The 144,179-nt window shown below is 38.5% G+C and overlaps 1 long non-coding RNA gene across 1 annotated transcript; it reads left to right on the forward strand.

The window, feature by feature from the left end:
- Positions 1-13,193: 13,193 nt before the first annotated feature.
- LOC148977445 (uncharacterized) lies at positions 13,194-91,304 on the forward strand. Its single transcript, XR_016145396.1, has 5 exons — positions 13,194-13,326; positions 14,089-14,238; positions 84,653-84,800; positions 89,731-90,062; positions 91,072-91,304. It is a non-coding gene; the product is annotated as an uncharacterized LOC148977445 (long non-coding RNA).
- The last annotated feature ends 52,875 nt before the right edge of the window (positions 91,305-144,179 follow it).

Raw genomic sequence — 144,179 nt, forward strand, 5'->3', positions numbered from 1 at the left:
CATCGAAACATTTTATTTACTTCCGTACGTTTGTTTTTGGACCAAGTCTCTCAAACTTGGAGTTGTCTGCAACAAAGTAGTTTTAAAATCCACCACTTGTCTCTAAACTGTGTAAATTAATATTCACTGACACTGGACACTGGACAGTGTGCATCAATTTAGATAAGATAAACTGCAAATATAGAAATGTTAGACCATATTTTTTTAATGAATAATAATAGTAGTAAAAAATATATGTTTTGATAGATTAATGCTTAACAACAATTAAGTTAGCCTATAGCATGTTTTGTTAAATAAATCATTTTTTCAATATTATAAACATACCAAAAATGACAAAATGCCTGAGATGAGGATCACTCCTGGTATAAATTTCGTTGTTCGTAATAGCCTACATTGTACGTTGTGTTAGTTTCTTTAACATTGTAAAAAAGCGCGTCTGTGCAAGCCCGTTTTATTTTTAGCAATTTATTTTTTTAAGTAAACAACAACCACACCAGGCCATTATTAGGCCTATGTGAAAAAAAATGCGTTCTTCAAATCCTCACATGTCTTAAACGCGAGATAGTTAATAAAATATAATAGGCTAATTAAGACGACTTTATCTGGTGGAAAAAAAAAAAATCACAAAAACGTTTTAGTCATGAAAGAAGCTTAAATAATCTAATTTCAAAAGCAACTATATGTTTTCATTATATAAATCATAATCATCATCACCACCACCACCATCATCTCTGCTATCAACATCATCACATTATCATAATTATAATCACAGCTTGCCTGGTCTTAATCTATGTTGAAGATTGCCTCCTTAGACTCATTTCTCGTCATTAACTCTTTGTTACCTTACTTTATTACCTCATCAGAAGTCATTCATTTATATACTCCACAACATTTTACATGAGAGCAAATATTCACCACACAGGAGGACACACAAAGATGTAGAAAGGGAGTCTTTAAAGTGCCCTGAAAATGATGGTGTGCCGCTGCCACTGGCATGCCAAAACCATAGTAATTGAATCATCCCTCCAATTCTGTTTGATAGAGCAGTCAGAAATTGGTCTGGATAACAGAGGCAGCTTTGAAAGCAGTGATGGATACCATTGTCCAATGTTGACCCTCTATTAACACAGCTTCTCAGCATCTGGATCTTTTCACCCCCTCCCACCACCAAGGCAGAAAAGCCAAGCAATTTCTGTCAACACACTGCTCTTATCCTTTCTCGACCCATGCTTTACCCCACCATCACAGGAAGGAAAAGGGATGTAACATCCTTTCCCCTCTCATCTGTCCTGCAAATGATTATTTCCCCCTGTAACAGAATCATTATGTATTCCTTTGTGTGTTCCGTTAATATTTATTCATTATGAAAACAAATGAAGCATATTTTAAAATGGGTAATAATAAAAGAAAACAGAAAAAAAACCAAAAACATGTTTCCTTATCCATGACCACCAAACAAATATTCTTTGCATCGTTTAATTGGAGATGAAAGCTCTGTAAAGAGAACGAGGGGGGAGAGAAGGATGACCTTCTGGGTGACAGACATAGGTTGGAGGGTGGCATTTTATTGTGAGCCTCTCACTGAAAAGGAAGAAAAGGAGAGGACCAGTCAATTTAACGCAAGGACCAAGAGAGCAAGAGGGTTGCTAAGAGACGGGAGATGCTGCACAACTTCCATCGGGAGGCAGGCTCTGACCTTATGCAAATGCGCTCCCCAAATCTTTTGTGGCAAAGGCAGCGAATTCCCCTCGCCGTGTCACCAATACCTGGCATCAAGCCTTCCCTTTCAGGCCATTCTCTCGCCAGAGAAAAGAGACCGGCACAGTTGAAAAAGAAGATGATGAGCCTCTCTGACAGACAGTAAGAAAACATGCTTTTGTGATATTCGGCTGTTGGTTTTAATGTGGGAATAGGGTGTGCATGGGAAATGTACAATGCTCGCGTTCTGCACATTAGGCGCGCCGCATATGAAGCTTTCACAATGAACACATGCCTCCAAATGTCAGCTAGCCCCTAAGCCCCAGTAAGCGACATGTCCAAGGCTAAAAGCACCCACTCCCATTACATTCTCAAATTGCATCTCTTCAAGCTCTCTAAAAGCTCTATGAAGGCACATTAATGTATCCAAGCAATCAGACATGTGCCAGGCTTAGGCAGGCATGCAATAATTTGTGGCATGTTATTAGATCATATCAGAGCAGAGAAAGGGGGAGTATGCAGAGTATTCATATAATTACCGCTATATGGAACGAGAGTGGATGTCTGCCTCGTGGTCGCTTCGGAATTATATGAATGCGTAATGCGCTTTAGTCTGAGACTATAAAATAAATAGGATTTTTCTCTTTAGGCAGATATGCCATTTCCATATGAAATACTGAGCTCAGCAACAACTAAAATAAAGGTTGGGATTGAAAAAAGACACCTCGAGCCGGTAACTGTCCAACAATAGCTATTCAGTCAGTCTTCGGCTGAATTCAGCAGCTAATATAAAGGGCCGTTTTCCATCTTTATTACTTTTTTCTTTGCTTAAATGAATATTCCGAGTTCAATACAAAGCCATCACAATTGACAGCATTTGTAGCATAATGCTAATTACTATGAAAAATCATTTAAACTCTCCCATTTTTTCTTAAAAAAAAAATTAAATGTAAGGAACAATTTTCTGAAGGATTTAACAGCAGAAATGTGAAGATTATCATTTTATAAGTATTACTGAGCTGTACAGTACAACTCGATTTTTGTGCTGCTGTTGATTCACCTTAACTTTATAATAAATATTCCTGTAATTCATGAATCAGTTCATTATTATTGTAAACAATAGGTGGCGAGGTTATACTTTTCATAGGCTAATTCAATTAATAAGCATCAGATGTAATTAGCAAGCGACTGCTGATTATCTTGCTATGACACAAACACACTATGCGATGCATCAGTTTCTGCCCTCAGGCCGACAACACTCTCTTCACTGTTGCTTTCTTGCTATCTCTGCACAATCTCCACTGGGCTTTGTTACATCAGTCTTCATGATCTGTTTGAGCAGTAGCATGGAGGTTCAAGGGTTACCTCTGACACTTGTCTCTCCAACAGGCAAACAAGCAACACCACATCTACCTGCTAAGACCTTTGCAAACCAACAAGGCCCCAGAGACGCCTCGAGACAGCTGACAACGGAGGAGACTGAGCTTGAGAAACATCTTCGCTGCATTTTTTGAGATTCAACGTTCACATCACAGCTAACATGTGAGACACGAGACTATAAAAGCTTAGAATGAGATCCATGTATGAAGGAAGAGAGAGAGTGAAAGAAAAACAGAGAAGGAGCGCTTGTAAAATAATGACAGCCAGAGGGGCAGAGGGGTTACAACCCTTCGAGAAGGCTGTATCGGGTTGTATCGGGTTATCTGAAGTGGTCACTGATAATGCCTTTCACACATGCTTCGTTTGATACCTTTTGCAGGCTGAGAGAGTGGCTTAATCAATACCTGCAGTGGATCAGTGCTCTGGGGTTACTATATGCCCTGCCCGCCACCGGCTCAGCAACATTCAAGAGCCAGCTAATTGAGCTTTGTCATTTCACCAGGTCAACCTGAAAATAGCACATCCATTCATCAACCTTTATCTGTGGCAGAGACCTATCTTTCCACAGCTGTTCTCTCTGCATCTGCCCCTTTTACCGTGATGTCTCATCGATCTCGTCATACATCACTCCCGCCATCAAACGAATTATTGGGCAGAATCTTCAAATCACTTCTCCGACTCCAGTGTCAAATCATCCTGTAATGATGTGTTCGTCCATTCAAAAATTACAAATAAGCGTGTGCACGGGAGATTTTAAACCGGTGTGTCATTTACTTTCAATACATTAACGTTGTGGACATTACAGATTCAGATTATTATAATAGAGATCTGAAATTGTAACACTTTATCCGCCACATCGAAAGCAAAATCTATCAAAATTGACTGTGAAATGTAGGCCTACAAACAACATTAATAATGGTTTCAATAATTCAGTTTTGATTCTGCTTACTGATAATCTTAACTGATTATTTTGACCATGCGTTAACTCCGATGCACATGGGTTATGGGATCCTAACTCTACACCAGACCTAAACCTAACCCTATACCTAACCCGTCACCTAACTGACGTTAAAGGTAAAGCGTCAGTTGTATGACGGCCCGGGATCGCCATCTACCGACGTTTAAGGGGGCCCTAAAAAGGCGGATATTGACGTATGGCAGCCCATTCTCACCCCCAAGGCGTCACTTAACTGACGCCTTGGGAAGCATTTGGACATGCTTCAATATCTGACGCTTTAGGCGCCCTTTAGCGTCAGTTAGATGACGCCCTAGGATCGCGTGTACCCTACCCCCACCCCACACCTAAACCTATCCGCGTCCTCTAACTGACGCTTTCCTTTAGCGTCAGTTAGATGACGCCGTAGGATCGCGTCATGTAAGTGACGCTAAAGGGTGCCTAAAACGTCAAATATTGAAGCATGGTCAAAGGTGACGCCTTGGGGTGAGAATGCGTTGCAGACGTCCCAAGACGTCAGTTATATGACTTTTTGGGATGAGACTGTGTTAACATGGCACCCTTTAGCGTCAACATGAGACGCGCCTCCTAGTGGTCTAACCCTAACCCTATGCCAGACCTAAACCTACCCGCGTCATCTAACTGACGCTAAAGGTTGCCATGTGTGTCGGATTTACACGCATCAGTTAGATGACGCCCTAGGATGAGAATGCGTTGCAACCAAACCTAGTAAACAAAAAATGTCCCCACAAAGATTTTTTGGTCCCCATGATGAAAACAGCTTATAAATCATTTTAAGTGATGTTTTTTGAAAATGTAAAAATGCTAAAAGTTTTCTGTTATGGATAGATTTAGAGGTAGGGTTAGTGTAAGGGGATATCATATACAGGTTTGTACAGTACAAAAATCATTACTTCTGTGAAAAGTCCCCAAAAAACACAACGTGATGTGTGAGTGTGAGTTCATGTGCTAACTGTAAAGTATTCATAGATTAGCTTTGCATATCAAACATTAAACAACATGTCAGATACAGCACAGCTCCACTAGATTGAATAACCCAGGCTGAAAGCACACCAGTACATTAAATATAACCGCTGTGAGTATATCTTCTTTAGTTTGATTGCCCATGATCACAGTAATCCATATTTTCAATTTTCACAGCTCTATATTTTGGCATTTTTGGGTGAATGGAGGCGGATCATCTGAAGTTTACCCCATCAGCACTCCTCACAGTGGGTAAGGAGGTGTAATAGCGCTTCTCTGATTCCACAATGATATCATATAATCTAGTGCATTCACTTACACTGTCATATTTATTTAACCTGCCGAGGGGACAGAGCAGTGTCCCTGCTGCTAGGAGCTCACACATTACACATTGCCGTTGTGTATTGCCATTGATTACCCCCACCCCGTTGCTTACAGACCATAATTTAACACAGCAGGCACAGGACTTAATACTTTGAATTCAAACATCATCTATACTTCAAGAGACACAAAAACAATTGACACTTGGAAAAAAAAAGTGCAGCACCTCTCTTAATGGAATCTGAGGCTGGTTGCTCCCCTCCTTTCTTGCTTCATGCCTTATTTCCCACTTCATCCAAGCTTGCGCCGCCCCACTTCTATAAAGAAGACAAGTTTTCATTCTGTGGGAGGTTGTCATATTTTTGATAGTGATATGCTCAGTGATGCCAACACACAGCAAATGTTAAAAATCGTCCGTGCTTGTACTGACACCTGCCTTAAGCAGCTAATGATAATAACCCAGAGATCAGCAAAAATCACATGGTAGGTGAAATAGATGGTGCTAACATTTGCATTTGTAATCGATGAATAATTCGCTTATTTTCATTAAGAGATGCAAACACTCTTCCATAAATTATTATTAAAGGAGTAGCTCACTTTAAAAAAAAAACTTTTGCTGATAATTTACTCACCCCAATGTCATCCAAGATATCCATGTCTTTCTTTCTTCAGTTGAAAAGAAATTAAGGTTTTTGATGAAAGCATTCCAGGATTTTTCTCCATATAATGAACTTCAATGGGAACCAAAGGGTTCAAGGTCAAAAGTTTCAGTGCAAACTGCAATCTGTTCAAAGGGCTTTAAATAATTCCAGATGACGAATAAGGGCGAAATCAAGCGAAACAATCGCTCATTTAAAAAAAAAAAGTTTACGTTTTATAAGCTCAAATGCTCGCCTTGCTCTGTTCTGTGATGCACGTTCGTGACTTTCCTGTTCGAACTCGTTCATCAAAATGAACAAATCTTCAAATCAATTCGTTAATTTCGTTCGTTGAATCAATCAAATGACACGAAAAAAGATTAGTTGATTTTGATGAACAAGTTCGAACAGGAGAGTCACGAACGTGCATCACAGAACAGAGCAAGGCGAGCATTTGAGCTTATAAAACTTAAACTTTTTTTTTTAAATGAGCGATTGTTTCGCTTGATAAGACCCTTATTCATCGTCGAATCATTTAACGCCCTTTGAACAGTTTGCAGTTTGCACTGAAACTGTCTTTTGGACCTTGAACCGTTTGGTTCCCATTGAAGTCGATTATATGGAGAAAAATCCCTTAATTTCTTTTCGACTGAAGCAAGAATGACATGGATATCTTGGATGACATTGGGGTGAGTAAATTATCAGCAAAAGGAGTAAATAAAGGAGTGAACTACTCCTTTAAGGTGAGACGTACAATTCTGAGCAGTGGTCTGTAGGGAAGCACTGAGTGACAAGCTTCCCCCAATATGGTGTTTGTTTGTATTATTTATGCACATATACTTTCTTTTCTAACATATATTTCATTCAAATGATCTTACACACACATCCACACAGTCACCTTTCATCATTTCTTGCAAATGTCTGACTGATATGAAATTCTATAAAGGGTGCATTCGGGATCAACTCTCTTTTCATTTTCGGTTCAATCCCAGATGCCAATGTTTTGTTGATCATTAACAGGCTCGCTATCAGTGAGATAAAAACACAAGAGAGTACAAAAATTTGCCACTTAAGTTCAGTTGCTGCATATCAATGTCCATGAAAAGGAGCCTGGGTCATGTTTGACCACTGGCAGCAGCTATTTGCTTTTCACTATCTCCAGTGGGAGTAATGTGTTGGCAAGAGAGTGTTTCATTCTGAAAACACAGCCAAGGGCATTGTGGATAACCTCTGACACAGCTAGTCAAAGGAGAGAGAAAGGCTTGACATAGCAAGCAGCTTGAAATTATACAAATATTTGAAAGGTGAGCTTGCAGAATGGCATGCAAAGGCATTTTAGCACGTTTAAGCTTTGGTGTATTTATGTCACTTTTTAATATGAGCATATACTTAGCTTAGGGGTTAGTGTAATGTATAGCAGTTATTGACACATCATAATATCCAAAGGCTGATGTGGTCCAGTGTCCATACACTCTGAAAGGGAAATCTGTGATTAATCGTCCCCTTTTTTAATTAGCTCATGGAAAGATCATACAAAATGCTGCAGAATGTTCAAATGGGGGCCCCTCCATGGTGCCCACAAACTCAGGCAACGATCAAACTTGCATGTTTGAAACGAAGTGATTTGAAGTCAAGCTAGCCCTGCTATGTGGATCCTTTTTTTTCTCCTAAAGCCGAAATGAGCATCAGTGGGGATTAATATGCATTAATTAAATTGACTGCATTGCCTTTAATGAGGAGGAAAGGATTTGATGTTAATGCTGGTGATCTCGTAGAGGCTTCAATCCACTTAATTAACTGTTTTCTCAACAAACCAAAATAATCAATGAAAAAGATATTTCATTACTACTAACTTATTAGCACCAGTCTCAAAGCCACATGCTATTAAAATAATATAGTCTTCAGAAGAAGGTTCATTTACTGATGGGAAATAAGTTTATTAGTCTTCTTATCCCACCAAGCTGTCCTTCTAGTAGTTCTAAAGATTGCTACTGACCTTCTTTTCTGTTATTAACGTGAAATGCTTTTCATAATTTCATAGTCATATGGCCTTAAATGATTGCATTACAGTGAAGAAAAGAAACAAACATGACAAATGCATGAATTTGAGGTATGCAGATAAAGAAAATGACAATATATAATTTTGTGTTTATTGGTAGCACAGCAAATGAGTGCATCCTAATGGCTATTTAATGAAGCATCATCATTGATGGTAAATGGGTCATGCTGATTCAGTTGCTGTAGGATTCTATTCTTGAGAATGATTCAATCCGGTAACTCTGGTTCGTCAGTGGCTGAATCTGAAATTGCATACTTTCTTGAGTAGGAATAAGTAATTAGTTCACTGCACTAAAAAAAAGTTCTTGTATGAATGTGCGTAGTGTGGATGTAATTTGGACTATTCGCCATGTTGTCATCACATGACCTACCAGCATCAGGTATGTCACTTCACTGCCATCCCAAAAACCTCTCCCTTGGCCTCGTGGGATATCTCGACGGAAGTAGGAGGTCATCCATGGACTTTTTGCCTATTTTTATTATTTTTTTTTTTATGTGTTGCCACTGTGAATTCAGACGCACTTCTTTTGTCACATACTGTTTTTGACTATAGAAGGGAAGTATTCAATTTCAGATGCCAGTGTTTTAAATAATTTGTTTATGAATTGACTGCACAGATTGTGCAGCACTTGTGGTGTGACAACTCAGAAATATTAATAGTTACATGTTTTGCCCACCAACAAACTGTTCTTAAATTCAGTTGATATGCAGCACACCAGCATTCTCACTTTAGTTTGAAAACAGCTGGTTGACTATACCCTTTAGTCCCTGATACTAGTAGGCCTAAAACCTGTCACCGGCAATTAAAAAGTATAGTTTTCAAAGCAGCATTTAAATTTTAGTTATAGTATTAGGCCTATTGTATCTACCTTACTTTTCAGGTAAGTGCAGGGCGTAATTTGTCATTTTACTGTGTCTGGTTTCCAGTGTAATCACTTCCAGTTATTTTTAGCTGTAGCTTACAAAACAGCTCGTTATGCAGGTTAATGTTACAAACATTATTATTTTCAGAATATTATTTTGAATACACTTTGATTCTCATTATTTCTCTAACGGCTATCGGAAGATCGGAAGTCTTGCACTTTTACAGGAAACAGCTTTTTCCGAATTGAAAAATAATTGGATAGCCCTTTCACTCTGGTTTGTTTTACTAGTGGTAGATTGTTTGGGATGGCTCTAGAAAGCTTCATTCCCCGGCGTTCAATCACATGACAAATTCTCCCAAAACTAAATCGTCAAACCAGTTTTTGACTTTGTTACCCATCATGTTGCAATTTTACATCGGCCTTGTTTAGTCCAGTAGTACTCTGAGATCTCACTCGTACGAATTTTACTAGGCTAAATACGAATCCATACGACCTCACTCGTACACATTCGTACGATGTTTGCTAATTCATATATATTTTACGAATTATGAATTCGAGTATGAATTCGAATTCGAGTAACCCGCCCCTACTCATCACGTGGGTTTAAACAAATCGTTGGAATTCGTACGAGCGAAGTCACCTTTTAATCACTCGTTGATTGGTCGTGAAATAATTCCGATTTCCACCGCTATCTTTATCCTTCTACTGTTTAGGTCTTGAACTTGATGATTGAAAATTCTAAAGGATTCTAAAGACCTCCTTGATCAACATTCATTCAGGTAATGTCACTTTATTGAGAGTTCTTGGGTTTTGTCATTCTGTGTAGGACAGTAGGATAGTTAGCCTATTTAATTTATTTTAATGCAGTTTACTGTTCTTTTTTTGTTTGTTGTTGTTTTAGCTCTGCGACAGCATATTTCACCTTAGGGGTTAGTTCACCAAAAAATGAAAATCCGGTCATTACTAGGGTTTGGAACGACATGAGGGCAGTAATTAATTTAATTTTTGGGTGAACGATCCCTTTAACATTATCCAATAACAAAGCACAAAACTATTGTAGCGTAGTTCAGTTTCCCTTAAAGTGAAACATTTTGCCATGCCAGTTCACACACACACACACACACACACACAAACACAAACGTGAATTTTGTTTGGCTGTCAATGTTTTCATCGTTCCTCTGTGTCGTAAGTGTGTGGACTCGCTAACGTAACGTTAGTGTAAACGGGCATTTATCGTTCTTGATGATTAACCTATTCATGGCATATTCTTGCTATCGCTTTTGCAGCACAAACATCTAATACAAGCGCACAATTCCATACCAATATTGACGAATATCTGCAAACTAATTTGTTCTTACAAATGTGAGGGAGAAATGTAAACAAGCTGTTGATATAATTTACAGCAGCCAGCACATCACACGGTGGTTGGCAGTGCTTATACTTGCCTGTTTGCCTAAGTCTGTGCTTAATGTGCGATCAGTGACCTGTTTATATTCATGAGTAAATGGTTATGATTATAGTAGGCTAACTGTTGGGGGATACATGAAGTTCCAGAGCTGACTTTCAAGCTGCACTGAAACCAACGACTAAATTAGTTTTAGGCATGTAGTCCAGATGAGCATAATTACAGAGATAAATGGGCCAGGTAAGTGACAGTGGCTTATGGCGTAGCTACTGCCATGGGACAGGGCTTTTGTTTCTGGAAGTCCCACTGTAGCTTTGGCCCATTGTGAAAACATGACCAGAGCAAAGGCAGGAGACACTGCTTGCAGTCAGTGAAATATTTATTGACTTCCAAATAAAGAATATCAAAAAACAAATAAATAAATAACATAAACAAAAATCACTCAAGGTGACCCTCCGTGATACATTCCGGAGATACATTCCTTTATACTGAAAGGGTCAACCATGGTCCATTTTACAGTAGTAGGGAATTTAAACAACGTTCACATACACTGTAAAAAATGATGCAGGTGGGTGTTAAATACAACCTGTGCAAATCAGTTATATTTTACTTAAGAATATTAGTTAGCAAGTAAAATATATAAAAATGGGTACATTCTAACTACACTACCTATTTATTAACAGTAATATCTGGATCATTAAAAAATGAGTAAAACATACCCCAATATATTAGTTCAGTCATTGCAAATTGCGCATGCGTCAACTTCAACGTCCAGGCGGAATCGCGGAATTCAAATTCAACGTCTTCAGAAGGACCACGAAGTGTTGAGCTCCAGGTAAGATGTTTTTTTTTATCATGTTGTTATCATATAACCCAAATATTAACTTATTTAATGGTAAGATTCATCAAAAGATTTGTAATTTGCTCGCTTATGTCGGTGCCACAGCCAGCTGACAGGTTCGAATTTCAGGCTGGTCGATTTAGCTTTGATAATGTTAACGTTATACTGGGTCTTATACCGGCAAATGCGAGTAAAAATCTACACTGATAATTAAAATATTAGCTGCCATTAGTGTCATGCACATTGCTGAAATTAGTGAACAGCTTAGCGAAGGTGCAGCTGTGTGATAAGGGTTTGTTCACGCCGACGGCGTTTTTATTTGATATACGGTTGACGATGTCCTGAGGTGATCAAGGCCGAGAAAAGTTTAAGTCGGTTTTTTTATGCGATTATTGTCATCATTGTTTTAATCAATGCTTGTGACAAATATTCTGGGTTGCTGTTTCAGATTAATATGATTATTGTAGCTGGACGCGTATGTGTGTGTGCCGCACGCACGTGCAGTTCAGAGAGAGTTCTCGAGTCGACTCTCTTCACTTTTCAAAGCAATGGTGAAGAAGCATCGCCTCTGAATTATAGGGCTGGGGGTCGATTCCAAAAAGAATCGATTCCGAGGCGTTGGGAATTGAGAGTCGATTCTAAAGGTTCAAAATGCAAAGGTTGGAATCGATTCCATTAAGGGGAATGATCTTACTCGACTCGTTGTAGTTTAGGATAAGTAAATCTGATTTATGAAATCAATCGACAAAAACAATCAAATTATTTTTTAAGTCATTAAATTCAAGTTCAAAATATATAAATGTTCACCTATATAATCAGGTGGCAACTCTATTATTCCTTTGTTCTATGTGGACATATTTATTTCCTGAATGTTCCAGCATGACAATCTATTCCAATCCTTACAAGATATTTCCATCTAAAGTAAAGGATTAGATTGCTAATTGTTTTATTATGGCATACTGGGGTCAAGAATTCAAGTATTTCGATTTTTTTTTTTTTTACCTGTTGAAATTGAAGTGTTGATTAATACAGAAACCCTGCTTTGTCTTGAAATAAATGACGTGAATAAAAAAAGACAACTGTTTTGGAACAACATGTTGTTAATATGCTTAAACTAACTTGAAAAAATGATATGCTTTTTCTTTTTCTTTTTAACAGGAGGACGAACTTGAGGGCCACACAAACCAAATAATGAAAGTTTTGGTGATTCATAATCCCAGTTGGTCAACAGATTTGTCTTTGTCTGTTTTTGTATTAGTTTTAAGAAGTTGTTAATGATATGTTGTGTCACTTGTAATTAATGAAATGAGTTGTTGTACTGGCAAAGACTGTTTCATCAGTTTATTTTTTAATTAGAAGGTTTTAAAGAAGTTGTTAGTGATTTGTTGTATCTTTTGAAATTAAATGTACATGGGTTATTTTTTGTACCTTTGTGCATTAAAGGTACATCAGTTTTATTTTTGATGAACTATACCTTTAATTAATGTTTTATTTTATTTTATTTTTTTAAATGAAATGTTTTTATCCATAGTAACTGGTCAATAAAGAGTCATTACTGTTAAATTACTGTGTCCTGTGTCTGGCATTTTTAAGTAAATTTAACCATCTCTGAATAAGTAATGTTTAATTATTTCTATTCACTTATTATTATTAATAATAATTAAGTACATTAACTGTTTTCTGCTAATAATAGATTAATTATTATTCAATTTGTATAAGTAATTAGCTGTGTAATGTATTGAGAAATATTAGGTAGAATATTTACCTAATTTCGTTTAGTATATCATAGCTGTTAAAGTCAGGTACTCCTTACTCAAAAATATAGAATGAAATCTACCCAAACAAAATGAGTGCAAATTGTTACCTCACTTTTATTGAGTAGATTCTATAGGTTTGTTTTTACAGTGTACATAATACATAACTATACTGAAAATGAAAATAATATTCAAAACACATCAACCTAAAATTATACAAGGAAAATAATACAAATAATAGACATACATACAATAAACATAAACACAATAAAACAAGAAACAATAACCCCCTGCTCCCATTGAGAAATGGACTATGCCAACACTACCCAGAATTCTTTGCGATAGCATAAAATGAGGAACTGGAAGGCCGCATGTCCTCTTAGACGCCCACCCCCGGAAACCATGCTGCAGACATGAACCCAGAAGGTAAGTTTTGCAAATGAGGATACAACTAATGACTTAAGTAAATCCCAAATAAAGAAAATAAAGAAATAAATCTCTTGGTGTTTTTTATTTTATTTTATTTTATTTTTTTATCAGTCTAATGTGCACCTCAGACTAGAAAAAAGTTACCAAATAATGAGAAACAATCATTTGTAGAAATAATATAGGCTAAACCAAACAAACACAGGGGCCTACACTGCCAGCAGGGGTAAATTTGGACTTTGGAGCCCGATCTCATGAAAGTTCGTATCTATAGCATGAATGTCATTTCTCGTGCCGTTTATACGCCAAAAATTATACGCCTACATTTAATTAAATATTACAAGGTTAGTTTTGACAGATTGAGATGTTTGGTTGGGTTTCACCTGATGTTGCACACTTTGACAGATGTCTGTCAGCATTTCAGTGTCACTAATAAAAGACTACAGTCCTGTCAGAACTAATTTAATACATATCAGTTACCAACTTTAAGGTCGCGAACCTTTTCTGCGTCTATTTTCAAAAGACATGCCACACGACATCTAATTGATGTTTAATAGATTTTGGTTCATTTTGCCATCACGTTTTGCATTGTTCATTACCCTGCGTTTGATGTTTACTGAAGCAATTTATTCAGCTTATCCATATTAACCTTCACCCATGCATGCAAACACACAAATTCTTGTCTAAATCTCCACTATTTCTGTTTCTCATGCTTTTTTTTCTCTCTCTCTCCTCTTTTATAAAATTTTGGTCATATTACAGTGAGTGCCTTGGGCAAGTGCTGAGCTCCAGGATGAGAAATGATGCACCTGTGTGCTGTCTAAAGATAGGCTAGCAGTAGAGGGCCAGAGAGCAGACTCCAGAGGACCCATCCGTCTCAATCGAAGGCTGCAGCTGACACCTTACAAAGAGGTACAATTAATAAGGACATTATCCGTCGGCAGGCAACAATGGGGGCCTGACGCACAGACACTAACCCCTGGAGGTCTGGAGAGTAAGGGGAGGGATGGCAGGCCTGCAGGCCTATAGAACAAGGCTCATTAGGAGCAATTTCTCCACAACATGAAATACTATCCCATAATAGAGCCATCTTTTCAAACCATTATCAGCTTCTGTGTTTGGATTGGGTCATTTTCAAGGATCAATCATACGTTTGTCAGGAGCTGCTGAAACATGTTTCTTGTCGGAAGAAAAAATGTCTATAGACAAAGGCCCCCCATTTCTTTTTGTGATAAAATGTGTGTCCTTGAATCAATCTTTTATTAACTTCCTATTATAACAGAAGGGTGAAAATGGAGTGTTTGTATTTTTTCCAAGCCATTTTTAATCATAACACTTTCATTGAACAACAGATATTAGAAAAGCTGTGTATAGCTGTTAAAAAAAAATCATGACTTTTCTTAAAAAGCATTTTTAATCTTTTTTAAAGTCATGTTTGCAATTTAAAAGGTACCCTTAGTGCAACAGAGAGTGAATAACAACATTTTGTTTTCTTCGGGAACTAATAGCACTGATTTAAGGTGATGCCATGTCATCATTCACAATGAGAGAGGACCTGTGTGACATTTCCAATCGTTTGGGAAGGTTGTTGCTGGTCATTGGGCAGTAGACAAAAGCTGAACTCTCTTGGTCCGGGGGTCAGATCTAGATTGTGCCAACAGAGGAGGTCACTCAGCTGGAAAAGAAAAACAGAGGAGAGTAAAAACAAAAATAATGTGGACTCATGTGGATTTAGAGGCTTTTTGTTCACTTTTGCATATCAATATAGTGTAAATTGCAGGATATAGAGTATTTATCACAATTGTGCTAACGTTTTCTAGGAATAATTCAGTCTCCACAAACAAAACACTTACTGTTATACCCAACAGTGCAGCATGGTAAATCAAGGCAGTGTCAATCCTGAGTGCTTTTAGTGAGCTACGTAAGTGTATATTAAATGAACCAAAGCCTAATCTGTGCTTAACTCTTTCCCGGTTATTTAGAAAGTCAAGAGATCCTTTGCCTATTATCGGTTTTATTTTGTGATACATTCCATGGGGGTGGATTGAGCTTGGTTATGGATTAACAGTGCGATCAATGGTTAGATTTGAGCCTGGCTTCGAGAGCCGAGGAAAATGAATTAGAAAATCCTTTATCGACCCACCCCTAAGACTTGCTTTTATTGTGGGTAGAATAATATTGGGATGAGTAGCTAATTTCCCATTTTAAACACAACCTTCATCCCTTGCGTTCTCATTGGACTGTTTTATTTATTATAATTATTCCTCTTTCTAATTAGGTTTTATATATTCAGCGCATGCGTGCTACAAATGACAGAATATAAAACTTGAGAAATGTTTTGAGAATTCATTTATTATGATGTAAAGAAATGAATGTATGCCTTTCATAGGAGTCAAGTCTTTTTGAGTCCAGAATGATCAGTTATCAGTACAGTACATTATAATAAATTCCTTAAATGTTTTAGCCTTTGGGAATGGAGTCAAATTCTATCTCTTCACCTTAATGTTGCTGTTGCGTTAGGTTGTTTTAATAATAATAATAATAATCTGAAATAAAATGCAGAAGGTACTCTGTTAATTATTACCATTACCATTTACACTGTTAACATTTTTTCCACTACCTTCATAAATAATAGTTGTGAATTAATCTTTCTGATAAAAGAGGGAAAACACCACCAAACTCCCTCTTTCCTTTTCTCTCTGCTTGGTTCACTTTCTGTTGAAAATGCGTTTCATTGTTATTTTAAGCAATACATCACCGTTCAGATTAAGTCTCAGTTTCTGTGGAATAACAAGAAAGTTGTGATTTGGAAGTATAAAAAAATATATATAAAAGACAATATGGTGTAATTATTTGAATATTTGTAGTATTGTTTTATTTAACGATAAAAACAGATTTTAGCCGTAATTCTCTCCACTTTCCATCTCATATTATTGTACAAAATCACAATGATTTCCTCCATTAAATGCCACAAATTACAGAGCGAAGAAAGGGCCAGAAAGGTGGATCCATTCATTTCATGTTTCATTTTCTGTATTGTATTCCAAAGTTTCTCCTCCCCATGCCTGCTCCTGCTCTTCATTATTGAAGTAGAACAGTGATTAACAGCAATTTACAGTATAATTATGTGAAACAAAAGGAGGAAAAAACTCACTTTGCAGAAGTACAAAACAAGTGTGAAATATGGCATACCGAAGCAATGGCAAGATGTATTGTGTGAGAGGAAATTACACACACACACTCGCGCATATATATATATATATATATATATATATATATATATATATATATACATACATACATAAATATAAATAAAATCATGGAAAGGTTTTCCACATGATTAACTTGCTTTATTTCAGCATTCTGTTATTCCACTTTAATGTACTTATGTTGGGTCAACTTAAAGTATTAAGGTTGATTCAACTTATTTACTATTTTTGGGTACGGGTTAATTTAATATCGTCAGTGAATTTATAAAGGCTCGCTGATATGATTCAGGTATTCAAATTCATAATATTCATTCTTCCATTATAATAACATTTATTTTAGTGTCACAATCTAGACTATAACCAAGTATTAACTACCAAAAGCACTTGTTAGCATCTTAATTTATAAGATTTACATGCTTCAACCAAAGCATTTGAATCAGTTTTCAATCTAACCAAATGCTCCACTCTTCTCAACAATTACACACTATAAAGTCTTCCCATTTTCTCAAAAAGAGAAATTTTAGACATTTATTCTCCCTTAATTCAGCCATATGCAAAGCATGCTGGGAACTAGCCCAGCGCATATCATTCATGTAATCCAACACAAACGGATTAAGCAAACTTAAATATGACATATTTAAGTAGATTGAACGCAATCAAATTAAGTTTGGACACAAAATAGCAGTTATGTTGCGTAAGCTCTTTTTAATTAAGCAATTAAGAATCTTTTTTTTTTTTTGGGTGATAAAGTCTCTTTCTTTTTTGATTGTTGGTGGCAATAATACCTTGGAGGTCTTGAGGAAATCATGGTCATAAGCAAGCTAGCGAAAGTACTAAAGGGCTCCTTCTCTTAGTAGCTCTTATCTTCAGTGAACTCTTTAAAATGGAAGGTCCTCCATGGAGACTGGGTCAATATCCTGAGGGCTGGCACAGCAGAGAGGACTATTGATCTCTCCGTATCTGTTTCCAGTGCTCTACCTCAGCTCACATGATACATGCCACAATTCCTGCCCTTGTTCCTATCAAAGGGCCCTTCTGCAGGGCTACAAAGACGGCCGTGGCTTTCCGCCCAACATGGGGCGATTTTGAAGTTGTTTGGTGACATAATACTGTAACTGATCATATGGAGGCCTTTATAACCTTGTGGCGAGACGCAGATTGCCAGCAAGCCCTGTCGATCAGAGGGAGAGGAGATGGCGGTGAGGTGTGAGGCCTTTATGAAAATGAAAAGGGGGAAAGAAAGACCAAAAAAAAAAAGAGAACCAAATCAGGTTAACTGGTGATCAACCAAATGTCTCCGACTCTAATGAGGCCTTAGTTGCCCATGGCAATACGTAGTTCAGGAACAGGGTCTTTCTCCTCTCCTCGTGCAATCCTTTGATCATGTTTGCTTTTCCACTGCTGGGATTCTCATTGTTGTTTTTAATTACTTCTCCGCCAAATGGCACAGATGAAAGATAGGTGTCTGTAATTAATAACATTTACATAAATTAGCATCACTAACAAGTCTCATTAGTAGCTTCTGGCTTTTGTTTTGACTGAAGTCTCATGTCACCTTCTTATATAAGCTCGAAGTATAGAGAACAATATCAGAAAGGGGGCATAATTCACTTGATCTCCGCCATATTTTTGGTTACTTCAGTGGAGGTAATTAAATCCACCGCACATTCCAATGATTAGGGTCAACCTGTGGAAATATGCTGACTTCTTTATTGCGGCATAATGGAACCGGCCAACTCTATTCAATTAGTCAGTTCAGAGGGATACTTTGTGGTGGTGAACATGCAGTTTTCAGTCAGGCTCAAATGGCTGATCAAAGACGCTTGCAGCTTGCCGTTTGGCTGCGTATAATGAGGGTCAGGACAATGCGCTTTATCTGCGGTTGCTATGCAGGAGACTCTTAAACGCGCCATTTTAGTCTTTTGATATTGGTCAGCGGGATAATGACGGGAGAGAAATTTGCTCCCATTACAATCAATATCTATACGCCGCAAATGAAAGGGAGGAAAAAGCTTTCTTTCAGGTGGACCTGTCAACCCTGATAATGACGGAAAAGCCCACAGGTTTGTCTTCAGTGCGGTTGAAGTCATGCCTGAAATGGTAGATTACCTTTATGTTAGTGCTTCACGTATGCGGCGTGGCAAATGGAGCAGACCCGGGGCTCGGTAATGACTCACGAGTCTCCTATACTTTATAATGATGCATTATGTCTCCGCACTGCGAAACCATTTCCCCCCTTCCTTCATCTTTATCTTTTAAGTGTGTGTGGAGGGGGGAAAAAAAGGCATATTTACGTCTGGTGTGGTAAACAGACTCTATGTAAGCCGCATTTGTTGTGTTGTTTGCACCAAATCGTCTCCTGCCTCAGATAAAGAGCCCCGCACACGCATTCTGCAACAATGTGCTTCAGCTGAGTAGATCAATAATGCACTCTCTTTCTGATGCCGGCACCAAGCGCTCTGTGATTAGTTTGACAGAAAATGACTCCCTAATCAGTGAAATGTATTCTGTTTTGGTGACTAAATGAGGGTGTTTACACTCATCCCCGTGCAGGTCAGGAAAACTCCACACTTTGCTGCTTTGAGACAGAGCACTATAATCTGTGCCAAAAGGACAGGCTGTCATTATATGCGAATGGAGTAATAGACTGACATTGATGCTATGGCGAACAATTGGTTTTTCCGGCATCAGTCAGGTGGGCTGCCGACTAAATGATGAGGGAGAAGAGGCAAAGTGATTGTGTGCGTGTGAGAGAAAGAACGGCTGTCGGAGGGATCATAGAGCAGGAAAGCCTGTCTTGTCTTTCGCTCAGCATGGGAGATCTGACTCCATGCCAGTCTTTTGCTGTCTCTGCTTATGTAACGTTATAACAGTATCACCTTTTGTGTGCAAATGTTTTTTTTTGGAGTGCTTTAACTGTTTGTGAAGATGTGTATATCATTCAGCCTCTGTACCTCTCTTAACAGTGCCATTATGTGCAATGAAAGTGCTGATATTAATTTTGTTCATTTAAAACAATTATCCTCTCCATATTTTAATAGACATTCTCAGCCGCTTGTCAAATGGAGACATCTGTACCATAATGAAGCTTTTCTCTCGCTATCATTGTCTATGTGACGCTCTTTCTAACAAAGGCCTCCGGATCGCGCAAATTGCGACGTCTTATTCAAACTTGCGTGCGCATTTGAATCGGAATAGAGACATCACTGTCCATAATCCTGTGGATGACAAGTGCGTGACAGAGTTCAAAGGTCAATGGCTGTCAAAGTCTGGTCATTTTGGGGAGGGTTTGTCCTCTTCCATTCAAGTGAAAATCACGATGACGCTTTGTCTGTGGCACTATGCCGGAAACAGGCGGAACAAGGGAGGCCCGGCTCTGAGCCCTCACTGCTAAATTTTCACCTGTCAGTGCGTTGGCCTGGTTAGAATAAGGGCAGGGGAAAGGCTTCGACTGGCCAATAGTTGGGGTCAAGGACGGACCAGGCGCTGCCACTCCCCAGCCACATCATCTTTGCATGACAGCACCACCCTAAGGTTGGAGTTCAGTCGGGCTTTTTCAGTGACACAGAGCTTAACGTCAAACACAAGATTAAAGCAGGGGTGTTGCATCTTGGCAGAGCCCAAATGAAAATATCAAGCGCTAAGCCCTTCTCCGTGTCGAGCCGAGCCAAGGGGACAGGTAGCTAATATTAGAGAGAGGAAACGGCCTAGTTAGCAGTGACTGCCTGCTGCTTTCCGAGTGCTCAGTCCTGGTCAAAAGGCCACCCGGGCTTTGCCGCTGCTTTATTGGTAAAATATATTACAGTTGAGGCCAGCCGAACTGCCTTATTAGAAGGTGGGGGTGTGAAAGAGATGCCCCTTTGACATATTTTCCAAGCACGGCGCATATCTCCATATTACTGAATAAATTACTATAAGTCTGGATTGTACTACTCTGCCTTTTCATATCTGGGGCTTTATGAAGAGTCAATAATTGGCTCTTTTTAGCAAACATCACCTCAGTAACAATGGCAAACGAATTTGATCATTTTAGTCATGGAAAGGATGCTTCAAAGAAAGACTTTTCAGTAACACTTTACAATTAGTTCATGTATTAAAAACATTTGCTACTGTATTTGTTAATCTTTGTCACCGTCAGTTACAGTCATTCATTGTTAATCTTAGTTCACCGTGCAATAACTATTAGTAAATGTTGAAACAAAGATTAATAAATGCTATATAAGTTGATTATTATAGTTCATGCCAATTAACTTCTAAACCATATGTAAAGTGTTACCGACTTTTCAAAGTTGAACAAACATTTAAAACAGCAAAACATATTAATCAGCCGCTGCATTTTGAGCTCCAGCCACTTATCACATCTTGTGTTATAAAAGAAAAGGAAAATAAATATAATCAGCTCCTCGCGTTAAGGGATTCTCTACAGACTAGCCGGTTCTGGTTTTTCGATTACCGTCTCGTATTGCTATTGGCTTTTAATGAAACAGAAGTGGTGAGCTGAATATCTTTAACAGTCTGTTTTAACAGGCTTCATGCATGTGAGATGAGGGGAGCTGAGGAGAAGTCACTGAAGCTCATTAACCGCGCACAGTGGAGTCAAAGGCCATCGCCCAGACCGCTGAGCAGTCACTTGACCAGAAATATCTATTGAATGTAAATAAAGACATTTCACATGTCTTAATTGTTGTTTCAAAACAGAGATTTGGTTGATTGGCTGTAGAATTTATTTAAATATTGAATTTAAAATGACCGCTCTTAAAAATGCTGGGATTGTTTTTGGGTCAAATATGGACAAGCCTAAACAATTGTATCACGTTTTAAACCCAACAATTGGGTTTGTCCTCATTCGACCCAAACATGGGTTGTAACAACCGAGCATTTTTTTAAGAGTTTGTGCTTTATTTACTTCGCTAATTTTATGTTTAATTGTTGAGGAATATTTATCATTTGTATATACCCTGTAAAAAAAAAAAAAATGTGTTCAGTTTACGGTAAAATACCGGCAGCCAGAAATTTACTGTATAAAATAAGGTAGCAAGACTTTACGGTAAAGTTTTACAGACTTTACTTAAAATTTACAGAAATAAACCGTATTTTATTATCTGATATAATGTTAAATTATCAGCCAATTGAAGTATTAATATCTGTTTTGTACCATTGTAATACACTGACAACCAACAAACACAGCAGTCACATGATATATGGAAGCATGCAGCTCTTCCACAAGAAACTTAATACTAACATAAACTATGAAGAAACGCGTAGTGTCACGCAGGGAATTGGTGGGAATGTCAATTTACGTTTTTTCACTGTAAATTAAACAAGTTATTTATTTTCACTTTAAAAACTGTAAATTTAACGGTATTTTACATTAAAATTACGTGAAAGTTACCATTAGATCTATCACAGTTATTTACCGTATATAGTAAGTAAGGAAAGGTTCTGTTAATCAATTAACAGTTTTTCACTGCAGCATTTTTACCGTTTTTACCGCATTTTTACCGTGATTTTAACGGTCTTTTACCATTAAAATCACGATCATTTGAAAAAGGAATATGTATCATTTGCCATATACTATTCAAGCAGCTAGTTTGAATATCGCATGGAAAAACTCTCCGAAACTCTGGCAAATGGAGAAAGACCAAGCAAGGAAAGGACATGAAATAGCTGTTGGAACTAAAGGGCCGGACGGCAAATATTTCTGAAGCCTTTAATCAGGTTCAAACCTCTGATATGTCATTGTCTGTTACCAGATGTTGTTGCTTTCCGCTGTGACATATGCTCCAGTCAGCCTGCACAGCCCCTCCGGTAAGAAAGAATGAAGAATTATGCAAGAGTCCATGTTGCCCTATAGAGCATCACCTTCACCGCCTTCCCATGAGTGACAGTGACTTCAAAGAGAGCAGTGTGCCTGTACCCAAAAAAACATGAAATAACAGCTCTACCAGAACCGCTCACAGAGTCATCTTTTAGAAATGGATCAGTGTGTGCGTCCACCCCCTGCTTATCATGCTCTCCTCAAAACCATCGCCCGAGGCTTCCTGCAAATCAGACTGCTCTTTCCTTTTTTTAAATATGGCTCCATTTGAAATAGTGTGACTTTAAAGAAGCTAAGCTGAGACAGGCTGATTTGACAAGACAGCTCATATGCCAGAAACTCTGCAGCATTGCTTCGGAGATATGGCTCTACACCCCCCAAAAACGTGCATAACTTAGAGCCAATTTGGCCTGAGTAATGGAAAGTTCTGGTAGCCAAGTTGTTGAATACTTTTTGAAGTTCTTAAGTGGCATAACGTAATAAAGTTAATTGTTTGCAATGATATATTTTCTTATAACACCAATTTTATCATCTCTACACTGGTTTAAGTTTCATATCAATTACAAAGTACTACTACTGACCTATAAAGCCCTAAATGGTTTAGCTCCTGAGTATTTAATGGACCTTCTATCGCCCTACAATCCATCGCGTTCTTTAAGATCACTAAATCCGAGGCTTCTGGTCATTCCTAGGATATCTAAGTCCACTTAGCTCCTAAATTGCGGAATAGCCTTCCTGATATTGTTCGAGGCTCAGATTCGCTGTCCCAGTTTGCTTTTCTGCTGTTCTCTCGCTGTTTTTCCATGTGCATTTCTGAAACGCACTTTGAAACAACATGCATTGTGAAAAGCGTTATACAAATAAATTCGAATTGAATTAAATTGAAAGTATAAATGAATGACTTTCAACAATTAAACAAGTATCCATTTTATGTCATTGGAGGACTTGCTAGTCTTTCCCGTTTTAGCTGCTCAAGCCTCCGAAGCTTCAGTCCTCTAAGAGGTTTGAGAAGCTTAAAAGAGGCTTAGCTGCCCTTCTCATCACCTCTTTACTCCATAGCCGTTAAAGACCTCAAAGAGAAAACACTCTTGTATACGTTTCATTTGCCCCAAACACGTTCAATTCTGAAATTGAATATTCAGTCAAAAGTTATTAGTGAACTCAACTGTTAGAGAGAATATCAGTGGGCAAACTAAAATAAGACTAATTAATATGTGATATTCAACCTATTGGATGTTTCATGAAGAGGGGAATATTTTGACGTTCTGGCGTGGTTTAAATGAATATGCAAGTGAAAATGCGAAGTAAGAAAGCCGTAATGGAAGCTTGTCTTCTACCACATACTGACCCACGGAAAGACGTTCATTATTATTTCCGTTCTTTAAGCAGCTGATTTGGCCCTGTTTTTTGGGGGAGTATGCAATTACTAGTGATGAGAATTTTTTTGGAGACAGAGGCTGATCCTGACGGCTTTCCTCTAATCCCTCCCCTGGATGCAGGCTTAACTAAACAGCAAGTTTGTCACAAGCTCAAACAGCAACTCAGTGTTGCACTGGATACTTCATTCAGCTTAAGCCAACTTATCAAACACATTCAAAGCACATTCATTGAGCCATGTGGACGGGTCTTTTCTCCAGATCTATTAAATAACACTCTTATCTGTATTTAGCATATGCCACGTATGTCTGCATTGGCGGCTTTAAGCAGATTCACACTCCAAACACCTCGAGCCATCATCGAGCTGAAGCGACAGATAACATTCGGAAAACTTCCGGAGGACGTGTCGGTTTAACATCTCAATAACTTCATTCCACGTTGAACAGTTTATTTATTTATTAGCTTCTCAATGTCAGTGAGTTCCATATAATTTGCGTTGTTACTCCTCCAGATGGGTGTATTTATTTTGAAAGAAAAATGCTGCTATTTGGTTTTTTCTTGTACGCTTTCCCTTCAGTCTATTCGGAAAGCAGGGAACAGGATAATGTACAGTAAGTGGCAGGCTGAATCTGAAAATTGCATACTGGTGGTGAAAGTCTGTGTAATGCATAGCATTGCATTCAAAGCATGTAGGCTTAATGTAGTCGATTCTGTTTTTTTTTTTTTTTTCACAAAAGATTCCTTAATAATAAAAACCTAGTACATGGACTAATCAGAGCAATGCAAAATATGGGAGTAAATAGGCACACCCACAAGTTTAAACAATCCATCTGTAAACAATCCATTATATGTAAACTGTGCAATGATTTGATAAACACAACACCCAGTAAACACAAAAAAATAACAATTCAATATGTTGCAGACCAAACTGAATACATATTCAAGCGAGATTAACTCAAAACATTTAGTTAAATACAATAAACTCAGTTAATAATAAAGCACATCAGCTCAACAAAAGCTGGAAGGCATCCAGGAGAATGCCTGCAGATGCACCACAGTGGAAAATCATTCAGAGAGAGATGTGTTCAAGCTGAAGTGCTGAGGTTGGGAGTTTAAAACAGAGTGCTGCCCTGCACATTTTCATAATCAGTTTACTGGGGCCCCCCATTCGGTCAGACACTGGCCCCATCTTTTGCATCAGTCCATTTGTCACCACACAATGTTTGGCACAGCACCATCTTATTCACAAGCTAATAAAAATGCAATTAGTCGGTTGATATCTTTATAATTTGATTTGATTGCTCGTTGTATCATTTTTTTTTCCTTTTTTTAATATAAACATTTAGGTTGTAACATCATTGATGGAAGGGGAGGAGAGTACCATATCTTTTCAAATCTGAAGAACCTACTTTAGATGCAGTAACATGGACAACTGCGGTGGTAAGCATCGTAGAAACAACCGTTGAACTCTCCTCTAATTCTATTCTCGCCTTTGAGAATTGAAACTTTTAAACGCAACTTATTATGTTAAATTAGGGTCATCATGGACGCAAAATCTGAAAACAGAATGAAACGCGGATTTAAAAAAAAATAAAAATATATTCCCAAAATGTATAATACATTTTTCCTCCAAACGCGAAATATTCCGTCATTTATTTTTAGAGACCTAAATATCATAGGCTAACTTATGTGATGTCACTTTTATAAAGTACAAATTAGTACCGGTATCAAGGAATGAACAAAACAGGGCGGCAGTGGTGTGTTGTAACGGGTAATTGAGATTTGTAAGAAAGTCGTTTAAGACTGTGATTTTTGGGGGGGATTGTTTAGGAGACTCGTTATTTTTTTTATTGTCTCTTTAATTAATTTTTCCTGTTCATAATTTAGAAGCTAATTGCAATTTGATTTTTTTTTTTGTTTCATCTCCTAGAATTTACCCCAATATAATAAACTTATAAGATGTTTTGCACTTTTCTTTCTGAAAATAACTAAACATTTTCTAATAGCCTATTTTAAATTAATTTGACATTCATGTGTAGCCTATATTATTATTATTAATACTACTACTACAACAAAGCATCGATGTGCCCAATACATATCATTATCATCACATTGCTCCATTTAGAAAACTTATTTGTTTATTTATTTTTTAAAAAAGTAATAATAATAATAATAGTATCTGTTTAAATATATATATATATATATATATATATATATATATATATATATATATATATATATATATATATATCCATATATATATATATATATATATATATATCCATGTTATTACCATCACACACATCATCAAACACACACCATCAAATTAGATTAGGCTATACCAAAAATCCCGCGGGTGTTTCATCAACGTCAGCACCAGCACGTTCATATGTTATTTTAGTAGCCTACATGTGATGAAACCTATTTGATTTGTTATATTTTTGTTTTTTCAAATTTCAGGCAGCCAAACGTGCCTCTATTTAAAGAATCATATCTGCGCTCAAGAGATAAAACCGTTGGCTATTTATGTCTTTAAGTTCACGTGGGCTGAATAAATAGGTTACATTCACACATTGAGACACAAATTTAAAGGTCGGAAATATACAAGCACGTAGGCTATGTTTATTTGGAGAAAAGAAAATGAACATGATATTATCACAGCAAGAAAACAAACGTAGTCTGCGCCGAGCTAATAAAGTGTCATTTCACACAGCAGACAGTTTTGGCACTATGTTTCCCCGCTATTTTATTAAACAAATTGTGTCTTAATATTCAAACGCAGCCATTTTTTATTTGCAAATTACGTAGCTATAGCTTAACTGCGTAGGCTAAATCATTATTTTTTCTGATTTGGTCGTTTATCGGGTTAAACTATTCGCAAATACTTTTTTAAAAACATTTTAATAACAACTTCTAATTATTTCAGACATATTTCGACGCGCGCAAAATAAATGTATAAATCCCGCGGCTTCGACTTATATTTGCCCGGTTATAAGATTATTTTATCCTATCGTTGAAGTGTGCTGAGAAAAGACGCCTGTAATTCCTCTCTCTGTTTGATATTAGCACAAGGGCTTTGCTTCTAGAGCCTGTGTAAAGGAGCAGTGTGTGCAACTCCTGCTGCACTGAGCACTGAGCCCGAGACTCCAAGAACAGCATCCTCCTCTCATACCTGTTGAGAACTCTTTCATTCTTAATGGGCTCATTAGCCACATTGTTAATTGAGTGCTATTCAGGGCAACATCAAAGCAATAATAAAAAAAAAGAAAGAAAAAAAGAAAGAAGAGTATGCAGCTCCTTTATTTATTTTTGGCAAATAAGAGACCCGACAGCGCTCTAAATGCAGCTTTCGTGGGGGGTATATGCTGAAGGAGGCTTATTAGTTTTGTAGTGCATTGTGTGCCATTATGTTTCAAACATTAAGCACAATAATATTTTCTCTTCTGATGGCATGCGTTTCAGTTGCATTTCTACTTCTTTAAAGAAGTCTCTTGTCCTTTGTCACAAAGCAGAGAGGGTGGCTCCTCATGAGGGCATTTCTCTACAACACAGTCACGAAAGGCTGCTTGTGTGTGAAACAATAAGGCTGGACAGTTTTTTTTTTTTCATTTTTATTATTGTATGAAGGTATTACGGTTGCACTGTAAAAAATGCTGGGTTGTTTCAACCCAAATTTGGGTCAAATATGGACAAACCCAAATGTTGGGTTAAAAATGTAATTTAACTTCAGCTTTTTTATTACATTTTTAACCGTAAATTTGGTGTTTTTTTTTTAAGCATTTTTTAGAGTGAATCTCTCTAATAGACAGTTCTGAAATTGTCATTCCATATAAGCATCTAAGAGACTATATATAGTCTTCTTACACACTCTAAAAAATGCTGGGTTGGTTTAACCCAATTTTGGGTCAAATATGGACAAACCCAAATTTACGGTTAAAAATGTAATAAAAAAAAGCTTAAGTTGGGTTAAAATGTTAAATTACATGTTTAACCCAACATTTGGGTTTGTCTATATTTGACCTAAATTTGGGTTGAAACAACCCAGCATTTTTACAGTGTGTAAGAAGACTATATAGTCTCTTAGATGCTTATATGGAATGACAGAGAGAGAAGATTCAACTGCTATAAAACACTCTAAAAAATGCTGGGTTGTTTTAACCCAATTTTGGATCAAATATGAACGAATTCAAACATCGGGTTTAATATGTCATTTTTAACTGGGTTTGTCCATATTTGACCCAAAATTGGGTTAAAACAACCCAGCATTTTTTAGAGAGTAGCTTACCAAACATCAAAATGAACAGAAATAAAATAAAACAAATAAATATATATTTTTTAAAATTGTATTCAATTGATTAAAGTAAGGAATTATTCTAAATGAATTGGCAAAGGTAAATAATAATAATTTGATCATCAAACTAAAGCACAAATAAATGTGATAACAGACATCAAAACATGTTATTTTTCTCTCTCCTTGTTGCTTCTTTTTTTTCTTTCACTGATTTTCTATCAGCTCAGTGTTTTCCCTCATGGTGCAATATTAGGTGGTAATAGGATAGGAAAATTGAAGCTAACTCATTGGAATTAAATTTATCAGCATGTGTTCAGAGGTAATAAGCTGTCAGTTATAAACTGAAGATCTGTATTTAGATATATGATAGGGAAGAATAATGAATAGGCAAAATAGATGAAGCTGTTTTGCAGCTAAATTAGTTATTTAGGACCAACAGACCACGAGCAGATTTGTGATAATGACAATGATTATTGCTTTTTTTTTTTTTTTTTCCTGATCTTATATTTATAGGCTCAAAGGGCTTTTTTAACAGCGAAAGAGTTAACAGTTCTCACAGTAACGTGTTGATAAAAGACATGGAATTGTGAAAAACATCAAACTTTTTAATGAAGGAAACCTAATGAGTATCAAGAGTAGTGTGCTTACATGGAAGGCTGATCAAACTGGAACCCTGTGAACCAGAGATTGTGTTGCAAAGGAGCTTGCTGACTTCCTTCCCCGGGGGGGAGGCTGCCTGGCTTTTACTAGAAAGCACAGGGGGGAAAAGTTAATTTGCACAGCCATGTGTTCACTGCTACAACTCAATAATCCACCTCTTCCTATAAAGCCACGTTTTCATATAATAATAATAATAATCAATAAGAGGGGAAAAAGAATCATATTTTTAAGGCTGTCGAACGGAAATCTGAATTTCCTAAAATAAAGCTGAGCACAGTTCACGGTTCATGCGATCAATGAGCCAAAACATGAAAAATTGAATACCAATAAATAATACATCACTTATTAGGTGATGAATGATTTATTAGTATCCTGGAGACTTTGTTGTGCTGATGTTAAAAATTCTCAGTGGCCAAAAATGAAATGAATTCAAAATTGTTGCTGCATATCAATTTTGTAAGCCTTTACATTATTGATAAACGGAGACGATTGTTGTCAGAGCCAACTTTTACTATGATAACAGGTTGTCATGGTTTATTTTAGATTATTGTGCCACCTGCTTAGTTTTCATGACAGCTTTTGAAACTCTGAGATTTTGACATCAAAAGTAAATTGAAATCTATTATTGTGAAGGAATTTTAAAGGGGACAGAAGTAGATCAAATAATGTAAGACAATGGAGACTGGAAACACCTATCCACCTGATATGTCATTATAATGAAAAGAAATGACACCGCCCACGTATATTTTTGTGTGTGTAAATATTCATATTATACTGTACAGATGATTGATACTTGATTAATCTCGGATAGGAATAGGGAATATTTAAAGTGAAAGAACTTTAATTTGAGATTTCAACATACTTTAAATGTAAAAAATAAATAATAATAATAATAAAAAAATGCTGCATAATTATAGCCTATATGCATTAGTATAGTTTTCTTCCAACTCTGTGGGTTATTCATTTTACAACAGAACTCTCAAGAACAATACAGAATTAAAGCTATATAAAACTGCAGAATATAATTCCCCCCACCCCGGCATTTAAAAGTAATAAAATAAAATTTGATGTATATCAAAATAGAAATATATATATATATATATATATATTACCTTACATTGAGACAATTCACATCAGATTTCAATTTACATTAATCTTTATATAACATTCCATTATGATTAATTACGACTTCATTATCTTCCAGCTTAACAACACTAAAATTCTTTGAATTATCAGATTTCAACATGCTATTTTCATAAAGGGTGGATTTAGTACAGTACAGATCATATTTGAAATAATTAAGGGTTCTTGTATTTGCTTGAAAGTGATTCGGATTTCATAATTGTTTCATAATTTCAGTATTTTACCGAAACATTTATTTATTTATTTATTTATCATTAGTTGCAGGCAGTATTAAAAATATGTTTGAATGACTTTTAACACACTGGCCTCAGAGTGGGTGCGCAGAAGCCCAGTTTTAATATATCTCGCATTCAGAGAGGGAGATGGAGCAGATACATTCTTTCTTCTGACCCACTCTGTGTAAACAGGCAATGACACGAAGAAAAGTATATTAAAAAAAAACCCAGCGTGGCTGCTGGACTGGCGTCTGATGCCTGTCAAATCATTAAATAGGAGAGGTGGCATTATCAATTGCAGGGGATCAGCGATAGTGATGGCACATGGTCGGGATGCGCTATGTCTTCCACGGGGGAACTCCAGGGGCCTTTTGTGAATTTATAAAGCGAGATAAAAATCGGCTTCATATTTCGCCACCAAATCGCCTGATGAAAGCCGGCAAAGGAAAGAGAATTGCATGGTGCTTTGTCACAAGTCTCATTGGCTCCAAGGGTTGATGATGAGAAGGGGACAAAAAAGAGTGAAGAGGGGATGAGAAAAAGCCAAGCAGCAGGTTTGCTCTATTTAATAAGTCATCACACCGCTATCTCATTACCTGCAGTGTGTCTGGTGAGAAAGGCGAAGCATTGCAGGGTACACTGACAAACTTTTGTCTGTTTTGGGATAATGTTATCTTCCCGAAATATCTCCCGTAAAGCTCGAGGAGCCAGACAGTGGCCTCACTTTTCCTTTGCACTGACACCATTATGCCACTCTCTCTGATATTAATAATCTTGACAAAGTCTGTAAAAAAAAAAAAAAAAAATCTGGTCGGGTTCTCTTTTTTTCGTACAGGAATGTTTGATTGCAATTAAGATATGAGTCCGAACACAATGTGAAAATTAGTGGAATCTGGGTTTCGGATAATTACATACAGAGCTTAGCTTTAAAATACCCTCCCTCAATCACATGAAAAACAAATGATCTGGCAGACACCGGGATAAAAAAAAAAAAGGCAAGATTGTCCTGTCCTCGGGATACAGGCAATGCTACTTGGCACTATCATTTCTTTCTGCTGTTCATCTCATAACTCATCAAACAATTTGTGCTGTCTACACAGAGCCTTTATTCTCTTCCCTCAGTTTGTATTCTGCATCTAAACTGCACACGTACAAAAAAAATAAAAAATAAAAAATACAGCAGCCTGAAGGCAATTGGGTTTTAATGTTGGAGATGATGAATGAGAAAAAGCTGATTTTCTGGCAGCCGGATCACTGCGAGAGGACTCCTGGCTCACATTTGATGTGGGCAGTTAAAACAGAAAAGAAATAAATGAGATGTAATAAGAAAAAAATCTTGAAGCAATAGCTGAGACAGCCCTAGTCTATTACTCAAGCGACGCACACAAAGCCATTCTTTGTGATCTGACAGTCCGAGAAAGAAAAAAAAAAAAAAAATCACCCGCTAATTTACTCTGTTGCGACGTACGCATAAAATATCTGTAGTATTACCACGTCTTATCATGCAAACTCGCAGACTCCGGGGTGGCGGGTTTCTGAGTAGTGGCTGACACAGAAGATGCACGCTAGAACAGATAGCGCGGTCACATGCTCCTATCAGCAAGCCCTCACTCAGAGGGGATTTTTTGGAGCGTGTGGAGTTTTTAACATGGAAATTGGCTTTGAACCCCATCTGCACAGGTCGGCACATCTTTGGGCGAGGCATTGCTACTGCTGACAGGGAAAATGAACCATCAATTCCTTATAATATGGCCTGATTATCATCCTACTTACCCCCTGCAAATTCCAACTTAGAGCTATTCGGTGCCATCAAGGAAATGGTGTAACCCCAGAAAAGATGTGACCCCCTTCAATTGATGCGCTTTTTAACCAATAGGAGACATATAGTGTGGCTCTAGGATTTTTTTTTCCAACATAAATAAACAACTGTTGGCATTAAAGCTAGTGTGGGTCACGAAAACGTTGGTAATGTTAGCACACAATCATCTCTTTTTTTTTTTACGTTTCAGAGACAGTTTGAAAACATTTTTAGCGTTTCCCCAAATAACGAGGGACAACTCTACAAGACACCTGACATTCTGTTGCTGCAAAAAAAAAAAAAAAAAACATTGAGCCGAGTACAAAAGACATTAGACATTGCCAGAACGGTGACAACGACTGATAGTCAGCCAAAGATATACAAATGCCAAAAAATGAGAATTGGAAACAGCTCCTACCTTTTGTAGCCCTGTTGTTCTCATCAAATCAACTAGGACTAGACCCAACCCCCCCTCAAAAGTGGAGGGAAAAAAAAAACTAGCTGACTTAAATGTATAGCACTCAACCTAAAGAGCAAAGTTTCAATGTGTGAAATGTGAGTGATCAGCAACTTTTTGCCGGGTTTAGCTCGGCGTGGGATGTCTTTATTGGAAGGGGATTTGTTTTGTTGTTTCCTCGGGCCTGTCCAGCCCGCTGGTGTCCTTTTCACCCGGCCAGGCAGCTGGGTCCCGACCCCTCAGATCTGCCCCTCAAACGGGACTTCTTTCAGGCCCCCGCTGGGTCCTCCCTGTCTCCTCCCTTCAGCAACATCCCATTCACCCCAGAGATAACTTTATTCATCTTGCGGATCATTGTATCCAGTTGAATGAGGGAACTATGCAGACACTCTAGTGAATTGAACAAGTCTGTGGGGATTGGGAAAGGCCGGGGAGGTTGTGCGAGTGGGGGTGTCTTAATGTCTTCATTTAGAACGGGCCGAGAAAACGTCACGTCTCGGCGGATTGAACCAAACCACGTTTTGTCGAGTAACGCTTGACTGTTTCTGGCAAAAGCTTAATTTTTTTTTCTTTTTAAATAATATCGAACGCTCACTTTTCCTCAACGCCATTATCACCACCGCAGAGGACGAGGTGGATAGCTGTGAACGCCGGCTTTCCCTCCGCCTGTGTGAAATCCGGCTGCATTCCTCTCTTATTTTGTCATCAGAGAGTTTGAGCGGAGGTGTCTCAACTGTGTTTGATTTGCCTGCTGTGAGGCTGGCAGGGACAGTTGGGCTTATTCTCTCGCCCGCCTCCACCCAAACCACCCGGACCACCCTGCTCTTCTCTCATCATTCATATTCAAGCCAAGGCCTCTTGACAAGTCCGCTGATCTCACTCAATGTTTTGTGATATAGACAATACTTTTTTTTTTTCTCCCTCGCTCCAACTTCTCTCTCTCTCTTCTCAGAAAAAAAAAATCTGAAACCATCACACTCCTCCAGGCATGGCAGTGTGATTGTAGAGAGGTAGCAGTGCAGGATTACTCCCCTCTGTGAGCTCCCTGCTAACAGCAATGGCTGCCTCCCTCCCAGCCCCCGTAAAAGACAGTCTAATGAGGCAGATAAGCAGATGCCAACAGACTCCACACTATGTCCCACTGATACTTTCCACACACCAACCTAATGATTTATTATCTATAAGCCAAACAAAAACTGGAAAAAAACCCCTCTTTGGAACGGTACGGGCAACCTGCAGAAAGTTTGTGTTTAGTTTTAAATGTTAAATAGGATCACACAAATGAAACTTGGAAAGTAAACAAACACGCAACATCTATTTTTAATCAAATTAAAACAAGGTTACAAAAACATCGATTTTTTTTTTGGGAGATATTTCGACCAACGGCTTCATCGGCTGGGGGATTTGGACTAACGCAAAAGAGAGAAGTTTATACATTAGCGCTGTAGTTGCAAAACACTGTTGATATTCAAATGATTATTGTGCAAAATCTGGGATAAGCTTCAGTGTGAGAGCCCCTCTAAGTGCCTACAACTATTGCTAATTCCCCTAACCATTGTGTGTGTCACAAAGGCCTTAATCCTGTTTCACTTTTGCTGAAGCTCAGGCTATTTTCCCTCTCATAAACCAACAACACTCCCCCTGGCCAGGCCTGAGAGGCTCAGAGAAAAGGCGCTATGTGTGTATACTTCAAGGCTTTTTCTGTGTTACTTGGCCGGTGCTCTGCATAAACTTTTAAGTGGTCCCAGTAGGCCTGAAACACCTCTCTGCAAAAAAAAAAAAAAAAAACACAAAAAAAAAAACAAGCCGTCTTAGACTGTTAAAGAAAAAAAAATCACAGCAAATAATCTTAAGTCAACCTAATTATAATGTTGGAATATATAAAAACTTTAACGTCAAAGTGAGTTCAGTGATGGGCCTCTTAATGCACATCGTAAATCCTTTAATACAATATTTATGACTTCAAAGATTCAGAATTAGGGCAAGATTCAGTCGTAACGCTAAGTGGTTTTGCACAAATAAAAGCAACACCACAACATCCTTTGCGATGCATCTTTAAAAAGAATATACAGAGGTGAAACATCCAAGGCCAGTGCTCATCTCAGTGTCGAAGATTGAACAAGAATACGAATATACAAACTGTCAACATAGATGACACGGTCATCTATCTTGTCATGTTTATAAATGAGAACTGACTTAGTGAATCATAAACGCATATGCAAAAAAAAAAACGTCCTCATAACCCACAGTCACTATGTCAAGGACATTTTACCTGATTTCTCTTCCTGTGACATTTTTGTTCAAACGTCTCGAATCTGAATTGAACAACCAAAAACATCTCTTAAGCAGAGGTGCGCGGGAGGGCTTTTCAAAGTTCACGTGTAGCGTTTGTAGGAGTATTCAATAGACAGTGCTGTATAAAGGCTGTCACGCTGTGCCAAACCCATCCTCTAATAAGTACATGATGGCTTTATTCGATATGTGTGTCGTGCGGCGTGTGAGAGCGTATGCCAGCGTGTGGCTTGTGTTCGCTCGTGTTACAGGTGTGTGAGATTGCGGTCCGCTCTTTTTTAGAAAAGAAGGGGAGAGTTGGGCCTCATTGTTCCATAAACAGACATCAGCTGGAAACTGACAAATGTGGGATTAGCCTGTACTTATAATCAGCTAATAGCTCACTATGTGTTCCTGTCAATCAAGCCTGAACAGTGCACAGTGTGTGTGCAGCAGATTTAACCAGCAGAAACATGGCTACTGTACACTTTATTGTTATTGCACAAGGGTAAAGGGACACTTGGTTCTCAGGCTATATGACCTGCGCTTCAAGAGCATTATGGACCATGCAAGGGATTTCACATGCAGTTTTTTTAAAAAAAAAAAATGCATTTAATTGTTGCTTTACATTTGCAATTTAGCCTTGAGTTTATTTTCAGACTGGCTAGAGAAATGTTGATATTCATTTATTTATTTGTATAGCATTTTATTTTTTGCAATTTAGTCTTAAGTTTATTTACAGGTTGTTTCTCCTCACCTTTAACATATTTCAATTCTTTTGATTCATGCCAGACGATCAGATAATTGAAGTTTACAAATAGCGAGCCAATGCAACTTGTATGACTGACGCGCAGATGTGAATCTAATTTAAGTCGTCAGTCATCAAGCTGCAGCGATTGAGTTGATATCGGTTGCTTTGTCTAATTGCTGCTGCAACTCACAAAAGCACTAAATTGAAAAACTGTTATAATGTGGCTGAAATGAATTATGAATGTAGATGATCACAGATTGTAATTGACCGCTGTTCACCTGCCTATTTAGTGTGGTTAGAAATTGAATTTATGATGGTGTCTTCCAGCAGGGAGCTGCATGTGTCAGATCCTCACTTCATAATATCTCTGAAAGTAGATGGATTAATGATGTCAAACCCAAAGTAAAAGATAATACAATCATAATACCATCCACAATATGTGCAGTTAAACATTAGATAAAAAATTACCATTTTAATAAGTGTGCTTTTATTAAACCCATATCAGGAAAAAATTCTCATTTAACATTTTATGAGCATGAGTGAGGTGGAAAAATAATTACATGTTCTAATACAAGTATACAACAAGTATAAGTGAATCAATTTCCGGCAGTTACACGACTTTTTATTTTTTATTTTTTTATTTTTAGGTATTAAGTCATTGCTATACATTTTGTTTAAGTTGTGATGTCTCAATTGTCATATAATCACTGAAATTCTTAGGCATCCAGCAGGGCCAGTGCTCTTGTAAAGGTTACAGGAAGCACTGGTGCAGTGAGCATCTTTTAATGTTTCATTAGTCAATTTACAAGAATTATGGCGATATCAAAAGCAATTTATATATGGGTCACGTGATGCTATTAGTATTATTTTCTGGATCTTTTAATTTATTTAAATTTATGTTAAAATGCAATTCGTGAAAAAGAATGACCTGAATACACTATCATATCTGAATTTAAAAATATTTTATTTGTATTTTTGTGGCTCTTAAATTGAAAATAAAACAGAAGTCTATGTAACTGTAAGTTTTAAAAAAAATACATATTGGCATAAGTCATTCGGCGTAATCTCTTTTCTTTTTTTTAAGCAATGAAATGATTTTGATTTTAAATACTGTATTATTGGAAATCCTTTGCCTGCCAAATCAGTCAATATGGCACAACCAACATGCTTTGTCATGTGAAAAAAAACCATAAAGCAAGTTGAATTGCACTTTAAATTCTCATAGTTCTGTTTCAGCATATCACATATTTAATAAGCAGACACATTTTATTCAAGTAAAATAGGTAACCTTAAGAAGTTGATGTTCATAATATTACTATTTTATTAGTATATTAAAGCTGCACGCAGCGATGAAAGGGCCCTCGCACCCGTGCCATTGTTACCCGGTGGCTTTAGGAAGACAGAGCAGGCTTTTAATAAGGTAAATTTAGGTGGAGTATGTCAAAGTCAGTTAAAAAATTTCCTTTATTATAGGGATAATAGCATGCGTTATTAATCAGACAAGTGTTGCTTGCATGTTTAGAACTCAATGGCATATTTAATATGTTGGTAGTACTACATCACACTGTTAAATATGTCTCTTATTGTTGCCAGTAGGTGGCGCTATACATATATTTTGGAATGTAGATGTCTTCAGACTTGGACACTTATAAAACATATTAAATTTGGAGCACATTGGAAATTGCATGCTTAAGTTACAACTTCCTTTTGCATGTATATTATGTGTACGTAGCTAATTGTTTGCCCGCATTCTATGTTGTTAGCATGTTTAGCATTTGGAGGCACTTTTTTAAATGGAGTCCATAACAGTGTTAAACATGTCACTTCCTGTTGCCAATAGGTGGCGCTATTGCTGTAACTGAATATTCTCATGTAGACGTGTTCAGGCCATGACTGTTATCAAACGTGTGAAGTTTGGGGCAGATTGGACATTCCATGCCTTAGTTACAGCAACTTCCCGTTTCATGGCGAAACATCCAACTTTGTCACGCCGCCGAGGACACGCCCTTTGACAAACTCAAGATCTTTGCAATTTAACGTTGCAAAGGCCTTAAGATTACACTAACCAAATTTGAAGACGATCAGATTAAAATTGTTGGAGGAGTTCGTTAAATTACAAGGCCTGAAAATGGCAAAAACTGCTCCAAAATCTGAGAGGAAGTTCAAAATGGCTGACTTCCTGTTGTGTTTAGGCATACGCTCCAAGAGACTTTTTTGTAGGTATTGAGTCATTACATGCATGTACATATTAGGAGTCCAGAACAATGTTATACATCACTTCCTGTTGTGTTTAGGGATACGCTCCAAGAGAATTTTTTGTATGTATTGGGTCATTACATGCATGTACCGGATTTTGAACCCGTGTGTGAAACGTAGCGGGAGGCGCACTCTGTCGAACCTTTATAGGTGGCGCGATCGAGCCATTTTGCCCCGCCCAATTCTGAAACGCACATCAGATGTGAATTCTCGCCAGTTCTGACGCGTGCAAATTTTCGTGAGTTTTCATGCATGTTTAGGCCCTCAAAAATGCGATTCATTTCGGAGAATAACAATAATAAACAGAGCAATTCCAAGAAGGTCCTCACGGCATCGGTGCTCGGGCCCGATATTGTACTATTAACTACAATATCCCCACTGTATTACTAACAATACTCTTTTATTGTGTTTTTATTACTATATTACTATTTTTTGTAAACGTTATTGAAAATAATTATATTGTGTAAAGAGCAAGGGATTTTTTTTTGTCCAAATGACTGCCTGAATCTTAATCCTTATCTGTCTGATGGAGGGAAGATGTTTGAAGGTAAAGGTATGGTGACAGTAAAAATCTATCGGCCACTGATATTAACACAATGCCCTGCAATTAATCGAATCTTAAAAGCTTTTGTGTGTGTGTTGATCCAAATGGGGATTCAGTTATAAGATTTGTTGATAAAATGGACCATCTTTGTGTTTATGGAAATGCATTATTTTCAATTGAAGCGATGGAAAAGCACTTCCCTCGTCACACAAAGGCCCCTTGCTAAGCTCCAGCAACTTATTAGATTTATTAAGGTCTTATCAAGTGTGATATGCTCGAGGACCCAGGTGGCCATAAAAATGATTCTCTTATCAGGTGTTCATTGGAAGTGGAATTAGGATGGAGGGTTCTAGTTAAGAACTTATTCATACAGGAGTTTAATTATTATTAAAAGAATGGCGGCACAATAGCTGGCACTGGCGCCCGTTGGACTCGGAATCTTAACCCCCAGGAACCTTCATTCAGAAGGGCTGGCGTATCTCAGACCCGCACAGGCTTAATCGGAGGCACGCTGGGTCCGAGAGGGGTGAGTTGCACTGTTAATTCCATATTGAAGGTGGGCACGTGTTGAGAGGAGCTGAGACAGGTAGCGGGTGCCAGGGGAGTCAGCCTCATGCCCTACGAACGATTGCCAGGCGAGGTGTTAATTGGCAAGGTGCAATGCTGGATTGATGTTGCAGGAAAGAGCGTGCGTGGTCTCCGACTCTCCCATAAGTCATTGCTCCCTTCTTAAACAGACTTATTATGCTGCCAAGGCATGTTGTTACGTGTTACGCGCCCTGTGCTGATTTCAGTTTTAATAGTGCTACGACAGGTTGCGATCCTATATAATGGCTTATTTACATTTTTCTTTTTCCTTTTTGCGTGTGCATGCTTGTGTGAGAGATGTAACATGTAAAGTCTGATTATGCTTTGGCCTTTATTTGTATGTCGTTGTGCTTACCTACAAGTTTGTTGCTTATATCTCGTATAACGCATTGTCCTTCTGTAGACACTGTGGTGCATTCAGTGTTATAATTCCATTTGTTGCATTATGATATTTTTAATGTCACAGCATACATGTACTCTAGTCCGGGTACATGTCCATCTTCAACCATTTGAATATGAATGCACCCTCCCGGGTACAGCAAAAGCTGCTCTCTTCAGAATTCACACAACCTTCAATTTAACCTCAGAACCATTATGTTCAATGGGGAACGGCCTCACCATTGTCGAAAATGCAGCATCCTGTTCAGCAAAAAGGATTTAATTAAGCCCAACACATTCCAAAAGAAAGTAATTTCGGGACACAATCATGTGTCTCGAAAAGATAATTCCTCTTAATGGGTGGCTTTTGAATACGTTGACTGGGGCCCAAACTGGACCTTAGTATGATATGTTGTGTTTTTTTTTTTTTTTTTTTTTTTTTTTTTTTTGTGCATGTGTGTGTGCAATAGACAGCAATCAAAGTGATTGGATCCTGCCAATACACTGTAAAAAATATTTTCAAGATTTGTTATCACAACATATTTTCTTTTGTCAAATCAACTTTATAATAATTCATTTAGTTGAGATAACTTATTATTTTGAGTTTCTGATGGTTAAATTAATCTACTTCATTGTATTAACTCACTTTTTCCAGTTCAATCAACTTAAAATTTTAAGGCAACCAGGTTACTTACTTTTTTAAGTTAAACCATCAATATTTTTTTACAGTGTACAGATTATATACGTTGTGTTTTGTGTATGTTACTAGTGCTAATTCCAAAAGTAAAACCTTTCATAAGATGGTTGCTTTATTTGATATTTTTTTAGGTAACAGTTTAGTTTGGCGTCCAATTTTCACTATTTAATAGTTGCATATTAGCCTGCATATTTTCCGTTTATTTTCCGCATATTCTACATCCCTTAACCCTTCCCAACTACCTTACTATTTATAAGCAGTAATTAGGAGTTTCTTGAGGCAAGAGTTAATAGTGGATCCCTAATCTGAAATTGTTCTTTATTTCATTTTGTCTTGTTTGTTCTCCAGTGGTTCGCAGTTGGTTTGACTCTGTTGTTTCTCTCGAACACATCCGAGGACATCCGCGATGCACCTACAGTTGGTCTGGACCTCAAAGCGAGCCTTATGAGATGGGTCTGCACACACAGCTGTCACCCAGGGTGTTGATATCTTAATCAACACAGGGAGGGACGCATGATTCAGTTGGGGGTGTGAGGCTGCATTTATGCCTGGGAAGGGTGAGGTAGGACGTGTTGGGTCAGCCTGAACAGCAAGGAGGGACTTTGGGGGAGCACTCCCCCCTTTGTGCCATGTGCTGCGGAGACATAATGAATTACATTATAATTATAATACAGGCTGGACGCAAAAGGGACAAAACAGATATTTGAGCAGGGGGTGGAGAGGTTTGTTCCACTGAGACTTCGGCCTCAGAGCGCGGTCATTCACACTCTTTAACGCAATTGCACACTAGCTTTCGCCTCCATGAATGGGCTTTATCTCGCAGTATGCACGGCACTTCAGCCTGTTTAATGCAAGTGCGTCGGGATGATCGCTACACAGACTGCCAGTTCAATTTAAATCATTTTGCAATCAGTATTACTATTTGTCGTTGTTTTGATCATGCTGAAAACGATCAATTCTGTAACTGTGCCTACACTGCTGGAACAGAAAGCAGTGTAGCCGATAAATTAGTATTCTGTGCATTGATGCTTTGCTTATTGTGAATGACAAGACGATCCTGACCCCATCAACACCGAACCAGACGTGTGCAGAAAAAACGTCAACTAAAATAGAAATCCATCCTGATGCATGTAATACACGGGTGTGTGCAGATATGATGGCGTGCATACTGCTGTGAGGAGTGATCCGTGTGTGTGTGTGTGTGTGTGTGTCTACACAGGGTGATGTTGGTCAGAGTACCGGTAGCATGGGCGATGGAGCCTGGGGGTGTTGGCTGTGGGGGAGGGTTGGTTGCTGGAGCAATAGAGAGAGGCCGAGGGGAGGGACGCTGGCAGTGACTGAGAAGATGAGGATTTGACAGTGAGGTGACAGAGAGTTCAAACAAAATGAGGCTTGTAGATTAGCAGCGCTCCCCTCTGTGACAGGTGTCATCTCTGGGGGCAGTCTGTCACTCTGCCTGCTGCCACTCTTTATATAATACGAGGAGGGAGAGCAGGGAGAAGGAGGCAAGAGAGCGTGGAGTGCGTGGAAGGGTGGCGCCAGTCTCACCTCGCTGAGCACGTCCTGCAGGAGTCTCCCTGCCAGTCAGACCCATTAAAGCCCGCCATAGAAACATACACACACGCACACCACACGGAGACACAAGCCCAGCCAAAGGCAAGATATTCTATTAGGGCCCATGACGCATCCACTTGCTTTCATGTAAATCGTGCCTTCAGGAGGGCTAATGCTTGTATCAAATTTGTTTTTACAGACTTTAAGTTTAGCTTCCTGTTGTTGTTTTTTTTGCGTTATAGTCAAAATGTACTTCTTTTTCATTTTGTATTTTTAAATTATAGGAAAATTTCGTTTTTCGTTTTATTGGTTTAATTAATTTACATTTATTAAAGATCCTAATAATTATTGTTATTCAATTAAAGAAAAAGTGAAATGTAAGTAATCTAATGATTTTATATACAGTTGCATTCTTTTTAAAATAATATAATATAATATAACATAATATAATATAATATAATACAGTAGTCAACCTTTTAAGTGGATTAAAAAAAGTTAATAAAAATTGTCCTTTATATAATATAATATAATACAGTAGTCAAGTGGATCAAAAAAGTTAATAAAAATTGTCCAAGAATGGGTATTGCTCAAAATTCACATAACTCTGATGAAAGGTTTTGATCCACTTCAAATATTGACTAATAATATAATATAATATAATATAATATAATATAATATAATATAATATAATATAATATAATATAATATAATAATACATTTGGTAACAGTCGTAAACATTTTCGACTAATTATTCAAAATCATTAATAACCAAAAATATAAAATATATACATATTTTTTTAAAATACTGTCTTAAATTCACAAACAAATAATAATTCCAATTATGCTTAACAAATCAGTGCTTTAAATGCTTTTTAAAATTATTATGAATTAATATATGCTTCTCTTATATGACATTTCTGACTGTGTGAATCAATGTTAACTAATAATTAACTAAACATTATAACATTTGATGAGGATTATTAATATCATTAATGTTGTTTTAACATGTTACCCTATATTGGATGCAAGTTATTTTATATTTTGTAGTCTTCTCCCCCCCTTAAATTGGTTGTATTTTTATTTTTATTTGTATTATTTTATTTTTATAGTAAGTGCGTTTTCCCTTTTTTTTTTTTTTTTTTTTTTTTTTTTTGAGATAGGGAAAAAGAAGAAAACGCAACAGAATTAGTGGGCCGGACTTCGAGACTGAGAGACAAACATAGTGATTGGAGACTCAGTTAGGGGCCGCTGTCCTGTCTGTGGCCTTTGCCCATGGCTGTGGCACAAGAGGGTATTAAGATGAGCAGAGGGAATCTGCTCTGCCACGCTACTCGACTCGCAGACTCACTGCCTCCACTACCTGTCCAAAGCCTGAAGCCATCTGGACCCCAGATTGAGCAGAGCTGCACTCAGCGAGCGTCAGCAGAGGGTCTGCTCCTGCTCTCTGGAGCTCGTGGAGGACGTACCCACACACACACACACACACACAGCAAAGTAGTGAAATCCAGTCGACGTAAAGGGCGTTCGGTCTTCAAGGGGTTTGCCAGACCACGACTAGTTACAACCTCAGAGGACAAAGAAAGCTCTGTGAGTGTGTGGGCAAGTGCTAGCAGTGGTGACAAATATAGATCTAATTAGTATTCTACTGTTTGTCTTTTGGACAGATGAGGGATGCCCCCTATTGACTCTGTCAGGGGAGCCAGAGCAGAGGGGAGTGAGGAGATGCGCATGGTACAGTGTAGACTGCAAATTACGTTGTAAGTCACGCCAAGTTCATACCTCACGATCCGAGTAATAAGCACAATGCGGGCGAGCGGATCTCGCAGATTGTGTGGACAATGGCAGCTCGCAATATGTTATTGTGCTGAAACATAACAATGTTTTGCACAACACTGCAATACCCGATAGAGTGTATTCCCTCTGCAGGGATAAAAGGACACACAACGCTCTGTTTGTGCCGGGTGGCAGACTCAGAGTTTCCAGTGCGAGTTGTGAGTGAAAGATAAGACCGGGATGAGATGAACATGGCGACGGTCTTTACTCTTTTCATCAGATCCAGTTAACAGCGTGGCATGATGACATTTTCAGGCTGTTTGACTTTTTTTGTTTAAATAGCCATGCAAAGTATTTTCTTTTTTTTCTTTTTCAGATCAGTTTCAAAACGTGTTCCATTCAAAAATGAATCCAGATGATGGATTCCCTTGGTCATAAATGACTTGTTTCAAAGAAAAATGCATTTCCAAATCTAAAATAAAACAAAGAAAATCTTTTTTTTAAATGAAAAATGATAATTTAACCAAAATCATCTCTTACACTCTAAAAAATGCTGTGTTGTTTTAACCCAATTTTGTGTCAAATACGGACAAACCCAGCCATTGGGTTATATTTTTAAATTACCTTTTTAACCTAATGTTTGAGTTTGTCCATGACCCAAAATTGGGTTAAAACAACCCAGCATTTTTTATATCTTTTTTTTTTTTTTGAAAGATACACTGATTTTGGGTTGTTTCAACCCAAATTTGGGTCAAATATGAACAAACCCAAATGTTGGGTTAAAAATGTAATAAAAAAGGGTTACAATTTTAAATTACATTTTTAACCCAAAATTGGGTTTTGTCCATATTTGACCCAAATTTGGGTTAAAACAACCCAGCATTGTTTAGAGTGTATTGACATAAATAAACTGAGTCCACATATCTCTGAACAGCTAATTATTATTATTATCAATGCTTAAGGGTATACACCGTCCTGTCTGACTCAAAAGCAATATGTTGCCACAAATAAATCACATTGTTCGTGTTTGTGCTTAGAAGCATAAAAAAGTGAACAGAACCGGTATAATATTGCTTAAACATGTTTTATTAAAAACAAAATAATAACAATAAACATTTTTGCTAACATTTTACAATAAGGTTTCATCAGCTAACATTAATTAATGTATTAACTAACCTGAGCTAACAATGTGCTCATTGTTACATTTGTTACAGCATTTATTAATCTTTGTTAATGTTAGTTAATTAAAATACAGTCGTTCATTGTTTGTTCATGTTAGTTCACAGTGCATTCACTAAGGTTGACATTAGTTTAGAGTTTTAGAGAACATTAGGTTTTAATAATGTATTAGGAATGTTGACATTAACTACTAACTTTGTCAAATGTTAAACCTTACTGTATTAGTATCATTATTATTTACATTAAAAAATAATCATATGTGGTTTTATAGGTTGTGAATAATATGTTATGATATGCCATTAAATTATTCAAATTAATATTTTTTTCAGAATTTTTTTTCTTTTAATTTCTTTTAACAATTTCAATTGTGTTTTGAAAAAATAAATGCAAAATACAAAATCCTTTAAAAATTGGACACACAAATTGTATTTATTTTAGAACCACTTTTAATAATAATAATACTAATTTTATAGCGCCTTTGCATGTGTGTGTGTTCAAATAACAAACATCCATACCAAAGATTTACAGAGAAAAAAAATCTGTTTTTATATTTTATTTCTAACTGTATAGAGCTCATATTTTCATAGACTTCAAACAATATTCTCTCCACTCATATTTCCTATAACAGTAAGATATCTATCTACCATATTTCATCAGTTTTCTCCCCAATACATTTTATCACTCACACCTCAGTTTTCCTCACATATGCACACACACACACTCGCTTTAACTTTTCCATTAAACTTAAAGCTGCCCTGAAAGGGATTAGAGTGAAGTTTTCAGAAAGAAAGCGTTCTTCCTACATTATCAGCGTGAGATGAAGATGTGTGAGTGTGAGCGGGTGTGTGTCCCTTTATCAGAGGGGCTTTATGCGAGGCTTAGGCAGTAGTAGCTCCAGACAGTGAGGGTCTATATGTTCTCCTCTCCCAGCAGCATAATCACTCATGAGTGGCACCTCATTTCACAGCCTCTAATGGCATGACATTCGGAGCACACCGGGGTACCAAGCACGGAAGCTTTCTCTGTGTTGTTTTTTTTTTTTTTTCGTTCGGGTGGGGGGAGATGACGGGGGGGGTCCGGAAAGCAAGCCGATAGCTTATGAGAGGTGATCACAGAATTTGAGTATCTTTTTGTATCTCGGTCTAGCTTTATTATCCAGATGAAGGCTCCACGACACATCTTTTAACTGTCATTTCTCACAAATTGATTGTTTAGCGTCACTTTTTTTTTCTTCCTGTCTCTCTTTGATGCCCCCCCCCCCCCCACGCCCCCTCCCAATGCAATAACGCGATAAGCACGTGTGAATGTTTGCTGTTACATGGCCATTGCTGCAAGCACTCCTGTGATGTTTGATAGTGTTGCACAGACATCTGAACCAAAGTTATCTTAACTAGCTCTGTGATAGACACTACAGCCCTCAGGATTCCTCTAGTGAGGAATGTGTGTGTGTCATGTGCCAAGCCCCAGGCCCTATCCAGTCAGCCAGGCAGGTAGCATGACTGTATAATTGTGCCGTGACACTCTGAACCCCTGGCTGATACATAAGCATGTTAATTTTCTGATAGCGGGAGCGGCGGGCAGTCAGACTGCGAGTTATGATGGGTGTAATTTGTGGCTCCTGCAGCATTGTGAAAAGACCAGGGTCATGGGCTGGATAAATACAAATGGAAATTGATGTGGGGCTCATTTCTGCTTGACCAGCCTGCCTGGGGAGCCTGAGAGAGAGAGAGAGAGAGGGAGAGAGAGGCAGGAGGACATTGGTGTGGCTGTCACGTTCCCCTTTTAGACACACTCTGAAATCAAGTAAAATGTTAAATGGGAAAAAAGAGCCAATAAAGTGTTGCAGAAGAATCTGTAGCATCTGATGGCATTTACTCAGCAGTGTTTAAAGGGATACTCGCCCTCATGTTGTCCCAAAACCTGTTTGACTCTTCTGTGGAACACAATAGAAAGTTTTTTCAAAAGTTAGTGAAGACTAATTTCAATACAACTTTCACTGAGACAAAACGGTTCAAATTTCCACTGAAGAAAAAAAAACTTTTACTTTATAATATTTCTCTTAATTTTTTTTATCCAATTTTAATTGTAATTTGAATAATACAAGTATATAATGCAAAACGTAAAAAAACATTTTCTTTGAAAACTAGACATTTAGAAATTAACTGTATATTTTAGAGCTCATATTTTTGGTGTTCACAAAACAAAAACTCATATCTCTACACTCATATTTTCTATAGATCTATCTATCATATTTCCTCAGTACATTTGATCACTCTCAGGTTTGGAACGACATGTGAATGGTGACTGAATTTTAATTTTTTTAATGAATGGTCCCTTTATGGGTAAATTTACATGACAAAGATGTACAAAAAAAAAGAAAAAGAAAAACAAAGATGTTTTCATGTACACTCTAAAAAAATGCTGGGTTGCTTCAACCCAAATTTGGGTCAAATATGGACAAACCCAAATGTTGGGTTAAAAATGCAATAAAAAAATTTACAGTTGAAAGTGAAAGTTGAAGTTGGGTTAAAATTTGAAATTACATTTTTAACCCAACGTTTGGGTTTGTCCATATTTTACCCAAATTTGGGTTTAAACAACCCAGCAGTGTTTAGAGTGTACAGATGACAACATTGTCAAAACGATCCCCGTTTACATGGATCCATAAAAACGGTGTGTTATGCTGCCAGGCCAGTAGTTGGCAATGTCACTTTGTAAAGAAACACTACACACATCACCTTTTTCACAAATGCATGTTTTTGTGATTTACGCTTTTGAAACCTGTTTTCAAAAGTTTGCATTTTCAGGCCCCCAAAACGGTGTCAGTAAATGATCAGCCAAACCGCATAAAGTTTAGTATTTTTAGTTGAAGGTTAAACTTCAACTAAATGAAGTTTGAAAATGGCTCTTAGTTTTCTGCGCTAATTCTTTAAGCTGTTTTTTTTTTTTTCATAAAAAGTGACTTTTTTTAAAAAAAGTTTTATTTTCTGATATTTATAATAATAATAATACATTTTATTTGTAATACACCCTTCTCAGACTCAAAGCGCTACAGTACAGATCAAAATAATCAAACATGAGGATAAAAAATATATAAGTATCAATATATTTGGTTCAAGCTTAGTAAACATAGCTTTTTTTAAAAACTTTTCAAACATTTGTTGCATTCCCTGACCTCTGACATTCGGCTTTGTTCTGTTCGGATGGATCTTTATGTTGTGTAAGTTAGATGAACCATATGTTAGCTCTTAGTAAACAAGTTTTAGAAGAAAAATACAACCTCTGTTATACAGCAATTTTGAAAGTCAAAACACATATTGCAAATATTAGATTTTTTTCTCTTTTCTGTGCTGTCGTCTGGTTCCAGTCGGTGAGGGCCAGAAATGAACAGCTGCTGATGTGTGTGAGGTCACATGAGTGACATCTTCATTTTGACGAAGAGCATCACTGAATGGAAGCCTGTGTGTTTTGGGAGTGTGTGTGCGTGCGCGCACGTAGATGAAGATATGCGAGTCTTGTGTGCGTTGCCCTTGCGTTGCATAGGTGCGTGTGTGTGTTCTCTAAAAAGGCCCGGAGAGGACCGTCCCGCCTGAAACACTGTCACAGCTCGCCTGACTGGCAGTTCAAGAGCTCTTCATTAGAATCCCGCTGGGTCTACGGCAAAGAAAAACAATGTGGTTGGCCCAGGACCTGTAACCTTCCCATTTAATCACCGCTTCAAACTGCATTGTCTCTCGCCACCGTGGGAGCCGGTTTCCAAGGCTCTGCTGAGACTCCTAGGCAAACAAGCTCCTGTCTGACCGGGCTAACACGTCTCTCTCCGTGTCACACTGGCACACAGGGAGCTCTAGGTCTCTTTTACAGCTCCATTAGCACACATTTTATTAGCAACACATTCCGTTACGCGTATACCGTCGCATGTTGTTGCTTGTTGGAGAAAGTACCAGGCGCTGATTTAATGCAAACAGATGCTTTCGGCAAACGCAAGGAACCTGCCAGAACAGGCGAACAGAACATACATTATTTGTGTTTGTGGATTTGCTATTAAACTGGTCGGTTATGTTTTACACATAATGTTTACACTAATATGACGCATGATCTTACCACGTTTTTTTGTTTTGTTTGTTTTTTGCAATTAAAGTACTGTGTGCAAATCATTGTTTTTCAATTGTTTTTATTGTAGTATTTATTTTTATTTCCTTTTATGGTCACACTTTAGTTTAGGGTCCAATTCTCTCACTATTAACCAACTATTAGCAACAACTTTTGCCTCAATGAACTCCTAATTCCTGCTTATTAATTAGTACTGGGCAACGATTAAACATAATTAATCGCATACTAAGTAAAAGTTTGTGTTTAGATAATATATGTGTGTGTGTGTACTGTGTATAATTATTTTGTATATAAATACACACCTATGCATTTACATATTTAAGAAAAATGTATTATGTTTAAAGTATTTATTATATAAATATACACATGCAAATGTGTGTATTCACATATATACAAAATAATTACACAGTACACACACATACACACTAAATAATGCTGGGTTGTTGTATGGACAAATATGGACAAACTCAAACATTGGGTTAAAAATGGAATTTAAAAATGTAACCCAATGGCTGGGTTTGTCCATATTTGACCCAAAATTGGGTTAAAACAACCCAGCTTTTTTTTTAATTAAACAATGCTGGGTTGTTTTAACCCAAATTTGGGTAAAATATGGACAAACCCAAATGCTGTGTTAAATGTAATTTCAAATTTTAACACAACTTCAAATTTCACTTTCAACTGTAAATTGGTTAATTTACCCATTTTTAACACAACATTTGGGTTTGTCCATATTTGACCCAGCATTTTTTAGTGTAGTTAATTGTGAGAAAATGTTTACTAAAATGTTCCCTTTTTAATATTATTATTATTAGATGAATTTCACCTTTAATATCAACAGTCAAAGACAGGACCACTTAAATCTGTTTAAATTCTGTTCTAATAAATGTCGCATTAATAACACGCCAATGCACTTTTGATAAATGCAAGAAAAAAAAAAGTGTTGTAGAGAGAGTGAGAGAGAGATAGAGAGAGGAAGCCCCCACATGATCACAACGATAACATCTACAGGACTTCATCTTTTCTTTTCTTTTTTCTCCGAGACTCATATCATTCACTCTGTCTCTGTCAAGTATAAAGAGAAAATACAGTAGTGTTTTAATCAAGCACTGAGACCTGAACAAAAGGCAAATGAAACCTGCCGTGAGTTCCAGAGCTGCTCCAGTGACCTCTTCCCTGCACACTGCAAATGAGGCAGGCATCCGGGGATCCCAGCTCGCCTCACCTATGACTGCCAGTGTGGGCTTTTTTTGCACTATTATTAAAAAATAATAACACATCTCAGCAATTGCCGGGAGTTATTTACCTCAACAGCACTGGGGACAATTATAAAAGGATATCGAGCTATGGCATTTGTTTTAGCTTCCTTTTTAGTGCAATTAATTCCCAACGTTTTACAGACGATATTTGTCATTTTATCTGATGCGTTTAATTTTGATCAGAGTGAAATGCAAAATAATAGCATTTAATTAATTTTACATTTCACAACAAAATAAAACATTCCAAGTATGTTTTATAAGATAAATTGTAAATGTAAGTTTCCTGTTGTCGATTAGAAGTGAATTTCATGCTATTTAAAGACATTGTTTGTGCATAAGAATTAACTCGGCTCTTTGTGTTTTATTTGAAGCTTCATAATTGGGTGTAATCGGGATCAAACTGCAACTCTCCTGTAAAGAAACTCATCTAAAATGGCTTTTATAAATATCCTCTTTTTTTTTTATTCGTATACGCAGTTGTGGCTGAAATCTGTATTTAGAATAAATTACTTTGTGTAAATTCTGTCGGTATGAAACCATTGGGGGAAAAATCATTTTCATGTTAGCTGTAGAGAACCTTCATAATGATCACATATTATAACTGACAGGCGTGTCAGAGGGTCTTGTGAGCATGAGTTTATTGAGTGTTTTGTGGGTCAACTAAATGTTTCTGCCTTACAATCACAACAACCACCGACACATGCTTGATGGGTCATAAATCTCAGATACATATATATATATATATATATATATATGATATTAAAATGCAAACTAAAAAAACGTATTTGAATAGATATTTATTCGAATAAAAATACCACCTACATACTCTAAACAATGCTGGGTTGTTTGAACCCAAATGTGGGTATATATATATATATATATATATATATATATATATATATATGTATCTGAGTGAACTATATATATATATATATATATATATATATATATATATATATATATTATATATATATATATATATATATATATTCATATATATTAAATAAGATTATGTTTAGTATGTATTTTAATATAAAACATGCAATTATATATAAATATATATATTAGGGTGACCATATTTTGAATACCAGGACACTTGGCAAGGCAAACAGATACTCAAATGATACTTGAAGTATATTTAAAGGTGCCTTATTAATTTCAATACATTTAAAGTAGGCTGTCTCCTCTGTATGGATATAGCTAGAAACTGTATGGATATAGCTAGAAACATACTAGAAAATTCTTACAAGACACAAATTCATGTTGACTTCTCAGAGGTTGCTCAACATGTTTTATTATGACAGGTTTCAAAAATAATGATAGAAATAATGTCTCTTCTGTATTAGAAAAATAAATACACAGATATATAAATAATAAATAACTAAAAATAGCTCTCACAAAATGACAAAATATATTTTTATCTTTAGTTTTCTTCCTCTTTATCCTGTTTTTCTTCCTCATCCTCCTTGCTTGCCCATTTATATTTTGCTATATCTGATCTTGAAAACCTGGACATTTTCATCACTTTATAAAAAAACGGCCAGGACAGGACGTGAAAACAGGACTCTTGGTCACTCTGTATTATATAACATTTAACAAGTTGTTAAATGATCTGCTTCTGCATTGAATGTTCAGACCTTATTTAGCTTGAAGGACGTTCAGAAAGAGACCTGTAAAAATGATTGGATAAATGATGACTGGACAAATGAAGGCATGAATGAATAAAATAATAGAGGAATGAAGCAATGAATGGCTAGGAATCTTCACATTATGTGTTTTTTGATGTCCTATGATAATATAATTATACTATCCACACATCTGAGTGGAGAGGTTGATTTGTCTTGCTGTGAGCTAACACACTTAATTGCAGTATGCAAATGAGAGCAATTACAAAGCTTTTAGGTAAAGAGATGACAGCTGAGGTTGAAAGAGGAAGAGGCCTCACCCAAACAGTTGTCATGGTAACAATATGGAGTAACCTTACAGTCAAATAATTATACATGGGGGAGGCAAGCTGATAAAACCTATAGTAAAGGTTTGGTAATGCACATGCATAAAGACATCTGCCATGCATACAATGAATCTAACAAGCTCTTTATGCAAAAAATGCTTTCTTTTTACGCCTCTGTTAATGACCAAAACTTTTTTTTTGGTACTTTCTCTTCATTGACTTGCATGTCATAAAACCCATTCAGGTGCAAATAACAAACGTCCAGCAGTATTATTTGAGCAAGGAATAAAGCACTTACGTAATTAATGTTAACGGGAAACTTATTTCACCAGATATCAGACAAAAAAAAAAATTCACTGTGCACTTTCAATAAATTGTTATCATTGTCATTGCATTAAATCTAATATTCGATCAATCAAGAACGCAGCAATTTATATGACAATAAATCAATTCTCGCACATGCAACACAAATGACCAATCTGCTCTCAAACAAGTGGAACGAGAGCGTGATTGTGACTCAAGTACACTGTTTGAAATCATTTTCGGCTCCAAAAAAAAAAAAGAAAAAAACTATTCTTGCCGGCACCTGGCACAAGGGTTGCATTTCTCCTCTCTTTGTTTACCACAAAATGAAGGGGTGCGACATAGTGCTGAATGCCTCTAGCATACCTAATAAAAATTGTAGTCACAAATTGATATTTTCTATGGCAATTTATTTTACAATTACTCTTACGGAGGCTTTCATGAATTAAATATGAGTTCTGTCTGGGAATTAGATGTTATAAAGGTAAATTACAAGAGGCAGGCTGTAATTGAGGTGGCTGCAACATGGGCCTACTGAACTAATCCCTGGCTGGGTCATGTGATAGTCTGTCCTCCAATGGCAAGAGGCTTTTTTGCCACAAAGCCCGAGCAGCTGAGAAAATTGATTTCTCATCTGAGCGCTATTTGATAGCTTTTGAAATCAGAAATTGAAATTAACTAACCTACGCCCCGTCATTACAAAAGAGCAAATTAAAATTGCAACAGTGTTTCCTATTGGCAGTGTACGCCTGCCAAGGTAAATTTCTAAATAGATTTTAAGATGCTCCGCTTGCACGCCTGGCTTACTCCCTCACACACACAAAAACGCTTTATCTTTACACGCAAACAACACGTGGCACGCACACACCTGCGCTAAAATGAGAGGGAGGATCTTTTCACTGAAAACTGCAGATCACTGGCGGATATTGTGTACGCCGCAACTGAAATCCCAGAATTTACATGACACTGAAATGAATTCAGTTGTGAGTGAAATATGCATGACGTCTTTGATCTCTAAATAAAAACAGATTTTAACAAAGGCACCTGTAAAATTATTTTCCATGGGAGGGGCTTAATTTCAGTATGGTCAAAAGATTGTTTTGTTCATACATTAAAGGGATAGTTCACTTTGAAATAAATTTTTGGTATGTTTTAGCTCACCTCAAAGGCATCCAAGATGTAGTAGGTGTCTTTGTTTCCGCAGTAGTTTCAATTTTGATCTTTTTAGGTCAAACCGTTCGTATCTCTCAGTCATATAATGGAGGTCTATGGTCACCACCTCAAAGAGCATGCACAGAGAAGTCCAAATTAAACATGATTTAATGACCCGTAAATGTAAGTACACATTGATGGCCTAAGACACGAAACGAGCGGTTTGTGTGAGAAAACGAACAGTATTTATATCGCTTTACCTCTTGTAATCACAGTCACAAAGCGCCCGCGCCCTCAGACCACTTGGACGTGGCTGTGGTTAAAAGAGGTAAAAATGATATAAATACTGTTGTTTTCTCACACAAACCGCTCGTTTCGTGTCATCAATGTGTACTTACATTTACGAGTCATTAAATCATGTTTAATTTGGACTTGAGGTGGTGACCATAGACCTCCATTATATGACTGACAGACAAAAATATCAAAATTGAAACTACTGCGGAAACAAAGACACCTACATCTTGGATGCCCTTGAGGTAAGCTAAAACATACCAAAAATTAATTTCAAAGTGAACTATCCCCTTAATTCAGACTCATCACAAACCATGCAGATTTTTTTTTTAATGGTTGAGTTTGCAAATAAATGATCAACCATAGTGGTTTTTGAAGCAGTGAGCAATTTTTCCCAAACAAAGACATCAGCCGTTTTTCTCGTTCAAGCAGGTGCTTGACCTTCCCAACCCATCGTCTCACGCAATCCGAGGAGCGAAACTTCGGCGACGTGGTGGGAGAGTTGTCAGCGCAAAAAACAAAAACAAAAAAAAAACAAAAACGAAGAAAAAAGTGGATGTTTGTTTGACAAAAGACATGGAGGAACAGATGTTAACGCAGGTGGACACACAGATCAATAAGCGGTGCCGAGCGGAGAGCTAGTTACCTGAGCTCGAGCTACTTGTAGCAGATGTTAAACAGACTGATGCCTGAGTAGGCAGATCAATGGACAGCAAGCAGATGGAGGAGAACGGGCCTGTGAGAGGGAGAGAGAGCGGCGAGAAGCACCGCGTACACCAGTCCTCCGTGACGGGCAGATGGGCTCACATCCACAAAGAAAAGTTTACTCTGCACCGCCGCAAGTAAACAATGGGCTGCCGCAGAGGAAACTTTCCGCCATCTGTGGCTAAGCTATGTTAAATGCCCAAATCTCTGTGTACCGTCGCAATTTGTCTGTAATCGTTCTTAAATTGCATTAAGCCCAGTGCTGTCACTGTTAGACATTGTAGAAAAATGTTCTGCCCCAACTGATTACTTGTGCTGTCAGTCACGCTAAAGAGGAAGCGCTTTATTAGGCCGGAGGAAGCGCGACTCGGCCCCTCGGTCCGAGCTTTGCTAACTTTGCTCATTAACTGTGCTAACAGGTTTGAGTCAGGTTCGCTCAGTCCCTCTCGAGTCCCATTAGTGTCTGAGACAGGCAAGCGGACATGATTATGACTTTGCACTTCATCACGTTATCGCCGCCGTCTCTTGACCATTAGCTACCTGGATGTTTTGCTCAGCAATTATATCACATCGCTGAAGTGAGAAAATCCCACTTACTGCTTTCTTGTGCCTGGGCGCGAGGTAGAATTTGCGAGAGGTTGTGTGGGCGAGTCATTTTATTCTTTCACACCCTTCAGAGCAGTGGTATTCTATTACATTAACAAGTGGAGAGCATTCATTGGCTGAAAAGAGTGATTTTTAGTGTGTGTGCGGCGAGGAGATGAATTTCAATATGGATTTTTTGGGGGTTTCGCTAATTAGCTCAGAATTCGCAGTACTTGACAGAGGTTATCTGCTGAAGATCAATATTTTTTTTTTTACATGTTTATTGTCTGAACGAAGCACAAATGCCACCCAACGTGAGAGAGAAAGAGAACAAGGACGCAAATTCCCTGACAACCCGTCCCAACGGCCTTGCTGTCCGAGGAGCGGCTTGAACCCGGGCGATAACCCGATAGAGTTATCTTGTCTTCTCTGGGCAACACTCTTCATTGGTTAGGCATTTCTGCAAACCCCCCAGAGCCCTAACCTTCCCGCGTCTCTCTCCTCGGCCCCCGCTGCTCAGGCACCCGGGGTTGGGAAGATCTGACAGTAGCCTGTTGCTTATTTATGGTCCTGCATGTTTTATGTCTGTGCGAGATATGACGGCCGTGACACAGTGCTGATTTCAATCAGCCCTCGGCTCGGCAGACGGAGTGACGGCAGGCAAAATTGAGAAGTGCGAGAGATGGGAGAGAGAGAAATAATCTTCGGAATAGTCATTGTCTTGGTTCGGGCTTTGGCCTCGTCTCCGAGCTCGGAATCCTCCAGCCGCTTTTAATGAAAATGTTTCATTCACGTCTCAAATGAAGGTGCCTGCTGCCTCCACGGCCGACGAATTCAATAGAGAGGAATAAAAAGCGGAGAGGGGAGCGAACGGGGGGAGATAGAGTAGGAGAGAAATGTGCTTTTGTCAGAGTGAGGAGGCTAGAGGAGAAGGTGACCCCTGAGCCAAAGGTGCTGACATTGCATCAATCCCTTTAGGGTAGAGGTCTGCTAGACCAAGCCTTGCTGAAGATTACCTCCAAACATCTGAGGGATGACGGCTCTATCTATTACACACGTTCCATACACGCACATTCTGGACCTTTAAATTAAGTCTGAGATTGTTGCATAGAAGCAGGGGCCCTAACGCAGGGCTGGGGGATCTGTTTCAAAGGCTTTGAGGGACAGCGCTGTGTATTCCTGGGATGAAATTAAGAAGCATCTCCTCCCTCTTATTCTCCCGATGAGAGTAAGTAAATTTATGCCATCCGTATAATCACAATGAATCTCTCTCTCTCCCTCTCGTCATATGGAGGCTCATGAACGCTTATCCTGCTAAGATTCTCCCACGCGGCTTATACACAAACACACGGCATGCACTTCGATCTGGAGTTTGCACTTATAACTTTTAATGCAGGTAAACAAAGAGGATTTTGTGGTTTCTGTCATTTTTAATCATTTCAAGTGAATATTTATTGTAAGAAAGTTTATAAATCAGTTAAGTTTACTTTATTACCTAAATAAATGATTTAAAGTGAATTACCTAAATAGAAAGTATACACACACACACACACACTCACATAGGTTATTTGCAAGTATATTATATTATATTATATAGTGTAAAAAAATATTTTCAAGATTTGTTATCACAACATATTGTCTTTTGTCAAATCAACTTTATAATAATTTATTTAGTTGAGATAACTTATTATTTTGAGTTTCTGATGGTTAAATTAATCTACTTCATTGTGTCAACTCACTTTTTCCAGTTTAATGAACTTAAAATTTTAAGGCAACCAGGTTACTTACTTTTTTAAGTTAAACCATCAATATTTTTTACAGTGTAGTCAACATTTGAATTGGATCAAAACCTTTCATCAAAGTTATAATATAATATAATATAATATATCAAAAGATTTAGTACAATAGGCCAAATATAGACTTTTGACAATATAAATCAAGTTTATGAGTAATGGTTTAAATTAATGGTTAAATTAATGGTTAAATTAATCTACTTCATTGTATTAACTCACTTTTTCCAGTTTAATGAACTTAAAATTTTAAGGCAACCAGGTTACTTACTTTTTGAAGTTAAACCATCAATATTTTTTTACAGTGTAGTCAACATTTGAATTGGATCAAAACCTTTCATCAAAGTTATAATATAATATAATAAAATATATCAAAAGATTTAGTACAATAGGCCAAATGTAGACTTTTGACAATATAAATCAAGTTTATGAGTAAATTTAAGTTTATTTCTGAGAAGTAAAAGTTTTAGCACACTTGAATTAACTTATTTCTTGTGTATGGGATTCCAGTTTGTAGACTTTAATTGTCGTTCCTTAGTAATTATTTGTGAGTTTTACTAACAAATTCTGAGTGAAAATTGTTTCAAAGTAAATCCAACACCAACTTTTTCATATTGATCTTGATCAAATGATCCCGATCAGCTGCACTCACTCTCAAATTGATTTTTATTTTTATTTTTTTTTTGAAAATAACAATTTTGTACAAGCACAATCCTCTCACTATCACATGTAACGTGACGTCTTGCTTTTCTAGCCTTTATAAGTGTCTTGGAAAGGACTCCTGCCGTTCGGGTCGCACTCGGGTGTTAAGTCAATACTTCACGGCTGCGTGATGTCTTAATACACTGCCTGTGTTGTTCAGACAGGAAGGCCATGCGTGTTGGAGGAAGGCTACAGCTCCAGCTATTGTGAAGCTGTCATGCCCGCCCCTCAAAAGCAGATGAAGCCGTCAGATTATTAATATATGTATAGTGACAGGCCCCTTCGCCCACCCCCTCCGAAACATCCCACCCTCACCTCTTTCTGAGTCCCTCAACCCAAACCCAATCAAAAAAAAATATGCTCACATTCAAAGCGAAGGGGCGAGAGGGTGGACTCTGAGGGTCACAGGCCAAATAAATTTTGAAAGCAAATTCTTTTTCCCTTGCAACCTGTTTTTTCGCTGCTGTCCACTCCCCTTCTCCTGTGTGTCCATTCAGCCACGACTTAAAGCTGAATTGGCAGCCGCTTTGAAAGTGTCTGGCAGTGGGGTGATCCCAGAGAGCTGTGGGGCTGACATCTCTCCGAGCGTGTGTATATGGCAGGGTCAGCCATCGCCGTGACTCCTAGGCCTTCGCTCACTCAGCCGCTACCACCAGTCAGTTCTGGGGAACTGAAATTACAATGAGAAAAGCTGGAGGACTGCAGGCATTCTTCACCCCCCATGGCATTTCTCCTTTCTCATGACAGTTCCTCTGAGACTGCTTTTTTCTTTCATGTTTCATTTTCTTTCTCTTTCTCTCGCTCTGATTATTTAACAACGTAGAAACAGGACTGCCAGGGAGCGAGATGCTTGATTGACAGCCGGAGGGAATACTGCAGTCAGCACAGGGTTAAATTCGATTTTCTGCATGTTCACTACTGTTGTCTGGAGGCATTTAATGCCTGTTGTGAGCCTTTTTTTTTCTTTTTTTTTTTTTGATGGATCAATTATCCGTTTTAACATGAAGTGTAGCTAGAAACCAAACAGATGAAATGTGAGACACCTGTCAACATTTGCTATTAGCAGGAGGAAATTGAACTGATCCAATGACAGCTAATTAATTCTCTGTTCCAGTCTGTAATAGAAGCATTAGCGAATTTGAATGTTTAAAAAAAAATGGAATTAAAAAGCAGAACTTGGATAATGACCCAGGATGAAAATCTTGTTCATCTGGAAATTGAACCAAACAAATAAATATGATTTTAGGTTGTTTTATATATAAAAAGGGAACTTTTAACACTGAATTGAAGGTAACATTTTAAAGTCTACAAACTGGAATCCCATACACAAGAAATACGTTTATTCAAGTGTGCTAAACTAAAACTTTTACTTCTCCGAAATAAACTTAAATTTATTCATAAACTTGATGTATATTGACAAGTCTATATTTGGCCTATACTCGTACTCAGTCTTTTGATTGAGATACCTTCAAGCATAACCAAGTATGCTAAGGGCTTGTAGTGTTGACTATTTTGATTGAGCGGTCTATTAAAATAGTTTTACACACTGTCTTATAAACTTACATTGTTTGAAAATATTGATTTATGAAGAAAACGGATATGTTCCTAAATCTGAGTATCTGAATTTTTGTGTAGTCCACTGGTAGTGTACATAGGAATTTACTTCAAGTATAAAATGAATACCTAAATAGGAGCATAGTAGTGCACTAAAATACAAAAATAATATATAAATAGTAATCATGCTAAGTTCACAAGTCACAAGTATACTTGCAGTATAACTAGTTTACTAAGGGTATACTTCAAACTAAAAAAATAACCCTATAGTATGTAGTTAATTACTTTTACTCAGTACTTACATGTGTAATTACATTGTAATGGGACACATTACAATAAAGGGTTACTCTTAATAGTATATATTTATATATTTAAGTACTGAGTAATATTAAGCAACTACTAAGCAGTGTACTTACTATGGGTTTAGGGTAGGATTAGGATTTGCATGAGGGTTAGTACATGGTTGTAACATATGCAACGGACACTGTAAAATAAAGTGTTACCAAATAAACTAACCAAGTTCACTTGTAAAATAGTTTCAATACTAATGAAAAACTTAGTTGTAAACTAGTTGTGTAGTCAAAATTTACTACTGTTACACTATACTTAAGTATGGCAATTTACTCCCAAGTATTGAAATAGCACACTAACAAGTACTTCTTGTTTATTGATATTACTTTCTAATACAATTTAATTGAAGTACACTTATTGTTTGTAAGGGATAGTATTTTCTTCTATAATGTACTCAAATCTTTGGTTTATTTACAACATGTACACTGCAGTCTATTTAACCATTTAATAAAACAGTAAAAAGTTTTACAATAAGAACACTATATGCATATTTAATAGTAGTATTTGCCAAGAAAAGTTAATAAATTACACTCATATTGTTGCTCAGATAGCCCACCGAGAGAGAGAGAGAGAGAGATAGGGAGGTCAGTGGGAGCACAGGTAATTGAGTAGTCCCCTCCCTTTCGTTTTCTAGTGAGCTCCTCAACCCAGTCCCTCGCCCCCGCCCCAGCCACACAGCGGGCACAATTACGCTCCCTATCACCTCTCCAGCTGGCCCCCATGATCCCGCTCTCCTCAGCCGGCTCACCTCGCCTGCCCCTCTCCCTCTTAACCTCCTGCCAGTCTCTCACAGGGAGCCAGCATTAGGCTCAACAAACACTGCGAGAGAGAGAGCCAGTTTAATTCTAAATACCAGTTCTGTGAACAAAGGGTCAACTATTCTCATACTAGTGCTGTGTTTTGCATTATTTTTGCTGTGGGTTTTGTGTTGCCAGGTATGCAAGTCAAAAGGGTGTGATGTTTATGGGCTCTGCATTTAAAAATGTGGACAATCTCTATAGAGATGAGAGCATAAGTGCTGCATCTTTTGGTTCACCTTTTTTTATAAAAATGCTAATAAGACCAACATTATTCCTGAATATACTGTCAGCATCTAACGCATGGTGATGGCAGTAAGTAACAAACTAGTCCTCAGTGAAGCAGGGTTATTAGTGGTAAAACTTTACAAGAAGGTCTCTATTGGTTAATCTATTAAATAATATTAACTAACAATGAGCAATATAATTGGAGTAATTATTTATCGACTATTTTATAAAATAGCAACATGTAATATAAAATAATTATTTATATTAACATTAGATAATAAAATATAACTGTTCATTTATTGTGCATGTTTTATCAAATACAACTTTTGATTTGAACGTATTAGTAAATGTTGATATTAACATGAATAAATGCTGTAGATGTACTGTTCTTTTTTTCATTTTAAGTGATGTAATGTTAATAAATGAAATCTTATTGTAAAAACCAAAACCATAAAAAACACTTTTGTTTAATAACATATGAAAACAAATTATTTAAACTATTTACCAAAGAAACATTTTCATGTACTAAAATAACAAAAGGTAAAACTGAAATAAAAATGAATAAAAGCTATATAGACAAACTAAAACTAATAAAAATGACAAGTTAAAAAGAAAAGAGAAAATATGAAAACTAATTGAATAAAAAACCTATATATTATATTAACGATTTGAAATCTAAATATAATAATAATGTTGATGATGATGATAATAATAATAATATAATTAAATTAGAAAAATAAATGATTAGACTGTTAAAATCTAAAATGAATGTAAATATAATATAAACAGTATTTATTTGCTTTTTCCATAAATAATAATCAGGTAAAAAAAAAAAATACAGATGAGATATTATATAGTATAGAGGCTATATGGAGGCTCTCTAAAGCATAGGTAGAGGAGAGGCAGAATATTTTTGGTTCTTAAACGAAGGTCCGCCTAACGCCTAGACATGTCACGCACGACATGCTACCCTCTGCACATCTGCTCCGACAGCAAAGTATTTCAGTGCAATTGCGTTTGTACCTCAGCTTCCTAATTAGCATTTTTCTGTCTCGTCCCTGCACAGAATGTCTTGATGGACTGCGCTCTCTCAGTCTGTCCCCTCTCGCCTTGACGAGGAAGACACCTCTCTATCCCGTTCGCTATTACCTGAGATAATGCCATATGGTAAAATGTAAACAACATCTGCATATTCATGTCGTAATTTCATCTGTTTAATTAGTTCCAGCAAAGCAGTTTAGCCTCTGAGGCCTGGGCTGTCAGTGCGGTGAGGCTCAAGCCGTGCCCTGCTGTCGACGCTGACAGTCTTCCATTGTTCAGCCAGCACCACCGCCCCACCAGTTTAATGCCAGGTGCGTCTGTACAGGGCGTGGGTGGGGTGGGGTGGACACAATGGCCCTTCTCCTATTAGATGCCAATTGACAAAGCATAAGCAGTTATTTCATAGTGGCGCTGACATATGTACACAATACCTTTGGGTAACACTTTAGTTTAGCGTCCAATTCTCAGCATGCATATGATTTTGGCTGTTTATTAGTACATTTACCTTTATTCATTTTTGTAAGTCCCTTTTATCCAAAGCGACTTACAATTGCTACATATGTCAGAGGTCGCACGCCTCTGGAGCAACTAGGGGTTAAGTGTCTTGCTCAGGGACACATTGGTGTCTCATAGTGGATTCGAACCCGGGTCTCTCACACCAAAGGTATGTGTCTTATCCACTGCGCCATCACCACTAAAGCCCTATTCAGATGGTCACTGCTTGACATGGTGGGGTAAGGCAAGTGCATTTTCAAGGGGGTGTAAGTGATTTTATTGGCACCTAAATTGGACACGTCTGTGTTTTTCTGTCACCTCCTGCAAGAACATTTCTGGTCGTGTGGTAATCATATAGGAAGCAGGAATTAATCGACAAAAAATCAATCTACAACTTTTTGACCACTGCCAAGTGCTGTACAGTTGCATTAAGCTCTAAAGTGTGTAATTCTGGTTCAGTGGATGATTGTATCACAGACATTATTCACATAAAGTTCCAATGCATCTCTAAATTGCATAAAATATACCACAATGACAGCAACGGGTATGTAATAAAATGTAAACAAATGCCAATGTAATATAAGCACGTTATTTACGTTTATACACTGTAAAAATATTGTTGGTTTAACTTTAAAAAATAAGTAACCTGTTTGCCTTGAAATTTTCATTGTTCATTGTTCAAAGTTCATTGAAATGGAAAAAGTGAGTTAATACAATGAAGGGGATGGATTTAATCACCAGAAACTCAAAATATTATGTTATCTGAACTACTTAAATTATCTAAGTTGATTTGACAAAAGAAAAAATGGTGTGATTACAAATCATGAAAATATTTTTTTACAGTGTTTACCATAAGATCAATAAGTTATGCCAACATATGTTTTTACATTGCTTTAACCAATACAAGATTCGGCTCATTTTTAAGGTCAGTTTAATTAATGTAGAATTAAAGTAGAAATGACTTAAACATATAACCATGTATTCATTTATTTATTATCTAAAAGTTGTATCACATGGAGTCATGCAAAAGGTTTATAGATGTCACTATTTCCATCCAAATAGTGCTTTTTTTGTGTGAATTTTTTTTTAAACTACACTGTAATTTTTTTGTTGGTTTAACTTAAAAAAAAAGTAACCTGTTTCCCTTGAAATTTTAAGTTCATTGAAATGGAAAAGGTGAGTTAATACAATGAAGGAGAGTGATTTAATCACCAGAAGCTCAAAATAGTATAGTTGCTATCTGAACTACTTAAATTATCTAAGTTGATTTGACAAAAGAAAAAATGTTGTGATTACAAATCATGAAAATATTTTTTTACAGTGTTTACCAAGATCAATAAGTTATGCCAACATATGTTTTTACATTGCTTTAACCAATACAAGATTCAGCTCATTTTTAAGGTCAGGTTAATTAATTTAATTTGAGTAGAAATGACTTAAACATGTAACTATGTTAAAAATGTATTCATTTATTTATTATCTAAAAGTTTTATCACAATGGAGTCATGCAAAAGGTTTATAGATGTCACAATTTCACTGTAAAAATGGTTTGTTGGTTAAACTTAAAAAAATGAAGTAACCATGGTTGCCTTAGTTTTAAGTTCATTGAAATGGAAAAATTTAGTTAATACAATGAAGGAGATTGATTTGATCATCAGAAACTCAAAATGTGATGTTGTCGGAACTACATCAATTATTTAAGTTGATTTGACAAAGTAAAAAAAATGCTGTGATTTACAAATCATGAAAATATTTTTGTACAGTCTCGACTGTGGCCCAAATGCCCAAAGCAAATCCAGAAAGTGACTTGTTTTTCACTCAGCCACTCACTGGATACTTGTTAATGCTTCAGCATTACTACTCTTGACCTTATACTGGCCGAACAGTGACGTGCTTGGGGAAAAGGAAAGAAAAAGAAAATATCGAAGAGTCAGATATGTTTTAGCCTCTGTTTCCTGATGCGTGCCCCTGATGTCGCGACCCGCTGGCGTCTGGCTAATATGCTAGAGTGAGCTGTGGCATTGTTCTCAATCAATAACTAATTATCAAAGTACTGGCTCTGGCTGCCGTTGTCCGCTTTAGCCCTGGAACCCTTCGTGGTGGAATGACAACAGTTGGAGGCGGGGGCGACGGATGCCTTTTGGCTGCATTGCAGCACTGCAGTACATGGTTGCAAGCCTTTCAAGATACAGTGAACTGTCAGCTTGAATTACTGTCCCCCGACTAATTGAAATAAATTAGAAGAGAAGAATTCTTGTTGCTGGCAAAATGTCAAAATGATATCCTCAAAGTAATTGCAGGACAAGAAGGTGAAGAGCACAAAACCCACACGCAGACCCCCAAAAAAGGACAAATTGGGCTGACTCCTGTAAGTGACCCAACAAACTCGATGTGACACGAAGGAAAGAGCATTAAACAAACATCTGACTGGCCATTTCACATTCGTCCTGTACAGAACCGATTCAAATACTGAGGTACCTCTCTTTCCCCGAAACGATATTTTTGCTCGAATTACAATTCTGCGTTCCTTTTGTGCAGACTCTTTGTCGACATTTTTTTTTTCTTTCATAAGCCGTCACAGTTTGTCATTGTTCTCCAGAGGCGAGCTGTCTGAAGCAGTATAGTGCTGTGCGGAGATGGCCTGGCTGGGCGACTGGGTTGTGGTGCCGGCCTGTCTCTGTGAGAGCGTAGCCCAGGCTCTTCCCACATGCTGGCCCCTGCCCCCCGTCCTGCCCCCCTCCTCCGTCCCACCGCCTGGGCTGTGGGTGCCACTGGCACCGGGGTTGCGGAGGTGGTGGTGGGGGGGGGTGGGGGTTTAAGCTAAGGGCCCGAGGAGCCTGCCAGGGTCAGGCCAGGGGAATATCCTCTCTTCGGATGGGGGTCAAAGCCACGGAGGGAGGTTCTGGGGTGGAAGCTTCGTAATCCCTCGGTGCTGGCATGGCAGCTGGAGCAGTTTGCTCAGCCCATGTAATGATATCGCTTGCACTGGAGATGATGTCTGACCTCATTACCAGAGTTTAATTGGATTGTTACACAGTTTCACTTTTTCTTTCTCTCTTGCCTCTTCCAATTGCTTTCTTTCTTCCTCACCGTTTCTCTCTCAGCCTGCATCTGACAGCTCTCTAAAAGCATTTGCTTCCTTGTTTTGAAAGCAAATGATTTATTTCTTTATGCCTTGTGTTTTTTTATGCTGTTAGACAATGCAACCGTTATCATTACAAGAGTATGTCGGATGATTGAGTGACTTTTAAACGATGTCACAATTAAATCTCACTTGTTTATGGAACTTTAGACATATAATGTTATGTTGCACAGGCGGCATTTGCATGTGGGACATGTCGATTTTGTTCCCGTCAATGAAAAAATCGAACTCGTAGAAGGCATACAGAAAAAGCATCTTCCTGTCATAAGGTGCAAATCCTGCTATGCACTTGCTGTTTTAACAAAAAAAAAAAAAATCAATAAATTGATGTTATATAATTTCAATTCAATTCAAATTTATTTGTATGGCGCTTTACACAATACACATCATTTAAAAGCAGCTTTGCACAAAATGCATGAGTCCACATTACAATTTAGACGGATTTATTATCAGAGGAAGTTGTCTATATTCCGGAAATGTACATATACAATCACACAGTTTGCTGCAATGTCACAATTCCATATTACATGTGGTACTTTAGACACACAATATAATGTATGATGCACAGAAGCATCATTTTCATGTGAGACGAATGACGATTTTGTCCCTGCTACTGAAAAAAAAAAAGAAATTTTACTTGCCGAAGGCATAAACGACACACAGAAATAGCATCTCTAATATGTCATTATTCATAAGCAAAAACCTTGCCATGCACATTGTTTTACCAACAACAAAAATAAAAAAAATAGATGTTATATTTTTACAGATTTGAAACAATTATTTATAATTCAAAATCATTTGTATAGCTCATTTTACAACATATCAGCCATTTGTAAGACTGAAGATAGCAAGACAATGTTGAACCCAAGTGCTGTTTATTTTAAAAGGAACAAATGTTGACTGTGATGCCTGATCAAAACATATAACATTATCACAATAACATGTTCTAATCGTAAATGGCTTCAACTAACTAAACTAACTTTAACTTAACTAAGCTGGTAGGCTAGGCCATAGACATCATATAGATAGACGCCCTATCGACCGCTACAGCCAGCACAGACGAGCCGTGGGGCCGCCATCTTAAACCGGTCATCTGCTCCGCTCAGTCTAATCTGTTTGGCAGGTGAAATGAGCTGTCAGCACATTTAATGAATCCCATCTCACTGAATACCGAATTGATTTTCACGCAGGTTTTTTTGCTGCAAAGGTCATACATGTAGCTATGATACAGGACACATGGGATATTTTATTCACAAAATACAAACCTTAGTCAGGTTTAGTCAAATGTTAAATCTACTTGTGAAAAGTATTTCCCGAGCGATAGTCCGACGATTCGAGTAGGAATATGCTTCACAGTGCTCTGGCATCTACTGCTGCAATACAACACAATAGGAATACGACCGGTTCAAGATGGCGGCCGCATTTCTCAGTGCCCAGCAGCCAATAGGAAATCTAGTCTCTATGTGATATCTATGGGCTAGGCTGTTAGCCTGCTAACCAAAGGCTAATAGAAAACACAAAATGTTTCATTTGATCAATTTTAGGATTGAATAAGCTACTATATGGAATTAATTAATGATAAATACACTGTAAAGCATTATTTCTAATCCTGCATTGAATTTAATACCCATTAAAAAGTTTCCTCAGCCAATGAAAAGACTATGAGGAGTAGCCCAACACCAGCATTAACATAGAGATGTACTCAATGCCCCAAACACTAGGGAATATACTCTAAAAACCAATCAGCAAGGAAAACTCACAGAGTACAGGAACCAATCACAGGAAACACTAGATTTTCATTTAACCTCCTGTCGTCGTTGCAGCATGAATAAATTATGTTTACTGCTATATGATTTTTTTTTTAAATTACTCACATAGCCATCAGTAGCACTCACAAGATGAAACGAGATATAACTGAGATGTTTATTGCAAGTTCAGTGACACTTACTGTGGTTATCTTTATCTCTGGTAGTTCTGAATGGATGAGCATCAGTTGTTTCAGCAGTCAGAATTTCTTGTTGTGCCTGGCGGATTAGTTATTATATTTAAAAGAAAATCGTACTTCTATGTTTCTGTCAAGTGACAAAACACCAGATTAATGAGCCACTCATCTGGACAGCCACACCTGTTGATGCGATCTGGGATAATATGAAAATCACAGCACACTTTATTGGTATAATAATAACTTTACTCCTTATGCATAATAATACCGCATGACTTAGTGATTCAAATACCTATGGAGTTCTTCACACTTATAATTAGACATTCATTATAGTTCTAAACACAGAAAATGTGTGGTGTTCATTGAAATTTCTAAGGATCATTGATTCCACTTTTCCATTGTTATCTGAGAAGCAGAATCAAAATAAATCTTTTGGGTTTCATATGCGTTGTTCAGCGTGTTCTTGATTTTGAGAAAAATAAATCAGCAGGATGGAAAGCAGCAAACCTCAATGACACAGGGGCAGCTCTATTGAGAAACCGCTATTCCATCAGCCGCCATGGCACACAATTCCTCATTCAAGTCATGATGGCACATAAAATATGAATTAAATCCCCAAGGTGACGCACAAATTGCAGCATGATGGGGGAATCAGTGTAGAATGTAGATGGCCTGTTCCCTGCTTTATGTGTGTGTTTTGTCTGCTTACCTGTGTGTGGTTTTGTGTGGCCGCCGTCTCTTCTCTTTCACAGAGCTCACCAACCTTGCACACCTCTGCTCAGCCGTGACTGGGCTGAAGGTGGCCGGGGTCACTGTGGTAAATGGGGTTGCGCTTTCAAAACGTTGGAACACAAGCAAATGGGTCACGCCACTGTGTATTAACCACAGTCAAAGCTTGGATAAATGTAAGGAAACGCAGGGACGCTCATAGAGATGTGTGTGAGACTCTTCCAATAGATTCTGTTGTTCAACTGCTCTCTCTGTGCAGGAATGACAACATAAAATGATATTCTGGGTTCATATCATTTTGGCCTATCCATAATTTTCTTGTGGAAGCACTTTTTTAAAGTGAAAAAAAAAATAGTAATAAGTTGTTCATTTTGGAGGATTTAAAAGCAGATTTGTGAAGCACTTACAATAATACTTATGGTAATACTCAAATATTATTTGAGCTGTAAAGTTGTTTTAGGGGTTTAGCCATTACATTGTCGTGTTGTCATTGTCATAAATTACACTTTTTCAACAGTGAGCATTTTAGCATTTACGGTTTGGTCCCAAATCACTTCAGTGTTATTTTAGGATTATTTATATACTTTTTTTTTTGTAATTTTGTTGTTTTTCATCTAATATATCTTTATTTCAATTAAAAATTTTTTTAAATAGTTTGAGTTTTACTTTTAGTGAACGGCACCAGAATATTATTATTATTAATAATTTTGTTTGCACTTTATTTAAGGTGAAGTTACATACTTACTAACTACTACTAACTACTTATTATAGAATTACAGTTAGGGTTTGGGTTGGAATTAGTTATTTTGGTAACACTTTATTTTACAGTGTCATTTGTTACATATGTTACATGTAGTTATTGTAAAAATAAATTATGTAATAAACCAAATCCAACACTAGAGTTACTTAATATTACTCGCTACCTAAATATATAAAAAGACACCTTAAAATAAAGTCTAACCATTATTTGTAATCAAGCATAAATTACTGTTTACATATAGTACTACCATACTCTTTTTTTTTTATGAAAAGAGGGGTGAGTTAAAATTACTTGCGTTACAATATGTTCCTTAAAAAAATAACCTCAAATCATTAGCACACTTTTGGATTATTTTTCAACTTGAATTGCAGTGCACTCTATTCTTTTCAATTCTATTACTCTCTCAACGCACTGAAATTAAATCACCTCGAATTGCATTGACAACAAACAATGTGACGACTATTCAATTCTACTCTATTCTGTATTTTCTATTATATTCATTTCAATTCTATTTACATTTATGCATTTGGCAGATGCTGTTATTCAAATTGACTTAGATTGCATATCATGGAACACATTTATATTTTGTATGTACTGAGTACATACAACTTGCTTTCCCTGGGAATCGAACCCATGACCTTGGCGTTGCGAGCGCCAACACTCTACTATTTGAGCTGGGGTACTCTATTCTGAGTACATACATCAGGGTTTGAGGAATAGGGCAAAGTCTTTGCAAACAAAGCTACAGAGAAAGGGAGATTTGAGTGAAAATGTGAGTAAGTCTAGGCTTGGGAGAAAGCAGTCAAACAAATGAGAGAGAAGACAGCAGTGTGTGAGGAAGTATAGTAAGGAGTACTAATCCTCTATTAGGCTCTGGTGATCTAATGAGGCATCAGGCAGAGCTCTGTCTCCAGCTCAGTAGAGCCCAGCTGTGGCTGTGCGCTGTGGATAAGAGGTCAGTCTGTAATGGAGGGCTCCATGGCGAACCCTCCAGAGAAGGGAGGGGCCTGCTCGCGTTGACCCATTAAGTCGAATTGCTCTCCACTGACCCTCCAAAAAGATGGGAAGTGGGCGGCTGACAGGCTCCAGACTCCCCACACATAGCAGGCCCCTTTCATGCCCACAGCTATGGACCAACCGGCCGGCATGCAGCAGGGAGACAGGTCCCGCGAAAGATGTAAATTGAAAGGAATAGGAGCAGAACTTTAACCTATGGGCTATTACGCGGGCGAGTGAAACCGAGCTGCCGTTCGAAATTAAAGGACAATGAGGAGGTTCAGGCTGAGGGCATTTACCCAACGGGCTGCGAGAGTATCACATCACAATCTAAGTGACATCGCTGACCACCTCCTTGCTCTAACGCTGATCTCTGGTGGCAGCGCACAAGACACCGAGAAAAAAACAAGGGAGAAAACAGGGTCTACATGATATAAGCTGGCAGAAAATGCCGAAAAACGGAGGAGAAAATAAAAATGAAACCCATCGTGTGGTGCAGAGGGGCAGCAAAGCTGTGTAAATAGTCACCGGCGCACGCAGTCAATAATTCTTGCAATCTGGGGGGACAGAAAGCTATAATCAACAAAAATCCATAACATGGGTGAATGCCATAGTTTTTTTCCAAATGTCAGCGGCGTGTTTGCGGAAGGGCAGCAATGACAGATGAGGTGTGTAAACCCAGTAGAGTATTTGAGCCTGATGAGGTGCCTGTGCATGCGTCCAAGCTGGGAACATTGGAGGCTTCAGGGATTCATCCAAACCGGGTGCTAGAAATCTACGTAAAGCAATGTTCAGTGAATTTAGATGACACTCCTGTTTGCAGTGTATGCTGTATTTTGCATGTGTGTGTGTTTGGTGATTGAGCCGTGTTAAGTTTGGCCTGCTGTCATAATATTCCTAGCCTGTTTGACTACTTTTACTTGGCGGAGGTCCACAGGGCAAAGATTTTTTGGTTTTCCTCTCAGACCGTGAGCTCAACAATCTGCCAGTGCTCTCCATCTCGACGTGAACCGTGTTGCAGTGAAATTGTGGTGTTTTATGTTCAATTTCTCTCAACTCAATCATTTTGAATGAGAGAAGTCTATTCCTTTTTCCCTTCTCTGAGGTCTTTTAAGTCATTATGATTTTTTTTTCTCCTTTTTTCATTTTTGGCTTAGTCTGCTTGAATGAAATAAGTGCAGATTTGCTGGAAATCAGAGGCTTTTGTGTGTGGCTGCAGGAGCATGGTGAAATGTTTGGACACTAATACCCATTCATTTCAGGGAGCCCCATAAATAAAAGCAGCCAGCTATGCGGCTTGCCGTGAAGTGGTATTCTTTGGTTCCCAGCAGGACGTCCTGTTCACATTAGCCCAGCGGGGAAGCAAAGCGTCCGGAACAGCCAGACAACTAAATCAAGACATTTTCAACTTTTGACAAAAATTACTAACGGAGAGAGCCAGGTTTAAAAGGGGGGAGGGATTTGGATAGGGGGGTATTTGTATTCAATGTGTGTGTGTGTGTGGGGGGGGGGTTAAAGATGATGTCTTTTCAGAAATTTTGTATATTCCAAAGAATACCGTAAAGGAAAGCTGCATGTGGTTGACATGGCAAAGGAAGTATTACCAGAACGTGAAATACAATGCCTTGAAAGATATTTAGGCTGATGTATTAAAAAGACCACAGCTGTGTATAAAATTAAGTAGACAATGGGGAAAGAAATACAACAACAACAAAAGACCATCAGACTCCTGCTCAGTTTTGTTCCACAGAGAGGAACTACACTTGACACTGGCACTGTTGTTTTGATTTTGTAATTAAATATAAATCTGAATCCTTATATAAAATAGTATTTCATTTAATATGTTCAGAATCCTTTTCATATCATAGTTAAAGCAACACCATGTAACTTTTCCTCTGCGGTCCCCCTACAGGTTGGAAGCGGAATTGTCCATTACCGCTGTCATAAATCATTTAGCCTAGCGCAGCCTACTGTCAGAAACAAAGAAAAACTAAATAATGACTATTGTAACGCTTGACGTAAAGCAAGTCAAATTTGTAGTTTTCTAATGTCTCATTAGAACTACAGAAACGCGACCCAATTTGGCAATCTTACATATGGTTATTGGAGAAATAGGACCGCAAAGTGAAAACGATAAGTGCCTTTCACCTTGTTACGACTTGATGAACCACTGAAATGATTTTGGAAAACATTATTTTAAGGTAAAAAAAATCGTACTCAGTGTTGCTTTAAGTTACATTTTAAAGTGATCTTACTGATTTATTGTTAATGAATAGTAAGTTAAAACATTTGAACTTGAAAAATATTTCATACTTTTTTTTAAGCCAAACATGTTTCTTTATATATATATATATATATATATATATATATATATATATATATATACATATACATATATATACGAATAAAAAAATAAAATAATATAAAATAATGAATGTGATACACATATTTACATTGTTTTATTTATTTATTAGTTTGTCTTAAAAATGTATATCTTTTCAAATTAAATTTTTGTTTTATCCATATTTACCCAAACATGGGTTGGAACATCTCAACATTTTAGAGTGTCGTTTGAAAATTCATTCATCGCCGAATTAATTGAAATCGAATTAATCGTCAGTGTCATTATGTGTAGCTCTGTTTGCAGGTGGTCAGTTGCTTGTTTCTTTTTGGGGTTCAGTTGGAGAGGATCACTGTCCAGTCCCTCCAAGACCACGTCTGGGACGTGCCACGGAGTGGCCATCTTGATTACTGCGAAGTTGAACCTTCTGTATTTAATTGAGAATAAAATGAGACAATTGTGCTTTAGTTTACGCTATTGGATTTTCAAAAGAATAAAAGAGATAGTGTAGTGCATCGTCCCTCCCTTCCCCCACACCGCCAAGCACATATTGTATCCAGTCTAGGAAAATGAGGTTTGGCAGTGCCACCACGAGGTTGGGTCTGGATTTTATTTGTCTTGAGGCAAACTGGAGCCCTTCCAGCCCTTCTCTCCTCCCTTCGTTTTCCACTCTTTTAGAGTTCTGTGAAGTGGAGTTGAGCGAACTCTCCCTCTCTCGCTGCCATCTCCCTTTTGTGTGACTCGGCTTGCAATCTTTGCTGCAGGGTTCAGTGGACCTTGAGAAAACACCAGCAGAATCTGTCACCATCTCCCCTCCCCTGAAGGACAAAGTTGGCCGGCCACTTCTGAAGCAGCAGTGACCCGAGGACTGAACCCTGCTGTTCTCAACTCCCTGTTCGACGTCAGCACTGGGATTGCCTGACCCTCTAGAGCATCAGTAACAGGGCCATATCAAGCCAACCCCTGCCATGCTGTCATGTACATATCCTACTGTACAGGATGATGTTTAAATCTTTGCAGTCCAAAGAATTTCACAGCCCCAAAAACGATTCAACCTCTACCTAGCCATTGACTGACAATTATTATCATGACTTTGTTATCATGAGTGCAATAATTCTGGGAAATTTATGCCAATTTGTCCTGGCCCAGATGGCTCTTAATTGGTTGGCAAAAGCAGAGAGGGAGTCCTCTTTGAGGCGTGAGGAGGGATTGTTGCAGTGAATGGCTGGCGGTGTGATATAGGGCTGAAGTGGGGAGAGAGCAGCTTGCACAAAGGGAGCACCAGCCATGCTCACAGGGGGTGGGTCCCGAAGAAAGACTGCCCGAAAGGTCTAGATCTGCAGAGGAGAGGGGACCGCAAGTGTGTGGGAATGTATCCTCCCCACAGACTTCAGAGAGAAAGTGTGATTTGATAGACTTTGTATGAGTGTGAATTAGCTATAATGTCTATATACCCTGGTAAAAAAAAAAAAAAAAGCAAAAAAACTTATAGCGAAATCTATTTTATATACATTAAATTGACATTCAATTTATAATTAAACTTTATTTGGAGTATTTCTGTATTGCGCAATGCACATTTCTTAATATTATGCCTAAAATATTTTATTATCATTATTAATAAGGATTGTATGATCTCTGTATAATATCAGTCTTTAAAAGCAAGAAATTTAAAGAGTACCTATCGATCTATCTATCTATCTATCTATCTATCTATCTATCTATATATCTATCTATCTATCTATCTATCTATCTATCTATCTATCTATCTATCTATCTATCTATCTATCTATCTATCTATCTATCTATCTATCTATCTATCTATCTATCTATCTATCTATCTATCTATCTATCTATCTATCTATCTATCTATCTATCTATCTATCTATCTATCTATCTATCTATCTATCTATCTATCTATCTATCTATCTATCTATCTATCTATCTATCTATCTATCTATCTATCTATCTATCTATCTGACCGACCGACCGACCGACCGACCGACCGACCGACCGACCGACCGACCGACCGACCGACCGACCGACCTACCTACCTACTGTACCTACCCATCTATCTAGATACCTACCCGTCTATCCATCCATCCATCCATCCATTTAAATTTACTCATTACATGGTAACACACACTCACACACACGCACACACACATGCTCTTGTGGTCACCAATTATACTTACCTCGACCCTTACAATAATATAAACTGAGCCGTCTCTGACATGACACTTTTCATCTTGACTTATTGCTCATTTTAAATAAGAGACAAAAGACAAAGAAAGAAAAGAAAAAAGACAGTGGCCTTACATTGCCACAACACATAGAAGTCGATGTTTTTACAAGCACAAGGCAAAATTAACCCGTGTCAACTTGATAAGCCTGCGGAAACGTTGAGAGAGCCATCGAATCAGGACTTGTGCGATAGCAGATCCCATTATAAATGACACAGGCAGACCTGGGTGCAGTCAGAAGCCAGCAGCACGGGAGAACTTCTGGTGTGACTGGCTTCATTAGAGCCCTGTTTTCAGGTGAGGTGATGGCTCTTCACTTGTCCTGAGAGGGGTGAGAAGCGAAATCTCTTTCACTCCTGCCAGCACCTTGTCACTTTAATTTCTTTTCTGACGCTCGGCTTTGACACCTGGGAATGCTATGAGACAAGAGGAGTAGACCAGGATCATGGGAAGGTCCTATTTAAAGGCAGTGCTTGACACAGATGACATTTCCTCTTCTTTCGTCTCAGCTTTTTCATCCTTTCCTTATTAAGAAGAGAAATGTGTCACAGTTTAAGGCATGATTTTTCCAGATACTGCCCTACTGACAATAAAGCAATGAATTGTTTTTGGCTAGACTGAGGACAATCTTTCTTTTTTAACATATTTTTTTTTTTACCTTTTACCTTACCCTTGAGGTAAATCATGCCAAAAATTAAGCATCCCTTTAACTCTAACCCATGTTAATGTTGCCGATATTAGTGGGTCTGTTTATTTTCAGTTTAAATGAAAATGCTAAGAAAAAACACACTACACTGTGCACAAATACACTGGCAGCTGTGGTTGCTATAAAAATACAATAGAAATGTAAACATATTAACAACCTATAAGTTTTAAAATACATTTTAAATCAAAAGCCCTTCATTAGTAAGGCCATACTGCTTCTAAAATGTTTTGAACCTTTAACAATGACCGGCAAGTTGACATCCACCATATAAGATAATAATTGTCACATTATTTGGTATTTTGGTTCACGTTTTTGTTTTCATGTCTTTTATTTTGTAGTCATGGTTCCTTTGATTCCTAGATTACTCATGTGATTCCCTTATCCCATCATGTGATTCATTCATTCATTCTTCCCTAGTGTTGTCATGTTATTGGTTAGTCTTTATTGTTCACAGGTGTTTCTTGTTAATCTTTAGTCCTTGTGTTTAAACAGCCCTCATGTTTCCATTGTGTCTTTTTTATTTATGTAACCCGCTGTTGGTGAGTTCATGTTTTTGTTCAAGTTTAGTTCAAGTCAAGTCATGCTAAGCTGTTTATATTAATAAACTGCCCATGGGTTCTTCAAATTTGCCTTCAGTGGACATTTATTACAGTAACATTAATCAAAGTTCATCTTAAGCTAAAAACATTGTTACACACAGCACCAAAATAACAAAAACTAACAGGTTCAAACCATAGTGATTTTACAGTGTTTTACAAGAAGTGAACCATGACTTGACTAGAGAAACAGTCAATTCATCATTGATATCATCATTGACGTCAAAAAAATCGAATAAAAAGTGGAATTTCTATATCTTGAATTAAAAGCTCAGGCTCCAGAGCAACCACGCAGAACAAGTGAACTCGATAAAGTTGACAAGCCGTCAATGGCATGTTAATACAATATGCTCTCTCTTCCTCAAGGGGGTGCATCTTCACTATGCGGGTCAGTGACAGTATTGAAGAGGTTAAGGGTGGGCCATAAATTTATAGTGGATGCTATAGCATCATTGGAGCTGGAGCACTAATGGATGACCTTGTGGCTAGGCTTCTCCATACTCAAGGAGATCAGATCTCACTAGCTTCCATCCAGCAGGATGACCTCCTTCCCTCACCGGTCCCGGCCTCAACCTTTAACTTGCTGATCTTTGACCAACTTATTAAGCAGACACCTGCTTTCCGGTGTGGCTGTAAAGGGAGGAGAATGTCTTTAATTTGATGTAAATGTTTGGTGTGACAGTATCCTTCCGACTAGAGGGATTCCATCTGTGCAACAGTATAGATTATTTACTGTCTTTACAGCAGAGAGCTGCTCTTCTCTCCTCATATGCCCTGAAGTCTGTGAACTCTGATCTGAGGGCCTAGTACTGCTTTGACAACAGTAGTGCTCAGGGAGGTCAAAACATAACGTGGAAGTAAAAATATGCTGTTGATTAGCTTTACTTTGGGCTTCCCTATGTCACTCTAAAATGTATTTAGCAGATTACTGTTTACTTAATTAAAATTGGCAAATGGATCACAATTCTTAGTGGCATTCTGTGCAGTCCACTTACAGTTTTGAAATAAAAGGCTACTTTAGATCAGGGAACACTATTGGTTATTAGCATGCATATTGCTAGCATATTGGCTGATTATTGGTACTTATAAATCACATATCAATGCCTTATTCTGCATGACCATATTTGACATCCTTTAACTCTAGCCCATATCTAAACTTAAACTTAAAAAATAGGAGTTTATGGAGAAAAAAATATTGAATGTGTTCCCTAATCTAAAGAGTTACCAATTAAACTTTATTTATTCAATTTATGTTGGGACTAAATAAATGGTGTCCAATGAGGAGAGAATTTCTGCTATTCTGGGTTTCCAGCATGCATTAACTTGAGACTATAGGGAGCCAAAATGTTAAAATTAAGTGTTGTGTTGCAAGATAAAAAACAGGAAGATATGTTGGAGTTTAATGTTTTGTTTTGGGGCTTACTATTGTGCAGCGTGGAGCTTGTGATTAGGATGTGGACGGGTCAACAACTTACTGTACACTCAAATTGAATTGAATTGCATTGAATTAAATTACTTTAACTAAATTACTAACTGGGTCGAGGATATGGATAATAGATGCAGTAATAGTGTTATTGTATGCATTTTAAGCTCGTTCTCATCCCAAGGCGTCATCTAACTGACGCTTTTGACCATGCGTCAACATCCGACGCACATGGCACCCTTTAGGGCCGTTACATAGTCAACGCATCGGTACGCATACGCGTCCGCATGGCTATGCATCGCTACGCTTTGGCCGCCATTATGCGTCGATGCGTAGCCAAATGTGTCGTCCTAGTTTTTGATGCGCGACGCACTGATGCACGCAATACTATGCGTTATCGGTGGGGGCGACATTGCAAGAATTGTACATTAATTCAAATATATCATGTTAACAGAAGAAGAAGGTTTGAATACAATGGCGTGCGAGGAGGAATAATTATACGAGCTTATACCAGCATTTAATATCATCCGCATTTATACGACAGTTCACCACAATTAGTACACTCAAATAAAATTGCGTTGGAAAATGCCTGAGAGAGGTTGCAATCGCGATGGGAAAGACAGAATCAGGTGAAAACGGACTGGAAAAGTGCCCGTGACAAATTTACCAGCCTGGTTATATGAATTAATGATTTATGGATATGAATTAATGAATTAAAATTCCAAATTAGTTAAAATGTGTAATGGTTTTTACATAATTTAAAAAATACCAAATAATAAAAAATGTGTAATGGTTTTCACATAATACCAAATAAGTTAAAATGTGTAAAGTGTTAAATAATAATAAAAAACTCATGCTTCAAATCGAACTTTTATCAATTTATTTGTCAGTGCTACCCAATCGTAGCACACTGTATTGGTGGGGAAACACGCCAGCATCTGATAAAAAGTAATCAGCCAGCTGCTCCCTTACAAGTGCCGCTCTCCGGGAGGGTCTGCTGCTGCCGACCGAAAACCGTGGTCCGCCCAACAACGTGCTGCCTCCACTCCACTCTCTAGGCTGGACCTCTCCGGTGTCAGGCGTCGCATCCACAAAGGTGGCGGGCATGTATCTGGCACGTTCAGTGGATGCCAGAAAGTTGTGGAGAGCCACGCACGCCTTCACGAGCTTCACCGCTTTTTCAGGTTTGGTTTGCAGTGAAAAATCTACTACCCCCTGTTGCGTGACCGGTGTATTGCATTTTACGCATCGCCCGTGACGCTTGCGTCTGCTTTAACACTATGAAAGGAAGCGCGTCGCTCGCGTCACTCGCGTTGCTTTCTCGCGTAGCTCGCGTTGACTATGTAACGGCCCTTAGCGTCAATATGAGACGCGCCTCCTAGTGGTCTAACCCTACCCCAGACCTAAACCTACGCGCGTCATCTAGCTGACGCTAAAGGTTGCCATGTGCGTCGGATTTAGACGCATGGTGAAAAGCGCCAGTTTGATGATGACCTAGGATGAGTGTCATCTAACCTACCCTATCTCACGACCAATTCATACGAATTCGTACGAGTGATTGAAAAGTGGCTAATTCGTACGACCTCACTCGTACGAATTCATACGATTTGTCTAAACCCACGTGATGGTTAGGTTTAGGGGCGGGGTCAGGGGTAGGTCATTCATACGAATTCATACGAATTGCCCAATTCGTTAAATATGTGCGATTTAGCAAAATCGTACTAATTTGTACGAGTAAGTTCATATGAATTGTTACGAATTAGACACCTCGTAACATTCGTACGAATTCCTGTGAGATCGGGTTGATCTAACTGACGCTAAAGGCTGCCATTTAGACGCATGGTCAAAAGTGTCAGTTATATGACGCCCTAGGATGAGAATGCGTTGGCATTTTGTATAATCGTTGATGTTTAAGTGTGTATCTTGGTATTTAAAGGAGTTATTTTGTATCTAAAATAAATTTAGAAAAAAATATTAATAAGTTGAGGGCTGGTTAGTGCAATTTAATGTTGGATCTTTAAAAAAGCAGTTACTGTTTATGTCAATCAGTCATGACAATTTCTTCCTACAGAATGTTGAAAGAAGTAAGAGTGGGCTTTTGTTAGTTAAAGAATCACTGATTTTTAACCATCTTTGAATCGTTAAAGTCTGTGTCGTGTATGTAAATGAACAATGTGTGTTCTTTCTCTCCGTTACCATCACCCAGATCCTTTTTAGTTGTCAGCAAACGTCTGCCAGATGATGCAAAATATATTTGATTGCTTCAGGGCTTTTGATAAAACACAAACAAATTTTAATTCTCGCCCATGGGCAGTTGGATCAACAGAGGGGTGGCACCAAAATGGAAAGTGAGGTATGGGTTTTGAAGTTTTTGGCAAAAGGGAACGTCATTGCTACATGACTATAGAAAAGAGAAAAGGAGCTATGACTTTAGAAATGCTTGCCTTTCTACTGCATAGACAGCCAATTTTGTTAAAAGTGAGCAGTGAATTATGTATTTTAATAGTTTATATATATATAAATCTATAAATAATACAATATATTTCTAACATGTAAAATCATTGTCCACAATTTTATCATTTATCGTTTTTTTTTGTGTGTGTAGGACATGAGCCACCAACGTCTACAGACTACATCCATTACACACACACACACACACACACACACACAAACGTAGTCAAACACCTTTACTGTGACATTCTATTTGCTTGGACAGCTCTACGGTCTCGGGGACAGGTAGTTATACGAGATAAACTGTGTCCTCTTGGCTATGGACTCCAAGGGCATTACTTCCTGCCCTATCTAATGTGTAGTGAAAAGTAAATGCGATGGCAGGAGAGGACGCCCAGGTGTGTGTCTGCAGGGCAAAGATCCACTCTGTATTAAAGCAGCTCCTAGTGGCTTCTGACTTCAGTGCGTAAAACAATTCAGACTGGATATAGTGGCATTTGTTGGTGCAATTTGTCACTTTTGTGCCCAGGGAGTTAATATTAGAGGACATGTTGTGTCCATGTACAGTATAAATAAGCTGTTGTGACCTCTCTCTGTACATTTGGATTAAAATATCACAGAATCTTAGTGAAGGATGTACCGAAAGCAATAAAACACGGCGGACGTTCTAAAGTCGTAGTGTCATTATCGCATTTCACAGCCTATGTGTTGATGATTGTGGAGTGCATTAGGAATCTGCATCCCTCATTTACAGTTTACCCTTAAGACCTCATCCGGTTATAAAAGTCAGGCTGTTTGCAATTGTTAGTGACATGTCGATGGCACGGAGGGAAGTTATGATAATTGGTGCTATTATACATCCAGTTGAGGATGTAGTCCTCTGTCAAGGACACAAAGCTAGCAGCACCTAAAGACCCCAAAGACCTCTCGGTATCCCAGGGACCGGCCTGTGTCAAACTTCAGGCGAACAAAGAAAACCCAGCCCAGCCATTAAGGTATGGCTTGGGAATGACACTGACCTAGGTCTGCCATCCTGTATTGTCCCGCCATCTGCACCGACGTGAACTTTGCCTTTAAATCCTGCCTTCTCAATTAACATGTCCAGCTGGGTGGAGAATTCCGCCAGCTCCCTAATATCATTACTATGGCGGCAGAGTGGGATATTAATATTAAAAAAGTGCCCAGAGCTCTTTCTTGGGCTCCGGGAAGGCCTCTGCTTCTCACGGCGTAATGAGGTGCACATACACAGCGGTGTAATTCTAGACGCCATGCTCTTATTAGGTTCTGTTCAATGGGAGAGGGAGGGGAGAGAGAGCGAGCTAGAAAGAGAGACAGGCAGAGAGGGAGATGTCTCAGACTGTCTTTGTTTGTTATACTCTCACAGATTCTTCTTTGTGCTCCACGGAGACAAAGAGCCATCTCTAGCCTCTCGCACCTTGATCATGGACAAGTGGCTTCCCTCGTGCCTCTATCTCGCACTCTGCCGCCAATGTCACAAACGCTGCCGTTTCCGGCAAGCAAAGTGCGTATCAAAGAAAAACGGCTATCTTTCAAAGCCAGCCTGGTGAGGTCTCTTTTTGATACCGTCCGATTCCATAAGAAGGCCGCTCTGATGCCCGTTTGGTGCAAGTGTACATCTTTAGGTGGGGAAAAAAGGACTGCTTCTTAAAACCAATGAAGTCTTTGAATGTAGTACACCGCAGCTTGGGACAGTTAATCTCCCCCCACGGTTCTGCAGACGGTCGTGGATTTAGGGAGTTGGCATCCTTGCTGACCGGTGCTGTTCGATTAGATAACAGGACCTACTTCTGACGGCATCAATGGTCCACCATGCTGAAATGAAATGGTTCACCCAGCGGTCGCCGTCCAGTCAGCCTATAGCATGATGGGGGAACCGCTTGCCCGTCTGACACACTGCGCTGCCAAGCTGGCGTGGCTCTGCCGAATCCATGCAAAGGCAGCAGCTTGCACCAGATGCTGGGAATTAGCCGGTCCCTGTGACAATCAGAGCTTGTGAGCACCTCTCTCTTCTTGGGACAGATTGTGCGGTGTTGCTGGGGAAGCCAGTATGCTTTATTCAGACCATCTTCGGCATTCTTTCTTCCTATCTTTCTCTGCTTCACGTTTGAAACTGTGGCTCTGTCGGAGCTGTTATTATCGATAATGCTGAGTGGCCCAAAGGACGCCGCCTGGCTTGCTCATTATACTCGGTTAACATGTTGACCAGATCAAGACCCCCTCTGTGCCCTTTTGTTGCCAGAAGAAGTCCATTCACTACTGGAAGACAATGAAGAATATTGACACTGACTTGAATCCATCGAAAGGCATTATTGGATAGAGAGGTGAATCATCTTGATGAGTTTAGCGAAACCGATCAAATTACTGTAGTATCAGGCGCTGATGATTTTGTAGAACAGGCTGTGTGAATTCAGAAAGTATGTGAACCATGCTTCTACGCTTGAAACAAAGTTGCTCTGGCCACAACAGTCGAGCCATGCAGCTGTGCAAACAATAGGACAAAATGTAAGAAAGTTTGATTTGTTTGTCTAATCGCCAGGAGCTAAAGTCAATCTTCCCTTCCTTTAGATATAGACATTTCCCCTTCTTTTTTCCTCCTTTATGTTCATATTCTAGGTTTAATCATTTTTGTTGTTTGTTGATTTTCCAAGACTCTTCACCCTAGCTCACAAATGCATGAAGGTTTTCAAAATAAGCAGTTTGTTAATCTTAAAGGAGTAGTTCCATTTTTTTTAAAAAAAACTTTTGCTGATTATTTACTCAGCCCCATGTCTTTCAAGATGTCCATGTTTTTCTTTCTTCAGTCGAAAAGAAATTAAGGTTTTTGATGAAAACATTACAGGATTTTTCTCCATATAATGCACTTCAATTGACCCCAACCGTTTCAAGGTCCAAATGAGAGTTTCATTGCAGCGTCAAAGGGCTTTAAAAGACACCAGACGATGAATAAGGGTCTTATCTAGCGAACCGATCGGTCATTTCAAGAATGAATAAAAGTTTAGGTTTTATAAGCTCAAATGCTCGCCTTGCTATATTCTGTGATGCGCGTTCGTAACTCTCCTGTTCGAACTCGTTCGTCAAAATGAACAAATCTTTTTGAGTCATTTGGTTCAATCAACGAACGAAGTGAACGAAATGACTCGAAAAAAGATTCACTTCCGACCCCTTTCTATTTAAATACATTTTACTACTAAAGTGATATGACCGCATAATGCCCAAAACCAACATTATGCCACAAATCATGTTGATTAAACTGAACTGAACTGAACCAAGAGAATCCATTTAAATTGTGTTTATTGTTGTCTTACAAATGAATAGATGAAAATGTATTAAAGACTATTTCCAGAGAGCCAAATTCAAAGCGGGTTTGTCTTTTTGGTCCTTTGTGTACAAAATCTTTGCACTGTGTATAGATTTAAGCATGTGCTGTTTTTGTGTCATAGTGGAACTCACATTTGGGGTCCTCATGGGGGAAATAATGTACAACAATGATATCTTTGATCATTGTAAGAAGTCCGGCAGCCCAGGAGCTGTGTTGAGTGTGGTTATCATCAGCCCATTTTCTATCCCCCGTTCTCCACAAACACATACACACACACACACACAAACAGCAAGCACAAATCATTCCCGGCCTGCTCCATCCCATGCGCCAGTGCGGGGCTTCAAAAGCAATTTCAGCTGAAAAATAAGGTGCTTTTCTTCAATTTTCGAGCCATTTGTGCAAGGGTTAGTCTTGTTTACCTAGCCAGTACACTGGTATTTACATACCTCTTTAAAGGGAAAGGAAAAGATGGCCAGTATGATTTATGGACTGCAGCAGAAGCACAATTTTCCATGTTGTGCACCTAATCTAAGAGGCCAGAGAGAAAGGTCGCATCGGCCATACAAATACCAAGGACCCTCTATGGAGAGGGGGAGAGCATATTCAATCCCTCTGAAAAAAAATTCTGTGGACCTTTTAAGGTGTAGGATTATAGAATGCATAAAGCATCGGAGTTTCATATACGGCTTTGAGGTAGATGTGCGACGGAGGAGCCGTGTCGCCATTGGTAAAGATTATTATTATAAGAAGTACACGTGTTCTTGATATATATGAAAGCTAATCTTGTTTGAGTAGCCTGTTATTATATTATTATTCTTTTTTTTATGTCCATTCTGGTATTGTTAAAGTATATACAAAGGATGCAGTTCTCAATATTCCATATAAAAATAACCAAAATATAAGATGATAAAGGTCCACTGTAAAGATTTGTTATCACAACATTTTTTCTTTTGTCAAATCAACTTAAATAATTTATTTAGTTGAGATAACTTATTATTTTGAGTTTCTGATGATAAAAACAATTTGCATTGTATTAACTCACTTTTTCCAGTTCAATCAACTTAACATTTTAAGGCAACCAGATTACTTACTTTTTTCAAGTTAAACCAACAATATTTTGCAGTGTCCGTGCATAACCATTTCATTATGACTTGACATATGCAGATTATAATGCAAAAGAAAAGATTACAGCAGGTTGGCCTTACCAAATGTGTTAATTTCATAATTTACTCGGCTTCATGTTGCTTCCAAACCTGACTTTCTTTGTTCAGTGGAACACAAAAGAAAATGTTTTTTTAAAAAACTGCTTTTATCCACACAATGAAACTCAATGGTGTCCAAAAACGACATCGTCTGTGTTCTGGTTTGGGAATGACATGAGGGTGACAGAATTTTAATTACTGGGTGAACTTTCCCTTTAAAGTGAGAAAGAAAGATGGGAAAGACAATGAAAAAGAGAGCGATGCCCTGTGTCAAGTTCTGATGCTCCATAGTTCTAACCTTTACCCCGTCCCTTCCCTTGGAGGCTACATGCTACCATGGGATTGAAATAGAGAACGAAAGTACATTTAAAAGTACTTAGTGAACATGATACCGCTTTAGGCCTTTCTGTGTATTTATTCATTTCCCATGCAAGCACGCTGTGTGTGAAAGAAAGCTATCTTTCTTTAGCAATGCTTTGGCTTGAATTTGATCTGCTTGGCAGGGGTTGGGGGCAGAGGTTTGTGGGGGGAATGACCTGTACTCAGTCTTTTATGATTTATCAAAATACCAGTCACAAAATGGATGGCATCCCGCCCGAGGCAGTGGTTTCTGAACATGCACAGTTAACAATCAATGGCCGGTCTCTCTAATTTAATATCCATTACAGGCTGACATTCCTTGTGTTGCTCATTAATATTTACTCTGTGGTATTACCATGTGGCATGGACTTAGGTTTCTGTTCCTGGGGAAAAAAAGGGGGGGGGGATGAAACTCATGAAAAGGTCAGAGGAATCACAGAACTGCTGCAACACTCGACAAAATAATAAAGGGCATCACAATCAAGCTATCGTATCGGGACAAGCCACCGGTGGCAAAATGACAGCAATCTCACTTGCATTGAAAAGCCCGGAATAATGTATGCATTATTTCTCATGAAAAGTATTGTTGTTGCTGTAGGCTGTAGGTACTCTATGACATTTTAATGGCTTGATAAAAAACGGTGACAATGAGGATAATTGGAAAAGATTAGCATCTTGACAATTATGATTTAAATGGCTTTGGTTTGGGTAGACACATCGCTAGTGGGAAACACAATCACATTTCTTTCATACTATGTTTTTGCACAGTATCAAAATGCAATATTCACAATATTAATCTGCGCGTTTTTTCTTCCCTTTCAGCACAACTGTACAATATATAACCACTCATTAGCCCCTGTGTCCGCCCTGTACCGACCCACTGATCTCTCTTCGTGTTGAGGAGGATCAAGTTCAGTCCTAATGACGACCCAGAGCTGACCTCGCCAGAGAAAACAAATGGAACCTCAAGGTGATGTTTCAATCCAGCTAACCACTTGGGTGTCCCAGGGAGGCATGAACAGATGTAGCTCTAAGGATGGGAAAGGGGTGAGGTGCAGGTCAAGGTTGCCATACGCCAAGGTTAGGGTCAGATAAGCACGGCTGGCTTGGGGTCTTCACATGCCCAAAGGCCAAAAAGGGGAGGGAGATATTGCAGGAACTGTGGATCAAGTGTTGGTCCTCGGAGACTGGGTGGGGGCATTTGCTGTCATCTGTGAAGCTTCAGAGTAGCAATTCTCAGGGTCAGGGTTTAAAGACACAGGATGCTAATTTGAAGATGCGTAGCTAGCTGTTGTTTTCAAATGATAACTTGTGCACTGATTCATTTGGCTCTGTTTCAAAAGACAATTGCATCCAATGTTTTGATTATAACGCTACCTTGTATTTGACTTTGCATGCTCATTAAGATTTTAAGATTAAGATTAAGAGGTGCATTAGTTAATACATCACTATGTTTTATGATATAAGAAAAGTCAAAACGTACCTGCAAACAGTTGTTATGGCACTTTAACTGACGGAAATCTAAGTCTTGACTGAAGAAAAACATGGATGTGATGGTGCAATTAAAAGATACACGTATGTATCTTTAGACGGTAAAACATCAGTTGGAGATGTCGGTCCCAGGGTGTTTCTACGGAATATATTAACTCCATGCATTCTTATTTTGACTTAATTAATAAGATGGCTTAAGTGATTTATTTGATTTTCCATGCCTGGATGTTGCAGTAATAATGTACCGGGAAAGTGTGAAGAATTCAGCCCTGGAATAAAACCGCAATTAATGTCATCCTCGGTAAGAGGAAGACTAATAAGGAGCCTCTCATTCCGCAACAGGTCCAATCAAATGTAAATGTATTCTGTCAGGTTGTGTCTCCATTAATTAGAATGAGCTAGTTGTTTGTTAAACTCCTTTAGCACCACTGGCTGTCACTTCTTAGGTAATTTACTCCTTATTTCGGCACAGTGGTGCCCATTTTGTAACATTTTAGCCTGTTAATAACAAACCTAGGTGAAAGCACCTCTGTAATAGAGATAAAATGGTATAATAAACACATGTTAGCATGGCTACGGTGCACATTTCTGAGGTGTGCCTCCTCTGCAGTTGACAATGTGAAAGAGATTCATTGCACTCTTCGTTAAATTGAACGAAGCCGCCATGTAATTTTTTTCTCCTATGGTTTACTTACAGTATAATGAGCAAAAACTTTAGCTTAATCTTGAGTCATGCTACACAATTATGCTTTAAGATAAATTCAAGAAATGATTGTAGTTTCAGCAGGAAACTGCAGATTCCTTGTTGGTCTGTAACACTAACATAAACATAGCAAAAATACTAAATATTTAATGGAGATGGAGATACTGGAAACTCATTGAATTTCTCTCACATTAACATGATATGCAACGGAAAACCAGAACTAGAATAGACAGGCTGCTGGATGTTATCTACAGTATAGACCCATCTGAAAACTGCGGTGCATACTTCTTGACTTGTCACTCTAGATGTGATTGCAAAGTATTATTCTTTTGTCTATATAAGATTTCTGTTGAACATTGATGGGTTTATAACTGTGACCTTAACAGTAACGGATCATATCTTACAAAATCACAACAGGGAGTTCTATAATTGTCAGTCAGTGATTTCTTGTGTTTAAACAGTTTCTGATACCTTCTTTTACATAAATCATTTAGAAATCATATCCCCTGGCATACCCCCATACCTCCACAGACAAGACTTGAATTTGTTTTGGGCTCTTTTAACTGAAAGCAACTTGTTTTGTCTCAAGATGCACACCAGTAATGTTTAAAGAAAGGTTAAAAAATTTACTTAAATGACACAATTTAAATAAGGCTTAATCTTAGTCTAAGCCCTGTCTATGAAACCAGGCCTTAACATTAATATTTTTTTTTTATTTATACACTGTAAGAAACATGATATACTGTATGATAAATAAGTTATGTTTTTGCATTGTTTTAACTCATCAGAATACGTTAAGCCATTTTCAACTATTTTATAAGTAGATTCAACTCATTTAAAAAAAAAAATCAGTTTATTGCAATTTAAGTGGAAATGACTTAAACATCCAAATTGTACTTAAAGGAGTAGTTCACTTTAAAAAAAAAAAACACTTTTACTGATAATTTAGTCAGCCCTATGTCATCCAAGATGTCTTTCTTTCTTCAGTCGAAAAGAAATGAAGGTTTTTGATGAAAACATTCCAGGATTTTTCTCCATATAATGGACTTCAGTGGGAACCAAACGGTTCAACGTCCAAAAGACAGTTTCAGTGCAAACTGTTCAAAGGGCTTTAAACGATTCCAGGCGATGAATAAGGGTCTTATCAAGTGAAACGATCGCTCATTTAATAAATATACAAAGTTTAAGTTTTATTACCACAAATGCTCGCCTTGCTCTGTTCTGTGAACTCGTTCATCAAAATGAACCAATCTTTTTCTGTTTGCAGTTTGCACTGAAACTGTCTTCTGGACCTTGAACCGTTTGGTTACCAGTAAAGTGCATTATATGGAGAAAATCCTGGAAAGTTTTCATCAAAAATCTTCATTTCTTTTCGACTGAAGAAAGAATGACATTGACATCTTGGATGACAAGGGGGTGAGTAAATTATCAGCAAAAGTTTTTTTTTTTTTTAACGTGAACTAGTCCTTTAAGGTAGCAAATATGTGTTATTGATATTATTTATAAGAACATAAGTCAGATACAAGGTATTGTAAGCTGTAATACTTTAGCAAAAATAACATCTTAGTGCAACTAAACATTCAGTGGTTACACTTTGCCACTTTGGTGGAGATCGGCTGTAGTTTAGAGGAAGACTCATTTAAGAGAAAGACCGACCACTGTGTTTGGGTTCACTAATCATGTGATTAAAAACTTGTGAGGCAATAACAACTAGGGTTTAAATAAAAGAGAAAAAAATAGAGCACGGTATCATTAGCACCAGCAATAAAGAAAGGCCGACACAAACCTGGAGCGAGAAAGAGAGCGAGAGAGAGAACGTGCTCTTTCAAAGGTCAGTCCTTCTTTGTAGTCAATAATTGACATTTAAACGTGCGTTTCAGACGTCACTGATAATGTTAGGCGAGATAATGGGGGAGAGCTGCTTACACTGCCACGTAATTATGAGCAAAATGAGATGCAAAAATGCAAATGGCTTTGAGCCCACTCCAGCCCTCCTTTTGTCCGGCACGATGACGGTTGTGCTGGATGATAGATACCACGCCGGCGGTGGCAGACTGCACCGTGACATGTGGGAGTGGAAGCAAGCAGGGAACAGAATTAGGGCAACATCACCACACTCCTCCTTAAAAAAAAAAAAAAAAAAAAAAAGCATGCTCGCACATGCACAAACACACACAAACACGACGAATTCACCAACGCCACGGCGAATGTCTGTGTGAACGCTCACCAGCACGCCACTTTACAGATGACTAATTGTTACAGGCTGAAAAGCCTTGGAGTCAATTTATGATTTGTGAAAACGCCAAACTGTGAGAGTGTGGAAAGCTGTGGGGAGTCAAAATCAGCGATATCCTTCTCATCTTGATTATGCATACAGCTACTGTAAACAGACTATATGGTGACCTCATGTGCAACCAACACATAAGCAGAACGCAGAATTATGCAGAGGGAAGAAGTTCCTCCCGTGACATCAGGTCACCGGCGGGGTCAGACAGTGGGATATGGGCGGCTGTGTGCTAAGCACAGTGCAGTGGTCAGATGCCCTGGTCACGCTAATTGGCGTATGAGGCAGACCTGCACGGGACGGGGGCCAGAAAAACACAAAGCGCAGGGAATACAAATAGTGTTTGGAGAAAACTTTTCGAGTTGGGGAAAGAATCCCTGACGTCTGCATTCAGTTTTCAAGGCTTTTGAGCAGGATAATGGCAACATTTTAAGCGATTATGCAAAGTAATATTATGACACGAGGTTTTGCTCGAAAGCACGGGGCGCGTAAATATTTATGGCTTGACCAAGTTTTTAATCAAGCTGCGTGGTGTTAAACACCTGAAAAATACAATGAAATAACATAATTTTCCCGCATCACTGCAGGTTGTTTAGGCGGCCAGTGTCCTCAGACACAATAAAAATGGTAATGAGCTTCCTTTCTCCAGATGAGGCGTGTAAACCCGCCGCCTCCCGGCATATGTTTTGATAACATAAATCACCTTAGATCAAGTATGCCCTAAAACATATTGCCTTGACCCCCTACCCGGCCCGCCAGACCTCTCCCACCCTTCCATTTTGGGTAGGTAACGGAGTGGCACAGACTGGCTGTAAGCAGTCATGCTGTTTGTTAGCGGCAATTAATTTCTCTGCTGCTTTTGCTCTATTCAGCTAGAAGCTTTTGTGCTTTAAATCCTGCGCCTCTAAGCCTCCCCTCTTGTTAAAAGGGGGGGGGGGGGGGGAAGTGAGTGAGAGATGAGAGAAAGTGAGGTGGGGGACAGAGAGAGAGGAGGAGTGTGAAGCAGGTAGTGAAAGAAAAGGCACACAGTAAGCTAAGGATGACAGATTATCTTGGTCCAGTTAAGCATGTAATTGCTTAAATTAGTTAAAATCCTTTCAAATATCTTCTTTGCACCTCATCTCACTACTTCTTAGACTCAAATATTTGACAATGGAAGAAGATCAACTGAAATACGAATCTCCATTAATTGCCAACCAACCACCAAGACAGACATTCCTCTTCCAGAAGGCCATTTTCAGAGGATTTGTGAAGTGTTTGACACCCGTTTTTTTTTCCCCTCTTTCTCTGCCATAATGGACTGAACTGTGTCTATGGCTAAGCATATCCATTAACTCGGTTCTTTTGTGTATAATATGCACTAAACCGTCGTGCTACCTTCAACTTTTAACTTAAAGTTTCCAATGTTTATTTTCTCAACAGAACAACACCCGTCTGTAATCTCCCATGACTCCGCCATGATCAGGGCCGACGTGCATCGACTCTGACGAGAGCGGCGTGCGGGAAACAGATTGGACGGAAGTGATCGGAGATGTTTGTGATGGAGTAACAGAATGGATGTGCCTTAATTCCTGAGACTGGGAGATTGTGATGGAGAGTGACAGACACAGCAGTCCGCACAAGGATCTGGAGATTGTGTGCACAGCTTCTGCCAAGCCTTTACACATAGCCACTGTTGCTCTAGGTCCGTGTGGATGGATGCCCACCCCGTGGAGGAGGGGCTTCCTCGTGCCAGTTTAACTGGGAGCTGTTAGGTAAAAGAGAGCAATTGACTTTCACCGTAACACTTTACAATAAGGCTCATTAGTTAACTACTTGAGGTAACATGACAGTTTTACAGTTTTTATTAATCTTAGTTCATACACTTTAAAAAATGCTGGGTTGTTTCAACCCAAATTTGGGTCAAATGTGGACAAACCCAAATGTTGGGTTAAAAATGCAATTTAAAAAAATACGGTTGAAAGTGAAAGTTGAAGTTGGGTTCAAATTTGAAATTACATTTTTCAACTCAACATTTGGGTTTGTCCATATTTGACCCAAATTTGTGTGTGATAATTAGATACATGACATTGTAGAAGTTGACATTACATTAAGGTTCATTAGTTAACATTACATTCTAAAAAATGGTGGGTTGTTTCAACCCAAATTTGGGTCAAATATGGACAAACCCAAATGTTGGGTTAAAAATGTATTTTTAAAATTTTAACCTAACTTCAACTTTCAACTGTCTCAAATTTAATTACATTTTTAATCCAACATTTTTGTCCATATTCGACCCAAACAACCCAGCATTTTTAGAGTGTAGTTACTGTATTAACTAACAATGAGCAATACATTTGTTCGTTTATTTTTTATAAATGTTAGTAAATAAAAATAAAGCTGTTCATTGTTTGTATATGTTAATTCACAGTACTAATGTTAACAAATGCAATCTTTGATTTTAATAATGTATTAGTAAATGTTGAAATGAAAACACTTTAAACAATGCTGGGTTGTTTCAACCCAAATTTGGGTAAAATATGGAAAACCCAAATGTTGGGTTAAAAATGCCATTTCAACTTTCACTTTCAACTGTATTTTTTTTTTAAATTGCATTTTAACCCAACATTTGGGTTTGTCCATATTTGACCAAATTTGGGTTGAAACAACCCAGCATTTTTAGAGTGCATGGTTTAGGTTTTTACTTTTACCTTATTTACTTTCATCAAATTAAATATATACGTAAGTAAAAAAAAAACTAAAAATCTAAAACCACTGTTTCAGGTAATGGTCAGCAGATGCAACGGCTGTCCAGCGATTGAGATTACCTGACAACGGTGATGAAAACGAACACACTTGACTGCGAATAAAAAGGTAACAGTGATGAATGTCATGAGGTGGGAGGGGGAAGGTTTCGAGTTTCGCCAGGTGTATTTGGGCCTTGCCAAATGCCACCTTCGGAGCAGAGAGAGTGAGCTGTTTTGCCGCCCGCCCAATGAATGCTAATGAGAGCATGTGTGTGTGTGTGTCTAAATGTTATTCACACCGGATCAAACTAAGCCTACAAAGAGGTGCAAAAGCGAGGCTGGCAGACTACCAAACCAAAACACCCTGGAAGCACGTCAATACATTACATTTACTTAACACATGTAGCAGTGGAAAGTGTGTCAGCCACAATAACCATCAGCGCATAATGGCTTTTTTTTTTAGTTTTATGTTCAATTGCATCATAAACTGCAAAGCTAGCAGTGGCTGCTCTTTTTCACATGATTGGAATTATTGAAACATGCCAAGGTTTACACGGTACACCAAACGCGGCACATTGTGTTTTATTTTTTATTTTAGTATTGGCTGAAAGTTGGTCTTTAAAAAAAAAAGCGGTCCTTTTGTTCCCGTAAAGTTAAGCGAACTGAAAGATCCCAAATTTTGCTGTCACCTTCTCGCACACCTCCTAAATTGATATAATTTGCTTTTGAAGAAGTGGGTGGAATGAAGAGTATGTGTGGTTTGCCTGAAGTTTTCCTACAGATTTTTTTTTAAATTCATTTATTTAATTCGTTCTTCAGCAAATGAAGGCCGGTGCTGTTTGTAAGAATTTCTCATAACTTTTTTTTTTTTTTTTTTTTTTAAAGGTGGTCATGTGTCTTGTCCTATCCATTGTTTTCAATGTCATTCAATGCAGAATTGCTATGCACAGGATCTGGATGAGAGAAATGTATTCTGAATAGGAGTCATCTGATTGGCTGACAGTTGACAACCTGACAAGGTCATTGGATGTACAAGCTCTCATTAAAAAAAAAAAAAATAGTCATTTTAGCAGGGCTGGGGTTAGTTGGGTCTATCAGGACTGTCAATCAATTAATGACAATTATTGAGCAAGGACACCCAGGGGAGGTGAGAGGGAGAATGAGAATGATAGTGGCAGGAAAGAACAGAGAGCAGGATAAATTAAGGAGATTGGAAAATAATGACGGAAACCCCAAGGATGATCAGGCCACACATGTAGATATTATTCATTAGAGTTTCAATTTTAGTTTTGTGAACCGATTTACACCATTTGATTGATTTTGTATCATTTCTATTGTCTGATGTTACAGTACAATCCTGTGAAACACTTAAATCAAAGAGTGATTAATTTGCGTCAGAATCATATCAAATATACTGTATTAGTAACTACAGCGATGCCAGTGTTTCTTTTGAACTAGCACTGATAGTAGGTTAAGTGATTTAAACAGAGGGCTCACATATTTCAGTATGAAAGGAATACCTTTTGATTAATGAGAGGGCCTGCACGGAAACCTGGTTAACCCGTTTTAATGAATAAAATAAGAATACGAATACTTACGAGACTGTTTGTGCAAGAGAGATATAGTGAGAAGAGTGGAGGCCATGGAAGAAAAAAATATCACACAGAGCAGAACACACTTTCTCAAATTGAAGCTATTGAGAGAGTAAGAAAGACACAGAGCGAGGGAGAGAAAGCTTTTTGAAATTCTCCAGCTGGCAGGCTTTAATTTTCCACCATTCTAATTAAAATGCAAATTAAATTTATAATTAGCAACCACAGTATCCGAGAAACCACCTTGTGTGCAGCCCAAACATATGGGCCAGCCAGCGGTGGGTAGAGCTGGGTGTCTGTGGCACCGGGGGTGGGGGAGTGGAGGGATAGAGGGGCATCCACACCCTCTCAGCGGGTCTGGAAAATCGAGGTGGGCAGCTTAGATGGCGAGCTCAGGCTAGCCGCTGCTATGTTTTCCTGGGTTCCCCAGCTGGAGGACGTCCAGGCCCCTCGAGGCACACGCAGAGCGGTGAAGGCGAAGACCACGTTCCACACTACTGTCACTGTCTATGTCACAGTTCAGCGCCTGGGTCATCAGGGGCCCGTAGAGGTGTAAGCACTGTTGTGTCCTCTCAATCGAAAGGTCCCCGAACAAAATTAACCTCTGTGACACCCAGATAATTAATTTTCACTCACGGAGAACAACAGCAAATATCTGGAATTGCACATTCTTCTGGAATCATTTGGGAAAGGAGAATGACTTGGGCCTCAAAGTATTTGGGCATTTAAGCCTAAATTAAATCAAAAACACGCATAATAATAATAATACTTGGAAAAATTGCTTGCAAAAGTGAAGGTTCTTTGGAGATTCTTCCTGGTTTGATATTTTGGGATGCAACGACATTTAGACCGTTTGAAGAATGACTGTTCAATGTCAGTAAGAAGTCTCCTATGCTCACAAATTGCAGTAATATTGTGAAATGTTTACATTTAGTATAGATTAAAATACATTATAATATAAAGTGTTCCTTTGAGGCAAAGCAAATTTGCAGCGTCATTACTCCAGTCTTCAGCATCACATGATCCTTCAGAAATCATTCTAATATGCTGATTTGGTGCTTAAGAAACATTTCTTATTTGTAATTAATATGGTCGTTGTGGTTAATATTTTTGTGGAACCCATAATACATGCTTTTTTTTCATGATTCTTTGATTTTAAAGGGATCGTTCACAGCCACAAAGCACCCTCAGATCACTTGCTGTGGTTACAAGAGGTAAAAACGATATAAATACTGTTCGTTTTCTCACAGAAACCGCTCGTTTCGTGTCTTAGGCCATCAATGTGTACTTACGTTTACGAGTCATTAAATGCTGTTTAATTTGGACTTCTCTGTGCATGCTCTTTGAGGTGGTGACCATAGACCTCCATTATATGACTGATAGACACAAACGGTTTGACCTAAAATTATAAAAATTGTAACTACTGCAGAAACAAAGACATCTGCATCTTGGATGCCTTTGAGGTAAGCTAAAACATACCAAAAATGTATTTCAAAGTGAACTATCCCTTTAAGTAGAATTTTCTCGTAACATTATAAATGTCTTCACTGTCACTTCTGAGCAATTAAATTAAACATCATGCTGACCTCAAACTTTTAAATGGGAGTGTTTTCCAATTAATTTTGTCATTGGCCCCGTACACACAGCCACCGGATCTCTTGTGTGTACTGGTCAATATTTCATTTTCTTTAAGGTGACCGGTCTGAACACTGATGCTGGCCAAATGGCAGCTTCAATCTCTCGTCAGCTGTCAGCGTTGAAGTGTGGGGTCAAGGCTGGTACATGTCAAAACGAAAGCCACCTCTCCCCATGCGCTTTCAGTTCGGACAGTGAGACTGACACGGGCTCGCCGCAGAGGGACCCGCCGCCAGATACCCAGTCATTCTCTCCAATCAACCTGCCCTGTGTGGAAGTAACCAGTGTCACGTACGACCTCCTCAGTGGCTGTGTCAGTTTGTCACCTGTGTGAGACCTTTGGTCCTGTTGAGCGCTAAGTGTCTTAGTTTTGTTCCCAAAACCAGACTTATCTTGCTAGCCTGTCAGGTCATTGAACAAACAGGCCTCTAGCTTTCGACGGACGCTTTGACGTCGCCGGGTCCTTGAGGTTGCTTACGGGGCGCTATTCACAGCCACATAGGCATCTGGGACAATGACCAGTTAAATAATTCACCCCTTATCTGAGGATTCCTTCACTGAAAGAGGTATCCTGACTCAGGGAGAAATTTTGGCATGGGTTACTTCCCCTCTGTTTCCCTGGCCAACTGTTTTTATGTTTCCTTTTGAACTCCACAAAGAGTTTACAAAGATTAATGCATGTGACTCTTTAGTATGCATCAATCTGCGGTGGACCTTTAAGAGAAGCCTTTCAAGAAGCAATGCTACTGATAACCACAGACCATGCACATTCAGAAAAAGTCAAGATGATGTATGGTTCCACCAAGGTGGGAGCCATTTTCAGACAAAACGCTTTTCCTCTGCACAATCCCTTACATTGTCTGGCCCCTCTTTTGCAATATTTCCCCTTTTGCTGCGTGGCAGTGCCACCTGTTGCCCCATTAATCATGCAGAGAAGATACTCATAAATCATAAACATTCTGCAATTAATCAAGCTGTCAGGTCTGGGGTCACAGGTCAGCCTCGCAGGAGCCAAAGGTCGTCAATGGGGTGCGAAAGGGGTCGCGGTTGTGTGGCATCTCTCATTCTCGGGAGATGTCAGAAAGGAGACCGCTAGAACAAAGGAGAAATCAAAGTCCAGGGGGGAGTAAGAACAGACCTGCTAGGGTCCAGATCACAAAGCCAGTCAAATTGACCTGTCATTATATCAAGGGTTTCTCGCCAGACTTCGGCACTATCGCGCTCCGCCATACCCGCTCGAAATGACAGAGCTCCTGTAACCTTCCGGGCTCCTCACTTTGCTCTATTTACATAATTAACAAGTCCGTTCTTCCCTTCAGTTGACTTACATTCATTTCTTGTGGTAATCAAATGAGTTGGCACCTGCTGTATGATATGTGATGTGTTTTTTTAATGAGCTATTAAAGCAACATTGCCGTTTAATAGAAGTTAATGCATGGTTGATTACCATAAAACGTTTTTGACTTGTTTCTGTCAAACAAACAAAAATACACAAAACTAAATTCTTTAACTAGAAAGTTACACTTATCGGTACAATAAACGTTAAAAATACTCACCGTTTCAATGGTAAAACGAGATGTCAACAACATGCACATTGACATGCCGAGAGAAAAAAAAGATCTCTTGTGTAAATTTAGATCCAATTTACAACTTTGTTATCATGGCAATGGCTAAAATTACCGACTTACAGCTCAGATAATACTGTAACTGAAGAATTCAAGTAATTTTCATACTATGAAATTCATATTCAAACATATAATCTTCATATACAGTATATTTCTGTTTTTAAATCTGGCCCAGTTCACCTCCACTATAAGTGCTGTGTTTTAGGAACTAATCAAAATTAATTTTTTGAAAAGTCAGCGTTACGCAACAGATTTTGTTGATTCACCTTAAGCTTAAATTAACCATGAAATCAAAATTGACTATTCTAATGTAAGCCTCGTCTAGAGGGTTCGGATACTCAACTTAAAGGAGAACTCCGGTGCAAAATTTTTGGTCTGTACCTAGTCAATCGTTCTTTATGATTTGTTTTCATGATAATGGAATGTAAAGAGTTTTATCCCTAAAAACTGTTTAGCGTATTACGCAAGTAATGGGGCATTTACTAAGTAAAAAGAAATCGCTAGTTTATACCACTAACAAGGCTTAAAATAGCCCCACACTAACACAATAACATAATAAGGGTCCACGCATGCAAAACGAAGCATTGAGAACTTTGTAAGTGTACAGACCGTTTAATAAGAAGATACTTTATAAAGACAGTTCACTTCGTGTATACAGACAGAAGCCATCTTGGAAAACAGTCACGACGAGTCAAATCTGACGAGTGATCTGAACTATTCAGCAAACTTCTGAACTATATGAACGGCGTTCAGGGATCGACTTATCGAGACTAATTTCTAAGATGGCTCTTGGGTAAATCTTGAGTTTATATTGTCTGATAAAATATTAAAAACTGTCCGTGGAGGTTGAGTCGGGCCCCGCCGGCGGCTCATTGGCTGCAGAATATTTTCTGTTTGTTTCTACAAAGTTCAAAGATGTAGGCGCAAATTTAGATTTTATAATTTCATTCATTCATTTGTTGACATGGCTGGTGTACCGGAACCACAATGAGCCGTTTTTTAGTGGCAGACTGTTGATCTTTGAAATATCATAATAGGCCTACCCATAAACACCCCCGAGATCTCTTTTTTAAAGGTACACTATGCAAGATTTGTACCTTAATATAACAGTTTCAAATAGGTATCAGGGTGTGACTGGCATTTACGACTGTAATGTTAAATACAAGGACTCCACAGCAACTCTGGCGGTCGCTGTTTGACAAAAACAGAATTCCTGCATAGTGTGCCTTAAGGAGTTAATATTAGATCGTTTCAACTTGTTATGCTTGTTAACACTCACCAAGATTCAAGTTCACACCTGAAAGCTTCAAATCCAGTTGGTTAAGCATTCAAGGCGATCTTAATTATTTTTTATTTTCTGTTTTTGTAATCTCTAAAACAAGGTCTTGTAGAATAGTCAAATCTTCTCTGCATCTGAGCGGCAGTGCATCTCCTTACTCTCTGCTGACAACAACTTTTTTTCCTGCTACCCCCAAAAAAAAAAAAATATGGGCGGGGCTTCGCGATCTCCACTAATTGCAAATTTCTATCTGCTGAAACACCCTAGTTTCCTTGACATCAGGGTTTAAGGTGACTTAAGGACACAATTACTGAAAATTCATTTCATTTCCAACATCATTGATTTTTTTCCAACATCATTGACGGGTTACGCTCAGTTTTTATTATAAATGATATAGCTGTGCATATATGTCCAATAATCCCTCCTCTACAGCAATCACAGCAAATGACTCAAAATCAAATCCTATTTGGATATATGCCATAATCGCAATTTCAAGACAACAGCAATTTCCATTTTATGCCACCTTTAAATTCTATTGAACTTTAAAAAGTGCATAGTTGTCTTGTTTTGATAAATCAAACACTTAATAGCATACGTTTATAAAATGAACAAAACAAAACAGTATTTCTAGATATCTCCGAGTCATACATGCTGTGTTATGTCTACCACCTCTCTTTGAAACTGTCTAGCTTGACTTACCAAGCACCATTTCACCTCTGGCAGCCAAGAGTTATTATCTGGCACCCTTTCTCAAATGGGAATGCGGGTTTGCAGATGGCGACCTTGGCATGGATGACGGCGAAATTAGCCCACATCACAAAGCCACCGTGGCATTTGTGCAGTGCCTGGCACTTTCCTGGCAGTGCTGCAGTTGTAGGGTGAGGGTCTGTCAATGTCCGTAGTTAAAGCTGAAGCCTGTGAGGGCGTATGTGAGAACTGACACCAGGCCTGCTGTTACCTGCTCTCTGCACACCTCATCTCATCTCCCTGCATCATCACACTCACCCCCCAGCCAGAGAACAGGACTTTAATAGGGCTCTCGCAGGTGTGGGGTCCATAAGAAGCCAATGGATTGTGACGAGCACCTCTGAAGACTGCTTGTAGGTAGTTCTTCTTTAACAATACGCGCCGCTCGGGGAATGAGCGATGCATTCATGCATATACGTGAGTGCAAAGTTTGGAAAATAGCTCTAAACAATGTTTTAGCCATGACCACCTGCATGGCTCAGACTCAGAGTAGTCATTGACATCCATTTCTATATCGCATTTGTCTTTTACCCTGCTAGGGTGTCCAGAGGGATAATAACAAGGCAGGACGGTCTCTCTGTTCAGCATTTTCTCAATATTTTGAAAATGAGATGGACTCTTTCAGCTCAAATCCATAATGCGGAAAACAACACTGTGTTTGTTGGAAACTTCACACTGGATAATCTAATCTGTAGGCTCACAGGGGAACTACACTAGACTATTGTGTACATGTTCTTTTTTTATACTGGGAACTTTTGTTCTTTTTCGTTGATGTATTACAAATCTGAAAATGTCAGACATGGTGATTGGGCATCATCTAACTGATGCTTTTGCGTCATTTTGCTCATTTTGCGACAATGCGTCTAAATCCGACGCGCATGGCAACCTTTAGCGTCAATATAACATGTTTCGGTTATGGGTAGGTTTAGGTTTTTACTACTACTACTACTAATAATGATAATGGAATTAAAACAAAGTACTTGTACTTAATAATAAAATAACTCATACATAATATGATTCATAATATAACACAATATGATTTTTTTTGTTTCATTTCATTGTACATGTTCATTTAAATACGTATAATAAATGAAATGAATACATTTAAATGAAACATTTTAAACTTGAAGAGATTGCATCTTATCTACAAGTGCTTGGCTTTTAATGCCATGTGCATCAAATGTGAACTCTGAACAGCTGAACACATCAATCACTTCTCAGATTGTGTTTGTCGTCGCATTAGTGAGCATGAATGACATTTAAATCTTACAAGTGTTGCTGCTGCCCTTTCACAGGCTACTTACGCTCTTTTAACTGTATATGATTCTGTCAATGACTGAAAAGTGTTTGCCGTGCGAACGCTAAGATTGTCAATTGCTACTGTACTGAAGTAGGAAAATGGTCTATAATTGCAGGTGGTCTCCCACAATGCATTTCATGTGCATATTAATGAGGATAAATTATGGTAAAGTGAAGAAGAAAAGAACGGATTCAAAGAGCAGACTCGAAATTTTCTTAAAGAAGCTGATGGTAAAATTTGAATAATTGGCATATTTGCCACTTTTGGTTTGAATTATTAATGAAAAACGTGGAAGGAAAGTGATTTCACCTTTACTAATATCTCCAATTACATAAAGGGTCACTTTTGTCAAAAAGAGAGAGAAAGGGACAAAAAAAAACTTAAAAATATACTTTTTTGTTGAGTGTATGCACCATTACAAATAGAGTCTGTTTAACAGTTTGATTAAATACTTTAATCAATCACTATCTGGGCCTGTTTATTAATCACTTTATCAAGCAGGTGATGCATTGCTGCTTTTAATAGACTCCATTTATTTTGATTTCTCTCCCCTTTGTCTTATCAGGACACTCTCCCAATCTGGGGCAGATAAAGGGAGGGGCACCGGTGGGGGTGTGTCGGTGTACAGGAGCACACCCGAGCCCAGTCTCCTTAACTTCATTACCATCACCGCACACTGACTTAACCAATTTATTAGAGGCAATATGTTCCCTAGGCAAGTGCTGAGTAAACCACACAGCTAAACTCAGATAAACAGCGGGCCATTCGTTTGCCTTTTCACCTGACACAGCGCAGATACACAACCCTAATAAGATTAATATCCCCTCATCTTCATCCCCTCCCTTTTTCAATAGAGTGCCTCTAATGTTCCACCTGGACAACCGCGGCTCTAAATACGTTAAGAGCAGCGTCAATAATGTATTTATGTGCTTTTAAGTAACGCACGGCAGTTTACGTCTTTATCGCAGGTAAAACATTTCCAGCTCATTTTTTGTCATGCAAAAGCACTCTCAGAAATCCGCGTTCTCTGCTTCACGGGGCTTGGGAATGTTTTTGGAGTAGTCCTTGAACTTGTCAGGCTCTGGTCAGAAATGGCCATCATTAGCAAACAATCCAACCCTCCTTTTGTAGTCTGACCAACCCGGACTTACCTACCCCCAACTAGCCTGGCCGCCTCGCCTATCCTCAGCACTCAGGCAGATACCCCCATCCGTATCGGTCCTCTGTCTGCCTCTTCCATTCTCCTTATCACTCTGTTGTGCTATTGTCTGCATCATCTGAGGCTCTGTGTGTGCTCACCAGGCATCAGTGGAGGACAAAAATGCGGAGAACACAGGTTGGACCGGTGAATAGAAAATTGCACTTAAGTGGCCTTCGCCAGCCCATCACCCAGCGCTGCTCCTCTGGCTCCCCACGAGAGGGGCTGTGGGCTCAGGCTAGCCAGGGGGGCACAGGCAAACTTGAAAGCTGCCATACATTTGCAGCACTCTCAAAAACAAGCGTTTCACACCTGAAGCCTTTCACGTGGGGGCCTCTGAGTGTCCCCCTTCAAGGTATTTAATTGGCTATTGCCTCTGAGCTTGTTGAACGGGGCCATTATGGTGAGGCGACAGGCAGCCAAGTATGCGGAATGAATGGTCCTTCTCCCAGATGGGCCGGGGTGGGATGGGGTGGGGGGCATTAAAAATCGCCAGATCACTTCTTGCTGTTGACTGACAGAGAGAAGGCACAGTTCATGTGTAGACACAACACAACCTCACCTGAACAGAAGACAAGGCGGCGAGGGTTGTGTGAAGGTGCAGCCTGGTGTACGAAGGGCGTTCAAAGGGATTTGTTTTGACATGCATATTCGGCTGTTTTAAAATGACCGTGAACTTGATTGCACGCTCGCTATTTATTACAGCAACGCGGGGAGAGTGATTGAGGTGGGCTGCGGTGCAATACCCTGTTGCCCGTTTCTAAGAGGTGCTTGTATACAAGCAGTTAAATGCCAGTTGCTTAGTTGAGCAATTCATCCAGAGGGTAGAAGTGAAATGTACATGGCTTTGATGAAAGGCGTATCCATCTCACCCCTGAAAAATAATTATGCCTGTTTTTTTTTTATATGCAGGAAATGTATTAAAAGCTTTGTGTCAGACCTACGGTATACCTCTAAGATATGTATTTTGCGTTCCTGAGCCATCTGCCTCGTTCATTCACTCTCGGATTTGCCTGCGGCAGCAGGTCCCTCCGATGGCCTTGCTATTGGGCGAGGAGAGGGGGGGGGAAGCGCAGGGGCATGCTGACTCTCTGGACAGCCTTGAGGCAGGCCAGTGAAACTAGGTGCTAACTCTCCTCTACGAGGGAGGGGCTGCGGGTTAGGCGGTGCAAAGGCTCATGGGAAATCTGTCTCACAACTGATTCTGACTCGATGCCAATATGTGGTATCACAAACTTAATGGGGACAATTTTTTGTTTGATTAGTATGATTTCTCTCTCTCTCTCTACATCGGTGCCAAAAAATGTGACTACAAAAAAAGCAATAAAAATGAACGGCTATTGTGCTTACATTGACTAGAGCCAAATTCACTGTCCAGGTTTTATGTTAATTCAGATCTTCCCAAGTATGACAGCGTACATCACAAAAGCAATTTCCAAAGTCACTTTTTTTGGAATATTAAAGGTGCCTTTCCATCCGTGGTAACTTTCAAAATCAAAGCACTATAATTGCCTTTTAGCAAAGGCACAGAACAGATATTGAGAGAAGTGATAAGTCTAAAACACTTAACTGAGAGAGAAAGAAACCATTCTGCTCAAATAAAATAATGTACTCTCACTCCCGTGCTGTAGAAATCAAGAACATGTGACAACACCGTCTAATTATTCTGTCCATATTTCCCCACCTGCCAGTCACACTTTTTGGGGACTAAAGCTTAAAACACGTTAGCTCACAAATGATCTGTTGTATTTACATTAACACCTCAGCTGGTTGCACAGACGGCCCCTGATGGAAAGCAATTCATTAGAGGCATTGCCATGCTGGGTAGGCACGTTCGTCCCCATTTTTATGGTAAATGGCCTGGTCTTAAATGGAGAAAAAATATATATTTGGCTCCAAATATGGTCATAACATTTCAATAAATGTCCTTCGCAATTGTCTGACTATAAACTGAAGAGTGGACGGTGCTGATGGTAAATCAGATTGTCTACCTCATTACTTTTATTGCACTAGTTGTTTTCAATGTTAAAAGACAAAATATTATAAAAGCTTCACAAAATCGCACACACACACATAAAAAGTACAAATAATTCATACAGCTTTTCTAGTTTCATTGGATGTCAGAAGGTTTGGGCAATCCTTCTTAGATCTTACAAGAGAGAGATCTAATATCATGGCACTGCATTCTGGTTGGATTGATGCGCTTGTTGAATCGGTCACTGACACAGAGTAATGTGATATCAGAACAGTGGAGTGTGTGTGTATGTGCATGTGTAACTGTGTATTCAAGAGGCAGTGCACTTCCTTAGTCCTCATTTTTCCGAAGGGTCAGACTACAGTTGCGGTCAGGGAGGTGGAATGGTGACGAGAAGGTGGCAGGTTCAAACCCCCGAGTGAGATGTTTCAACGAGACGATTAACCTGGCAGACTACAATAAACATGCCACTGAATAAATACACCAGCTGTAGAATGTCAGTGCATGCGTAGGGGAAATGTAGTAACCTAGAGGAAACTCTCACCTTTTAGAGTTACCTAAGTTAGTTCAAATTGATTGTGAATGTGTTTTACAAGTAGCCAGTCACAATGCTAAAAAAATGAGGGAAAAAAAAAGTTGAAAGAAATTTGTATATGCTATAAAAGCATGTTTTAGAGATTATTTATTACAAACTGTAAAACTAATGAAATGAAAAACATCATAGCCTACGATATTGTTCTGTTTATTGGCATATAAACGTGTACTGCAGTTTTGTCTTCTGCCGCTTTAAAGGAGTAGTTCACATTTAAAAAAAAAACTATTGCTGATAATTTACTCACCCCTATGTCATCCAAGATGTCCATGTTTTTTTTTTTCTTCAGTCGAAAAGAAATTAAGGTTTTTAATGAAAACATTACAGGATTTGTCTCCATATAATGGACTTTCCATGGTTCAAGGTCCAAAAGACAGTTTTAGTGCAAACTGTTCAAAGGGCTTTAAACAATTCCAGACTATGAATAAGGGTTTTATCAAGCGGAAAAATCGCTCATTTAAAAAAAAAAAGTTTACAAATGGTCTCAAAATATAAACTCAAATGCTCGCCCTGCTTTATTCTGTGATGCGCGTTCGTGACTCAAAATGAACAAATCTTTTCCCGAGTCAATTCGTTCATTTTGTTCGTTGAATGAACCAAATGACACAAAAAAAGATTTGTTCATTTTGATAAACGAGTTCGAACAGGAGAGTCACGAACACGCATCCTAGAATGTTTCCTGGAATGTTTTCATCAAAAATCTTAATTTCTTTTCGACTGAGGAAAGAAACACATGGACATCTTGGATGACATGGGGGTGAGTAAATTATCAGCAAAAGTTTTTTTTTTTTTTTTTTTTTTTTTTTTTTTTTAAAGTGAACTACTCCTTTAAATGCTCAAGCTCTATTATAGCTATTGCTCTAGTGTGAACTCGCCTTGTATGTATTTACATATGAGTAAATGTATTATTTATTTTTCATTTCTTTATATATATATATATATATATATATAACAGGAATAAAATGCAGAAATGAATGCATTTGTTATTATTATTATTTATATAAATTAATACATGTATTCATTAAAAAGAAATAACAAATTTTTGAGAAATACTGCATGCATAAGAGCAAGTGGGGTGAGGCGTTTAGCTGTATCTGCCCTGCACTGCACATGCCCCCCCTGCTCTCCTCTCTCTGTTCCTGGTTCAAAGCAGGACTAATAATAAAAAAAAAAATCAATAAAGCAGCAAGATGCCCAGTCTCAATAGCTTTCATTTCAGATTAGATATGGTCAAATAAAGAGGGGGGAGACACACATAATGACTCCACTGAATTATAGCATCATAATCAAAATCCTGATTGATTGGTGGACAGTAAAAGTGCAATCTTACCTGAATCTGAAATCAGTGGCCCCCTGAATAGATATTAACCAGGGTGAGAGGGGGGGGCAAGGTTGGGGGCGGCACTGGCTTAAGTGATCTGGCAGGCAGTATGATGCCCTCCCTGTCAGAATCGATCAGCCCTGCTGAAATTAAGAGCCAGTAAGTAAACTGCATTTAATGTAGTGTTTTATCAATGCCCCCTTCTAGTGCTGGTGGCCTGCCCCGGTGCTCCAAAGAGGAGGGTTCTCTGAAGGGCCACGGCCCCCAACCGCCGAAAAGCCAGGGCGGGAACACAAATGTCACCGCCTCTCTTTTTTGCCCAAGCTTGCAATAAATAGAAATGTCAGAGTGCTAGCATGGTGCAAAGTTGGGCTACTTTGAAATATTGAGTAGTGTTCTGTCGTGCATTGCTCTTTGTGATTAGGAGACACGGGACAGAGCACCACCTCTCACCCAACAACAAACTGCAATCGCTTCTCCTTGGCCTAAAGCAATAGTCTCCTCTGCCCGTAAATGTTAAAGACTCCTTTAAAAAAAAAAAAGAATATGTGTATGGGTTCCCCCATCCGCTTCTTTTTGCTGGAAAATAATCTGCTTACATCATTAGGCTAAGCTTGCTGAAACTAATTACCAGATGTTGTGTTCCTTTTTTTCTCTTTTTTTTTTTTTTTGCATGTGTGGGTGCATTTAAAGACCTACTACTATTCTACCCTTGGTAGCGCCGCCTCCTCCTCTGGCACTTCTATACAATAAAACCATTTGCAAATAACCACAACTGAAGAAAAAAAAAGGGGAATTAGAGAGAAAGAATGAAGACAGATTGGAGACCTGTCTTGTGCTTTTCACCTCCCTCCCCCTTGTTTTTTATATGGTGCAGTCATGTGGGGGCTAATAACCTGAACTGAGAAAAAGGAAAATACCTGAAAAAAAAAAAAGAAAACAGAAAGGACCAGGGCAATTGGGGTCCCCCTGTCGCATTTACACTTAGTAGGAATTTTTAAGGGCCTATAGTCTAGCTTATCACATTAGCCAGTAAGAGACATAAAAAGCTCCCTGTGCTTATTACACCAGAGGCCCGCTGAGCTTACAAACACCTCTTTTATTTCTTCTCAACTATTTGGAACACTGATGTCCCTTTCACTCAACCACAACATTCTTGAAAATGTAAGATTGTATTAGAACCTCAGAAATACGAGAGAGAGAGAGAGAGAAATCTGAACAGGTTGATTTCAGAAGTCAATAGGCTAGTTCTTTTATTTTATTTTTATTTTTTTATTTTGTTGTTCAGCATATGTGTAATTTTTAATGCTAATATAGCCTACTAAAATATATAATCGAGATATTAATTTCTCCCTAATATGAAAAATATTAATTTTAAAATAATTATTTTGGTGGCAAATGTATATTGTATTTTAGTCAACTGTTTTGAAATGTATTGTGAAAAGCGCTGCAATAATTTTTGACGACTATTAATAACCATAACTAGGCACATGGTCGTGTGCTATTAGACACGTCAAATATATAAAATGAATAGGCTACGCGAAAATATCAACACTTATTTAAACAAGTGTTATGAGTGTGATCACAGCACAATAAGGTCTTAATCTACAAAGAAAAACGAAATCATTTTAGTATAAAATAGACAGTAAAGTCTAGATGCATGGTCGTTTGTTTCTTATGTTATTAACAATAACAATAATAATAATACATCGTATAATAATAGCCTAATATTAATTATTATTATGTATTGTAATAATAGCCTATAATAGGCTACTTTTAAGCGCAACATTTTCCCGCCTAATCAGTAAAACACAGCTGACTTTTTTTTTTTTTTTTTTTTTTTACTTTGATAACTAATAGCTAACTTTATATTGCAGAAGTAGCCATAACATGACAAAACCTGTGACAGTGTCATTATACACTATTGTAGAACAGACAGCAAACACTGGATCCTGGCGATGTTACAGAGATGTTCTTTTCCCCAGCCTGTAAAAGAATAAACAGACAACATGCTCTGTCTCTGAGAGAGAGAGAGAGAGAGAGAGAGAGAGAGAGAGAGAGAGAGAGAGAGAGAGAGAGTCAGAGAGAGAGGGAGAGAGAGAGAGAGTCTTATCGCAATCCAGACAGCGTTATAGTGATTCATAGCGGTCATTTAAGCGATAATACACTCATTCACAATACTAACAAACACGCGCCCACAGTTATCTGTAAAGTTAAGTCGGTTGGACGCAGGGCGCGGAGCAGGAGGGAGAGATTCAAGATGGTGGTGACTGAGAAATTGACAGGTTAATTTTGGAGCCGATAATAAGAGTAAGAGCACACGGGCTGAAAGGAGAGCGCGCGAGACTGTGCTCTACAGCTTGGGTGCAGCGCCATCTATCTTTAGCTTAGAGAGGAGCAGCTTTAGCCAAGCACTTGTGTGTTCACCAACATTTCAAATGTGACAAGTATTATAGCTTACTAGATTAAGTTCATGTTTTATGAAGTACCACCTAAATAGTTGTTTAATTTTTTTTTTTTATTTATGTAGCTTTTTCATTATTATTGAGACACGTTAGGCTATTAATATTGTGGATGTCTTAGGAATTCGGGTTATTTTTAATTTACTAGCCAACATATAGCCGACTGCAAAGAAATTCAAATGTAATTTCACATTTCTTCAAAGTTATTAAAGATCGATTTAGTCTAACACTGACAAACTTCACATGGGCTTCTTAAAAGACGACGAGTTAATATAATTAAATCGCAATCAAAATGAACAAAAATAGTTCGAGCAAGTCGTTTGGCGTTTAAGGGTTCATTAAATTCACCGAGACTAATATGTTTATAGCCTATACGAAGTGCGTAAAATACAATTTTTTTCTCAATAGCCTGTTTTACAGTGTTGATTTTTTTTCTTTTGTATGTGCTTGTGTGTTTTTCCATAATCATTTTACAGGCTGTATTTTATATTATTGTATTGTTTCATTTTCAAAAATTTTAAGTGCCATTATCTCTAATATCATGATTTAAAAAAAAAAAAAAGTTTTGTCAGTAGCCTAGGTTAGGTTATAACCTAAACATGACTCACGGACTAATACAGAAAGGGAACACAAATTCTTTTCTTTTTTTCCCCTCGTAATTTTATTTCTGGAAAGCATAATATTTATGCAAGCATTTACAAAATCTTAATTGTTTGCAAGTTATTATGAGCACAAATGTAGCTAGTTTATCTAAACAAAGTGGTGCTTTTCATGACTTTGTGTGTCGTGTGTGATTAGTAGCGTTTACATATATTTTTGATCCATCAACTTTGTTTGTGATGTGGAAATTATATTTTCTTTGATTAAAAAAAATCACTGTCATATAATTTTGATCTGCAAGGGTGCAGTTGGCAAACTAGTCAAGAAACCTGTATCAGGCTTAATTAGCAGCTACAAACTCTTCGTCTAGGTGGGAGAATGTTTCAGGAAAGGTTAGAGAGGTTTCTAAATCTGACACATATTTCTGCCGCTTGTCAGTACAATGTGCAGAGTCGGCAAGCTTTCCTAATTAACTCTCCTCTCTTCATGGCTTTATATGAATCAGCATGCAACATTATCATAATGATATAGTATTATTGTCGTCCCTATACGTTTCTCTGTGAAGAAATAATTCAAGGCCTTCCTTTTTCTTTCACACAAACTTGTTTACGCGGTTTTGCGTGTTGTTGTTTACATCTTTTCCCTCTTATTATCGCAACGGAAACCGCACATTATGTGGAAAATAGTTGTTTATTGAAATATTAACTTTGCTTTTTGATCATTTGTATAAGTTTGCCATCCACTCCAACTTTAAAAACATAAAAAACATAAAACACCTAAAATTGTTATCGTTGTAGATTATTAGTTTTTTTTTTTTTTTAATTAGGCTAAAGCAATAACCTATTCGTGAGGGGAAAACGCTATCGAAACTTATACGAATATCATTGTGTATCGAAACGAGCTGTGCTTGGGCGCAGTGAACAGTACTTAAAAGGCAACCTATTTTGACCCAATTAGTGTATTTCTCTGGAGCTTGCCTGTTGTACAGCTCCCAAGACCACGATCCCTTCTGGGTTCTTCTGAATTGAATTTTCTGGCTCTTAGATGCCTCTGCCCATCTCCCAATAGCGTAGCCGTTGGCTGGGAAACTCCAGTTCTAAGTTCACTATGCTGAACCCTTTGGCTCTTTTGCTGTGCTGTAAAGCTGTCAGCTTTGTGATCATGAAGACCCATGTTTCCAAAGCAGGTTACCTCTCTAATAATTTATTTCAAACCCCTTGAACCAAGCTCAAGAATATGGACAATCTTTTTTTTTTTTTTTTTTTTTTTTAATTAGAGATCATACGTGACAGTGGTACGTTTTATCGCCTGCGATTAGTTTTAAAATATCGTTTCAAAATTTTAAATGTAAAAACAGCGAGTTAATTAGGAAATCAGCTGTTAAAAATTTGTGGAGCTTAATCTTTTTTTTTTTTTTCGACCACATTTCAAGCGTTAGCTGGTACTAAACACGTGTGATTTTAAAAATTGCAATAAAAAAAGAGCCTGATAAAAAAAAAATTAAGAAACCATAGTTCATTAGCTTCATTCATTTCAAGGTAGCCCTTAAATTGCATTCTTTGTTTTGCCTGTCTGCTCTGCATGGAACCATCAGCCTATACCCAAAGGGGAATTACAAACAGCAGAGCAATTTGGCATCATTACAAAGCAATGCTACCTGGGTAGCTTCAGTGTTCAGACACACTCGGCTTGTGTCTTGAAGGAATAGAGCATTCTGATGTGACAAGTGAACAGTGTCCCAGGAGTAGAACGCTCTCTTGAGCTTTTGCCAAGTTGCACTATACTTCAACTTCTTGTTACTCAAATGTTCTTCCAGCATAACTTCCCACAGAACGCTTTATTGTTTTGCCACAAACACAGAAAGAAAAGAGACAAAGACATGTAAATATCATCCTACCTGTTCTCAGTGTGATTTTTTTTTTCTCCCTCTGAATCCACTCAGGGTACAATATCCCTGTAAATTTGCTATTTAAATTGCATGTAGATGCTATAGATTTGCATTAATCGTACAGCTGATTGTCTTGAAGTGGCAACGAAACAGTCTGATCTCTCAGGCCGTGCAAGAGAGGTGAAATAAGCGCAAATCATAGACAATAAGTGACCGTTCCAGACTAAAAAGAGGACGCAAAAATGGCATCATTGAACCGACAGCACGATTGAACTCTGACCCCGTGCCATACGGTGCGGGATGCCCGCACGCTGACATCAACTTGCCCACAAAAAACTGATGACCCACTTCATCTCAATGTAGCTGTAACTTAAACTTCTCCCATCAGTCAAGCTCCAATCAAGTACTCTAGTAAATTTCTCTCACGCCTGGCCTCTGATTACTCATCAGCCATCTTTGGTCCAGTGTGAAATGGCTTCTTGAGACTCGTAAGTTATGACGAATGACCCAATTATCTCAAGGGTGTTCTAAAACAGAAGACGCTGAATAAAATTGAGCCGTTTTAGGAATCGTCATATCTGAAATCTCTCTGTTAAAGAAAATGCTCGGAGCACTATAAATGACCTGCAAGACAGTAATGGATTCATTTGAGTGTGTTGAAGTCGACGTCCATTGAATATCTCTTGTTGCAGGTGTGTCACAAAAGCAAAATGGCCTCTGTGTTCCCACTCATTGTCAGAAACCAAACCAAACAGACTCATCTCAGAATGAGCGATGAAGATGTACACTCTCAGAAAAAAGGTACAAAAGCTGTCATTGGGGCTGTAACTTTTCAATAGGTAAACTTTTGTCCATTGTAGGTGCAAATATGTCCATTTCATGAGCTAATATGTACATTTTAGGTGTTAATATGTACATTTTAGACGATAATAGTTACATTGTAGGTGCTAATATGTACCTATTAGGTGTTAATATGTACATTTTAGGTGCTAATATGTACATTTTAGGTCCTAAAATGTACATTGTAGGTGGTGTTTACATTTTAGGTACTAATATGTACATTTTAGGGGCTCATATGTCCATTTCATGAGCTAATATATACATTTTAGGTGCTAATATGTACCTTTTAAGTGTTAATATGTACATTTTATGTGTTAATATGTACATTTAGGTGCTATTATGTCCATTTCATGATCTAATATGTACATTTTAGGTGCTTATATGTACATTTTAGGTGCTAATATGTCCATTTCATGATCTAATATGTACATTTTAGGTGCTAATATGTACATTTTAGGTGCTAATATGTACATTTTATGTGTTAATATGTACATTTAGGTGCTATTATGTCCATTTCATGATCTAATATGTACATTTTAGGTGCTTATATGTACATTTTAGGTGCTAATATGTCCATTTCAGGAGCTGACTTGTCCATTTTAGGTCCTAATATGTACATTTTACATACTAATATGTACATTTTAGGTGCTAATATGTACATTTTAGGTGCTAATATGTACATTTCATGAGCTAATATGTACCACTAAGGTGCCAATATGCAGCCTTTGGGTACAAAATTGTACCTTTTGAAAAGGTACAGCCCCAGTGACAGCTTTTGTACCTTTTTTTTCTGAGAGTGATATCATCGTAAATCAGGAGTAGTTTAATCTTCCATTCTGATGGTGTTAATTCTCTTGTTGGTGAGGAGCAGCTTGGTGTCACCTGGGGGTCCAAACGGACGCCTTTCATAGCAGGACCCCCGCCTCTGACAGACAGACAGCACAACAACAAACCGCCATTGACTTGGGAAGGGTTGCTGGGGACGCATCTTTGAACGATCATCCCGAGCACCAACAGCTTGATCTCGTGTCAATCTGAGGGTATATGACTCTCCTTTTGTCTTTGAAAGCTAAATGGTTAATTGTAATGGATAAAAAGGGGTTTAAGTGGGAGGCGTTTCTCAAGAAAAGAGGCTGGATGCGAAATAAAGTACATGAAAAGCTACTGAGGATAATAAAATTAGATATGGGGGGTTTAGATTTAGAAATGAGCAAGGCAAAAATAGAGCAAGAGCGAATTTGATGCACTGACCCATATCATCGATGGTGAAAATAGGAGATTAAAAACTGCGCCATGCTAATTTCCATGGAGATTTTTATTTTATTTCTTCTTGTCCGTCCTGCCAGACCCCCACCCTCCAGAGCGGGAAGGGTGGCCTGCCCTGTCTCACCATTGGCCCCTTGCTGTGCCCAGGCATCCTGAGATTACTAGAGCGAAGCTGACGTCTCTATCATTCCGCGCCCCACCATGCCCTTCTCCCATCTTTCTTTACCACACACACACACCTAGATCTGTCAGACGACGGCTTGATCACTCTCCGCAGACTCTCACCAGTTTTCCACTCTCTTTTTTTCTGTTTTCATCATTCTAACATTTCATAAAACTGTCCCCCTCCCCTTTTTCGTAGACCTTTTGCTACCGCTCTGCCTTTTCCCCAAGAACTCGCCGCCTGCTCTGAGCTTGTGCTTGCCACATCAAAGGAGAATCAAGGGTCACAAAGCCACCGGCATGGAATATAAATGCAGCTAGCAGCATGGAAGTATGGGAAATCAATCCTCTAAAGATAGCTTCATCTACTTCATCATCATCCTCCATCATGTGCACTATAGATGTTCCTCCATGAACACTTGCATTCACGAAAGCAAATGTGGAAGATTACAGATATTGTAGAAAGGCCATGTTTGTTCATTTTGAACTTGTGTATGCTCGTCTCCTAACATTGTGTCCAGATCCACCAGGGAATCAATGCAGATTCAATAGACATGAGACATTAGACTTTACAATAAGGTTGGTTAGTTAACATTAGTTAACTGCATTAGTTAATATGAACTAATAATGAATAGCACATATACAGCATTTGTTAATCTTTGTTAATGTTATTTTCAACATTTACTAATACTTGATTAAAATCTTGTTAACATTAGTTAATGCACCATGAACTAACATGAACAAACAATGAACAGCTTTATTTTCATGAACTAACATTAACGAAGATGAACAAATGCCGTAACAAATGTATTGCTCATGGTTAGTGCATGTTAGTAAATACATTAACTAATGTTAACTAATGAACCTTATTGTAAAGTGTTACCAAAAAGGATTTTTTGTTTTATGCTATGTAGGAAAAGGGGTGGTTCTAGAATTTCAGTTTTTGATGTATTTGATCTAGAAGATTTTGAAGTGAAGTGCACTCACTCACGCACACACACAAACACACCTGTTGGGTGTCCATGTTTTATGGGGACTTTCAATAGACATAATGATTTTAACTGAACCCTATCCATCACAGAAAACTTTCTGCATTTTTATTCAAAAGTCAAGCTTTTTTGGAAAAGGTGATTAGCCACATTACAAGGTACTAAAAAGTAATACACTACATAATTGAGACAATACCTTTTTTTTTTAAATATAACTTGATGGTATTATTTATCACTTAATTAGGCAGATTTTCTGCCACAACCATTTTTAATGATTTAAAAAATAAAATAACAATCCAGTCTCAATTAGAGTGATCAAACATTAATATATAAATGTACACTATACATACAACAAAACATTGCTGAGCAGCAGCATTAATTTAAATTTGCAACTGGTTTTAAAATGATCCGTGTTAAAACAATTCACTGAAATGATTCAGACTTTCCAATGCACATTTGAGAGAGAGGACAATTTAGGAAAATGTGTTGTATTATTTATTTTTTTTTCAGTTCGCTCAGCTAATAACTAACAGTGTGACATTAACAATACTTGTTAATTAATCCAAAATGTGGATTGTAAGGCAAATTATAAGGCGAATCTTGTGATTTTTATGAAGATCTATGGTTTAGCACAGACGACTTGTAAAGTTGGCTGCATAAATAGTGGATCGCACAGTAATTTCAACTCTTGTCTGTTCACTTTAGCTTGGACAAGTCACTGACCAAACAACACAATTTCAATTCATATATAACAGTATGAATAAAATATCGGCAAACGGTGGCCAGGATCAGCTCTATTCATGCCGCACAAGCTTGAGCCTCTCATCACAGGAGGGAACCCGTGGCTTTGTGCTGTTTCTGGAATCCTGGGAAAAAATGTCAGACAGTTTATTGAGCAAAACACTGTGGTGGAAATATGTAAACAACCTTTGTCGGAGGCCCTCGGCAGAAGACTACTGCCAGCAGAGTGTTCAAGCTTCCCGCTGTATGTCAATATCATGCTCCACTTTGATTTAAACATCTGTGAAATAGGCCTGCATCCTTCACCATGGAGATCGTCTCCTTAGAAATGTTTGATAACGCTTCTGGGTTCTTGTTTTCTTTACAGGAAAAGAGTTACGCAACCTAGCATGTAATAGCGATTGTGTCCAAAAGATAAATCTCGCAACCCTTCTGATTTGTGAGGTCCGCTAGCAGCCAGAGCAGCGAATCGTAAATAAAACGAAGAAAAGTGAAGCTTTCGCTTGTTGCCAACCAGCCTTGTTTGAATGTGATGGCTCCACACGGAGGCTATTGGTTGCGGTTGCTTAGCGTTAGCATCAGATAAACACGCTGCCGGAAGATGTCAATGTCTCCATTAATGTTGGGCCTGCCACACAGGCTGTGCTTGAGTGACACTGGGGTTTGTGAAGTGTGACGGGGGGTTGTAAATGTTAACTCTTGCTGGCTGCCTCTCGCGGCCTGGCAGCAGCCTCGCCTGATGACTCTTGGGAATGAGGAACCCCCAAAGACACGAGCGTTAAGTGAACACACACAGATGTTGTCCTCTTGCTGTCTACTCGCACTCAAATGACTCAATACAAGCATCATGTCACATTTATAGTGTGAAAACTTACAGTTCATTAAGATGTTGACAGAGGCATTAAGTTAGGCTGGGATTAAGATACAAGATTGGAGTTGTCACAGTTGTAAAAGAAACGTTAGCTTAGCGGGAGTGTCTTTCTCCAGGGAAGAAAAGGGAGGTAGTGCTTCCACCCAAAAATATGAATGATAATATTAAGAACATTGACAGTGCAGAAATAAATCTAAACAAATATCCTTAATAAAAAGCATTTTAATATACCAACGCATTTTCATCCTAGGGCGTCATCTAACTTACGCTTTTGACCATGCATCTAAATCCAACACGCATGGCACCCTTTAGCCTCAGTTAGATGACAATTCGGTTATGGGTAGGTTTAGGTCTGGGGTAGGGTTAGGGTTAGACCACTTCTGGTCCACATATATCTGCGTTTCATATTGACACTAGGGTGCCATGTGCGTCGGATGTTGACGCATGGTCAAAAGCGTCAGTTAGATGACGTCTTGGGATGTGAATATACACATTCACAAAAATCTTTATTTGCTCAGCAATATACCAAAGTTAAAATAGTGTCTCATATAACCTGGAAACTGTGTAAACATTACATGGAAATGTAATGTTTACTGTCATCTCATTTCTGAAGTCCACCACACTTCGTTGTTACCCAGATGCATTAACCATTAAATGATAGATATCAAAGAGTCTGTGCATCTGGACAAGGTAAAGTGAAGCACATCAGCAAAAGTTGCAGTTTTTTGTGGCCATGTGGACATTTTTTAAACCATGTTTTATAACATAAGTGATAAGATAGGGCTTATTGGGCTTTGGCGAGTTATCACTCTGTACCACCTCAGTCTGAGAGATTATCCTCTTCCCATGGACCGTTAACAGCACTAGGCCTTCTCACTGAGCTCTTCAAGCCACAATATAAAAAGCTGTACATTCAGCACAAATGTAATGCACTTAAAGCATGCCACAAGTAAGCACATCCAGCGGCACAATGGGCAGGATATGGGTTTTTCCATGCTTTCACAAAGCGAACAGAGAGTTGTTCCAGTCAGAAACGGAGCCGCTGTGTCTGGGGATACGATACTTTTGAAGAGGAGTAAAAACACGTTTAATTAATTTTTGTTTGACCCTGGCCCTGTATTTACCATAACGATACAAAAAAAAAAAATTAAAAAAAGTTTTAAATGTGTGCCACTGTAAGATTATTTAAATTATAAAGCCAAATATACCACAAGAAACTAAACTATATGGACAGACTTTGGCTAAATATTTATTACTGTATCAATCAAAGAGTGAATTTACAATTCCAAACCATTACTAAAAACCAAAGTCATTGAAGTAATGAGAAAGCAGTATGATTGTATGATATTACATTTATGCATTTACACGTATAACTGTTCAATAAACAAGTTAATATTCAGACACTTTTCCCTTTGTCTTCCCTTTTTCCCCGAAACCCTTTTTCTGCTCCTATGGGGCAGAAGGCGCCTTCTAGTGGTCTAACCCTAACCCTACCCCAGACCTAAACCTTCTCATACTCCGTGCATGTTATATTGACGCTAAAGGGCGCCATTTGTGTTGGATGTCTATTGTCTACGCATTAGCAAAAGCGTCAGTATATGACGCCTTGGGCTAAGAATGCGTTGTATAACCACTGCAACACCAAGCAACAGTGTATTTCGTTGTTTTTTTTTTTGTTTTTTTTTTAAACAAATCTGTGAATGATTCAATTACTCAATCAAAAGATTGCCACTTTTGATTAAAAATTAGGAAAATGATTTTTGGTTTGACTTAAAAAAAATTAAGTTACCTGGTTGCCTAAACTTTGAGTTCATTGGAATTAAAAAATGTGAGTTAATTCAATGAAGGAGATTGGTTTAATAAATAGAATGTTATCTAAACCACAGTTGATTTGACAAAAGATAAAAAAAAAGTTAAAAAGCATATTTGTTTACGGTGTAGAGTTGTTCCTGAATTAATGCTTTAACAAATCCGGTTGAATAAATGAATGACTCACTCATAAATATTGCCACCACCTACTGGCGTAGTAACAATTAGATTCAATCAAATAAATGAATAAATAACAGTGATGATAACTTCAATAAAGCCTCTGTATTGAGAGAAACTGAAAGATGTACTGGGTTTTGATGTCAGTCTCCCTGTACTCTGTCCACCTGACTCCACATTAACCCCATTAACCTTCTGTCTTTTCAATGCTCATTCCTCTCTAGATGGAACCTGAACCCTGCAGGCCCAACACAATAATTAGCAAAATTCATATTTTTTGCAGAGATTGCTTGTGTGATAACTTTTCCAACACACAAAAAAGGCGTATTTAAATGACTGCGGTTTTGTTTTTGAGAATGTGCACATTCATTCATAGGAGCTTGTGCCACATAAGATACTAACCTGTATGGGCAACTGGGGAGCAGAAGGAAATAGGCATGCTTCCATCAGTCTCCGACTAGCCGGGACTCAATCAGACTAGCCCACTAAGAGCCCCTCTGTTGCCTGATGGCAGGGCCAGGCAGAGCAGTGTACCTAATGCCCCCGGTTTCATTGATCTTTCCCGTAACTGCAGCCCTCCACACAAACCCACACTATCTAGACTGGGGAGTGCTCCTGGGCACCCCCCACTTCAAAGGTGCATATTTACTCTTGGAAATTTAGAGAAAGTGCAGCTGTGGATGCATCCAACAACCACAATCAATAATGGGGCTGGTCCTCCTGACCCACCCTGCTGGCTAATAAAGTGCTTCTCAAGCTTGGTGGTTTTTTCCTGCCAGTCTTTTAAAGTTGGCTCCGAGCAGCACTTAGAGGTTCCTTTCCTTTACCTCTTCTCGTAAACAGAGTTGCGTGCATGGTTCATTTGTAATATTACTTTTACCTGTACTGTACTTGACAGCTCACCAGTCATGGTCAAGTGTTAGATGCTTTTGTGTTGTTTAGGGGATTTAATCGTATAAAGTTATGATGGTCTTCTCTTTCCCTATTGTGAAGTATAGCGGAGTGTGTCAGGGTTACGTCTCGTTTAATGCGTTTCTGTTCATGTGTCTCAGTTTCTTGTCTGTCCTTTCAGTTTAAAGGATAGACAAGAGTGGGGTGGTGGTGGCACTGTGGATAAGACACATGCCTTTAGTGTGAGAGACCCGGGTTTTTACACAGATAATATACAGTATGTAATCAGTAGCCTGGTTAAAACCAGACAATTCTCATAGGGGTGTAACGGTACATGTATTCGTATTGAACCGTTTCGGTTCGAGGCTTCCGGTTCGGTACGCATACAAACCGAACGATTGCTTGGACCATTTTTCTTGCCGGCAAAATTCGTGCTGACGCGGCCAACACAACGTTGCGCAACATCCAAATGGCAAGGGTAATGAAAGCAGAACGAAACTGCGCTCCTCGTTATGTGCTTCACGGATCGTTTATCAGTTCGGACCAGCAACATCTGTGCAGCGCGAGCTGATCTCGATCAAGCAACACTGTTACCACACCGCGCTAAGAGATCCGGAAAAGAAAACATTTGAATTCGCCACTGAGGTAATAACATCGCTGCGAAAATCTAGTGAGATGCATTCACATTTCTACGTTATTAACCGTAGATCTCTATTAGATCAAACAGCGCTGTCATGGAAACCAGGAGAAACATTGTGCCGTGAATGAACTAGTAGGCCTACTTTACGTCCACAGACCAGCAACATTCACCATGGATTTAATATAGTAAGACTAACTGTAACCAGTTTGGCTGGAATGGTGAAATGCTTTGAAGTACTTCACACATCTTTTTCCAGCACTTCAAAATTCAAATATTATATAAATAAATATATATTTAAATGTTATTTTTAATGTGATGACCAAAACATTATTTGTTCATCCTTCAAAGATGACCCCTATTTATAAACCTGAAAGTTTCAAGATCTAGGAAAACTCACACTTATTTAAAAATATTTTTTCTTTAAACAAATAGGAAATTTCTCTGGCATTTCTTTCTTTTTGCTGTATCGAAAACGTACCGAACCGTGACTTTAAAACCGAGGTACGTACCGAACCGTGATTTTTGTGTACCGTTACACCCCTAAATTCTCAGTTGTAACTGAGTTATGGTTTGGCAAAGCGTCATAGACAAATCATTTCCAGAGGGGCGTTACTAACGGACGTCGCGGGTAGACCTAAAACCAATCAGAGCGATGAAGAAGATGACGTGTGCAGAGCGGCGGCCGGCGGAGAAACATCTCCGAGTGTTGTTCTTTGCTCGGTTTTTAATAAAAAGGAAATGTACAGACGCGATAGCTGATTAGAACGAGTGATGTTTGACGGCGGCATCCATCTGTGTAAAGCCCACCCCAACGTTTCTGATTGGTGCCGCGATTTCGACGGATTGGAAATGGGCGTGAATGAGCTCTTTGCCAGACTAACGCGGAAGTTGCAGCCAGAGCAGAAGTTGTTTGGGTTTTCCCAGGCTATGTAATCAGGGCTTGATATTAAAGGAGTAGTTCACTTTTAAAAAAAAACTTTTGCTGATAATTTATTCACCCCCATGTCATCCAAGATATCCATGTCTTTCTTTCTTCAGTCGAAAAGAAATTAAGGTTTTTGATGAAAACATTCCAGGATTTTCTCCATATAATGGACTTCATTGGGAACCAAACGGTTCATTTGGTTCCTTCATTGGGAACCAAAAGCTCGATTTCACTTGTCGTTGCATCCTAAGTGTGCATTGCATTCTTAGCCTTAGATAGAATATACAGTTTGTAAAGTATAAAAACCATTATGTCTGTAAGAGAGTGTCCCCGTAAACCATGTATGCCTTTGTGTGTGTTTGCTTGATGTTTAATCCCACTATTACATAGTGAATTTAAACTCGAAATGAAGCTTGATATCTCCTGGTGTCTAAAGTCTCTCGATTGTCTATGAAAACTTATTACAAACGCTTAAATTTCTTTCAGAATTCTTGGATCTTTCTCACTCATTTTGAGTACAGTCTCATGCTGAGACCCATATAATCATAATTGTCCCCGACACCACTAAAACAAATGTGTATTAAAGCAGAGGATTGGGATGGGCCTTCTGCAGCAGTGAAATTGAGACAATCAAAATCTTTTGTAATTATATGCAACAATATTCTAATTACCGATGATTACAGATACTCCATGAAGCTCGCTTTCCCTCTAGGGCAACAATTAGAAAAATATATATCAGCTGTGTTTTTTGTCAATCATTTCATTTATAGTTGAGCCTGTTAATGTGGTACAAGTTGGAAATGTATTTTAGAACGATGAAAACGCAATTGTCCTCTTTATGTAGACCATGTTTAACTCTAATACACAGCGTGCTGGAGTCCAAATGCTAAAAACGGCATCCATTTGCATAGCTATTTATTTCCGAAGAATCCTGCAGCACATGTGAAAGAGTTTCCTTCTTTTGCCTAATTAAGCTGAAAAGATGTACCCACACCCCCCTATTTAGAAAGAATACAGATATAACCCCTATACTGTAAAACAACATCTGTCTGCAGATCTCCAGACAGAAATTCATAACATTGTCTTCTGTTTTTAGTTTGAGCCAGTAACTGCGCACCCCCGTGAACTCGTACGTATTTATATGTGGAGTTAACAATGTGTACTAAATGGACCATCATAGAGTTCTTTCAAGTGTGTATATGGATACTAGTTACCTTAAGGGAAACAGATCAGGGGTTTTTTTCTCACATGTGACTGAATCGTTTTACTGAAAACACTTAAGAGATTTAATTTAAGAGAGCGCTGAAGCTAATAGAGGCAAAATATATTTTCAGTTTACAGTGTCATTACGCCAGGCTCAGTCATGCGTCGCTATCAGTAATTCTGACTACTTTCTTTATCTTTTTCTTTATCACATCTCTCAATTTCTCTCTCCGTCTCCCCAAGCTTGTCTTACATGTTGACAGCCGCTTGTTAATAGGTATCAGTTTGCAGCGAGTGAGACTAGAGGGATGTGTGGTAATCATGTTCATCTCAGCACTGTTGGCAGGCTCTTCTCTCTCACTATGCCGGCAGACACTTGCCATTGAGTGGCTGTCAGGCAGAAAGGGTGTGTGGGATGTGGGAGCAGGTAGCACGGGTCATGCTCCTTTCTCTCCAAAAGCCGCTCCAGCTAAAACCTTAAGTGGTGTTTTAGCTACCTGCACTGTCACACAGCTGACACTCTCCACTTCTATAACGAGGAGACCACCGGAGCTGCGGCCAACTCTATTACCTCTCGGCTGCCAATATGTGTATGTCTGTGTGCATATGTGTGTAATGGCAGGACATTACTGTCACGTCCCCTCTTCAAACAAAACTGTTCAGTCGGATTTGCAGTCATATTAAAAAAGGAATTTAGCGCCAGTGGTCACCAGAATATGGGAATTTGTTGACTTGGATGTGAGTGCTAATGAAATTGACATATTGGAATGTATGTAGTGAAAGACTATACATCACATAAGTGATTATTTTTTTTCTAAATGTAAAAATGCAGAAAGTTTGTAGTGATGGGTAGTAGGTATACACTCTTAGAAGAAAAGGTTCTTTATGGAAGGTTCTATCAGTGCTACGTATTTCTATATGGAACCTTTTGGGTTCATTCATTATCATTTGTTTTGTCCTTTCCGGATTAAATATTTCATATTATTGACAAACATCAAGATCCTAAAATGTATTTATGAATTCATGTGAATGATCACAAAATTCAAGATATGGGGGTTTGAAAATGTATGTTGTTCTATCATTTTACGTAGTTAATAAATATCACACGAAGAGTGCCATTTCAGTTTTTCACCTCCAAAAATCAGCATGATTAAAATGTGATATTAAGTTACTACAACAGTTTAATAAACAATAATTGAATTACAATGACAAGATGTTGCAGAATAATGTAATATATGAATTAATAATAGCCTATAAAAAAAAAACTTTTTGCCAAAAGGGTTCTTTCTTGTCATCATAGAACTTTTTTTTAGCATAAAAGGTTCTTTGGAGTTGAGTAAAGAACCCTATGCTTCATATATAGAACCCCAATGAACCCTTTCTTCTAAGAGTGTAGGATCAATGTAATGCTCATTATATAAAAAATCATTATGTCTGTGGAAAGTCCCCATAAAACAAACAACATGTGTTTAAAATCTCCCTGACTGTAGATATCCAGTTATTATATATATGTATATATATATATATATATATATATATATATATACTGTATATATATATGTATATATATGGGTCAAATATGGACAAACCCAAATGTTGGGTTAAAAATGTAATTAAAGGTGCATAAACAATTGCCTGATGGGTTGAATGAGCCCTTTTCTGATTACTGCGATTGCCCCTGTAAATTAGAGGGATTCGGGCTTGAATTTGAGACTGGGCATGACGTCATGCGCGTTCACGCTCGCCTGGCTATGTCTGACAGGTTTGTTTATTCGCCGGCATCCTCCGACGGCATAAGACAACTCGAGCAACACAACTTTAGTCAACTTTCGACAAAAATAGAAGATAGATTCAAAGAGACTGGCGTGTAGTTCATTCCAAACCCCAACGCAAACTCCACGTAAGACAAAGAAAATTAAACTTCTGTCTAGTGCCAGGCGTCGGAGTAAGACGAGAGTCAACATCGGGAAGCTTTCAACAAATGGCATCCTATACAAAGTGATAACTTATATGGTTCATGAACGTGTTTCCATAATAATAGAATCATAAGTGGATACAGTAAGCACATAAAACAGTTCAACATGGAGATAGATGGAAACAAAAACGGAAGTTTTCTACCACCCCCGTTTCCCCCTCACACACACATAAGTGTGTAATTTACTCAAATGCCTTTCCTTTCATATATTTTAAATGACTTGCAGATTTATAACTTTATTACCTCATTATGACTGTAATAAAAGATGTGTGCGGCTGATGCTCCTTTGGTTATGAACAGCTCACACAAACGTACGTGTGTGTGTGTGTGTGTGTGATCCTTTTTACAGACTATGGTGTGATACATGAGTGCGTACACCTCTGGTTGCAGTTTCGCTTGTCGCCAGAGGGGGCGTAGTTCTGCAAAAACTCAGAGACTTGCGCTTTGTACCTTTAAAAAATGTACCGTTGAAAGTAAAAGATGAAGTTGGGTTAACATTTTAAATGACATTTTTAACCCAACATTTGAGTTTGTCCATATTTGACCCAAATTTGGGTTGAAACAACCCAGCATTTTATAGATTGTATATATATATATATTTATATATACATATATGCTCCATAGCCGACTGCTGTCTAACAATAAGGCAAAGTTTCACTTGTCCGGCATGAGCACATGTTCCCTTGACATAAAAACATTTGTCCACTCTCCCCATGTTTTATCATCACACATGGAGCCTGCTGTGGCGCTCGTGAATATATAGAGTGCAGGCTCGTAAATGGTTCACATCAACAGTCCTTCAGGCTTCAAGTCTGGAGGCACTGAGAAGGCTTAGTCAATGAGCAGGGAGTAAGTTATTGTACGGCACAATCGGAGGCACTCTGTCATCGTCGACTCTTTCCCAGCTTTGACGGATGTGCTGCTGAATAGCTGGTGGATCTGGTTAAACACGATGAATGAAAGATTTACAGCCACTGGTCAGCAAGGTTTACAGAGGTCCCTGCAATGCTCCACTGGTTTGTTTTGTGTTCTGCCCTGGGTAGTGTTAAAGCCCAGGCAAAGTGCTGAGGTGGTAATTGGCCCCGAAAACCCAGAGCAAAGGGTGACTTTGAAGGGGAAAAAAAGGCAATTTATTAGGATGACATTTTGGACTTCTTACTGATGGCTTTGTGGCTTTGAATTGACATTCATCTGCTGGCAATATGTTAGTCAAAATGAGTTAACATTTGTGTTGCTCCAAAGGTTTATGTGCTGACTTGGGCACACCAAAACCCATTTGCCAAGAAAGTTAGGAAAAGTACTTTTTTTTAAGATGGTGTTTCCCAAGTTTTATGTTCAAGGGTTTTATTTTTATTATACCTAACAAATTTAAATGCTTTAAATAAGCATACAAATATGAATTGTTAAAATTATTACTTAAAAATACGCATTATTTAAAAATAAAATAAAATATGGTAATCAACAAATGAACAAAGAGCACAATAGTTTTCCGACACAATAGTTTTCCGACACAATAGTGTTGATTTTAAATTAGGTGGGAATGTTAACTATTTTAAGAAAGGAAAAAGACTGACTTCCTCTGGGATGCATGCATAAACCCTGTTGAATCATAAAAAAAGTGTGAAAAATGTATTTCAAGAGTTTCTTTTTTAAAAGGATCATCCACCTGCCATGCACCGCAGTCTATTATGTATCTGCAATATGTTTCATAAATGACAATACAAGAAATGCACTTTGCGTTTAAAATGGATGTTGTTAAACTGCAAGCAACAGTACTAGAGCAGGAAAAACAAAGACATTTTGCTTGGATTTTTCGATGCAGTAGACACTCCCAGTGTTCCTGTTACTCCCTGACAATTATTCTGAATTAATGCAGGTTCTTCCCCAAGTTCAACAAGCGAAGCCCTCCTAGTGTATGCTGTGTTATCTGGCAACAAAACTAATTAGCAATCAAAATCTCAAGCTGCTCCAAGAGGTTATCTCCCTAAACAAAAACTGCATATGAAAGAGAACGGCGAGTTGTGTGGATGCGAATTGGCTTCTGCTCGATATGTTACAAGCTCTCGTGACCCAGACCCACAATCTTTTGAGGGATACCCTCAAGTTCACTGCAACAAATGCACTCAATCACTGAGGGAAAAGCATTTTCTCTCAGTAGACCAATTACTGCTTTCTAAAAGCCTGGGGCGTCCAGCAAACTCTGACACTTGGAAATAAAGACCAATCTGAGAGAGAAACATAACGGCTATTAAAATCTTTATAATTCTACAAATCGCAAGTGATTTGTTTTGCCCAGTGGCTTGTTCAGATAGATGCTTACCACTATTGCTGGGGTCATGGATGCACCGCAATGGAGGAGAGCAAGCTTATTTTTACCACTCAGCCTGAAAGGAAAGGCTGGTCTTTTTTTTTTTTTTTTTTTTTTTTCATGTGCCGGGTGCCTGGAACAGTCAAAGATCTCCTGTGTGTCATAATTGCCTGAAGTGAGGGAGCAAAGGCCCACCAATCCTGATAGAGGAGGGTGTCTTTCATCAGGGCGTCGGAGTCAGAACTTCTTTTAAAGGATCATTGTCCTTTGAGGATTTTGCACCATGTTTTGTATATAATAAAGCACTTTGAGAGAAATGCATAAGCGAGTAAACTCTTTTTCCTCTGGTGCAGATGCCCTTTCATTCTTAAACAAATTGATTTCCAACATCTATCTTGTTGTTGTTGTTGTTGCTTTCATTAGTCTTGCAAAGAGTTAATATTTCCTTTTAATTACTTGCATTTTACAAGTAAAACATTGCAGATACTATGTGAATTAATTAACCATTTGCATAGTGCCGTTAGATTACTTATCTCAACAAAGTGAAAGCCCAAAGTGCCAGAGAGGGTCATGCAATTATGTATAAAATCACTCCAATAAAACATTAGCATGTTAACTTTTGGAGTGCTCACACTCAGCTTTCAACTCCACATAATATAATTAGGAATCTACTTTATAAAAGCCCGAAATTAGATGCAGACATTAACAGTGTTTGGGCTTATCCTGTGATGGTTTTGGGTTAAGAATGGCACTCTAACTCTGGCTGGCTCGCCGCTGGAGAGCTGATAGGCCTTCTGATAGGCCCTCGGCAAGCAGATGAGGGCCCTGAATGAGGAGCCTCTCGTACTTCTCTCTCTAATCACTGCCACGTCCCCTGTGCCCAGCTGATGGACCACATGGGTCGCAGGAAGGGTGTCTCACCCATAAATCAGATGGCTGGGGTGACAGCGCACAAAATAGGTGAATTGTTCTTGGGATCCCAGGCCGACGACCATCCATGTCTTCGGAACACACGCTCCGCCCCCTGGTCTATTTATTATTTTTTTCGGGGGGGGGGGGGGGATCACAGATGCCACCAAACCAGATTTTCTTACCCCCTTTCCCATCTGCTCCCACCCCTATGACTCTGTTCAGCCAAGCACCAGCTATGAACTTCTTCCAGAGTCAGTTACTGGTGTAATTGAAAGTGCTTTGTCATGGCTTTCAGGCCAACACTGATGGATGTGAAGTTGAATGAGCTTTAGGTTTTGTACAGGGGGAAGTCAGGGGGAGATTTATCATCTCTGACTCGTGAGGCCACCAGGAGCCATTGAAAGCGCAACCTCCCTCTACCTTCCTGTGATCTGTTAATTATAACTTAGTTAACCTGGCCCGGTTAAATCACTGTGCTATATCTTGTCTGGTGAAGTTAAAAGGAAATATCAGCTTCTCTTTTTATTCATTTCATTTTTTTTTTCTTTCAACCCAGTGAATAGAGGAGCAAAAAAAATACTTTCTTTTGTGACAAGGACGACTTGTACAACTAATACAACATGTTAGAAAATGTTACTACATTGTGACAAACTATATTAGACCAGCACGATTAATCGTTAAAGGGATAGTTCACTTTGAAATTAATTTTTGGTATGTTTTAGCGTACCTCAAGGGCATACAAGATGTCTTTGTTTCCGCAGTAGTTTCAATTTTGATATTTTAGGTCAAACCGTTCGTGTCTGTCAGTCATATAATGGAGGTCTATGGTCACCACCTCAAAGAGCATGCACAGAGAAGTCCAAATTAAACATGATTTAATGACTCATAATTGTACTCATTGAACGAAACGAGCAGTTTGTGTGAGAAAACAAACTAAATAAAAACTGTAAAAAAACTAAATAACCTTAACGAAATATTCAATTACAATTTTCAAAACAATTAGTCTAGCAACAAGACAAACACTGCAGTAATTTTACACTAATATTATTGAAGTCTACTGAGGTCAATAACTCAAATAGATATAGTAATATTAACCGCTCGGTCTCATCCCAAGGCGTCATATAGGTGACGCTTTTGAAATTGCGTCTATATCTGACGCACATGGCACCCTTTAGCGTCAATATGAGACGCAGATATAAATGGGCCAGAAGGCGCCTCCTAGTGGTCTAACCCTAACACTACCAAAGACCTAAACCTACCCATAACCGAAGCGTGCCGTGAAAGGGCGCCATGTGCATCGGATTTCGACGCAATTTCAAAAGCGTCACCTATATTAACACATACTTATAGAGTTGCGGTTAGGGTTTGGTTTAGGGTTAGTTACTTGTAATTAGGCTTCGCATAATTTACTGTAATTACTAACCTTAAAATAAAGTGTTACCAAACAAATTCTTAATTCTTTTGTGAATTAAGATGTGTAATATAAAATGAAAGTCAAAGCTTCATATAGCCTGTGTAGCTTTGTGGGTGTTATGTCTCATTTGAAAAGCATATTCATTAGTTAAGCAGTTAAAAAGTACAACTTTCAGGACCTACAATGCAAGGCGCAGGAAGTCAGTGCGTTCTTATTGTCTCCTGATGAGAGCACGCCCCCAGCTGCCTCAGCCCTGGCGAAGGGCCAGAGCGGGGCCAGCTTTGCTCTGATCTGGGCTTCTTTGTGAAGCGAGGAGTGTAGAAGTTTTGCTGGGGCTGCTGTCCTAGAGCCATGTTGGAATGTTAGAACAGCAGAGGAGGTGCAGAGGAGGGATGTGACCCTGACGTGTGATGTCTGTGCAGGGGTCATGCCGTGAGGTTAGCCAGATTATAAATAAAGCCGAGCTTGATCTCTTTGCCATGGCGATGAGAAGACGTGGAAAGGTGAATGCCAGCGCTAGAAGCAGAGTTGTAAAAGCCCACCCGCACTTGCTCCAAACCCTTGGCTCAAGGCACAGAGGCAACATATGTGAGATGGATGTTACACTATATGGTGTAGTGAAAAACCCATAGAGGAGCTGTATCGAAAACGTTTCCCAAAAGTGCTCCAAAAGAACCGAAATCAGTTTAAGAATCATATCAAATGTTAAAGGTGCTGTCTGCATTAAAGATTTTGATTTTTCAATAGATAAGGCTTACAAAGAGTGTAATCTGAAAGAAAAGGGGCCTTGTTTTGGTTTAGTTATTGGCGCTCACGGGAGGGAGTAAAGTTTTTATATTCCATGAGAAACTCAGTTGGAATGCTAAGTCACAGAAGACTTAGACAGAAGAGCTCATTTGTTTGGCTAAAGGCAAATAAGTTGTGGGAGGTGAACGATTTTGGGTCACTGCATGCATGTAGCAGTTTTATCTGGTGAAGTTTATGGACAGAACCAGATAAAGAGCAGTATCACATTCTCCAAGTCTAAACTGACGGAAAAAGAGAGCAGGAGAGGCAACCAAAATGAATACCTCAGACCAACCTTCTAATTTAAAAACATTTTAATTCTTTAACCATATTTTATTGTAGTACAGTTTTTGACAAGCTACCAATTATATGCTCGACTTGCTGTCGTCTAACGCTGTGTTACATGTCATTTAGTCTGTTCTTAAGAATGACGAAATCCCCCAAGTAGAAATAGATAGACTGTTACCTTTGGGAAAATTAGCATGGTAAATGAATATTAACTTGCAGATGGTTGGATATAGGGCACAGCAGTAGCTCCTAACTAACAATTGATTAACTTGTAAATTCCCATTGCCCAGCTGTTGTTCAGGCTGTTTACCATAAAGAACAGAAAAAAGGGGTGCAGAGAGAGGATCCAGATGCTACGGGTACAGAGGCAAAGGCAATCTGTCATTGTTGAGAACTAACACTGATGGATGCTGCTTTGAATGGGTATTGGTTTTAGTTAAACATGACAGAGTGAAGGATGATATGTCATTGGTCACACAGGTCTGACAACAACTCGGCACAGGGTTTATTTTCCACCGAAGACTTCATGACAATGGACCAGTGGCAAATTAAGTCAATACAGTTTGGATGAGTTTAGGTAAAGGGAAAAAAAAATAATGGTGTATCATGTTTATTATGTTATATTTTTCATTTTTCATGAGCTGAACTCAAAGATCTAAGACTTTTTCTATGTACATATAAGGCCTACTATTTCTGTCTAAATCTGTGTTAGTGAGCACTTCTCCTTTGCCGAGATAATGCATCCACCTCACAGGTGTGGCATATCAAGTTCCTGATTAGACAGCATGATTATTGCACAGGTGTGCCTAACATAACTCCTATGGTTTTCAAGCTTTTGGGTGTTTCTCAAAACCAAGAATGCAAAGAACGGACTTGTGTTCTTGGGGAGAACGCTCTTGCTAGTTGTTCTCGGAAGAATGAACTCACAAGGTGACGAGCACACAGAACGCAGCTGACAGTTTGGGACGATGTGTTCTTGCTGGTATTGTGCAATAATACCCCCAAACAAACATAACAAGAATTATTGATAACAGCCAGGCTGCATTGCATCTCGTTGTCTCTTCACTGTGGGGTAAAACGAGTCTGTGAGCAAACTGGCCGGTTGGCTCGCTAACTTAACACCCGCAGGCGCTTATGGAGAATCTCACTTCCGAAAACGTCTGAGCACATTTTTATTTCACCATAAATTTTCGTAAAATGCCAATATTTGAAATCTACACAGTTGATTTCTCGCATCAAATGTTCTCAGAAGTGAATTTAGTGATGAAACAGTGTATGTAATTGTAGAAAAACGAATTGCTGTATTGACCTGCCTCGAATGCCGAATTGAATCCTGGGATATTTCTGCCGTCAAGTTCACAAAAGTTACCAACCGATGCATCCTCGGTAAAATGGGCGTGTCAAGAACAGATTCGGGATTTTTAACCATTCTTGCCAAAATGCAAAATTGTGTATTGGGACAGTGCTTGGGCCACAAAAGATGACGTTTCACAAGTACAGACAAGAACACACAGTGAGAAAGACCCTTAAACCTTATCCACCTTAAACCATAGTAGTTGTTTTTTACAAAACAATAATGAAAGTTTTAGAAGAAATACTTTTATTCAGTATTTTGCATTATTTATAATGCATTAAATGTATCAAAAGTGAATAAAATGCTGGAAAACATTCCTATTTCAGATAACTGCTGTTTTTTTTTTTTTACTTTTTATTAATCAAAACCACCAGGTTCAACCAAGCAGCAGCAGCATTGCCAACATAGGAATAAATCATATTTTAAAACATACAGTTTTCCTGTCTTTTTTTAATTTAATAAATAAATGCATCAATAAGGATAAGAGAAATTAAAAAAAAACAAAAAAAAAAAAAAACGTACAGACTCTTTGAAACAGTAGTGTGTGTGTTGGTAACAAACTTTTTAAATGAAGGAAAACAGTCTTAATTACTACCCAAACCCACATACTTAAGCTATATGCACATTGCTCAAAAATCTACCCTGAACTCAATACATGGTAGAGGCAGCCCCCTAAAAATACTGAGCTGACGCTGTGCCTTATAACACTCTCATGGGAAATACAGCATTTGCATGAAACATCAGCACAGCCTGGCTTCCAACAAGGCCAGAACGAATCATGAAACATTGGATGGTCTGCTGCACCCTGACTCTCTGACCCTCAGTGCCTCAGGGTGAGGCCAGGTACATGTGGACCTTCCATCCAGCTGCACAGGATCAGACGTACAGCATGTGAGAGACACCGCTAGGGACCCTGCAGGACAACAAACCAATCCATGACCCGACAGGCAGGCCTCCTAAGCTGGCCCCAGGTGACGTCTGGTCAGCCAAACACAAGGGCAGAGTCTGGGGAGTGTCTCTATGGGTTTGAATAAACAACACTTCGGAAGAACTCATCTCCCACTGGCTGCCAAACCTTGTTAATGTTTAATCTCCAAACCATTCGAGTATCAGGAATCATAACGCATATTTCAAGGAAGAAAAGGTATATATTTATTATGGACTGTAATTTATTTTTCTTGCCTTTACGATTTTGGACTATTGAAAACACCCAGGGCACATTGTTATGTAGTTTGTGAGGTCCCCTAACAAGAAATCAATTGTTTATCAAATTTAAAAAGACTTGGGTATGAAAATCCATTGCTACTAGCGAATGAGTAGGTTCTCGTTTTCTTAATACATTCCAATTAGCATAAAAGGATAATCCATATCACTTTGTCGATCTGTATATCCCCCCCCCCCCCTATATATATATATATATATATATCGCATCAAACAATTAATGTGTCTATATATAAAAGCTACATGGCAGACGTTTATTCTATTTGTATGCAACTCGAGGTGTCCATTGTTTAAATGAGCACTGTCAGGTCACATTTGAGGTTATTGTATGAGGTTACTATATCTGTTTTACGTTTTTTTTTATATTTGTATTGTTCATTGTAATCTTTTATTGTTGTTCATTTTAGGTAGACAATTTTAAGATCTGTCCAGGGACAACAGATGAAAAATAGCCTTTTGGCTAATTCTGGTGCATTTACAGTAATGTCAATTAATGTACATTGTCCCTGTCAAATAACTAACTAAATAAAAATAAAATTGGAAAAAGGTCGAGTAAATGTTAATTCATGTTAATATGGCAATTACATCAACACAGCTAAAATCCACAGTAGATCATTATTCAGTTATAGCTTGTAAACCACACATTTCACACCACAGTACAACGACAACAGAGTGAAAAACTATTTCCCTTTTCTGCAGTGTACTGGGAATTGTACATTGTCTCGTTATAAAACAGTATGACATTCCTTGCAAATACATATGTTTTCTACCTAAACAGTGGGGAATTAAATATGACTAAGTAGGCCCGATCTGTAGGCGGGCAATGAAGCCGTTAAAGAGCGAGAACCCTTGAGGCTGCACTGCTCTCGGACATAACCACCGACGCTATAGGTGAAAGTGTACAGGAAGGAGGACTCAATGCTTTGGTCAAAAGGTAGACGGTTGAAAAAAGAAAAGCCGTTGAGAAGCTTTTCAGCCGGTGAGCTTCAGATGGGAAGACCCTGGAGGAAACAGGAGAAAGCCATTAATAACCACAGTATCACGGTGATCTATTTGCATGGATGAGCTACAAACGGATAATGAACTAGCCGAACTGTTTTTCCTTTTCTCTGCGTAGCTGTCTCTTCGCTTCCTTCCAAGCTTGTAGCGCACCACTGGGAGAGCTCTCGCCTGTACAGAACAGCATGACAAATCAATGCCTTATTCCAAAATCAAGGGAAAAGGTTATTCTCCGTCTCCACGGGATTCAGCGCGCCCCTGTATCTTTTGCCCTCCCCTTCTCCATTTAATACCAAACAAGTCTATATGGACACTCCCTAATTAAGAGTAGGGCAGTGGGGCGTTTTCTTTTTTTGTCTTTTTGGTTATGCTAGTGCTAGTGTGGGGAGTGTGAAAACAGATCTGATGGACTGCATGCCCCCGACTCTACTCCGCCCAGGCTCCAGCAGGTACGGCAGCATGATTGACAGCTCTCAGGTCAGCCACCCATCTTCCAGACTGTGGTAGGGTGGGCGTTAAAGAGATTTGGAATGCCTGGGACCCTGATTGCTTTATAGCTGGGCTGTCAGAGCCATTGTATGGGTTGGTATTATTAGGGTTCGCCATCTCTCCCCGTCTGGGAGGCGTCGTGCTCGCTGCTCTCAGCATAAAGAGGCAACACCACACCATTTATATCTCTTCTTTCTCTTTGGCTGAAAGAAAGAGAGAGGGTGAGAAAGAGAAAAAAGACGAAGGGAAACAGAATCGTTAGTGTCTCTTGGGAAAGCAACCAAATGCGGTGGAACTCACACCAAACGTTCTTTGTCTTTGACAATACAGAATTTTCAATCAATACACTGCAGCAGCTTGTGGAAAATACACAGGTTCAAGTATATGAATTTGTATTACATACTGAACAGATAAAGAGTTAACAAAATAGGCAACAAAAAATATAATGTGTCCTCACTCTAAATACCATTTTAGTTAAGAAGAGGTTTGTTGAGCACACAGAAACGTGATATTTCTTGTCAAACTGACTATTTATTAGTTATTTTAGAATTTTATTCATTTAGTCATTATTTACTTAAAACATTCATACAATCAGCAACAAAATAAGTTATGAATGTTGCATTTAAATAGTAACAATTAAGAAAAGCAAAAAGCATTTCATGGAATAAACATTTGTATTACTTTATAACATGCCTTTGGCGCATGTTTCTTCAGTCATCTCATTCCCGCAGGTAAACAAGTGTGCATCCGCTAAGAACAACAAGCAAGAATACAGTACATGTTCTTTTCCCCCCCTCATCTCTTCCCTCCCCTCTTAACTCCCCAGGCGGGGATGACAGACTGACAGGTTGCTGGAGGTCAGTGGAGCGGTGGCCCTTCTCTCCCTTGGACTGGGCCGATCTATACAGTCTACACAGGTCCCAGACACTCCTGGCTTCCTCGTGTTTTTTTGGCTGGAACCCTGCCGATGACTCGCCGGTGTACCAGCCTCCTTGGAGACATGAAAATGGGCGGGGTGCTGCGTTGCCGACTCACACCTTTCTGGTCAACGCCTTTCTGCGTCCCAGTGGGGTAAGCCGGGGCCAGCACTACTCACTCAGTCAGTGTATCCACCCCCCTTTCCCGCTAGCACGTAGGACATCCCAGCTTCAGTCGGGCCCCGGCGCCCTGGCGCGGACGGCCCTGTGAGATTTGCCGGGATCCGGCGCCTGAGACGTCGGTTAAGACCTGCGAGCCTGGGCAGGGCCTGAGAGGGGCAGCGGCGCGCTGGGACGGTACAGACTGAGGCTGCAGATCATGCTCCATTATGTTTGGACTCAAGGGGTGTGAAAGCACTGTGGTCCCCAACGTCTCTCCTCCTAAAAGATCATCAGTTGGCTGTAGCTGGAGGCGAGCGCGGCCCCTAATTCACTTCATTATCCCCGTTTCTTTGTTTGGGCTTTTTAGGATGTGCTTTTGTGGTACATGACTACACCATATATACCGTAACATCTGAACAGGCGGTAGAGCTTCCGGTGCTGACACCGGTATTGATTCGAACAAGTCGTGACTCCTCCGCCATGTGTCTGTGTGTCTTCTCATCTGAGAAATAAGTGTTAGTCTCTTCCTCACTGTACTCCATTGTGTCCTCAGCAGTTGCCATATTGATTTAGTTTTTTCTTTGAGTCCTCCCATTGTCTGTGCCCTTTACCGCTGGGATTAATCTAATTGTTTATCTCTGAATCTTTTTCCTGCCTTCACTCCCGTCTGCCTCATTATGTGCCAAGATTTGACAAGTTGAGTCTCCACACTCTCCAATCGCATTTTACAACATGTCGATCTTCAGAACACTACAGATGGCCTGCCTCTCAGCAGACCCTCCCACATGGAATGTAACAAACATGACAACGCTGCACATTCTAACATGGCAACACGCATACACGTTCACACACGTACACAAACACACATCCACACTGGCATATACTGTTGGATGCGCTCGAGCACACACATGCAAGCGTTCGCACAAGCAACACGTTGCGAGATGCAGACACGCACAGACGCACTGACCAACCCTTCGCGTTAATACGGGATAAAAAAGAAATAAATCTGCTTTTCCTCACATCGCCGGGAGTTTTTCAAGAGAAATTTCAGCGGGTGCAGTCGAGGAGATGACAATATGTGCAACGTCTCCTAACGCTTGTCAATCCACGTGGTACACTCAGAGAAATATATAAATAACGGCAGCCAAAAAGACACAACTGTCAAAGAGCTTCGTCTCTCCAGACTGAGGGGACGTACAGGCAGCGATCTTTTTCCACTCGCTTTGTGTTTCATCTTTTTTTTTTCTCTCCCGTTGTTTTTTTCAACAGCAACCCAAACGCTCTTGGGCCCATGGAAGCCCTGTGGTCAGGTTTTATCAGTGAGTTAACTCTACAGAAGTGGGCCAGATCAATACAAGCATTCTCTGAGAGACGGGGTGCAGTCGGAGCCTTGTGAATGTAGATATGTATGTGTGTGTGTGTGTGTGTACGAGTGCCTTCAGGAGCAGATCGATGGGCTGACAGGGGCTCCGCTTTGTTCTCACACAGTGCTCAGATGTTCGACGTGCTTTACATGATTGCTTAAAGGTTTCTGTTTGCCGTCTTGTTTGTTTGCTATACTTTTTTTTTTCTGTCTGCTTATTTTTTATTATGCACTTTGCTAGCACAGCAGAGTTAACAACTAGTTATTGTTTTTATTGTCAGATTTCCTCTGTGCACACTTATAATAATACAAGACTTCATATATTCAGCTCTACAGAACAATGGAGAACGCCTGTAGTTTAGGAAATCTGAACAAAGTGCTGTATATCAAATGATATTGGTAAGAGTGATAAACAATAGACTCTTCACTAAACCCTGTCAAGTCAATCCAACATTAGCAACTGTTGCTAACCGCCAATTTTCTCAGACAAGCTTTTGGTCTTTTCTGTGTTTGTATAATTTTAAGCACAATTGTTTTTTTAGCTTCTCAAATAAATCTTTAAAACTGCATTTGGAATTAGGTAATTTGAGTGTGGATAATAACTGACGTTCACAGTATAGTGAATATGTTGTAGAAATGTTAGGAACCATTCTTTCACTTACAATAATGTGATTTTTTTTTTTTAATTGAGCCTTTTCTCTTTTGAGTTGACTGTCAGAAGTGTTTGAATCTATTTGCAGTCACTACAGCCCTATTAAATCACATCACTGCGTAATTTAACAATTTTGGCAGATAAAAGTGCTCAATTCATGTCACAATTAATTCCCATAAGAATCATTTTCCAACCAGTTTTTACTACTTTAGGAGGACATTTGACTAAAAAAATAATGCTGTTCTCAGAAAACTTCAAATTTATTGGACATTCTGTCAAAACTCATAGAGGTTAGCAACAGTAACCAAGAGGGGGTGGAGCTTAGTGAAAGTGCGATTTGTTGCTTTAGAACACACAATCGACTGCATTTTAGGATAGAACTTTCAATGTTAAATCATAAAAGAAAACTTAATACAAGGCATCATACTTTTTGCATGATAAATAACATTTTTGATTTAAGTAAAATCAACAGCCTCTTGTACACAAAAGTCTGAAATGTCGCCCAACCACTCCACTTCTAAACAACTGTCCTAATAAGTGCTCGCAAGAGTGGCTGAAGCTTGAGAATAAGTGTCTGCATACTTGCTGCGCACAATTCCTCATCTGAAGAACTATTTTCGTCCCCCGACAGAGTTGGCCTTTGACATCCTTTGTCGTCTTTAGAGTCTAAAGAATTTATTTTTTTTTTTTTTGCAACAAATTCACCCACTTCCACCGTGGCCCGCACGGTCACCTAAAGCAAGTTAAGCACTTGCCTCTCTAAATAAGCAGCCTGAAATTACTTCTAATAAGAACTTGTGTGTGTAGGCTGGCCCTCCACTGAAAGGCGTTGACCGCTGAGGACAAGTAGGTGTCAACAGATCTAGTCTCGGAAGCCTGTGGGACTTTGAGAAGCATGAGCTCTTCTTCAGGCCTTAATAAGACTGCACAGATGCGCCCTTGTCTGAGCATGGCCTCTGTGTCTTATTGTACTTTGGCCTCACAACCACGAAGCCCCCTAACAGGGCAGGGCCAGGACCGCGTCGGCTGTGTAAGAGGGTCTCATTAAGAGAGGCAAACGAAAACCGGGGTCAAGGTACATAAAGGTGCCCTGAGCTAAGGAGCATGCCGCTAAGATGAGTTAGGAGCTTCTCCACAGCTCGGGGTCGCCCCTCCAGACCTCTGGCCCTCCCTGCCGTGACCTCCTATCTCCGGCATTATTTGATGAAGCAGAGCTTGATAATTATTTTGCATGGATGGAGAAGAGGGCAAGAATGTGAAAGGAGAATGTCATTCGGAGGGAAAGGATAGCAGGGGACGACCGAGAAGAGAAAGAAAACCAGGAGAGGAGAGAGAAGAGAGAGAGAGGGAGAGAGAAAAAAAGATCAAAAGCAGGCCTTTCGCTTTTCATGCCTCAGAAGGCTCCAAAGAGGATAAGGAACAATCAGGCCTTGGGTCTCCTGTCCTCTCTAGCAATTAGACTCAGCTGATGAAGTGAATAGGATGAATGGCAGGGTTCAAGGCCTTTCTAGGATTCACACAACAGGGTGTGTTTTTCCCCTTCTCCTCCTTTATCTCTTTCTCTCCTCCGAGTGGCACAAATGCAGCTGAAATATTTCCAAATGAAGACAATGTGGTCCAAGGTGCCAAATCTTAATCACGGTGGCTGATGAGACTGAAGAGGAGAAAGAAAAGAAGGGAGGGAGGGAGAGAGGGTGTGAGAGCTGCTCAGGAGAACAAACACATACATTCAATGCAGAGCATCTTTGCACCTTATCAAACCACCCCCCCAACCAACCCAAAAAAAAAAAAAAAAAAAGGATTTACGTCTCAAAATCCCCTTTGTGTGTTTGCCGTTGTTCGGCTATACTAAAGAAAACAAATAAGAGCGGGGAAAAATGTATCTCTCGCATCATGACAATCGCCACTGTGCTGTACACTGAAAGCACCTCGCAGATGGTGCTTTGTCTGAAACCGATAGTACCCTGGAAATCTGGACGCGAATGTACGGCGACTACACATTCTAGGCCTTCTAGGACAGATAATATTGCATTTACCGCTCAATCCTGGAAATAAAACGCCACATTGTAAATCCACATATGCTCCGTAATGACCAGGGATGGCGGAATTCAGCGAAATCCCCAATAACAATAAAGACGACAATCGGGCTCCTTTTAACCTTTACTCATTTTTTCTAGATCATTCCTCCTATTCTATTTCATTTAACCCAAACTTAATTTACCATGAGAGCGCAGCTTTTTTTTCCCACCAACCCCTCTGGTGTGTTTTGTCAGCCATTCCTAATACAGTATATGGCAGTAAGTGGCTCTGGAGGCCCGGTCCATGCCGCCACACTGCACTAAAACCTTAAGATGCTTAGTGATATTCTTTAATCTGGCCCACTGATAATGTGTTTAAAGGAGCAATTCAGCTTTCCAAACTTTGAGGGTTCAAAGTCTCTGAGGCATGGGGTCAGAATGCCAATGAGCTAAATAAAGAGTAGCCAGAATGGGCTTTGGGGAGGATTTGAAATTTGGGCTTCTCAATCTCTTTGATCTAAATAGAGTTTCAGGCCACAATGATGCAGAATATCAAATGCTAAGAACTGTGACTCGGCCTGCGTTTGCTGAATCCACAGAATGCTCAATAGTGTTTACACAATGGGCTTATTTCAGCGGTGCATTTGGGTAGGGGCATTTTGTGTGGCATTGCCACAAGAAAGAAGAGAAGAGAAGAGCATAATGCACTGGCTCTTAATTGTGCATCTTAAAAGAGCTCATATACTCTATTATTTATTAGTTAGGTATCTCTAATGGTGTAGTCCTCATCTTTACAGGATATTATAAATTACAGTGAAGTGCTCCTCATAATATTGCTAAACAGTCCATTGATATTAATAATAATATTTTAGAGTTCTGGATTAATTTCGTCATTTATATTTTAATTGAAATATCAAAATGTCACAATCAGAGCGAACTCATTTATTTCACTTTTAATATTCATTCTTTCTATAATTGTCATTGAGCAACTAAATGAACAAAAAGGATATTATTAACTCGCAATTGACATAAATATTCTAAGATTAATGAAGGACATAAAAAAGTGCTGCGCCAACAACAATACAGTATTTTTTTTATATCAGAAATCTTCAGAGAAAGCTAATTTCATATTAATTGTTTAAATCAAATGTAACCTATTTGGAAAAAAAAGAAGTTATTTAGCACAAAGGGGAATAAAGGAGGTGAAATGCTCCTGCTAGAATATACCTAAGCTTGTAAAAGCACTTTTTTTAAAAGCACTGCTCGTAGTAATTTAGATTATTTTTTTTTGTTACATAACCACTCTCTCTGTATGTGTATATAATTGACATATAAATCAAGCAGAGTACAATTATAGCAATTCATTATAATAATTAATTAATTTAGGGTACAAAAATGTGTACTCCAGATCAGATTGTGTAACATTACACGCCCATATATCATAAAACGATCCCATTGTTTTAAATGGCAGAGTCATTGATTCCATAATTGTGGTTGTAGTTTGTGCGAAGATTGTTCCAAATAAAAACAATGAAATGTGAATAGGAAGTTAGGATGCTCTAGATAATGGCTGTCTATTTTTAATTGTTCACATATTTTTTCTTTTCCTCAGTGACATGGCCATTACTTGGCAGTCAACACTTATCGGCGAAATCGTCCAGGATTAATGGTCTAACTTGGGCTGGTAAAAAAAAATGTTGAAGTTGTCCCGATTATCAGCTCAGGAAAAAGAATAATGGTTATTTGTCATTGTGTTAGTCTGAAAGAAAGAGTAATCTAACAAAACACAAAGTTAAGTACACTATTAACCCTTCATCGAGAACACATTTAGTGGGGGAAGAGGATGGCCAGATTGCTTTGTGTATCGCTCTATTGCTTTCCTTTAGTTGCCAGTAGTGAGGCTTGAAGAAAAGACAAAGGATCATCTCAATCTACAAAAAATTGCCAAGGTTAGCGGCCATTCAAAATTATAGGACTTACATAATGACGTCAGCTGACAATCCCATCTTGTTTACTTAAAGCATATGAAAAGCCTATGTTAGAACCAAGAACATTGAAAAAAAATCAGTCTATTCATCATTCATTCAAATAATCTATATGTCTCCATTTCAGATATGCGTTGTACATTGTGTTTTAGAGGGCCTTACTATTCACTTATTTCACTTCAGCTTGCTTGTCAAAATATATGCAACATTCAATAACTGCCGTCAGACATACTGTATAGTCATGTAAGCCAGACGGATTGTGAATTTAGTGCTGGGCAATGATTAATCACGATTAATCGCATCCAAAATAAAAGTTTGCGTCTACATAATACGTGTACTGCGTATAGGCTAATTATTTTGTATATATAAATGCACACACACATGCACGTATATATTTAATAAACGTGTTATTTATATATAATATATATTATGTCTAAATATACATACAATATATACATGCACATATTTCTTTATATTAGTATTTATATATTATGTATAAATCTACATACAATAAATACATGCACATGTAATAATAATAATTATAAACAGCACACATGTATTATGTAGACACAAACTTTTATTTTAGATGCGATTAATCATTGCTCAGCACTACATATTTTTAAATAGAAAATGCATTTATAACGACTCCAAACTTCTCGTATAAGGAACGTCCTAGAAATTCTGATTCGGAGCTTAGCTTGTATCAAGTGCTTAGTTGAATTCAAATGCCTGACATTGAATTATACGAATCAGCTAGCCTATAAGATTTCCCAGGATGATATTTAAAAGCACTGAACACTACACCGCCCGAAACCATGTTCACCTCAGTGTGGCCCACAGGACAGACAGGTTGTGACTTCTTGAGAGGGGGGCTATCAGTATGGCAGTGTTTCCTCTTCATCCCAGCCGAAGAGAGCATCCATGTCCCTGCCTCATTAATCTTTAACAATAATTTTTCTTGTCTCCCTCCTTGGAAGTATCTATTAGCAACTCACTGCTATCTGTTTGTGGGCTATTTTCTTCCCCTTTTCCCCATGAATGTTTGATATATTGGAGAGAGAATGATTGTTCACTGCAATGAGGCCAGCCCATGGCCCCAGTAAGACAAATTGCTCTATAACGCCCAAATGGCAGTCAATGATAACTCATTGTAAGGAGTGTAAGTGACTTCCAATGGAGTGGCTGGAGAAACTGAGAGTAATGGTGGTGCATGGGTGAAAAATAGATGTTTGGTTCTCTATAATTACTCCATTAGAGGGCTCTCTGTTAATCCACCAAACCACAGCAAGTGTTTTCGCAGCAGTTCCCAATAAATACAACTGGACGGAGACAAGAGGAGCCGTTTGTTTTCTTGACTTTCATTTTCTGTTTCTTTAAACTAAAATGTTGTAAAATGAAACACCTTTGGGATTGTATAAGTATCTGACCGATCTCGTTTTAAAACGGCAATTAAACAAAGCAAATAAAAAAAGAGATTTCAGAGTAATAAAACTAATGGCAAAAGCAGTTCTGCCTCATCATATATTGAAGACCTGCATGTGTCTGGACAGATTTGACCCTCTCTATTCCTCCCCAACGTGAGAGCTGTTCAACTAGAAAGGAAAGCGCTAACAGGACAAAAGAGGACAATCTGTCCTTTCAGGAACCTAAGTAACTCACCCTTCCCATCCCCAGACACACATAATGATAACAATTTTTAGACCATTTGGTGTCTGCTCCCAGTGCCTGTAGCACTCTGGACAAAGACTAAGCAAAAACTGCAGCAATATGGTCTTTAGGGTTTGATTTGACCAAACAATCTGCTTTCTTAAGTAGACTTTTAAAAACACAGCTACAAGCAATGCCCACAGCTTTGCCACTAAGTCGAAAGTCGACCTCATGCCCTACTCAGACTGTACATCCCATCTGCTTGTATGCCCATCTCGGATTCACTTCGATGGGTTTAAACCTGTCCCTCTCGTTCTCATTTCTCCAAACCTGTGCTCATCTTTTTACGTTTCACCATAAACTGCCTGTAATCACGGAGTCTCTGTGGTTCTCAACTGGTGGATATAGTGACCCAAAAATGGGCCACAGGTCTAAAAGGGTCATGGAGAACAGGAACAAAACAAATCAATACAACACAAATACTGTATAATCTTACACACTTAAGAAGGCACAAGCTTATCAACTTTTTAAATGGGAGGATAAAATGTTTTCCATGTCTTTTGTTGACGTCAAATCAAATTCTACAGTATTTTAATTCAAATAAGTCTTTCACATGGAAAAAACTAGAAAGGCAAATGCCCTCATCCTCACAAACTATGAATAACTGTGGAAGGAGAAAGGAAATATGAACCAGACTGCAGCGAATCCAATGTATTTTGTGTGTGTAGCCTATATTATTGCATGTAACTATTGAAATTAAATTTTGTGCAATAGCAAAGCACTTAGAGAATCACTGATCTAAGCTACAAAAGATTTTAAACATTATATGAACATTACAGTGAGGCAAGCTTTGTTCAAGACTAAAAAACCATGCTACCAGCTCAAAGGATGCTAAATTATATTTGTGGTGTTTACCAACAGTCTGAAGCTCACAATGCTATGGCAGAGTAGTCATTTATATATATATATATATATATATATTATCTTTATTATTACATATATCATTTTAAAGCAAAAAAATATATATTGTGTCTTATATGACAACTCCATGTTGAGAAATCCCAGCTTATAATTTAACTTTAAATGTTTACAATGTTCCTAACAGCGTGTCATAGGGTGTCAGATGCAGTTCTCTTACCGTGGCAGTGGTGCAGCAGAAGTGACGTGCCTCCTGTCAGAGCTTTCCCGCGCGCGCTCTAACACATCATTTTCGCGGGCTATAGCGCCGCTCGGTGGATTTGTGTAGTCCGTCTTTGCACCTTTCTGGTTTATGGAGACCTCAGAAGCCAAACAGAAACGTCCTGTCCTTCGCCCACTTCTTTTCTAGTTTGAATGTCTACATTTATAAATCTCAAGAACTTATATTATGTGAGTAACGACTATACCAGTCTTTATAACTGTCATTACGCGTGGTGTGTTTAGACATAAATTGACCACGCGGTGTTTTATTGACTATCGTCGACTCATCACAAACACTGGATGCAGGTGATGCTGTTGAAAAGTGAGGTGAGTATAAATACCTGCAACACTGTATCTAAGCAACTGTCTAAAAATTCAATCAGAACAACAGTAGTTTTGACATAGGGAACTTTATGTTTACAAACCTTTCCAGACAGGCCACTTAACGTTACCCATTTTTAGGCCACACAGACATGCTGGCTCCAGGCTGGGATTACTGTATGTACAGTAACATGCAATGGTAAACTACAAGGTAGCATATATGATTAAATGATTATGTTGAAAAAATTTTGATCTATTTATTTGTTCAATTTTTTTATTTAATTAAAATATATTATGTAATAATATGAAAGAAATAGTGTTATTGTAATACATACAATATTACTGGAGTGTTTTATGATACATGCATGTATCATACATGTTGCTTTAGACAATGTTTACAGCATTATTTTAGTATCATATGTTACTCTGATGGTGTCTTTCCATTACCAGAAAGTCCAACTTTGTTTAACTTGAAATATCAAATGGTTTTCTATTGTGTCATCAATTTTATTATCAGTGCAATTTACAAAACCGCCCAAAAACAAGTTCAGTTGCTTTCAAAAATGTTATCATATAACTTGTGTATATAAACTAAAAAAATAGTCTCCAAAATGCCATCGTGTAATGGTTGTTCTTCATCATCGTAGTTTTTACAATAACATTCTGGCAATCATAGCTGGATGTTTTTACCGTACATTTAACAACAGAAAGGTGTACTGTTAGAGGCATATTTAGGCACATATGGCCACTTTCACAAATGTCTAAATTAATGAGATGGAAAGACCTGCATTTTATTGTTTCTGCTCAATTGTGTAAGATTTATTTTACACTGTTGAGCTGGATAAATGCGATACCTTATGAAGTGCGGGGTTTTTGTTTTTACTGCTCATTTTGGCAGTAAAATCAGCTGTAAATCGAGGCTACTGGTGTTGGATGCTTAAAATGTCTCTTGTGAATTGGCAATTTGGCCACTCAATGCAAAACCACTGAGTAAAATGTAAAAAAAATGACATAAATATTTTGAACCCCCCTCCAAAAACAAGGACATTTTCTCTTCTGCACTGTAAATTTGATGGTTTTTCAAGAAGGGCAAGAGGAAAAGACTTGTAGAGCAGAGCAGTGTGTGTTCTGACCTGCTTGAAAAGTGAGGTTTACCTTGATTAGCTTTGATTGATTAATTAATAACAGATCATTGAACACGCATGCTGAGATCTAACTGATTACCGGGCCTGTTGTAGGGGTGGGGGTTTGCCTGAATGCTTGCTGGGGTTGTAATTGTGTGCAGCTGGGTGGCCAGGTGCTTTAAGAGTAATGGAGAGAAAGCGAGAGAAAGGAGAGTATGGCCTCCTGCTCTTTGAAGAAGCCTGTCGCAACACGTCCGCCTGATATCACCTCTCTCTGACACCTCCCCATACAGGATGAGACCGCACCGATTTAATGGTTTCAAGCCATATGTTGAAAAGCGTTGCGGTGTGTGTGCACCTTGTTGCTAAAATAAAAAAGCCTTTTTAGCTATTGCTTTAGGAATTTTAGCATATGTTGGGCCAATGTATGCATTATTTCCATTTTTTTATGATTGCTTTTGGAAACCTGGAGGTTTTTTTGTCTTCTCTAGTCACCACTAAACATTTTGGGCATCAGAGCGCATGTGGGCTTGTTTCTCTAGGCTTGCTTTATATTAGATCAGTGTCCTTTATCTAACATAGCTCTGAAAAGATTTGCCTTTAAAGGGATAACAGTCTGTTTAAAAAGGCTCAGCGACGTGTTTGAAGCTCTAAGTGCAACAGAGGAGGGCCGGAGATTGGCAGTCTTCAGGATGTGTGAAGGAGGAACAGGCGAATTGCTTTCTCTCCTCACCCAAAAGGAGAGTATGTGGCCAAGCTTGATTATCCAAGATGAGAGAAAAGGATTGTTGAGTTCTAAAAATCTCACACCAAAGTTGTCCGTGTAACATAAGATGTAGCACTAGGATTCTCTCCTCCTTTGTAGTTTTCTCACTCTTATTTCGGTGATTGCTTGTTTTCACCTAAAAAATGACAATTATGTTTGACAATAATAATTGCTTTTTGCATATTGAAAATCTAATATTATTACGTGCATGATGTTATTAGTCGCCTGCCAACATTTGATGCTATAACCAAAAATATTCCAACATCATCAGTTAGCGCTTTGCCAACTGGCTAATGTTGGACATGCAACATCTGGTTTGTTCAGCATTAATTCATATCAAAGACAAAATAGAATTCATTTAAGTGTGCGATTGATCAATTTGGCAACTATGCTGATGATGTTATGATAGATTTGTTTTAAATGCTTTTTGTCACTCAACAGAACCGCTGCCAATATTTAGCTTCATGATTAGGCCTTTGTAAGCTCACTACGCCTAATGAACGCGCAAGCTAGACTGCTCCGTTTGCGAATCTCTGC

Source organism: Pimephales promelas, chromosome 10 (assembly GCF_988280905.1).
Source record: "Pimephales promelas chromosome 10, fPimPro1.hap1.1, whole genome shotgun sequence".
NCBI lineage: Eukaryota > Metazoa > Chordata > Actinopteri > Cypriniformes > Leuciscidae > Pimephales > Pimephales promelas.